Genomic DNA, 144,179 nt, shown 5'->3' on the forward strand with positions numbered 1-144,179 from the left:
GGCCTCTCCACTGAATCTCTGCACATGTTTCTCCAGCAGAGGAGCCAGACTTCTTCTGTGGCAGTTCAGGATATTCAAGAAGCAAAAATAGAAACTTCCAGGCCTTCTTAAAACTAGTCTGGCCACTGGCAAAGCCTACCCACTGGCTGCTTCACTTCTGGTTGAAGTGGTCACTGGGCAGCCTAGATTCAAGGGAGGGGACTACACAAAGGCATGAATTCCAGGGGGCAGGGTCCGCTGTGGGCTATTAAAGCAACAGACTGCCATGTTTGGTGCCATGCCGTGCGAGAGAACCTCCAAAACCAAGAGCACTGAGCTAGAGAGTCTCCATTATGACCACCACCACCATATTGCTGGCGTTCCTAGTAGACTCTAAACGATTTTTTACTCATTGTGTCTAAAAGATGGATACCTGGTTACAAAAATTCATCCTTTCACTTTCTCCTTCACAACTTCTCAGCCCCTTCTCTCTTCTCATAGACCCAGAGACCTGCTTTATAGAGGCGGGGCTCTCAGTCTTAACGTCACCACACCTTGGTAAATTACAGTAGGTTTTGACAGATATCCAGAAAATAGACCATAAAGCCCCACAGTTTGCAAATGGTTTATTATTTTCAAATAGTTTGACTACAGCAGATTCAAGGTTAGCCCTGTAATAATGTTCCTCTCAGATTTATGTGCTTACCTAAGGGAGAGGCAGAGAGGTGGGGTTGGTGTTAGTGCTTTGGGAATTATGTATAACCTGGCAGAAACAGACCTAGCTGCTTCCCTGCAATCCCTCTCCTTCAGGCTCAACTTCTGTTTTATTTCGGGTGGCACTATGCCCAGCATCTCTTCCAGCTAAGTATGGCCATATGACTAAGTTCTGGCTAACGAAACAGAAGGGGAAATAGTGCCTGGGACTTCCAGAAAGATTGAAAATTTACTAAAGGGAGCTGACTTAGCTGAGGTGGAAACTTTGGGTCTTATTTTGGTTTCCTTCTTCCTGTTGCCTGCACTGTGGATGCAATGGTTGGACCTCCAGCACCCATTTGGGATCATGAGTTGATCTTAGAGTAGAAGCCACACTTCAGGATGTAGAGTGTAGAGATACATGGACTGTGGGTTAGTGATGACCGTGGAGCTTTATTCCAGCCCTGAACTCGGGAGACAGACACAGAGATCTAGATCAAGATGGAGATAGAGAGGTTCTTGTTTAGGCCATTGTTATTTGGGGTTTCCTGTTAAAATTAATCCTATCTTATGTACCTGGCCATAGCCCGTTATGAATGCCATCTATTATATGCATTGCATCAGAAAAGTAATTAAGAAACACTTGTCAATGCTACAGGGAATTCTCACCTGGACCATCTCCCAACCTCTCTCTGTGTTCACTAACTCTCTTGTCTAATTAATCCTTAGTGGACTGATGAAGTATTGCCTCTTTGGGCTATGATAATCCTTGGCAACCACTGATCTTTTTCCTGTCTCCATAGTTTGCCTTCTCTACAATGTCATAAAGTTGGAATTAAACAGTATGTAACCTTTTCAGATTAGCTTCTTTACTTAGTAACATGCACGAAGTATGCATATCTTTTCATGGAGCTTATATTTTTTAGCACTAAATAATACTCCATTGTCCATCCAGTAAGGGTGTCCACGTGTACCACAACTTATCTATCCATTTATCCATTGAATGACATCTTGGTTTCTTTAAATTTGAACAATCAAGACTAAAGCTACTATAAACATCTATGTGCAGGTTTTGTGCGTGGACAAAAGTTTTCGACTCCCTTGGGTAAATACTAAATAACTTAATTACTGGATTGTATGGTAAAAGTATATTTAGTTTTATAAGAATCTGCCAAATTGTCTTCCAAAGTGGCTGTACCATTTTGCATTCCCACCAGCAGCAAATGTTTCTTTTGCTCCACATTCTCTCCAGCATTTAATGTTGTCAGTGTTTCAGATTTTGGACATTCTAATAGGTACATAGTTGTATCTCATTGTCGCATTTGCCTGATGACATATGACGTGGAGCAACTTTTCCTATGCTTATTTGTCATCTACGTGTCTTTTTTGGCGAGATGTCCATTAAAGTCTTTGACTCATTTTTTTTTCCACTTGGGTTGTTCATTTTCTTATTGTTGAGTTTTAACAGTTCTTTATATATTTTGGGTAACAATGCTTTATCAGACATATCTTTTGCAAATATTTTCCAGTCTATAGATTCTTTTCATTCTCTTGATACTGTCTTTCACAGAGCAGAGTTTTTATTTTTTTAATTAATTAATTAATTATTTTATTGAAGTATAGCCAGTTACAATGTGTCAATCTCTGGTGTACAGCACCATGTCCCAGTCAAGCACATACATACATATATTCATTTTCATGTTATTTTTCATTATAGGTTACTACAAGATATTGAATATAATTCCTTGTGCTATACAGAAGGAATTTGGTTTTTTATCTATTTTTATATATAGCGGTTAACACTTGTAAATCTCAAACTCGCAGATTTATCCCTTAATACTCAACAGTGAAAAACTGAAAGCCTTCCCACTCAAATCTGGAACAAGCGAAGGATGCCCACTCTCACCACTTCTATTCGACAGAGCAGAAGTTTTAAATTCAATGACATCAGCTTACCAATTACTTCTTTTATGGATTGTGATTTGGTGGCATGTCTAAAAAGTCATCGTCATATCCGAGGTCATCTAGGTTTTCTCCTATGTCATCTTCCAAGAGTTTTATAGTTTTGCACTTTATATTCAGGTCTCTGATCCGCTTTGAGCTAACTTTGGAGAAGGGTGTGAGGTCTGTGTCTAGATACACTTCTTTGCATGTGGACGTTCAGTTGTTCCAGCACCATTTGTTGAAGAGACACTGTTTTATCTGTCTTTTCCCGTATCTATTCCCATTGATTAGCACAGCACCTGATGGAGAGTATAAATGTAATATTTGTTGAATGAATGAATGAAACTCCAAACCCTCCCTGAGGCTGTGTGCAGAGTCTGAAATGCCCTTTCCCTTTCCTGTTTACTGTTACATCTCTCTGCTGTACAGTTTGTGTTCACCGACCCCAGGGATAAGCCAGATGAGCTTGGTGGCCAAATTCCTCTTAGAACATAGGAGCAATATTTGCTGAAGGAGTAAAGTGTTTGTTTCAGGTCCAAGGCCTTGTTTCACCTGGATTCTGTAAGAGGAAGGGGCAGAGTCTCACCAGAAGGGGAGGGGTCATTTGCTGCAACCCAGCCATTCTCCCAAGGCGGGCAGAGGTGGGCACACAATCTGAGTCAGAGCAGGGGGAGGGTGGGATGGAGGTGATGAAGATATGGCTACTCAAGCAATTGGGGAAGAGGAATCTCAGACTCACCCTGGAGGAGACAGGGGATGGGTAGTTTGTTCCTATAAAGCAGGAAATCAAATGGCAGCCTCCACATGAACATATGAGTCGAGAAGCAAGAAAACTCATATAGGTAGCAATGAAATCTATTGCCAGACAGGCAGGCATCTGTAATGGGGCTGTTCACCTGGTGATAACTTCACTGTATTAGTCCAGTGGCTCTTCAACATCAGTGTCTCTTGATATTTATTACTATAGGATTTCTCCCTTCTTTTGTTTATGTTTAAGACATTTTATTTCAGCTTTTTGCATTATGAAGATAGATACTCACTGTAACAATTCAAATAGTAAATCTGATATCCCCTCACCCCTGTTTTGTTTTATTTTATTTTATTTTTTAATTTAGGACTTCATGAAAATTACAAAAGGACTTGAGTGTGACTGGATCAATACTGCAAAGTACAAGCCAATGTAATTTAGATATTAACTGCATGCAATTAACAAAAAGGTGCAGCCTGAGTTCTACATCAGTCCCTAATCCCTTCTTTACTGAGGCCAGAAACAACCTGTAACCCACATGGCTAAGGGAGCCACGTCTGTGTCGGTCTTGTCTGGAGCCTCTTGGATGTTCCATGGTGATCTTGCCTCGAGAAGTCTCACCTGTGTGGAATGTCTCCTTGCTTCAGTGTCCTCATAATTAAATTTTACTTTTGGTTAAGAATTTGTCCAAGTGCAGGTTTTGAAGATTAGGTCTTTATGAATTGATTTCTGCAGAAGATTCTGCTTCTTTCTAACATGTTCTGAAAATATTGGCTATAGCTCACAGATATAGTGGCTCTCTGTTTCTCTAACTTGAGGGCTCATGGTCATTTTGCAAAAATCAGAATCCTCTGCCCTGGTACCGTTTTGAAGTCCTGCCCGTGGGAGGGGCCTTTAAGTACCCATTGGTTGGAAAGAGGATCTTCCTGCTTGAACTCTGAACTCAAAAGGGAGCAATGCATCCCTGAGGGCCAGCCTGGTGGGGAAGGCTGTGGAACACTAAGGCCACCTTCCTCCCTATAAGGAAGGTCTGCGTGTAGTGCTAAGACCAGGAATGTGTGTGTGTGTGTGTGTGTGTGTGTGTGTGTGTGTAATTCCAAAGAGGTGGTTCTTTTGGAAGCTTGTAATACCTACCACTGCTCCTTATACCACATCATATATGAGTTTTGCGTGTTCATGATATTAATATTTCCTATAGATGCTTGTTTATGCTTGTGTCCAAGCATGGTTTAGCTGATAGTATTTATGTCTCTAATGTCTATCCTTATAAGTGCTATCTCGAGTTTTAAGCTTTAGAAGTATAGCTGTGTCTGTTAATTTGATGGTCTATTATATATAGCACAGAGCTTCCTATAAACAGGGTTTTTAAAAATGAATTTCAATGATGACGATAACTTATCAGCCACTTTGGGGGCAGGTAGAGATGGCTTTTGAGCAAGAGTAGAGGTTCCCATATGGCTTCACTGCTGGGGTTTCTTCCTTCAGGAGATGTGGGCACTTTGGAAACAGACAAAAGCAGTGTGACAAAGCATATGGTCACACTTTCCCAAGGATCAACCGAACTAGAGAAGAGCGTAAACATCTCACACTGATTGGTGATGCTGCAGCTGAAGGCAGGGATCTCAGTCTTTTCCTTGGAGGAACCGGAACATTTCTTGGAGATAAACACATCTGGACAGGCTGGAGGCTAGTCGTGTAAGTAAGAACTGATTCCACACTCCCGTCCAAAAGGAAATCTAAAGGGGCTGGTTGAGATTTGGCGAGCAGGTCTTAAAGAAGTTGAATATCGTCTGTCTCTCCTTTTGCTTACCTTTACTGTTCATTTGATTTCTTTTCAAAGGAATCTGTATCATCACTTTAACACATGTAACAAAACCAGCCCTCGGGCCTAAACATTTGCTTCTCAGCTCTTGTCTGCAGGGAGAGCTGGGAAGGGAGTGGCGAACATGTTACAAATCCCTCCATGCTAAGTGCTGTATTGTAACAGAGGCTTGGCAAAGTCTGGGACTCAGGATGGAGAGGCCCATGCGGGGCTGGAACTTCCATGGAGAGGCACTGGCGACACTTTGAACCTTGGCCGTAACCCCCACAATGACCCAGCATCATTTGCTCTGTGTCTTGTGGAGTTTGGGAGATTGGAATTTAGATTTTATCATCAAACGTGAACACACACCTGAAAACTCAACTGTTGCCACATGTGTGAGAATGTGCACTAGTTTTCTCCATTTTGACTCTTTCAACTTTTTCATGTATTTAAAAGTACATTTATTTTTAGTTTCTTCCCAGCCTGCTTTCAAAGATGAGCTAGCTTTCAAATATCACTTTCTCCAGGTGGTGTCTAATTTTGCAAACTCTCTGGATAAACTCATTCTGCAGTGATAAAGGCTGTGAGAGGCAATTGTAGCATCTTATTTTCACCAAGTTGCCACTTTCCCTAGTAAGAAAACCAATCTCAAAGGCAACCCACTATATATTTTACTATGTTGACCTTTTTGAAGGAACCAAGATATTTATCATTGAATTATTATCCTCTGGGACCACTGTTTGACAAAACATTTTAAAAAGGAAAATTGGTGTTTGGGGGGTCAGTTCTAGAAACTTAAGCATCATTTTTTAGTTAGTATCAAATCCTCTTTAGAGATGGGAGATGACTTCATCAGCAGCCCACTGAGATTTAAGCTCAGCATCATCTTCCAGAAAATAGGGGTCTTGCTCGTGGCTTTCTAGCAGCGATCTAATTCTGTGGGCTGTATTAAAACACACACACACACACACACACACACACACACACACACACACACAATGAAAGGATTTGAAGAGCCTTGTTTCACGTAGGGAAAGCATTTCAATTTAGGGCCATGTACATAATCAAAATGCTCTACCTTGGTACAAGGGATTATAGGTTTAATTTCAAAGAGATATCTAAAGAGCCTCACTGAATGAAAAGGCCAGGATTATATGGATAACTTCCAGACATGTTCTCATGCTGGAAAAAGCATTACAGTGCAACCTCTTGATAACGCTGGTCCTAGGGGACAAGACTAAGGTCCGAGTTTCATTGTGTCAGATTCTAGATCTGTGGGTCTCACACTTGAATATGCACCCGAATCACTTGGAGGCCTTGTTAAAACACAGGCTGTGGGCCCTACCCTTGGAGTTCCTTGAAGTAGGTCTGGAGTGAGGCCTGAGAATCTGAGAATTTATCCCAAGATCCAAGGTGATGCTAACCACACTTTGAGAACCATTGGCCTGGAGTTTGGACAAGTAATGCCCATCAGTAGTCAAAGGAAGCTGACTGGGCAATGTCAGAGCCAGAGTTAGATGGCACTAAGGGAGTGAGAAGACACAAACTGATGGATCAGGGAATCTGAAAAGATGAAGAAGCACTGAGATAACTCATCTGCCAAGGCAGCCCAGTCCAGTGATGAGGAAATCCCAAGGAAGAGGTTCTCAGCAGGCCAGATGAGGGCTCAGCAGAGAGACAGGAGATCTCAAGGCCCAGGTCACCCAACTTGGGGTCAGGAAAGGGCTCCAAGGTCTAAGACATTGGTGACAGCAGTGCAGGACCCTAATTCTCGGGAACTTGTTGAAACCCAGCAGGTTACCAGAAAAAAATTCAATGTAATGTTTTGCTGTTGTAATAAACCTCCAAGTCAGTGACTCAACTTGTAAGAGTTCATCTATTGCATGTGCAAGTTTACCTATGAGTATACATTTCAACGCAAGTATTCTTGATTGGTAGGCAGCTCTCTTCCAGGTAGTGACTCAGTGATTCAGGCACTGTCTAGCCTGTGGCCCTGCCATCATCAAATGTGACTTTTAAGGTCACTGATGAGAAGGAAAAGCATAGAGAATCACATATGGGAGGCTTGAAATGGGTGAGACCTGGAAGGGGTGCTTACCACTTTGGCCTAAAACCCATTGGTCAGAATTGATCACATGACCACATTAGCTCAGCAAATCTAGCTATGTTTTCAGCTAGCCACGAGTCCAAGAGGATGAAGAAACAGGTCTGGTGGCCAGCTAGCCAGCCTCTGGCACTCAGAGACAGGGGAGCAAGGCAGAATTATGGTTATTATAATTCAGTCATGAGAAGAAGGTTCTCCCACCAACCAGTGTGATGGCACCAAATGTTCAAGTTGGGGGCCTTAGCTCATTCAGTCTGTCTTGTCTCTGAACTGATTCTGCAGGTGGGGGACAGAGAGGGGCACGGAGGCTGCGAGCCAGGCAGTGCCTAGAGACCAGCCGTGGATTACCAGCCTTTACTGAATATGAGGGAGGTTGTGGTCTCTGAACTCATGCTTCTCACTTAAAAACATCACATCACAGAACACAGTCATGCTCTGCAGCTACAAAAACAGGTGAACATTTTCTTCATCTTACATCTTTTGAATGAACTCATCCAAAATTTCCTGGATAGAACTGTTCCTGTCACTAACGAATACACATCTCTTGCTTTGGATATATTTTTAGAAGTGGGTTGTACTGTTTGGAAATGTTAATTGAGCCAGCCTACCACCGACCTTTCCCTGTTTAACACTTGTAGGGAAGAACTTCAAGGGTGACACAGTCACACACGAGAGGTTTTTAATGGACTAAAAGACTGAGGACCATTCACCTTAGGAAAATGAAGACAGGATGGGAATATAATTACAGACCAAAAAAACCCAAAAAACCAAAAAAAAAAAAAAAAAGCCCCAAAACCAGAAGTGTCTGATATGGGAAAAAAACTGGGAAGTGTCCAATTCACCTTCTCATCACTGCTCAGATGAAACAGCCCTCTCCCTGCTTCTTTCATTTGCCTTACCCCAGAATTATTCTCTAAGGATTTTTCAAGTGTTCAACCATTTGAAAAAATCACCCCATTGGAATAATAGAGAGATGCTTTGATGCCAAGCATGGTACAGGATGAGGTGTGACATGTGGGCCGGAGCCGTGGGGTCACGGCTGAATCCCCGGTGGGACCACAGGAGTCTCACTGACGACTCGTGAGTTTTCACTGTTTTTTAGGCTTAGTTTTGGATGTTTATTCTTTGTTTCTTTTTATGTTTGGGGGTGAGACTATGCAATGGTTTAAGGCATTAATTTACAGTTGTGTAAAAACATTACCTGAAAACATCTTTGTAAAATCATAATGTTCTTTTGAAGTTGTACTGTATAAACACTGGAAATACTCTTCAGAGCAGCTAAGCCAGACCTCAGTCCTTCTGTACACAGTATTGTGGTCCTCTGCAGTCCTTGCCAGTGAATAGGGTTAGTGAGAACAGAACCCTTCCAGTTTCTCAAAGGAGGGAAAGGAGACGGCTCCCGTGAGCCTAAACTCCTCCCGTGAAGGGGTCAGCACACGCTGGGGGAGAGTGAGGGCTTAATGTTTGACCAGGATGGTTCTCAACCTCGGCTGCATTTTAAAATAATCTTGGAAGCGTGTGGAAAAAAATACTAATGCCTGGAGTCTCCCACCAATTAGATCTGAATCTCTGGGGTGGGATCTGGGCAGTGGCATTTTCTTGAAGCTCTGAGAACCACTGGCCTGAAAAGATCTCTCATATCCTCCCCTTGTTCACCGAACTGTGGATGGGAGTGGAAAGGGGAAAATGCCCCCAAAAAAGGACAAGGAGGGCACCCTGGCGAGCCTTGCTGGGAAGAGAAGGTAGGATGGGAGAAGGGCCGTTGGCTTCCTCAGGTCCTACAGCCAGGAGCACCTCCATCCAACAGGCCTGTGCACAGGTCCTGTCCACTGGTCTGGTCCTCCTATCCTCACTCTTCTTGTCATGAGGGCCTCAAGTCTCTCTAAATTCAGAGTCCAGTTTCATGAAGTCTTTCCCCATCTGCTCTAGCCGTGGGTCACTCCCTGCCTCCTCTCAGCATCATTTCCTAGCCGGGATCACTGGCTCCAGCCACAGAGTTTCTGCTGACTGTATGCTCGTTGGCGTTCATTTATTTATCTCTTGACTCCACAAATAATCACTTCCCTAGGCCAGGCCCTGGCAACTTATTTGGCACCTGGCCGATGCTGGGTAGAGAAGTAACCAGACTGGAGGTTCCACACCGGAGCCCAGGGATGTTGGTACCACCTCTCTCCTGAACCTTGGTGATTGTTGCCATCATCCGGGACAGGCTCCCAGGGGACAACCTGCTGATGGGCCGTGACAAGCTCACCCAACACATCCATGCTCAGGAAGTGGAGGCTGCTGTCCACCAACATGATGCACAGGCAGCCACTAATACCAACCAGGGCTACCCAGGGATTGGAATCTGCCTGAGCTAAAATAATAGCTGGAAAAGTCTTCATGGATGCAAACCCTTTCTTCAGGGCCATGATTTCAAAGGAAAGACATTATTTGGTGTAATTTATTGTCATTGAGCCTTTCCTTTGGGCCATGCAGAGTGGCTTTTCTTTACCCTTTCTGTTGCTGAAGAGGTCTCTAACCAAAAGACATAAATACATAAGGGTACGTTTTGTAGGCTCTCAGAGGAAGACCAGCTCAAATTGTTACCTTTGAGTGTACCACACATAGGTTATTTTATAATTGCAATAGATACCTGCCTTTAAAAATTTCCAGACCACAGCTGTTCCAACCTTATTTTATGTGGCAAATTTCAAGCTTCATTGAGATAATTATTTGTCCAAGATAAATTCTGGCCCTAACTGTATAAGAAGGTGGGCTATTTAGCCTAAAACCAGGGAACAGTAGGGTAGTCCTACCTTCATGATGGAGATATGTTTATCTCATGATAAGACTTCAGCCTTAACACCTGCCTATGGCTCACTTTGCTTTCTAACACATGGACCAGTCTCCAGGTTCTGCCTGAGGCTTAGCAGAATCAATGAGGTCTCGAGAGTGAGTGTCTCTGAGTCATGGTAACCGTCCATTCCTCTAGGCCCTCTGAGCTCTATCTGTATGTCACGATAAATCACCTGAAAGTTATGAGTCTGGACCACATTAGCTAAACTCCCCAAAGAAATATCTTCACTGAGTTATGATTTAATAAGCAGCTTGCCCTCAGTGTTTATTGCAGGTCGGTGGGAGAGATGGCTGTAAGAAAGTCATTTCTCTGTCTTCTGTAAGCCACATTCGGTCTATCTTGTCACTTATATAAAAATCATTTCAACAAAAATCTCTAAGAATTTATTGCCAGGAGAAAACAAGTCTCTACCAAAGAATTCAGCAGCTTCCCAGACACTGAAAACTATAAAACTCAACAGCTCTCTTTTTTCCCTTCTGATTGCTGAGGCTTAGAGCGTGCCTCAGTGCTCACATGCAGCAGTGCTCTTTCCCGGGGTCTCTCATGTGCTTCTCTGCTCTCCCATTTAATTTCTAGCCTTTGACCTGTTTTGAGCCTTATTTTCATGGTTCCAATGTGTGTGTCTTCTTTTGTAAATGGTTAATTGTGGAAGTGGGCTGAGGCACCCAAGCCTCACTACTTGACCTTCCTGACACATAGGCTCAGGGAGCTCACGTCTCCCCAGAGGCAGGTGCGGAGCCAGCAAGATGGGAATTGTGCGTCTATTGACGGGGTTGGGGACCACCTGCAGGAGGCTGCAGTGGGGAATTCTAACCGTCTCGGGAAAGTCCTCCTCATGAGTAAGGAGACTGAGAGACTAAATGGACCAATGTGGTAAGAGATGGGAACCCTGAAAACGAATCTGTAGTGTCTGTTAAAACCATCAACTCTGACTTAGGCTCTACACACGACACATACCTCTGTCTTATAAAAATGATATTTGCTGAAATGTCCATATATCTCAAGGTCATCAAAGCAGTATTTATTATTGGTGCCATGTTTTTTATTTCTTTCTCATTAACAAATCAGGAGTAAGAGACTGAGCTGTCAGAATGTGCTGCCAGGTCAGTGGGTCCAGGGTCCAGGCTCGTGTCTGTTTCTAGGAATATGTAGCCCTTTCTGCAAGGGGACCTATTGTTACTGTGTGATCTACCAGTCGGAAACACAGGTCCTCCAGATTTCCAACCCTTGAAGTCCCATGGACAGGTTGGAGGAGAAAAGGAGGAACAACCTGACGGACATGGGCAAAACCTTGGGCAACAAAACAAGGCAGAGGGAAAGCTACCACAGTGGGAGGGAGGAGAGTGGAAGCAGAAAGTTACGAGTGGGAATTTAACTTGAAGTGAAGGCTGAATTTGATGAGAAATGGGTAGAGCAGAGGAGCAGAGAATGGCTGGAGCTTTGGAAACTAAAAGCAGAAGTTGGGGGTTGAGGACTTGCAGACAAAAGTTTGAAACGGAAGAGAGAAGTAATTGCCAAAGGAAAAAAGATGCTAAATAGAGAAACCAATAAAAAATAAAGATCAACACACATGACTCAGGCAGGTGAGACCGAGAAGAGGATCCCCAATAAATAAGCAGGTAGGTGTAGGTTCTAGGACATCCCTTTAAAACGGAATCAGTAAAGATCATCTTGCCAAGCTGTGAAACCATTTGAACTGTGTGGGTTCTGACTTTAGACCCAAATCCAGGTTTCTGTATAAGCATGATAGGACCTTCAGGTTGAAAGAAAACAGAATTATTAATGGAGATCAAGAGTATTTTTGGACATCAAATAGCTCTTTAAAAACAGCATTTTGATTTATTATGTATAAATGAATCAGAAACACATGATACAATTTCTCTTGAAGCACATAGATGCTTTTAAAGAATTAAGAATGGAGAGTGCTGACAATTCATTTGAAGCTCTGATGAATAAATGAGATGGAAAATAGAGTTTGAGATGGTCTGCTCAACCCAAGCCACTAACGGGATCTCGTAATCCTACTTTGTCATTTTGAGGGGTAGCGTTTCTGTTTTCTCTCAATGTCCATGTTTTGTTCACTTTTCTTCACCGAGTGACTCACCCTAACATCAGCCTGAAAAGTTTTAAAAACTTTTAAGGGTCTTCTGAAAATACTCTTTCTTAATCTGAGCGTAGATCGGGGGCACTGCCTTAATCTGTGCCCACTTGAATACCTAGCCGAATGTGTAGCTTTCCCTGTATCTCTTAGAAACGGTACCTACAATGAACTGTACTTGTCCCGTCCTTCCGTGATAGATTAATTATGTGACTGGCTTTTGGTCATGCCTCTGGTGGAAGAGGCAGAGCTGCCTAGGATCCAAGGGCCCCGAATCCCAGCCGGCTGCCTGCCGCTGTCTTTCTAGGGAGGGAAGCTGTGACATGAACAGTGTTTGCCTAGACCTCTGTCTCCAAATGTGAAACCCCTGGTCCTTGTGACTTGGGCACAACTACGGACATATGAACACTAAACACTCCTTCTGCGTCTATGCACTTGGGCTTGAGGGGAAAACATCCCTCTTCGCCCCAGTTTCCTAGACCTGCGCAGTCCAATAGAAATATAACATGGATCATAAATGTGAGCCCCATAGGCAACTGTGTTTCCTCTTAGCAGCTGAGATTCATTTTAATATAGTTTGCTTAATCCAGTATATCTAAACTATTAACATCTCAACATTTAATCAATGTTAAATATTTATTAATAAATGCTTTGTATCTTAAAATTTGTAGTGAGCCTTTGAAGTCCTGTGTGTGTCTCCCACTTGGAGCCCACATTGCAGCTGCTCGCTGGCCACCTTCAGCTGGTGGCCACCATGCTAGACAGCACAGTTCCAGACCTACATTTAGGTACTGGCCTTGAAATCGTATCACTGATGGTGACAGAAAGAATAACAAGTTGAATTAAAGGAGTGAAGAAGCGAAGGGCAAGGAATCCTGTTCCTTCGAGGAATGTTTCTCAGAGTGGAACCTCTGAATGTCCTGTGTCAAGATCACCTGGGATACATTTTATTTTTAACCAAAATGCAGAGTCCTGGGTTTGACCCTAAATCTACCTGATCAGAACCTCTAAGTTGGGACCTTGGAATCTGCATTTGTAAAGCTCCTGCGATCATCCTCCTGTGCACTTACTGCTCTGGCGCCCAGAAGACAAGTCATACACACAGCAGCTGTGTTTCCTTTGTCCCTAAAGTGTTTTTTAAATTGTTGCCATTGTCTTAAAACCAGGAACACACACACACAGATTTTTGGATTCTCTTGAAAACTTAGAAAATCTGTAAACCGGGGCTTTCATTTCCACCTGGCAATGACCAACTGGAGACAGGAGCGGGCATTTCTAGAGACAAGGGCTGACAAGTGTGTGACTGTCCCCATCTGGCCCATTTCATTCCTCCATGTTACATGCTAGCCCCAAAGACTTAAAAGTAATTTTACATTTGGAAAATTTTATATTATAGAAAAGTTGCAATGATAGTTCAGAGATTTCCCATATACCCTTCACTCAGCTCCCTCCTGTCAACATCTTCGTAACCTTGGTGCACCAGTCAAACCTAAGACGTTACCACTGCTGTAAGACTGTGAACAGACTTGCATTTAGCCCCGTGGCCTTTTGACTTGACCATCCCCGGTCTAGCACAGTGGCCTCTAGCTGTCCACTGCACACCTCCTCTCTTCTGGCTCTTACCCAGGTCCTGTCAGGCCCTCCAGGGCTAGTGACTTGTCGCAAATAGCAGGCAACCCCAGACACACTTAAATGCCACCGGCTGCACTGGCCGCATAACAGCTGCAGCTGCAAATCAAAAAACAGTCTTGACACCCGCGTGGGGAGAGCGCTCCCTGTGTGGAGAGCGCTCCCTGACGGGCTCTTTTAGGCACACCTGCAACTCACTAATGGCAGTGCCTGCAGCACCAACCTCTAACAAGCAGGTCAACATCATGATTTATCTGTGAAGATTGTTATGTGACTAGAGAGTTCGGGGGGGACACGAGATGCTGGATTTGTGGCCACACAACTTTGTGTGTGTGTACTTTTTCCAAAGAGCTACCTCACCCCGTGTCTTTTCACAGGTGGAGATGCTTACCTGCGTCACATCCGAACCTCCCGTCCTAAGTGGTGACATGCAGGACTTGCACTTTCTTTTCTGGTGCTACTTAACATGTACATTTCCAGTGGGACTAAGTCTCTTGAGAAAGTGTGTCTATTTCTCGGCCAACCTTTCCTTGAGCAGAATTCCAATTTTGCCGTGCCTGAAACTGCTCACTAGCATATATGCTGATTTGCCTTAAAGGCGAAGGCGAAGCCAATAAACCAATCCACAAGGAACAGGCTGGGACGGAGCCATTCTTCCAGGTGGAAATACCTTTCTGTTAGACATGCTTCTTGTACTCTTCACCCCTAGTCCTCCGATTGTACAAATAACCCACGGCCTGACTGGGGGAATTTGGAGTCTAATAAATCCATCTTTGCAGGCTCTGGGGATCAACGGCGAACATGATCAAAGACTCTTTTTTCCCCCCTAATCTTTATCATTTCCAGGGCTGTCTCCCTAAGAGTCTGACACCTGAAATAATCCAGTAAGTAACTGAAAGCAAAGTTGTTTGTACACAGTGACGTTATGAAAAGGAAGCCGGTCAAGACCACAGAAAAGCCAAAGTCCAAACAAACCAAAATAATTCAGGGCTCTCCACAGGTTGCTCTGGGCTCCTGGGATTGCGCCATGAAGTGCCTTCTATCTGAAGCAGCTGTTCGTGCGGACACTGCGTCACCCAGTTCCCTGGATGACTGTCTGCCAGTTGAACCACTGTTCGGCTGTATCTTCCAGAAGATAAGAGCTCCCAGGATGCATGTACTGTTTATAGACAACACTCTGCCGTTGAAGAGCATCAGTTCACTTCCAGTTTACTGGTTAGTACTTGTTCATCCGCAAAAGGTCAGCTCTACCTTGCACGAGACGAGAAAATTACCTTAGAAAATAATAGCTCAGGTTTGTAAGTCTTAGGTCTTCAAAACACTTTCAAACCTGTTATTTCACCCTGTTGTCTCAGTGGCCTTGACTCGGGGAGAAGATGTCGGGTAAGTATTATCATCTGTCAGAGGAGAAGCTTCATTCCTAACATGCATTAAGTAACTTTCCTAAAGTCATAGACCTTCCCAGCTACAGTCAGCCTGGAAACAGAAAAGCTAGGTTTGTCTCAAGACTTCTGAGCCCGATTCTTCTGTCACGGTGGGCTGTGGGCTCCTTGGGCCCTGGTGGTTTCTCCCTTCTTCCTAGCGAAATACCTCACTTTGGGGAACACCGAAAGGTGTCACCCATTCTAGGGCTATTTGTGTCTTAGTGGAATTCAGAGCTTTAAACGGGAGCTCCAGCAGTAGAATTCACAGCAAGCCAGTGAGTGGCAGGTGTGACTGGGACAACAGCCCCTCCTGACTCTTCCGTTTTTGTTGTTTATTTGTTTGCAGGCAGAGCCCGGGGACACTGCAAAAGGCCTCTCTTCATTCAAGGAGTCTGCTCATTCTGGCCTGATGCAGATGTGCTTGCTGCTAATCTTCCAGAAGTGGATTCAGTTCCAAAGTCAGGCTCAGTGACAAGTCCTGATGAATGAGCTGCTTCGATTTGTGAGCTCAGTTCGATCAAAGAGACTAATTGTCCCAGGAATCTGTTGATTCCAGGTTAGCCTTTGTTTTCTTTTTACTAGCTGGACAAAATTGTTACACCACTGCTAAATAAACAAACAGGCAAATGCACAAATAATAAAATTGTTTTAATTCTCTGCTAAAATAGGAAGTTAATGGTTCTATTCTAATTCCAAAAACGATGCCTCCTAAACCAAACAGTCAAGCAGTGTGGAAGTTGAAAGAGAAAAAGAGAAAGTGCCAGAACTTGAATGTATTTTGCTCACATTATCCCATTGGTAGAGGGATCTCCCAGTGTCTGCCTGGCTCCTGCTCCCTAAGGGTTTCCCATGGGTCCTCATTTTCCCGAGACCTCCCAGTACCTGAGGGCCCACTCCCCTCTCTTCCTCCCAGCCGTGTCTTTGGAACTTTGGGGGAGGGGGTAGTGCCCTGCCTCTCGCCTCCAGAAACTAGTTGCCCTCATGTGGTTTGCACGTGTTCATAATGACATGCTCGCAGTGTGTCAGCCGGTACCATCTGGGGCGCCTGGAGCAGTGTCTGGGAGCCTGTGACAACTCAGTCTCGGGCCAGAAGATGGGGAAATATATTGGATGATTACAACTCACTTTCAGGCAGAGAGACTCTCTGGCATGAGGATGTCCACATCTGCTAAACCCATTATGGTCTCTGTTCCTCATGACTACCACAAGGAGAATAGCCTTCCATCTGGCTAAAGCACAGCTCCTTTCTGGCCACTCTTCTCTGGTCTGGTCTGTGCCTAACAACATGTTAGGGCGCATCAGTCTCTAGTTGGGGCTCCTGGCCAGCTTTCTGCCTGCTTGTGTTGGAAAAGTCAAACCAGGCCACTTGGTACTGAACTGACAGTCCCTGAAAAGTCTAAGGCATGATATCACCCTGGGGGCTAATCGCTGGGGAAAGGACCTAGATCCTGAATTCAACACATCTGGCTCCTAGCACTTCATGTTTGTACCAGGGCTTCTCGGTCTTTAGAATGCTTAAGAATGATCTGGAGGGTTAAAATACCATTCTTGAGCCCCACCCCCCATGAGTTCTGATTCAGTAGATCTGGGGAGGCCCCTGAGAATCTGATGACCACAATTTGAGTAGCACTGTTCTGTTCCCCTGCAATAAACAGTGTGGTCCCCATACCACCAGCATGGCCATCACCTGGGAGCCTGTTAGAAACACAAGTATGAGGGCTCCACCCAGGTCCACTGAGTCTGAATTTATATTTTAACAAGGGCATTCTTTGCACCTTAACGTTGGACTTATACTGGTTTATACCACTCATTTAGTGCTGAACACAGAGTGGCATAGCATGGACTTGGAAAGATCCTTAGTTCAGATGCTCTAGGTCCTTGCCTTCAAAATGGTAGGTTATTAATTCTGGATTGCTTTGCATTATCAGCTTTCTATGGCTACCTGTGTCTTTCTCCTAAATTGTAATACCCTCAAAACGCAGTGACCACATCTTTAAATCCTTGCACAAAACATCTGGCATATAATAGGCACGTATCAAGCATTTGTCAGCCAACCGCTTGTGACAATACTATGAAGACATCTCATAAAAGGAAGATATGGCCTCTGTTTCACTCATCAAGAAAACTGTATCACCAGCTATGACCTGTGTTTAATTTTTATGTAGATTTACCAAACAGAAAGCTGAAGAGTGGTTTCGAATTTGCAGCATCTGAACTCTCACTGGCATAACTTAATCCACATTCTGAGATTGTGTTTATGTGGAAGGTAGCTTCAGTAAATAAAAAGTTGGCTGGGAAGCCCTCGTTCCTCTCAATTCCATCCAGTGCTGTGTTGGAAAATTTTTACTTCAAGGAATGATGTAAACTCTAAATCCAGAGAGCTTTAAAAACAAACAAAACTCCACTCAAAAACAGTGACTGATTTTGTCACCAGCCATTCCAAATCAACTATATGATCATTCTTTGGGCATTTCAATAAAGGATAAAGGCATCATCATTTTTTTTATTGCTTGAATCAGAAATGCCTTTCAACACTAGCTGGCTTGCTCTCACCCAAAGCTAGAGACTTGGCTCTTTCATACCCTTCAGGGCTGGGAGGAAAAGAAAACATATTCAACAACAAATATTTGTTGGTTGCCTACTAGGATTCAGTGTGGTCCACAGACCAGCAGCATCGGCATCACCTGGGAGCTTCTTAGAGATGTGGAATTTCAGGCCCCAGCCCAGACCTACTGAATCTGAATCTGCATCCCAATGATTTGTATGCACCTCGAAGTGGGAGAAAGAACTGGCAAAAGATGCCTCTCTAAGGACAGGATGTGACATTAAAGTTCAGACCTCAGTGATAAAAAGGAGCCAGCTATTTGGCTGGTCAGGAGCAGAACAATCCAGCACAGGAAAAGCAGTCTATTGGCCCAAGACATGAGTTGGGGAGAACAGGAAGAAAGCCAGTGTGGTTGGAGCATGGCAGGCGGGGGGCGGCCTGGTAAGAGAAGACGTAAAAACCAGGAACAGGACACTGACCCTGTCATGCCTTGAACCTGTTGTTGGGAGCTGGGATTTTCCTCTGAGAGCAAAACAAGGCACTGATAGATTCTAGGCAGGGAAGAATCATGATCTGACTCAGATTTGGGATATGTTTTTGAGCTAAAAATCCCCAGACTTAGTTGATGAATTGGTGGTGGGGTAGGAGTTCAGGGAATGGGGTACAGGGAAAGGGGAGAACTTCAGAATAATTTCTTGATTTTTGGAGGACTATGAAATAGTGGGTAAGAATTAGTCAAATGCATTTCACTTGCCTTCACTAATCAAGATCGTCTACGAAAGACGTGCCTGTCCTCCAAGCACCGTGGAGCCTAAACAAGATGTTTGCCCGAGTTGTTTTCCAGGGGCTTGGAGTCAGCTGTGCCTAGTCTGAGCCCAGCCGGTTAAGACTGGAGAGGCCCGCCGACCCCCCAGCTGGGCATGCGTGAGTGTCCGCTCCGCGACCTTCTGACGTCAGCGGGCAGAAACTCCGCCCTCCGAGCGTGCGAAGCGGCTCCATTTTGCACGTGCAGGGGGGCTGGGGCTCAGTTACACCTGAGCAGGATGATGGTCACCTGTGCCCGTCCCCGGTCCTTTCCGCACGCTCCCCACGCCTCTGACCGCCCTGCTTCCTTATTGGTCATCGCATAAATACCCCCAGCCCCTTGCTTTTGCGGGGGCAGGTTTGCGCTTTCTCTGCTGTCCTCTCGTTTGGCTGCTCTGTGAATAAATCCTCTCGTTGCTGCTGAATTTCAGCATCTCAAAGTTTTGGGTTGCCCCGTGCCAGGCAAAAAATGCACCTGCTACGTGCTAAGATGGGGAATACTGGAGGGAAAGGGTGGAAACAAAAGTTTAGTTTTAAATGTTCAAGAGCTATCCATATGGAGAGGGGGCTTGGCAGTTAGATAAACAAATGTGAAGCTGAAGCAAGTCAGGTCTAGAGAAGTGAATTTGGAATCTCTAGACTCTCAGATGCCATGTTGTCCTCAATTTTAAGCTGCAGGCAAAGGGCCCTTTGGGCAGAATACCGCAAACCAAGTTGTAGTGATGTTAGGTCTTTTTTAGTAGTAGTCTGTGGAAAGAGAGAAACTCCACCTTTTCAAAGAGCCATGAAGCCAATGATCTCAGTGTTTGGGAGTTACTCAGAAGTAAACAGAAATGGACTCTGAGCATGCGCTGTTCTGAAATCCTATTTACCCTTAATTTACACATGACCCTTCTGATTACTCACTCTCCCAGACCAAGGCAAGTTAGAATTATGACCTTGTTTATCGTTTGCGTCTCCTGCTAGCAGGGCTGCTCCGTGCGGACCGGCTCTTGCCCACCGCGGGCACAAAGTGAATGCTCAAAAATAGTCCTTGAATAGGTTGGGGAAGGTTTACTAGAGACAAATACAGCAAGATAGTGACAAGTCAAGACCTCACGTCTAAGGAATAACTAGAAAAACTAAGAGCTCAATAAATCTAAGACCCTGAGGCATTTACCTAGGAATTTTCCCAGCACAGCTCATAACTCAACCAGGCCCTGACGTCATTTCACGTCCATCGTGCAGTAAAATTATCCACACTCACAGTGATGACTGAGTCATCTAGAAGTGGTTGAAATATGTTCAGCCACTAGGTTTAAAGTGGCAAGAAATTGTTGAGAGTCATTTTATCAAAAAAAAGTGGTTAAGATGACTATTTTAGACCTGAAGTCTTAAGGTAACTCCACAACACGTAAGGAAAATTGTATCACCCACCCCTTGATACAGGAGGCCAAACTGCCCTGTTCTTCATAAACAATTATCTTCTGCAAACCATAGTCAGTTTCATGACGAGCATATGGTCCTAATTACCTACAACCTCATCTGAAGGTGAACAAAATTCTTCTGTGGAAAAATCAGACTCTGGTTCTGTGCTAACAAGGGTGTTTTCCTTCTGAGCATAGTTACCACTGCAAACAGAAGGAGCTAGAAGTATCTTGCCAGAGAGTAAACAAAAGCAAAATACCACCTGAGGCTAGATGAGCAAAGCAATAGGAACCACGTGTGCAGTCACCACTTGGAAAGCCCTTCGGTTACTGACGAGGCTCATCGCCCTCGGGAGCACGAGCTTTATTCACGTGGGTGCCCCCGATGTGGGAGCGAGCCCGCAGATGCCTTGTCCACCCCGGGGGCCAGTAAACAGGAGAGAACAGATAAAAGGTGCACTTCTTTCCCACTCCATTTGGAAGGGTGAGGATTAGAGTTGGGGTCTCGGGCACCTGCGAGCTTTTTCATCTTTAAGGGATCAGAGTGGGTATGTTAAGGTAGCTATCTCTAAAGAAACTACCCGAAGCTGTGAAGTCATGGAAATGCTGGTGGTGTTTTGGAGAATGGTCTAATGCTAGGTTAGCACCCACAAAGCGAAGGTCCTCTTGAAAGATGAAATGCTTACTAAGTTCTTTTCTTCAGTGGCATTAGTCAAAACGCACACACTTAACTCCTGAGGGCTGAGACCATGTTTACTGCAGGAGATCTAGGCTGCATTGGGGGGCCAAAGGCAAGATGTAAGTTTGAGAAGCAGTTGTTTCAATTGACCTGACCTCATGACAGTATTTGTGAGACAGTTTGGAAAAAAAAATTATTTTAGACTCGGGACCATTGCATAACACTGGGATGTTTCCACAACATCTCTGCCAGGCTGGCGTTAGGTACACGCACCGACTGGAAACGTGCATAATGTGCAGTTCGGAATGACTGCTTCCTTAGCCAAGGTGACTCACTTAAATCTAGAATCTAGAAAAGAGCTACATCTAGAGGGGAAAAGATCTGTCAACCCCCAATAAAAGAGGCCCACTGGCGCATGAGCTATAATCATCATAAAAGGTAATGATAATCCCCAGTAAAACTTTATAGAGGACTCCTGTGCTAGCGCAACGTGAAAGCACCTTAATGGACCGTCTCGCCCCCACAACCCCACGCGGAAGGTGCTGTTAGCTCCCCCCTGACAGCTGGGGGGCCTGGAGGCAGGGCAGGAGGCTCCTGCACCAGTTTAGGGGAGAGAAGGATGGTCGCAGAGGCAGGCGGTGAGGTTTAGAGGGATTGAGGCTGTCCTAAGGTCGCAGGACAGCGGCTGGTAGGGGCAGCAACTGCTCCGATGTCCTCCCCGCCCCAGGCTTGGCACTCCGCGGGCTCTGTGGTTTGTGTATTGAACCCATCAGTTTCCCACAAGCCTCCACAATCCTATCCCTAGCTCACCAGAGCTAAATAAAGTGAAATAGAAAAGACAGGCAATTAACAGGGCAAAGGGAGCCTTTTTACTTCTCACAACAGCTGGGCCAACAATGTCACGTTTTCTGCACATCAGAATATGGTGCTTTGAGTATTAAAATACTGCCAGATACACAGACATGTCTTTATGGCTACTCAGGGAATAGATGTTTGATAAGAAAGAGCCACCACACCCAGGAGGAGGGAAAAGTCTGAAACTCTAAACTTTTGTGAAACTGGCTCCGAGCCCAATGTGAGCATTTTTCACCTCTTTTCCCATATGGCAGGAGGCATTTCACAGTGCTTTCCATAATATCAATAAATCTGGTAAGTGATCGGCGTGCTCTGCATGCCAAGAGACATATAAGACGGGTTTCAAACTAGATGTCTAGGTTGGTTTGTGACAAGAACCAGGTTTCAGCAACTGAAGTGAACAAATCTGGCCTGGCTCTGGCTCAGCGAGTGGGCGCTCAAGATTCAAGATCACGTTCTGCTGATTTTCTTTTTCCTTAGTTTTTAAACAATATTTCTCTTAGGCTTGCTTATTCTCTAAAATCCTTTGACCAGCTTGATCATTTCTGCTTATTAACATCCCCTTCATCGTGCTGGCAGCTGATGGTCAGTGTGGGAAGAATCAGGAATTCATTCATCCATTCCATCAATATTTAGTGAGCTCCAGCTCTGTGCCAGGAGTTGTTTTAGGCACTGGAGATAGTGTCGTGAGCAAAAGAAAGTCCCTGCTCCTGTAGAAAGGCTGACAATAAACAAATAAGCAAATTCATATGCAATATGTCACGTGATAACCAAGAGTATAAGGAAAACTGAAGCAGGGCAGGATGGATAGGGGTGTCCTTGGTGTCACAGGCCCCCAGGATAAAAATGGCGTTTTACCAGAGACTATAAGGAAGGAAGGGAGCCAGTTGTGAGGGGAAAGCATGCTAATGAGAGAGCATGGCAAGTGCAAAGGCTCTGGGGTACAGACTTGTTGATGTTCAAGGACTTGCAAGGAAGCCAATAAGGCCAGATGTGTAAGAGAGAAGGTCAGAGTTAGTGAGGCCTTGTGGCCCCAACTAAAGACTTTGGGTTTTATTCTGAGTGAGATGGAAGCTTTTGGTGGGTCTTGAACAGAAGAGGGACATGGTCTGACTCGTATTTTTAAAGTTTATTCTGGCTCCTGTTGGAGAATCTACTGATTGAAGTGGGGTGCCAGAGGGGAGACAGGGAAGCTTTTGCAAAAGTCAGCCTAATGATGACAGTGACTGGGACTGTTTTGCAGGCAAAAACTAGAGTCTGCTGATAGATAAGATGGTGAGTGTGAGAGAAGCTGAGAGAACTTCACATTTTCTTGGAACTTTGGTTACAACAACAAACTGCAAATAAAATGGATTGCCTACAACAAAAAGATGACTAGACCCTAGCTGAAAACACATTTTGTGTTATATTTTGTTCACATCTCAGCACATCAGTAGGGTGACTGGAGCCGAGTATGAGGCAACAGGGCTCTGCTGGTGCTGGTCTCTCATCACAGGTTATTCTGGAGCTTTCCAAGGAGACACGTCCCTTTAAGTTTTCATAAAGTAATTACTAAAAATGAAAATGGGTGGCTTTTCTCTGGAGCCCTTGTTAAGGGGGTGACTCTACATCAACTGTTCCTATTGTAACACTATCCCCATAGAAAATTCAGAAAAGAGAAAGCCAGTTTTCAAGTGAATTTGCAAAATTATCCATTCGGGTGTCAACCAGGCATGAACGAAGCCCTATGGATAAGCTGCTCTGGTTTCCCCGGGGAATGGCGCTCGGTCTCCTCGTGCTTAAACAGTGAAAAAGGCAGAGGGAAGATGAGGTGAGGACCTTGGCCAGCTCTTGTCTACACCTTACACAAGTCTGCAGCATAGAGGCTTGTCCATTTTAACTCAAGTAGCCCGGAGCTCCTCCGAGGTGGGTCCTATATGATGATCATTTAGATGAGACCAAGGTCAGTTGTTGCAGCTGGACTGAGTTTTCCCTCTGGGTGGTTGCACACACTCCTCTCTGGGAAATTAGCATATGTTCCTGGAGCAGATCCACGGCGATGTGAAGTGGGCAGGTCCTGAGGGACCACCTAGCCTTTCCTGGCCACTGATCTCTGCTGCCGAGGACCAGAGCGCCTGGCTCCAGAAAGCCTGTAACCTGGTAGTTTTTAACCATCCTTACCTCCCTAGGAGGACTGTAGATAAAACCAGCATCCAGAGGCCCCGAACACTGGGGTTTTCTTCTCCCCTCCCAAGTGAAGAGCTGGGAATAACACAGGCAGGGTGCAGAGGCAAGCTTTCCCAGAAGAAAGCTCATTGTTTTGGCCTCGCATACCTTTTCCTTGATCAGTTTCATGCTTTGTCTCAGAAAGTGCGAACATAGAGTAAAAAGTCCTGGGAGTTTCAAAATGCCATGGGACAACCTTGGGAGCTGGGACCAGGATGTGGGGACGGTGGTTCTCTGGGATCCAGCAGGTGCTGGTGACATTGACTCAGGGCTGGTTCCACTTAACGTGTTCTAGAGCCAGGTGTAGCCACAATAGCTTGAGGAAGAGATGATGGTGGTCGAGTAGTTGGAGGAGGTGGCTGGGAAGAGCTCACAATGGACTCTGACAGTGAGACTGTCCTGCGGACCTTGACAAGGCTATGTGCATCTCAGGGGCCTTTGTCCTTACCCTAACGGGCACTGCAAAGAGTCAGGGAAGTTCCATGACCTTTTGCCCAACATCCAAGGGGAAGCTCTAATGATACCTAATCACCAGGTCATATGCTAACGATGGAACCCATATCTGCCTTCTTTAAATTCCAGGTCTAGTCTCTGAGGCTTGATCTTTCTCCAGCAACTCCTATGGCAGCCCAGATCTGCCCCACACTCCCTTCTTTTCTGCAGTATCCTTTCTATAAGGGGTCGATGTACCATTTTGTCCTGAGATAGTTCCCACCATGAGCTGGTTCTCTGCTGTCTCCCGACTCTCAGACGTCATTCTCGGCTCCTGCAGCTGCTGGCCTCGCTTGATACCACTTCTGGCAGCTCTGGGTGTAGCGACTCTTACCCTCGTCCCTCTTGACACCACTCAGTAAGCTGTCCTGAAAAGCAGACACTGCCAAAATTCTGGCGGTGAAGAAGGGAATTACAGTGCAGAACAAAACCCAAGAGAAAGAGAGTCAAACACAAGACCCCTCAAGTAAACCACCCTATTTTTAAGCTAACCTCCCTGTCCTAAAGCTGCTCTCCTCTGAGGACCTTCTCCATTCCACACTTTGTCACTTGTCCTGGACTGCCTGGAAAAGCCAAAGTTCTGTAGTAAGAAAAACAGTTAAGTTCTCTTGGTTCAACTTGGACTGGGCTCTAGCCCAGGAAGGCCAGGAGTGCTCATTGCCCGTGACCACAAAAGCTCATTAAAGCCTTGGTGGACGGGGAATAATGTGTGTGTCTTGCCAAACGCAGTGTGAGCTCTGAGCCACCACCCTGCACTGCGTTCTTACTGCCCCTCTGCTCTCCAGGCTCAGCAGGGAGACAGAGACAACAAAGGCGAGGTGAGGAGGAAATTCTCTTCCCCTTCTCTCTCCATAAGGCAGAGGTCACCCATGAGATCCGGACATTTGTCCAAGGAAACACACCCCGTGCCTGTACACACTCATTAGGTCTCTGTCTGGACCTTTACTTGCCACGACTCCTGCCATGGTCAAACTGGGGATTCAGACCAAGTCTTGTGTGAACTGCTTAGAGCCCAGAAGGCTCCCGCTGAGCCGTTCAAGTCCCCTCGTGGGTCCCAGCCCCTCCCTAGTGACTCGGGCTGCCAACAGTGTCCTGTTGCTCAGTTTCTGTGCTCCAGTTCTAAGTGGTAAATGTTCACCAGACACAGACTGGGCAAGCGTTGATGGCGAACCTTTACACAGAACCCAGAAAAGCACCCTAGTCCATAACAATGTCCCAGCAAAACACAAGCCCACTGAGCTCAAGGCACGCCCCGGCTGCTGCATGCTGAGTGGCTCCTTTCAAAGGGCAGGAGAGCCGGCTGCGGCAGACGAGTGTCTGTGTCTGTGGTCTTGGTGAGGTTTTCACAGTGAGGACCTTCATTCAGATAGAGCACAGTAATCTTTCACGATTCCCATAAATCAGAAAACTGCATATGTCAAAGATGGTTAGGTCGCTGTGGGGGCTCCCGGCTGGAGCTGAAGAAACAGGAAAAAAAAGTATGCTCTGTACAGTGAAAGAAGGGGCTTGTAGGGGAATGCTATGAATTGTGTTCTGAAAAATTCAACTCAACAGTGCTAATAGGGCCAATATTTAGGCTACAATATTTGGCTGGATCTGTTATGCAATTTATCATCTGCAGGCAGACACATATTACGTGACTCAGAGCCAATTTATTTTCTATGGAGTTAAATTAGTCACTATAAGCTGAAGAGGTTTCAGAAAGGCTATTTAAGGAGGGTGCCATTGCTTTTACCACTAGGGTGCTTGCCTTTCCGGGCCTGCTTTTTTTTTTTTTTTTTTTTTTTTTTATTGTGATTTCTGAGTCAAACAGTGGGCGCTATCGGGCAGGATAATTCCAGCTATCTGAGTGCTTGGATCATTCATCCCTAAAATGGGGATGACGAATTGGGAAGCTTTAGGTGGGGCAAGGAAATGTGGGCTGGAGTCAGCTATGCAGGTATAACCAAATGTCACCTGGATGTTGGATTTAGTTAGTGACACAAAAGGGAAGACAACTTCATTTCTTCTCCAACATAGCTTGGGTTCCTTTCCTGTATTTCTTTCCCCAAATGGAACTCGATCTGAAGGAAGAGATCCCCCTCACCCCACCCAGTTACCTGATCATCAAACTCCTGCAGGGACAGAGATACTGAAGTTACCTAGAGACCCACTCCTTGGTCTCCCACCCCCACTTTTCCAAAATTACCTCCCCCTTCTTACCCCTCTCTGTGTAACTTCATCTTCAGCAAACAAATATTGGCGACTCTAGTGAAGAACGCCATAGAGCCATTGTGTCCTGCTTGAAAATCGCAGCAACTGTTTAAGAAACCACGTTTTACAAAATGGAAGGCAGGAGAAATAGAAACCTTGCCCAAGGCCATAAAAAGAGCATCTGAGTTGGGGGCCAGAGCTCAGCTCTCCAGACTCCGCCTCCCTTACATCCAACCAATAGATGAGGCCTTGGTTTGTGAGGCAGGCAGAACTTACCACCAGGACGTTAAACCTCCTCTCTTCCTAGTTCGCCATTCCTGGGATAGGAGGAAGTGCCCCAAGGTCACTCACCTGCCCACCCTCAGTTAAAGACCAGATCGCAGAGCTTCTGTCCCAGGCCAAGGCTGCTCCAGGAACAGGCATTTCCAAACATTCCTCCCCCCCTCATCTCTCCTCCTGGCTCCCGACGGGATAGTAGCCTGCTCTCCAAGCACCCAGTAACCAGAAGTCACTTACGCCTCCACCAAAATGCCTGATTGGGACCCAGATGTTATCCCACCGTCTAGCAGGATTCACCCAATACTTATATATTACAGGACTCAGGAAAGAAGTGATTGGCAGCTTTGACCACAGTAAAAAAAAAAATAACAAGTGCCCCCGTCACCCCCCTCCTCCAGGGCCTTTCTTTAATGGACATTACTCTGCTGTCCAAGTACTGGCTCTGGCCCAGGATCCTCCCTCCTGCTCTCTGCTCACCATCCCCACATCTTTCTGCCTCCATGAGACAGGGACCCAAAAATCTTCCCCATTTGTCCCCTCAGAGTTACGTGACAAATCTACATAGTGCAAAAAACAAAGATTTGCTGATTTAGCTCCTGCTGTGCATTCCAAAATGCAGATCACCAACAATAAATCTGTGAGCACCGATTCAAACCAATTTTGTCAGACAGAAAAAGAAAAAAAAAAAACGGGTTTTAGTCTCAGATCTAATGATCTACATGACCTTCAGCAAATTACAACCTCAGATTATAACTTCCTCACCTAGAAAATGGGGATGATAATAACTTATAAAGTGGCATTTATTGGGCCCTTGCTGGCTCTCTGGACAATGGGGAACCTGGATGAACAAGGTGAGATGCCTGCCTTCAGGAAGCTGACCAAGAGGTCCAAGTACAGAGTATGATACCCCATGCCAGAAAAGTTGCCCACTCTTGCACTAAACTGAGTCAGTACCCAAGAACTTTAAAATGTTGTCTTTGTTTGAGAAGCTACTTGTAGAGTAAAAAAAATACATATTTTTTTTAAGCACAGAGAAAATTGAGAATTATTTGAAAAAATGCACTATTTTCCAGTTATAACTTAGTAAATGTAAAGCAAATGTAGCAAACTTTGATATTCTGTGATACTGGAATTTGGGTGAAATATTTCTTGGGATAGACCATTATATTTCCAGTAAGAATATCGGTTAGTAGACAAGATTAAACGATCCCGAAACAGCATTCTCTGAGTCAGACAAAAGGAAAAAACGCTAGTAAGGTTCTTGAAGCTCTTAATGCAGAGTCAGAATTTCTATGTCAAACGTGCCTTCCTTGCACTCGCTGAGGTGCCTACGATCATGCCAACTGTAGCAGGAAGTAAAGGAAAAGACTACCCATGGCTTTACTCTGAACAAGAATCTCAGTGGGAAGTGAAGACAGACATGAGAAGTGATGCTGTTCAATGTGGCAGCACCAAGAGACTAGGAAGTAATGAGGATTTCCCCCCCCATCTCAGGAAGGGGCTTCAGCAAGGGCTGTGGCCAAAGTCAGCAATGGCTTAAAAGAGGGGCTGGGCCAATAGGATGGTGGATTACGGGTGCTTGTGCCATGGGAAGGGAAGGGGAAGCAGGTGGTACCTGGCTCTATGAGGCCTGTACAACCCGGTGTCCGGCTGCCTCTGACCTCTTCCCCGCTCCTCTCCCCATTGCTCGCCACTGTCCAGCCCCACTGGCCTATATACTATTTCTCCCCCACCCCAGACTTTTGACTCAGGGGCTTTGCACTTGCTGCTCTGTCTTCCCAGATTGTTTATCACCAATATCCACACGGATCCTCCCTCCCTTCCTTTAGGTCCCTGTTTTGAATGTCACCGTCCCAGAGAAGCCTTCCTGTCTACTCCCACCTCCCCGCAGCTCTCCCTCTCTCCCTTCTCCGCTTTTGTTTTCCCATCCCATTTAGCACCTCTTGACATAGTCTGGTTTTTTTAAATTATTGCCTGTCACTCCCTCCTACACGTGTGCTCTCTGAAAGTAGAGAATTGTGTCCTCTTTGTTCACTGCTCCTAAAACACTGTGGGGCACACGGTAGGCAGTGTTTCCATGAGCATCTGCGGAATGGATGAACGTTGCTCTCCATGGAACTGGAAATAGCCATCAGCCGCCTTCCTAAATCTTTTCAGCTCAGCATCCTGGTAGAGTTCTTTCCATGGCAACAGAGCTCATATGATCGTAAAAGTCAACTGGAAAATATCATTTGCTTTACCAGCTTTGCTCTATTTCCAAGCCTGCTAGACAGCCTCTATTCCATAAATCAAGAAATAGACTTATTTGTAAAACTTCTGCAGATTAATCACCAAGGATATTACCAGCTACATAAAAGCCCCGTATTCTCTGATGAGTCTGTAAAGAATGTTTCATAATGTACTAATGGCCTGCATTCCTAGGCAATTTGGTAAATAATGCACTTTTCCGAGCCAACGTCGAAACTACTATCCCCTTGAGGAAAGCCCAGCAACTTGCAATATCGTGGTCAAGCCCCCAGCTTTCCTCGCAGACGGGGACCCTACATTTCTGTGCTGAGAGCAAGGAAGTAAATTTTCCTCAGGGCTTCCCCAGAAAGCACGGATAGGGCTGCATGGAGTCCTTATACCAGGACAAGCACCTGCCTTAAAGGAGCAGGGACAGAGGAGGTGGCCGACCAGCCGGGGGCGGGGGCCCGCTGACTGGGGTGGCCTGTGTCATCAGGACCAGGCTCTGTTGAGGGGGAACCTTCAGTCAGTCTCCACTTAGAAATAGGATTCCCTCGGTCCTCAGCTTAAGCAAATCCAAGAAATTAAAAGAAAAAAAGCTGCATTCTATTTAAGAGCATAGAGTTTGTTTTATAATTCTGGAAAGTGTCACGAAGTTGCCTCCTCCCTTCCCCGAGGGCTGTCCGCCCCTTCCTTGGCCATCCAAAATCGGGAGAGACTCTCAGAGTTCGAAGAGCTTCAATCTCTCCCCGTGGGGTGAAGCCTGTCTTCCCAGGAATTAATTCTCTCCTAGCTCTGTCCTGAATCTCCATTCCAGGGAGTAGTTTCAAAGGCAATGTGAACCTCTCTAACGGATTTATGCAAACCAGCCAGTGACCCAAGTTTTCTGGACAAAACCTCCCATCCCCAGGAGGGAAGATGGCTCAGCTGGGCTCACGGAACTTTGCAATCTCATCTGCTCAGCAACAGTAAAGCCAAGGAACCCTAAAGGGGCTCTCTCCGCCAAGGGGAGCTGTTGGCCCCTTGTTGCTCTTTCTGGGCCCTGCCAAGAATGACATCATTCCTGCTGGATTATTAGCCGGCTCTATCAGCAAACACTATCCCATCAGTCACATCAAAGCTGCCCCACATATGTTCATGCTGGTCAGGGAGCCAGTTTCTATCAGCTAGCTTCGTGCCCTGCTTTAAAAATTCCTGAGATGGTCTCGTGAACTGAAAGTTGCTGCTGGCATAATTTTTAAACACACAGGGAAGATTCAGCAGGACACTATAAGAGTGGGTTTTCTGGGGCAGAAAATAGCAGAAGTGATGCACTGCTGGGAGGCATTCTCTAGCCCATGGACACCTTGCGAAGGTATCTGGGCTGATCAGTATTTAGGCCAAGATGGGCACCCCAGAGACTATTAGCCCAGAGGACCTTAGAGATCGTTCATCCCAACCTGCATTTCCAATTTGGAATTCAGCTCCGGTACCTGCAAAAGGGGAGTCTGAGACCTGGGGAAATGCAGTGTCCACTAGACAACTAACTAGCTGACCAAAGGTCCTGACAGTAAGCCCCTTAGGGGTTCAACCGGTAAAGGAAAAGAGGAAAGGGGTGTGATTCATTGTTTATTAATAGAACCAGCCCGGTGAAAATGTTACCAGGGACCAGTGCTCCTGCCTCTGAGATATAACTGATCTCCTTTTGAAGCCATGGGAGCCTCTCCCATCTCTCCAAGTGCAACCAGACACACTGGGATAATGCCCAACTTTCACCAAGGGGCACCTGTCCAGGTAACACAACCAGGACTTCACCATCAACCTGGGCTGCTTTCTCCTCCCGCCTCCTGCTTGGAGAACCTGCCTCCTTCCTGCAGCCAAGCTCGTGGCAGAAAACGTCAGGGGACAAAAGAGGCTACTGGCTACCCCTGAAGTCTGTCGGCCGCTTGCTTGAGGGTCTGCTTTGTGCAGGGCTCTGGGAACTCCGTGTTTGAGCAAGGACAAAATGAAACCACATTAAAAGTACTGTAAATGACGTTAACTTCCTGAACTCTAAACAAAAATGCATCTAACAGCATCACTAACCGTACCTGGTGAAAACCACAGCGGGTTTCCTTTTCTTCTTTTTCTTTTTCTTTTTTTCAGTTTTACGGTTTTAAAACAAATGAATTTGAATCAGAATTGAGCCTACATATTTCTGAAACTTTTGAATTAGATCGAGTATTTGTATTAGTCTGGGATCTCTAAGACATGACCAAACATGCCAGGATTTATGAGGAGAACTGCAAGAAAATGAGGAGGGAGCTGGAGACAGCTGGGAGGCAGGCCTGACCCTGAGGGCAGAGGATGGGCAGGAAGGGAGGTGGCAGAAAGTCCCAGGCACCCTGCAGCCTGAGGGCTTGGCAAGGCTGGCAGGGGGTCCACAAGCCAAACATCAGCTGCCACAGGAGTCTCAGGACGCCAGGGAACCGGCACTGGGGGAAGCATGGCCTCAGTGCAAACGTGGGACGGGATTTCGGAGGACAGCAGCTGGGCCCTTGGTTAATGAAGTTCCCTTGGGCTGAAGGTCAGTGAGGCACGTTCTCCCATCCACCACAAACACTACATATGGAGGCTGAGTAAGAGTGGTGGCCAGAGTCCACCCTGACACCAGGCTCCCTGTCTGAGTTCTGGCTCTGCAGTAAGACCAGCGGTGCGACCTTGGGCAAGTTAATTAACTTCATCACGACTCGATGTCTTCACTTCTAAAGTGTGGATACAAAGAGTTCATCCTGACTTTATAGGGCTGTGAGAACTTAATGAATGAACATAAATGCCCAGTGAACATTAGCTTTTCTTATTAGATCCCCTTTCATTGTCTGTGATGGGTTGAATTGTCCCCTCCACACCTAAAGGATATGTTTGTAGCCTTAATCCCAGCACCTTAGAAGTGAACCTATTTGGAGACAGAATCCTTACAGGAGTCATCAAGTTAATGTTATGAGAGGGGACCCTAGTCCAATATGACTGGTGTCCTTAGAGAGGGGAAATTTGGACACGGGGACAGAGACCCATGGAGGAAAGGTGATGTGGAGAGACACGGGGAGAAGACTGGCCATCTACAAGCCAAGGAGAGTGACCTGGAGCAGACACTCCCTCATAGCCTTCAGAAGGAAAGGACCCTGCTGACTCCTAGATCTTGGACTTCCCGCCTCCAGGACTGGGAGACAACGTTTCTGTTGTTGAAGCCACCGGATCTGTGATTCTTGGTTATGGCAGTCCCAGCCAACTAACACGCGGTCCATTCATAAATTCAGAAGCTGGGCCCTTCTGACAAAGTTTTGAGTGAGAACACTCGGCAGAAGTGGCTGCCACGCCCCTGGCTCAAAGGGACAGCAGCTCTCCCAGCATTTTCAGCACCGTCAGGCAGCACCTCCCTCTCTGTGGCTGCACGTGCCCCTGTGTGCGGGTGGGTCCCCACCCCGAGGGACTGAGCAGACGCCTCGCTGTTATTTTAGACCATGTCCAATTTAACCCCCTGTGGCGGACTTGGAAACTGACATTTGCCCTGGCACCAGCCCTGCTAAGGAGTGAAAATGCTGCACTTTGTCAGAATCAGATGCTCCACAGAATGAGTGGATGACAGAATTCAAGACGAGAGTGCTGTGACTTCACAAAACTCATCCTGAAAATGTGTAGCCAAACACAGAGGATTTCTTCAAGAGATGTGGGAGTTGGGGGCACTCTTTACGCCCAACCAGAATCTAATTTCTCCCTCTGAAATTCAGTATGATCTTATTTCTTGAGAATGATTGTCTCAGCAAAAAGATTTGGGGCTAGAGAGGAACAAAAAGGAGAAAAAGGAAAAAAAATTCCTTTGTTCTCTGTGATTGTCTGAGTCAGCATGTTTCATGAGCTTTGATCTGAGTTTCAGTTTGATTCTTTCTATTATCTAAATGGAATTGGTTTCTCACTGTGCCTCTTAGGCTGTTTAAGACAAGGATGCATTACTACCTTACGTTAGCTGGATTGGAGACTCCCGGAGACGTCACAGTAGAGGTTAGGGCAAGAACCACCTCCAGGGACCATGGTCCATCCCTCTGGCCGGAATGGATGCCTCCAGAGAGAACCTGTTCAATCCACTCAGTCTGAGCAAAGGAATAGGTGTGCCTGACATCATGTTAGCAATGGCTGCTCATGTTCGGTCTCTTGAATTGACGAGCACCTGTCACTCTGGGTGGGTCATGGGGTATGAGGCTAGTCCAAGTGGGGTGACTTTTTTTTCTTTTTAAGAAGATTGGTTTTCAGAGGGCTTGTGGGAAGAACAAAATGCATGAGAATGGAGAGCATCCTGCAGACATTGGCTGTTTTCAGAATAAAAGAAAATGCCTACAGGAGCCACCTGGTGAAGGAGGTCTGGCCCCGGGAGGGTGGAGCTGTGGGAGCGTAACTCTTCCTCCCTCCCCACCTCTCTGTGTGTCTCCTGGCTGGGCTTCACATTGGTAAATTTATTACTTATTTTATCATCTGAAGCCAGAGAGTGGATGAGTAAGATCAATCCCTGTGATCTAACAGACTTAGAGCAGAGGGTGTGGACTAGGAGGGAGTAAATCATTGGTTCTCAACACTGGCTGTGCATTAGAATCACCTGGAGAGCATTTAAAACCACCTTTCCCAGCTGTAGCTCCAGACATTCAGATTTAAAAGGGCCGGCTGGGGCTCCGGCAATGGTAGCCTTTGAAAGCGCCTCAGCTAACTCCAGCGTGCAGCCTGGGATGCAAACCAAGAAAGTAGCATCTCAACTCAAGCAAGAAAGTAACATCCCAGAAATATTGCCTCTCCCCCCCGGAGGGCAGCCCCAGCCCAGTTGCCCTCACTGATGGAGGAGCTTCAAGAAATGAAGGGACCCAGCCCAGCTGACGAAGACCCTGAGGCTGCCAAGGGAGGATGCCTCAGTCCAGTCGTGGTCCCTCTGGAATCGGGACATCTGCAAGGACCGCCTTCAAGGGCAGGATTGGGGTGGAAAGGGGAGTGTGGAGCTTGGGATGCAAGAAAAGAGAGGCCCAAGGGTTTCTGTGAAAAAGAAACCTGAAGCCAAAAATCTGTTTGAACCTGAAGCCAAAAATCTGTTCAGAGGCAGGAGGGTGCAGTGCTAGGGTCGTGCCCTCCTGTCCCAGCACCGCTCCTAAACGAAGGGCAGGTCACAAGTCAGGAGGGTACAGTGATGGTGCTTGTCTTGTCTAGAGAAGAAAGAGAAGAACATTATTTCTCCTTTGACGATGATGTTTTCGCATATGGTCCTATCATGACATCAGTTGCAAGCTGTCTGTTTTTTCTCTTCAGGAAGTGGAGGAGTGTGGCATGTGTTTGTCATTTGTGATGCCCTTTCTAGGGGCTGCCCACCCAGCTGGGCTTACGCTCCCACGCTTGGGTGTCTAAAGGGCTGGCTCCTTTCAAAGCATGCTCACCCGGGCTGAGAGAGGATAAAGGTGAAGACAGGCGTGGGGTGGGCTTTCATGCAATGTAGGCTCTGAGTCTTGCCTCAGAGATGCCCTTTCTCCTGCTGATGTGAGCATAGGCAATTAATGTCTCATGTGACAGGAGTCATTGGTGGAATTCGGTGGATTGCAGCCTTTACTGCTGAATTGCATTTAAGCCCCATGATTGGAAAATAAAACCAGATTGGCTGTCAAGCGCTCAAAGAAGGATTTCTGAGGAAGCGCCTAATCCCACTGCATTTGTCAGCCAGGCCTTTAATTCTTGTGACTCTGCAGCCTTGTGAATGAGGGGAGGAGGGTCTCTGTATCCCCGGCACCAGGAGAGAAGCTTAAGTAACGCACTTGGGGCAGGTCGGGAGGAGGAACTGCATTTCCTCACCTGCTTACATCTTGCTTCTGGGGGTCAATCCTTCTACTTTATCTGGATTGAAAATTTCTTGAAGCAAGAAATGCTTTTGCCACCTGCCTGTCAAGGCAGTCCATCTGAGAGGGAGCCACCCCTAGGGAATTGTGTAAGTGCCTCCTGGCAGGCCTCTGCCTCCCCAGAGTCTGCCAGTTCTCCCGGAGGGCACCAGTGGCCTCTGTCCCAACAGTAATGGGGCTGAAGGCCAGAATGAGCCAGTAAGGGACACCTGGGGCCCGGCGGCTGCTTCTGCCTCGGCAGGTTCTCCATCCAGATTGTGACTTTAGAGAAGAGGCATTTCTTAGAGCTGGTCAGAAGAGACCCTTGGGCCTCTTATTGGCGGCTCTTAACTACCGGTCAGAGTGACCACAGCTTCAGAGGGGAGAGAAGCCATGTAAATGACAGCTCTGGAGAGGGTGTGGGCCACGAGGGTGGGACCAGAGGTAGAAAGCCACTCTCTTCTTGACTCCTACATCCTGTGGTTCAGAGAGGTTCACGCCACACTCCACCCAGCCACGCCGCCCTGATAGGCTTTGGAATCTGGCCTGGAAGGACTCCCTCTCCCCTGGTCTAGTTCCCATCTTCTCTTCCTTCAGATCTCAGCTCAAGCCTTACGTTCTCAAGAAACCTGCCCAGACCTCCCTGACGAGGCTGGATTTCCCTATTTATGCTCCCAACACCCTGGGCTCCTCTCCTTCAGAGCACGGATCGCCATGACCATTTTCCTTGACTGTTTATCTCCCTCAGTAGGCTGGAAACCCCACGAGCCAGGACCTGTGTCTGCTTCTGCTTCTGCTTCTGCTTCTATCTCTGTCACCTGACACAGTGTCTGGCACATGGCAGGCACTCAGTATTTAACTGATTTACTGCTCCCAATAAGATTTGTGTGCACGCCTACACTTGATGAATTCTTTGGCCCTTAAAAAGAACTGTAGGTTTGACAACTATGGTACACAGTATCACCCCCTCCCGCCGAAACATTCACACGCACAACAGGCTTGCAGTCACTGATCCCTCCCACGGGGTCAAGTATGGCTCATAAATCGTGCCAGAGCCGATGCCGTGGGACATTGTGCCAGGAAACCAGCCAGTCGTCCCCCACCTGGCCTTCCATTATTATTCTAAGCCCCAGAGTCTGCCAATAACCCACTGGGACCACAAACAGAGTGGAAAAGGAATGACCTCTGGGGAAGTGGAAAGGGATATGAAACCACAAGACTGTGCTTTGGGGATGAAAAGTATTAGAATAAATCCTTAAGGCTCTAATCTCATATTCAGAAACACTATTTCCAAACCATATAGGCCTCTGACAAGTGTTGGCTTCACCCCCACTTGTTAAAGCTAGCCATTTAAGGAGGAGCAACTTGGTTCTGTGCGTTTGGGATCATTAGGTTAAAGGCACAGGCAAACGGATGCACTTGGAGATGGGCCACAAATTTCCAGACAGTGGAACCTTTTGGAATTGGCTCCATCCAGACCCTCCTGGGAGGGAGAGGGCTGCGGAAGTGCCATTAGTAGCTGAATGCAGTTATCTCAGGTGACAGGGGCGGGCCTGTTGGGGCCGAATGTTACTGGGATCTGAGCATCAGGGACTCCAACCATGTAGACCCAGCAGGGTTGGGCCCCACAGACGGCAGAGCAAGCTAACTCAGCCTCCTACTCCCCACTTCATGTAAAATAGGAATGATAATGCCTCTCTCGTGGAGCTGCCCTACAAATTACTGAAATAATCCAGGTAAAGCACTTTGCCCAGACACAGAAAGTGCTCGATAAATATTCGATATTAATATTCAGAATGAGGCACAGGTTGGAAAAGAAAACCTATACATTTCTAAACACCCAAATTAACCCCTTTCCAAGTGATTACGTATGTAATTGTATGGTATTTCACTTTTCTTTTTATTAAAACGTCTCCTAAAACATGCTCACTACCCCCCGCACACTGGTCCCCCTGTGCTAAGTGAGGTCTGGTTGCATGTTTTCAAAGCTGATTTTTGCTTTGAAATCATGCATTTAAGAGAATTTTTGGTAAGAAACATTTTGGGAAGTTTGGATACCATGAGTCAGTAGAAATTTGAGTTCCTAGGATTACTGTCTTTTGTGTTGTGGAAAATTCCAGCAATTCACGAAAAAGTCTCTTTTAAAGGTATATTCAGGTCTGGAGGGACTAAAGCATAGTTTCTCTAAATGATAAGTCTTTTAGGACATTCCTCAAATGATTTGCTTTGTTTGAGGCCCTTTTAAGAGACCACATGTAATTACATTTAAGTATTCAGGAGGTTAAGCCTCAAACTAGCAAATACCAAGAAATTCGAAGTTCTGATTGCCACCCCATCTCTAATTCAGCCAAGCAGGCCTTTGTTCCTGCCCTAAAGCTGATGCCTTCAGAAAAGAATGCAAGCTGCAGTGTCTGTGGCTTCTGGCTTCCCTCTGTGGCATTCCTTTCCATTATCTGGGCAGGTCTTTTGATAGAAATCCATTCTAGTATTATTTATAAACAGTCCTGTCTCGGGGAAAAAGGCACACACATACTTTAAGATGGTCAATATGTGCTAACGATGAGGTGTCATGAGATATTTTTCAAAGCTTAAGGATGACTCAGATCTGAAAAAGATTCTAAAACTTAAGTCTCAATGGTTGCTTATTCCTTATTTTGACTAGCTTACTTCTAACATATGTATTCATGCCTCCTGCATGCAGAAATATTGCTCTCATTAATCATGGACCAGATCTCCACTGACTTCAATATTCTTCTAATTCTTTCAGACCATTGTGACCCAGGTATTTTTTTTTCCCCTTGTAGTTGCTTAAATTGTCACCAGTGTACAAGTCAGAAGCTGAAAGAAATAAGGCCATGCTTACAGGAAATCAGACTTCACACAATTTTTGATTTGCAATGAAAGACAACGTGTAATTATTCTCTGCACGACCAGTCTGTATGCTGGGTTCTGTTGCTTTTGGTGCTCAGGGAGTCCCAGGTGAATACCTGTAATGCGAATGGAAAAGCCAAGGATGGCTGGGGAGAAAAGGGCTTCATCCATCCATTCAGTGAACAGTGACGTCTAGGGTGAATCAAGCACTGAGCTGGGCGCTGAGGATACAGACGATGCGGGCTGGCATGGAGCTCATGTTGCCATGTTGGGAAACAGACAATAATGAAAGTGTGTGGTGTTTCAGTGTAGAGTGTGTGTCACAGCAGGTGGAAGTGATGTGGAGAAAAATACAATGAGGAAGAGGGGTAGCGTTTTCTGGGAGCACGGGACAGATGACTGCAGTTTATATAAATAAAAAAAAAGGTGGTCAAGGAAGCCATACTAGTATTTGAGCAAAGACCTAAAAGAACTGAATGAATGATCCCTATGGAAATCTGAAGAAAAAGCATTGACAGCAGACGTGGAAACCTGCAAAGAAGACCAGCTGGACCAGAGCTTGGGAGAGGGCAGAAGTGAGAGCCATTCAGGCCCGAGAGAGAGGAAGGGGCAGCTTAAATTGGGTGCCACTTGGAAGGACCACTTAGACTAAGAAATTGGGCTTTTACTTGAAGTAAGATAGAGCCATTGCTGTGTTGTAAGCAGAGAAGATATGACCCGGCTTTTGCTTTAATAGGATCCCCTTGGATGCTGTGTTAAGAATGGGCCAGATGAGGGCCAAGGCAGAAGCAGGGACACCAGTTAGGAGGGCTACTAAAGACTCGGACCAGAGGATCTGAGAATTAGCCAGATCCTGGGTGACTGTAAAGGAAGAACTAGTGGGATTTGCAAAAGGATTAGTTAGAGGTTGTGAGAGAAAGATGGGAGACAAGAATAACGCTAAGAACATTTTGGCATGAGAACCAAAGGGTGGAACTGTAATTTTTTTAAAGTGAGGAAAGAAAGTGGGAAGTGGGTGAGGATTTGAAGATGGATGTGTCGAGTGCAAGTGGAGATTTTGAGTAGGCAGTTGGAGAGACAAATCTGGAATTCAAGGGAAAAGTTCAAGCTTGAGACACATTTTTTAGACTTTTAATCAGCGTTTGGATGATAGTTAGACCTATGAGACTGGCTGAGATCACTCAGGTAGTGAATGGAGGTGGAAAAGAGATGTCCAAGGACTGAACTCTGGCAATTTTTTTTTTTTTTTTTTTTTTTTACCATTTGTAAGTACCTACATGATGCAACACTGGACAACTGTGTTATTCATAAATGTCTAATTCTGCATGGTTCAGAAAACCCTCTTTTGTCAAATCAAGCAATTTAGCATCGTCTTTCTCTAAATAGTCCCAATTGGAGTATGCTCCTGTAAGGACATAGTGCTTAACACTAAAATTACAATAACTAATGTGTTCCATCTTCTTTGTGCTGAAGGAGTCTTGAGTCACTGGCTTTCAGAAGCAAGTTTCAAAAGTCTCCTTGTCAATGACTAGGCTAGTGCTACCTTTTAAAGCAAAGACAGAGACCCCAGTGTCTTTTTCACTGTTTGCCTGAAGATAAGGGGACCCTGTCTCGAAACCAAGAGGGCAAACTCCAATCTTGTATTGCACGAAGAGGTAGTCAAAAGATGGACAAAAGACTGTCCAGCTTCACCTCTTTCATCTGAAATGTCCTCTTTTAGGATTAGTTATCTATAGCTGCCTAAGTAATTTCCCCCAAACCTTAGTTGTTTAAAACAGCTATTCATTATCTCACAGTTCCCGTAAGCCAGGAACCCAGGCATGGTTTAGCTGGGTCTCAAGTAAGGTTGTGATCAACGTGTTGGTTGGGACTGTGGTCTTACCTAAAGGCTCAGCTGGGGAATGATCTGCAATTGGTCAGAAGCCAACTCAGTTCCTTGCCACAGGGGCCTCTCCAGCTTAATTTAGCAGAGAAAGCATGTGAAAAGAGCCAGAAAAAAGTGCGGGCCAGAGAGGAAGTGTGAGAGAGAAGATCATCACAGTCCTGTGTAAACCAATCACAAAATGGCATTCCATCACTTTAACTGTATTCTCTTAATTAGTCGCAAGTTGGTGGCCCCAGTCTAGATTCAAGAAGAAGGAACAAGGGGAGGATGGGAAAACCAGGAGGCAGGCATCACTGGGGGCCATCTGAGAGGTCTGTCTACTGCAGACAGCATGGGTAATTTTTAACCCCAAGTTTAGCTTTACACCGCTACTTTCAGGAGGGTAGAAGCATTTTCTAATTCAGAAGTACCACTTGTCCTTTGAAATTAGCTATGCTATCTCAATGCCTTTTAGACTGCAAGTTGCAACTCCTTCATGAGTCACAAAATAAATTTAGTGGTCATGACCAGCATTTAAACAAAAATAAAACAGAATAAAGCGGAAATTCTCAGAGTACACTGCATGTGAACAGATTTAGAAGAGGTACTAGGTGGTGATATAAATCGTATTTCTTTTTAAGGGTCACGGTCAAAATGAGTGAATTCCATAAGAGTATTAAGTATGAGCGGGCCACCAAGACATATTAGGTAAAAACAGCCTCCCCGACACTATATAAAGGGAGGAAAGTCAGAATCAGAAAGGCCCCAGTGCGCTCAGGTGAGCTACGCAAACACAAGTTGCCAGTTCACAGTTACAGACCCCAGTTCCCTCAAGGAGTCTGTAAAGAGTAACCAACAAAAGACTGTGAAACCCTGAGCAGACATGACAGCCATGCCATCCTGCCTCTGCAGAGACAAAGCAGACATACCACAGACCATGACAATAACCCTGCATGATCCTATGCATCGTGAAAGGTCAAAAGTGAGATTTTTTTTTTTTTTTTTTTTTTTTGGACCAAAAAACCCACTGTGAGTGCCTAAGAACAGCAGGCTTGCTCCAGAGGGTTGAGGCCAGTTTTCAGCTGGAGCTCTCCCTCCCCTCTGGCTGGAGGCGGCCACCACAGACAGGCACATTTCCTTGCCACAGATGGGATGCAGGCAGGACTCTCCCGAGGCCTTGACCTGTTTGGAGCCTGAGATCTGGTCGCTCTGCGCCTGCTGCCTCCCCATCTCCAGCTCCTGGCCCATCAAAACGTCCAGGACGGCTCCAACGTTAGCAGTGATGACCAGCAGGGTAGAAAACAAAAAGGCTGTCCAGCTTCATCACCTCTTTCATCTGAAATGTCCCATTTTAAGATCAATGCTCAGATTCTGCTGGAGAGACAGCAAAGTCTTCATCTCTCATCCATCCTTATCAGCCAGACGGCAAACAAGACAAGTTTCAGTTCCAGAGTCCAGATTTGAAAAACACATCATATGCCTGGTGTTTCACATTTTCCACAGTGCCGCACTGCAGATCTGCCCGGTTTCATGTGAGTGCTTCAGATTGCATGAAACCGAAGCCAGGAACTGGTGAGACATGCTGAAAGTCAGGGCCTCTTGGCAGTGTTGACTCTGGGGAGGAACGGAGGTTCAGTTAACAGCATGTGCAACCTATTAACATTGGGCTTGGAGGGAAAAGGCAAGGAGAAAGGAGAGGCTGAGGTGGAAGGGCTCTCACATCATGGTTTCAGTCTAAGCTTTAGGCTCCCCTAATTCCTAGAGATGAAAAGAGCTAAGCATTTTGGAGGCTTTGCAGAAAGTGAATTTGGAAGTATTTCTGCATTTTCATTGAGCATTTAATAACCATAGTGTAAACAGTTTCATTTACAGTTGAATGATGGGCCAGAAGACTTGTTCTGCCCATCCCTGTGTTATAATGTTATAGACACATAATCACAGCCTAGGCGCCTGAATGTTCAACATTGTTTGCTGATCTAGTATTAATTCCAAAATAATTTGGCCATTAAATTGGGGAGAGTGTCTAGGTTTGAGACCAACTAGAAGTTGGGAAAAGGGATATTTCTACTTTTCTGGAAAATGAGTCACATTCCTGAAAGCTTTTTATGTGATAAAATCTGAGAAACATAGCCATGAAGAAAGATGAAAGGGCCAAGTCACCCTTAGATTTATAAATATCTCAAATAGCATCTTTATAAATTGTGATTTATGGTCTCATCAGAAAAACAAGATGTGCAAACAGGGAAGTCTGTTTCCCAATAAGCTGGGGCCCCTTCTTAAAGCATTTATATTTAAATTAGGTTTAAGACATTAATACAACATCATGAATCAACTATACTTCAATTTAAAAATACTTAAATTAAGTTTAGATGTAGATTAAGGGGATAGTTAGAGCCAACTAGGCTATTTTTCTTTTAATCTATCAGTGAGGAATGCTTTAGGCTGCAATTAATAGCAAGCCCAACTAACACCAGGATAAACCAGCAGGGATTTACTTCACTCACATAATAAGAAATCCTAAGATTGGCAGTGTCCAGAGACAGTCACCATGTTAACAAGACCCAGGCTCTTTATACCATCTGCTCCACCATCCTTAGAGCATCAGCTCATTGCCACACTATTGCACAGTGGTTGCTGGTGTAGGCACTGGGGATGCAGAGCTGAGCAGCAGCAGTGGGCACTGTCCTTGTCCTCATGTTACATCCCAACCATAATAACGTCATAAAGCACAAGGTGTTATGAGAACTTCTAAGAAGGAGAGGAGGTGGGGTAAATCAGAAGAGTCTACCTGAGAATGTCAAATATTGCCAGGAGTTGGCCAGCCAAAGAGGGACAGAAGGAGCAGTCTCTGGAGGGGAATAGACTCTTCCAGAAGAAGTGCAGTGTGATTCAGATTTCAAAAGAGAGTTCTTGAAGAATATTCAAGCTTACTTTTTCACTATGCTTAAACTATTAAAAAATGTTAACCATATCAAAAAATATTATAAATATGAGTGTCACATTTTAAATTCACATGGAAGTCTCTCCCACTTACTGAAGATGAAAGCTATTTCATTTCAAACAAAAGCTCTAACTCTAAAAATGTGGTTCTCTAAGATTGACATTATGTGTGTTTTCAAGCATGAAATGAAAATAAGTTAATGAGTTAATTAATCTCAGAAGGTTTACCTTGAACATATTGTAACATATTCAACTGATGACAAAGATTCATTACAAAGTCAGTATAGGTCTTACAACCTAACTCAGGACATCATACTAGGGCCATAATGAGAATCTCAATTATACAGTTACTTTTGATCATTAATGTTCATGCTGGCTCACTAGCAAACTAGAAACTTCAAAATCTAATAAATGATAACACTTTATTATATGCTAAAAACACACTAAAAGCCAGAGGACATGTGACTCTGAAGACATGAGTGGAAGGAGAGAAGTTTGGAGAACTGGAAAGGAACCACAGTACTGGCTTAAGTACCAGAGGATCCAGGGCTGAAGCAATCAGAAAAAACAGAAGTTAGGTTTTAGGGAAAATGGGGGAAACAAATGGGAAATCAAAACTGAACTGACAAGACCATGAAGGGAGGTGGTGAGGAGGGGGCAGTAATGGAGAAGGCTGACACCAAGCTGCTTCGGCCAGGGTCTGTCCCCAAGCAGAGAGAGATAAAAGCACCGGGAAAGAAGAGGTTTCATATGGAAGGCTGGGGTCCACTGTGCCTGAGGGCAGCAATGAGAACCTGCACTCTCCTGCTAAACACTGGTCTCTGTAGGCTTGGGCTTTTGGTTTGGTGATACATAAAGTCACTACTTCTGGAAGAACATGACTATTGAATTTGCTCATGAATGGCCACCTTGCCTACAGCAGAAATGGCCTTTAAGAAGGCCAGGCTATGAATCTGGGCAGAAATCTGTTGCCACCAGCTGGCTTCATGCTACAGAACTGAACCACCAGTCCCCGGGCATGGCGGACAACACACTCCTTCTGACTTCTGGACTGAAGCCGCCCCCACCTCGAACCCTGCTCCACTGCCCACTCCCTAACAGAGACTGACTGAGACGCCGCCCTGTCCTAAGAGTTTCGTTGAGACTCGGCGTAATTTCATAGTCTCAGCCAGGTCTTGTGTGTCAAACTGTACCTGGTCAGCAACAGGTCAATGTCTAATTTCCTGGAGGCTCAAAGAACACAGCTTGGAAAGGATAGGAAAGGAAATCCAATTCCTGTACTCAGAGAGGCCATGCACATTCTGGGACAATTAGGACAACCTTGCCTTTTCCTATGCTTTTAACCTCCAGTGCTTTAAAGAACAAATATTTATTCTTGGAAGGCCTATTTGTGTGTTCAAGCAATTACCAGCAAGACGATAAGAAAAATAAGAGGATACAGATCTAACTCACATTGATGGGGGTGCCTCCACATAGACTGGATGAATGATTCCTGAATGAGTCTGTGAGACTCAGAACACGAAAGCTTCCCTCTGGGAAGAGCGAAGGAATCTGGAGTGCCCAGGCCCACCAGAGACTGTCCTGCTGGCCTTCCCTTGAGTAGCACCATGGGCTGAATAGCTTCAAATGCAAGGAAATAAACTATTAGAGAAAGAAGTTGATCTTGGGGCCAAAAACAACTTCAGGGGTAGAGTTAGGATTTCTCGAACAGTGAATGCAGATGACGGTGCAGATTTGATACAGGAGGTTCTCAAAGAGATGGAGGCAGGCATGACACATGCGATTGATTCCCTGTTAACTCTTTGGAGCCTTTTCATTCATAATCTGGGCAGAGTCATGCCCATAATGCAGTTTTAAATGACTTTCTCCTCATACTGTTATTCCTTTAGGTTCTCTCAGTATTTCACAGAATGTGATGAATCCACACAATCATGAATCATGCTTGCATCAAGGGTTGTGAGAAACAGGGCCTACCCCGTGTGTCCTGCCCTCTCCGTGCAGATCCTTGTGGAGACAGAATTACAACATCGAAACCACAGTCCATTATTGGCCACCGAGACCTTCAGCAGGGGGAGCAGTGACCTTCTGTGGAGCTGGAAAGGTCACACTTCATGGAGGAGCAGCTGGTTGTTTCGTGGGCTGTTTGGGAGCTGAACTGAGAGAACCCCCCTTTCCCAAGAACACCAGAGGGAGGCGATCCTTAAGGGAAAGAGACAACCGATCACTGGTGGGGCCTTTTTAAGACAAGGCCACCACTTCCTTGGCATTCCTCTCACTGAGAAGTGGGGCTTATGGCCCCTCCCCGTGACTATGGGTGGGCTTGTGCTGCCCTGACCATGGGAGTAGGTGGAAGTGATGTTCTAGGACTCCCGAGGTTAGGTCCTGCAAGGTCATGCGATTCTGCCCGCTTACTGGCTTGCTCTTGGGGTTCTGGGCCATGCAGAGGGGCTGTGTGTAAGTGCTCTGGCTGACAGTCCCAGGTGAGCCCACCCTTTCAGTCATCCCAGCCCAGGCACTGGTCCCTTACCATGAGGTCTCCAGATGATTTCTGTCCCTGGCTGTTCTAATCAATCTCAGATGAGGCCTTGGATATTGTAGGGCAGACACAAGCCACGCCCACTGTCTCCTATCCATAATCCCTGCCCCCACAGAATCTGCGAGGATCATCAAACGGTTGTTACTTGATGGCATGGACTTTGGGGATGATTGGCTAGGTAGCAATAGATCACCAGAACAGCTGGGCTACAAGCATGATTTAACTACCTGCCCTTCTCTAGTTCCCCACGTTTCACATTCTCTGCCCTACTAACTTCAAGTCCCAGCAAACTATGCCTGGGACTATGTCTTGACCATTGTGTCATGGAACAATCCTTTCTAAGGGCAATTTGATTGCATTAATTTCCAGTGAAGTGTGTGCTGTGTTAGAAGCATGTTAATAAGGTTTCGAGCCAGCCTGTTGAAAGGAGGAATTAGTAGACTGGTCACAGCAAAGCTCAGAAAGTTTGACATACCCATAGCATCCTTCTGATGGGCCACTTCAGCAATAATCACCCCAAAGGAGCCCCACTATTTTTAATCAATAGCAATTAAATCAGGAACAAGTATCTTACCTAGCAATAGCCAAGAGCAAACCTTAAATTGGCTGACAGTTTCAAAGATAGACAGGCCAAGAAGAAAGACAGTGGCTAAATGGTCCCATGAGATTTTCTGGGAACATCTGGACTCAAGAGACAGAGAGAAGGACATTTGGGAGCTGGCAGTAGAAGGTAAACGTGTAAAGGTGCACAGAGAAATCAGTAAGTTAGGAGTCCTGAGACAGAATCATCCAGAAGGGACACCAGAGTAGACAAAAGTCATGAGTAAGAAGAATCCATAAGATAAAAAGAAGTGGAGCCAGGTCAGGGGCTGGTGTTGGGAGCAGCAAACAAAAGTAGGCAGACGGCGCCAGGAGTCAGTGAGTGCTCGTTTCCAAGGGGGTTGCAAGACACACGGTTTCACTAGAGCTGCCTTTTATCCAAGAATATATCCAGGGACATACCTCTCAGATGGAACACTGTTCTCATGGAAATGACTTTCCACTGCCTCAGTTGGTGCCAGGATATCTTAGGATGCCACATCTAGGAGTTGGTTCATGTGCAACGCACATGCTGTATCTGTTTCCCACCCATTTCCCCTCTTAGTAAAGGGACACTGTAGAACTTAGTATGGGGTTGATAAGATGTTGTAGGGGTGCCGGGGACCCCTCCTTGTTGATGGCATTGCCAGAGCTGAATTCCCACAGAGCCGCACGTTCCCAGGAAGCAGTAGCTGCGGCCACATAGTCCCGGCCTGGAGAGCCTCACACAGCAGACTCCCTCACCTCTCCCTGCCTGGTTTCTGTAAACCGAGCATAGGACTATCACAAAGTGGCCAAAGAAGGGCCACAGAGGCCCCTGCACAACTCCTCAAACCCGTCCCACAGCGTTGGCCAGCAACCAGCAGAACAGTCTAGAAAACGCCCCACAGCTCGTCTGTCCCACATAGATGCAGCAGCGCCAGGGGAGTCTGCTACAGAGACACCTAGAGCGGGAGACCCCGTCGTTCTGAGACCCTCTTTGCCCTGAACTGAACTCACACTGACATCTCAGAATACGGAACAGCTCATCTCCAAAGATTTTCCCTCAGCAACATCCCAAGGGACCCATGACATTGCCTTGGCTTCCACCAGCAGCTGTGAGGTGAGGGCTCACGGAGTCGAGGCTGGAGCAGGGAAGTCCGTGTCCTGCCCCGAGGTCCACACTTCAGCGTGTGCTGGAGAGAGCCTGGGCCTTCTCCGGAGGACGCCACAGGGAGAAACGCCACCCCTCAATGGCCTCCACCCCAGAGGAACTACTGGAGACCCTGATGGCACAGAACTGTACTGTGCCAGCTTCCTGCTCACTGTGGACCTGGGCATAAAATAAACAATGGGGCTTCTTTTTCACAGACCCTGTTGTTTGGCAGCCATACATCTCTCTACAAAGTAACCAGTTCCTCAGTCTGAGGACAACACAGGGTGTGCCTGAAAATGCTCAGTTAATGGATAAGAATGATTTGCCTAGACACGCTATTAAGCAATCTGGTGGCTTCACGTCAGTGAGAAAAGGAAGGCTCAGAACAGAGCCAGCGCTGCCGGGTGGATGCGAAGAAGTCCGGGAAACAGGAAGTCATCCCTGCCCGCCCATGTGCCATGTTTCCACGAAAAACACGATTTAGTAACAACAAACAGGTGCCCCAGGAAATAAAGTAGAGCAGGGCCCAACCGCATATGTACCCTACGTAGGATTAGGGATGAGGAGGAGGAACCAAGGGAGAGCCAGTCAGTGTTTTGGGCAAACAGGACGAGTGGGCAGGTGCGGCGTGTGGAGTGTACACATGGCGGTGGATGGGGTTACGATGGCTTCTGTCAGCATCAGGCTTAGTAACTTGAGATGTGCCTCCAGGACTAATTGACGTTCGTTATTCCATCCTTTGGCAACAGGGCTCCCTTTATTAATGTCCCTGGAGGAAACAGGAACCCTCTCCTGGTTTTGACCACTTTCGTTAACCCTCTGCCCCGGGTGGGTCACGGCAAGGTGGTGGGTATCTTGTGTGCCCTTCCGCAGTCGTGACCTGAAACTAAACGCTTCATCTTCACGGAGCAGAGGAAGGAGGCTCCCGCTGTGGGTTGTGCCCTCCCTGCAGAGCCGGAGCCGCCTGGATGTGAAGGGCGGAGGCACATCACACGGCTCTACACAAAGGGCCCCCCTCCCCGTGTGCTTGTTCTCAGCACCCTTGCTTTGACCTGGGAATGCAGCTCCTCCCTGCGCCCCTCTGCTGGGTATCCTCCTCCCACTCGCCCGTCCTCAGGGGACAAACCCACCTGACTGGGATGAGAGGAATTTGGGGGGCTCACGGTATGATCACTACAACCCCTCAGAGAGCACTTTCTAAAAGGAGAACTCTAGATGGGAGGAGTCCCTTGTACCAATCTGCCCCGACTCCTGTTTCCTGAAAGATTTCCAGCCAGGAGTTTTCTGCTGTTAAAACATGGGGCTTCCTCCCGGAGAGGAGACCTTGCTTGCCCAGGAGCCCCTGGTGACAGTCTTAGAGTCTGACCCCAGTCCCTCTGAGGCTGCTTCTCACTGGGCACTTTCGGGCCAGCAAGGGCGATCTACTTCAGCTCTGCGCTTAAGGCCACAAAGTGCGCAGTGTTATGCCCCCGGGCATCAAGCCAAGACTGTCACTGAGACCTCTCTCTATGCTAAGGCACACAGCGCTGACGCCATCGCCGCTCACACCCAGAGAACCCTCTTCACCACCTGGCCCGGCCCAGCCTCTTTCCTGAGCACCATCTCCTTGGCCCTGTGCGTAGGGCTGTCTCGTGCCATCTCTGACGTATTCTTAAATTGTTACTTACACCGTCTGTATTTACAATTAACAGCAAGGGGGAATTCTTTGGGAGCTGAGGTAGCAACTCAAAGTAGATGTGTAAGACCTCAGGGAACAGACACTCCGGGCGGTTGACCTGAGAGAATTATAGTCTATGTTTAGGAAGCATGAAGTGAGTGAAATGAATTGGAGAAAATGAAACAACTGGGGACAGAAGCAGGAGTGGATCTTCCAGTATTAGGTCACTAACTCTCTGGCTTGAGAAAGGAAATGAATCACTTGGAATTGCCTACCTGATACTGCGCAGAACGTGAGAAATTCTGATAACTTCCTGTATATGGGACCATTTAATTCTCATTCTGGCCTAGCCCCTGGCCCCGGGAACCCTGGCCCCAGCAGCCTGTCACCAACTTGCAGGCCCCAAACAGGCTCCAAAACACAGCAAGGGACCTAAATAAGGCAGGGCCTCTCTTAACAGAGTTAACCCTCTATCAAAACCACTCAAGATTTCCATGGTCAGGATACAGCCCTGAGACAGGGATTAAGATCAAGTTCTGGATCCTCTCCTGGCCCCCACACCCCAGATCATGTTCTTACATTCTGATTTTGGGCGAAGGGTTTTAAAAACATACAGCCGAATTGCTCAGACCCATTTAAGTTGAAAGGAAGGCGGGCTCAGTCCTAGGACAGCAAATAACTGGGCTTGCTTCTCCACCCCAGTTCTTGCTGTCCCAGCTGGCTCCAGCCAGAGAGAAGAGTACTGTCCAGGGCAGGGGTGAGTGAGCCTCGCGGCCTTGAGGAAAGAGTGAATGATGATGGCTTCTACTGCGACTGACTCTGCCAGGCACTTTAGATACATGGTTTCCAGTGCACCCTGTTGCCCTATGATAAGGTTGGTGTGTGCATCTCAATTTTGCAGATAAAGAAATAAATTCAAATAGGACGAGTAACTTGTCCAAAGCCACACAATAAGTTACAAGGTTAAGTTCCTGGCATAGGCTGAGAGCTCCAGAAGCAGACGGCTAGAGGAAGACACATATGAACGTATGAAAATTCTTTATCAGGAGAGATTCCTAGGAGAACTGGTGATGGACAGAGAGAAACGGGATCAGGACAGAAAGTAGGCCAAGTAAAGGTGCAATGTCTAGGGAAGTCTCGAAAGTGAGCTTCAGAGACAATATTGGTCTCAGAGTTGATCTAATAATGGGCAAGAGGGCTGGGGTATTTGTACCCCTGAACCGATCAGTTCTCGGCTAAGGACTGCCCCCAGGGAGATGTGAACTCCCTGATGTTTCCCGGCTCTGCTGGCAAGCTGTTGCCTGAGACTGAGGGAAAGCAAAGAGAAACAGGGGATGGCTGCTGGAAGGGCCAGACTGACAGTCAGGTTTTTGCAAATAGTGGGGACCCAAGGATGGTGTGGGGACCCAGGGATGGCGTGGTGCCCGTGTTCGCCTCTGGAGCATATCCCTGCCGCAGACACAGTCATAAGCTGTAGGCCTGCATCCAGGGCCTGCCACGTTGGGCCTCGGCTGCAGCACTGCAGGGGTCTGGGCTAAGTCTGGCAGGACCTGTTAAAGTGCTGTTGGCCGGGGGGGCGGGGGGAGGGCCATTTATCTCATGCCACACAATCATAAAGAGCCTCAATTTTAAACTTTTGCTTCTAGCAGGACAGAAAATGAGAGAATGGAAAGGTATCATTTCATTTTAATCTCCCAGACCCAGGCTGTCTAATGCACTAGAAATTAGTATCTTCCATATGTCCCCAAGTTATCTTATAATTAGCAAATTTATATTGGGTGACACTTCCTTCTGTGATGGGATATTTTTGTCTGTTAGAGTTTGATCAATGGATTATGATTTAAATTGCTACATTCTGTTCATAACAGTCATGACATTCTCATTATAGTCACGATTATCAATGTTTAATGTTACATTATTTTGCTGTAAAATTTTAGATATTTCCTGTAGGTCAAATATTTTTCAATCATTTTTTGTCGCATATGAAAATGAACAAAGTGTGACATTTCGTAGTAAAAGCATCATTTTTCTTAAACATAACTGTGAAACGTAGGCCACAATTTTTGTTAGCCTGTTTTGGCACCTTTATTTGTTAACATATTGGAAACTCTGATAGCAGAGGGATGCTGAGCCTCCCAAACCCTGGGAGAGCTGCCGAGGAAGCAGAGGTGACACACAGTGGCAGGGCGGTCACCATCCTGGACAGAGAAGAAAAGCCACCGAGATGTCAGGCTCAGAAGCAGGAGATCCCACCTCCACACAACGCATGTGGCCACCAGTCCTGCATTCTTCAAGAACCAGCCTGGCAGTGCAGGGAGGAACCACGTGCTCAGTAAATGTGGGGTGCCTCCATGGAATGATAAAGCGTCCTGAAGTCCCAGGGACTGTAGGGGACATTTCCAGGCAAGGCAAAGGGCCTTTGACTCTGGAGGGGCTGAGCCGCTGGAGGTTGAAAGCCAGCCCCGAGCCCGCCCTGCAGCCACGTGGGGGCCTCCAGCAGCAGGGCCAGGGGGTGGGGCTCACTCTTCACACCCGCCACAGAGGGAGCTGCCTCAGACCCCAGAGTCCAAGGGCATTTGACATTATGGCAATGATCTCCAGACTTTTGCTCGGTAGCTTCTGCTTTGCTCAGAAAAAAAATTTTTTTAATACATCCCTAACGTCTAGAGAACAGCATTTTGACCCAGATCTTTCCATCATTGGTTGACGAGGTGATGTATGTGTTATGGGATCCACAACACATCATCAGATTAACTTAATTTCAGTTCCATGCAGTACGAGCCACTGGGCCCTGCCTGAGTGCCAAGCACCATGCTAGGTGCTGGGATCCAGGATAAACAAGCCCTATTCCCTGCCTTCCAGAAGCTCGTGGTCCAGTGGGGTAAACAGTCCATCCATAAGAAGCAGAGGTGTGGGGGGCAGAGGCGTAGACGCAGGGGTTAACAGTGGGTCACAGGGGGCCCTCAGGCTAGAGGGAAGCTCAGCTTTAAACAGATTAAATATAATTATCATCCCAGCCACCTGCTGCTCTAAGGGAAGCGGAAGTTTCTAAGTCTTAAGGAAAAACCTCCTTCTAAGGTGCAGTAGGAATGTATATTTTGACATGAGGCAAGGAGCTCTGGGTGGGGTAGGAGACCTCATTCGAGGTAGCAGAACTTTCCACCAGTTTCCACACAGACCCAGGGGAGGCAAACCCTGAGCCATAGTCTCTGGGGCTGAACCGGGATGTAAAGCCCAAGGGACTGGGAGGCAGAGGGGCGGTTGGGGGGGGGGGGCGCAACACGCATCCTCACTCCTTCTCTGTGAGCTCTGCCCTCAGACCTCTGAAGAGAACCTTCAGGATAGAGCAGGTGCCAACTATTTTCCCTTCTTGGTGAACTGTTCTTCTATGAAGCTGTTCCTTGTCCTTCCACCCCCACCCACACCCCCACCCTCTCTGCTCCCCCACCCAAAGCTTAGAGTCCCTGCCTTCTTCTTTCAGCCCCGTCTGCACCCATCTCAGCCTCCGCATCTCCCTGTCCTACAAGGAAAACATTAGACAAGGAGCAGAGGCGAAGATGCAGAAGCCCCACCAGCGGAGGGGAGAAGGCGTCCAGGGTACTCTGGAGGGCCACTTTATTGGTCCCAGCACTTCTCCACTGGGACCGCAGGCCCCCAGACGTGACGTGAGTGACTCACTCGGCAGGCTTAGTGTTGCTCAGCTCTGAGGAGCCGTAGGCAGTTCCAGGTTACAGCTAAACAAAGGAAGCAATTCTTTACTCATTGTATTTTTCCCGGTCCTCTTTTGTTGTCTGCTTTCTCGGTTCACCTGAAATAATGACCTTTTGTTGTCCTGTCAACATGTCCACCTCCCAGAAAGTATAGACTGCAGACCAAAGAAGCCGCGATGATGGCCCTTCAGACTGGGGCCAGAGCTGTGGTTCAAGGTCACCCTGGAGATGAATGGTTTTCAAAGTGGCGTTTCCTCCAACACGTTGTCAGGACGGTTTGGGGTGTGAACTGCTCAGAGTCGCGCTCCCCCACCCCGTCATGGGAGAGTAGGAGGAGGTGAGATTCTGATTCAGGGAGTCCAGGCTGGTGCCCGGGAGTTGGCATTTCCACAAGTATTCCTGGCGATTCCAACATAGCATCAAATGTGGGACTCGTCACTCAGAAAATATAACTAGCTTTTCTTCGCAGTTCAGAGATGAGCTGGTTTTCCTGAAACTTGCATGCTCTCAGGCTCTCTGAAAGCCTTGTTTTCCCTTCAAAGAGGGGGACCCGCTGACATAACTCCCCTGCTCGCTGAGCACACATCACCTCCCCGGCCCTGTCCCCAGCCAAGCATGGGGCTCATCGCCCAGCTGGTGGGCAAGTTCTGGCTGCCCCACGGCTCTGCAGTCACCTCCTTAAAACTCATTCCCCAAGTGTGCAGAAATGACCGTTTGGAGTCGCTATCCTGTTTCTCTGCAATGTGCCACCCGTCCAGAGGGCTCAGGTGCAGAGGAAACGTGCTCCTCTGACAGAGATGTTATTTCAGTGAGTTTCCTCTTTCAAAGGGTTCCCCCAGTAACTGCGCTATCAAATTGTTCCTGGGTCCATGAAAGCAGGGCGGCGATTGTGATGGAAATGTTTATACACAGGGTGAATGCCGAGCTTGTTTGTTGTTTGAAAGAAGCTGCTAGAAACTGACTAGATCAGGTGTGTCCTGGGCCTTCATCCAGGCGGCGAATTCAAAGGCTGGTCTTGAAGAGAGTCTCTCCTCCCTCTTCCTTATTCAGGTTACAAAGGCCACCGAGGAGGAAGCACGTGTCTTGAACCAGCTGAGCCCAGAGGGAGCCCCAGTCAGAGTCCGGAGCGCCTGCTTGGCAGTGAGGGCCTGGCTTGCCGAGGCTCTGAGGCACTAATCTCCCCCTCCAGCTCCTGGGAGAACTCACTGATCCTCTTTCAAGCACAACAACACTTTTTTCGTATTTACTCTTCCCACCCCTTAGGTGGACTTCTGCTCCCGTGTGCCAGATTTCAGAGGAGATTAAGAACCACTCCTGGTACACTCCAGATTGCAAACCTAAGGTCTGGTCTCTGGGCAGCGACCCATGAGTCATTCTCCAGTGAGAAAGTTTCTGAGTGGCCACCACAGGAGATAAAAGAAGACATTGCTACACCGGGCAAGGACTTAAAGTCACGGGAGGGATAGAAGTGTTGATGCATGAGACACGAGTATTGAAAACATATTAAAGATACTCAGTCATAAGCACAATCCCAGCCTCAAGGGATTTTTAATTTGTGTCCCTGTTGCCAAAATTTATAATTAAACATATTGGCCCATGTATAGGCCACACTGTCCAATATCTGTGAGCAAGGTGGAGACATCCATTTTTCTCATAAAATGAGTGAGGAGGGGGGAAGGAGGTCACAGGGGATAATGAACAATGGACTAGAATCTGGGAAAGGAGTTCACATCCCAACTCTGTCAGTTGTGTTCTTATACACGTACCTCAACCCCACATGTATTTCTTAATGACAGCAGCGAAGGAAGGTAGATTAGAAGGGATTTTAGGGGTGATGTCACCAAGTCCTATGTTTGATAAAGAAGCTGCCCACTGGGGAAGTTAACAGATAGGATCCAGAGAACCCAGCATTACTTAACATAGCAAAATCCCATGCTTTCTGACTTCTAATCAGTGCTCTTTCTGATCATGGCCTCAGTTTTATCACTCATGACATGGGGACATTAACGCTTATCCTACCTACCTCATAAAAGTCTAAGAAAATCAACTGAGATAATTCAATTCAACCCACATTATCTCTAATGTAAAGTGGTATTTAAAGACCGTGTATCAGTTCTTTTCCTGTTTTCCTTATCATGATGAATGGCCCCACCATTCATTCTGTTATACAAAATAAAAGCCTTGTTACTTCCCTTTCCCACACCCTCAAATCCAATCCATCACTAAATCCTTTTGGGTTTCCTTTAAAGGTATCTTGAGTCTGTCTACTTTTTACCATGTCTGATTCACCATCCTTGTCTAGCTACCACCATCTCTCACTTGGACCACTACAGCAGCCTCTTAACTGGTCTCTCTTCATTCACTTTTATCCCCTTAAATCTCAACACGGAAGCCAGAGGGATCTTTAAAAATTTGATTGCAGTCATTCCCATCCTTGCTTAAAACATTTCAGTGGCTTCTATTGCTTTTAAAGTAAAATTCTTACTCATCTGTATAGCATCAATAAAATAAAAAATAGTTACCAATAAATTTAACAAAAGAAGTATAAAACTTATACTCTGAAAACTTACAAAATATTATTGAAAGAAATTAAAGAAGAACTAAATAAGTGGAAAGACACCACATATACAGTGACCTGAAGATTTAATATTATTAAAAGAGCAATACTCCCCAGATTGATCTACAAAATTAGATGCAATCTCTATCAAAATTCCTGCTGGCTTCTGTGCAGAAATTGACAAGCCAGGCTTAAAATTCACATGGAAATTCAAGGGACCCAGAATAGCCAAAACAATCTTTAAAAAGAAGTAGGAACACTCCTACGTTCTGATTTTTAAACTTACTACAAAGTTACAGTAATCAAAAGAGTGTGGTAATAGCATAAAGATAGACAAATACATCAATGGGATAGAATTGAGAGACAAGAAATAACATCCTCATGTGTCAATGGTTTTTTGCCAAGAGTGCCAAGACAATTCAATGGGAAAAGAATAGTGTTTTCAACAAACAGTGCTGGGAAAACTGGATATTCATATGCCGAAGAATGATGTTTGACTCCCTTCCTCATACCATGCATAAAAAAAACCTCAAAATGAATCACAGACCTAAATGTAAAAGGCTAAATCTATAAACTCTTAGAAGGAAATACTGGAGAAAATCTTTGATTTGGTTTAGGCAAAGCCTTCTTAGATATGACATCAGAAGCACAAGTGATAAGGGAATAAAAGATAAATTAGACTACATCTAAATTAAAGATTTCTCATAGAAAACAAACCTATGGTTACGAAAGGGGAAAGGGGGAGGGATAAATTAGGAGTTTGGGATTAGTAGATACAAACTACTATACATAAAATAGATGAACAACAAGGTCCTACTGTGTAGCTCTGGGAACTACATTCAGTATTTTATAATAACCTATAATGAAGAAGAATATATATATAACTGAATCACTATTCTGTATACCAGAAACTAACACAACATTATAAATCAACAATACTTCAATTTTTTTAAAAATTAAGACTTTGGGGCTTCAAAGGAGACCATCATGAAAATGAAGGAAACTCCACTGAATGGGAGAAAATATTTGCAAATCACACATTTAATAATGTGCTTCTGTCAACAATATATTAAAAACTCTTATAGTTCAATAATATACAAACAACCCGACTTTAAGATAGGTTATGACTAAGGATCAGTCCAGACAGTATAAATACTTCCAAATAAGTCTTCCAAATGTGGGATTCCTGGAATAAAAAGGCTCTAGGAATTCAGAGAGAGGAACAATGCGTACAGGCAGATTTGAGTTTTGTCCTTTAGGGGATTATTAAACACATGATCTCCAAGTTTTAGGACCTTTTGTGTCCAGTAAAACTAAAAATCACTGAGTGAGTTTTGAAGGGAGAATGGTCTGGAATTCTGGGCAGAGGACTCTGTTGGAGGAACAGCAGGGAAGCCACCCGCTCAGGGGAGAGAGAGGAAGGGGAGGGGGTGAGGAGGAAGACTCAGGGAGGGAAGGTGGCAGAAGCCAGATTGATGAGGGCGTTGAGGCCAATGTCCTGGCTTTGCTTTTTACTCTAAGATGGGGAGTCAGCAGATGACGCCAAACAGAATGACATTCTATGGCTTCAGTAGAATGCTGTAAGGGCAGAAGCAAGGAGATGAGTTAGGAGACGACATGAAATAACCCAGGTGAGAGAAAACGATGGCTTGGATCAGAGAATACCAGTGGAAGTGGTGAGAAATGGTCAGATTTCAGAACAGTTGGAAGGTACAGCCCAATGGAGATTCTGTAGAGGAGATGACAAAGTAGGCAGTTTTTCAAGGAGTGTGACCAGCATTTGAAAACGCCTCCCAGGACAGGATCTTTCAGAAGCTGGGAAGTGGGAGTGTGGGAAGCATCAGCTCCCAGTGAGTCCGGTCTCAGCCCCACAGCCACTCCCAGAAGACAGCAGCAGGGGCCGCATCAGAGCATCTTCCCGCCCCAGGTGTTCATGGCGGTCCGTTTGGATTTCTCTTCCTCTGATCTGTCCCAACTGCACCCCTACAAGCACCCGTCCTAAGGCTCTTTCTTTATCCTTTATGTGGTCATCTGATCTAAAATAGTAAAGAGATTCTTATACGCAGTAATTTGCTTCATGATTTAAGATGCCGGACTGCTCCTAGGTTGAATAACAAACTGTTTAACTGTGGGAGAGCTGTCAGAGTCCGGATCCAGAAAGCCCACTACCAGCTCAGCTGAGTTTTTTACAACATATATTATTATTTTATCCTAAGGACCTTTGAAAGTTTTTAAATCACACAACATTTTTACATATTATAGACCATAAACCATGTCCCAAGCAACAAACCAGATCCAAAGGGTGGCCTGATAAACCCAGATGCTAAGTTTTTTCCAAGAGAAAGGAACACACATTTGCTGACTATCTACCTCTGTGCAGCACTCTCACGATACTTTACTTAATCTTCCTTTTGAGAGGAAAACTTCCAACTCAGGTTAAATAACATGCCAAAGGTTACCCAGCAAAGAGGTGGTAGAACCTAGGACTGATAAAATCAGCAGTTCTGCTCCATCACACATGCCCGATCTGTCCAGCATCCCTCTGCTCCTCATAACCCATCCTGCCTGTTAGCTCTCCTGCTGCAGACAAAGGAGGTCCCTTTGGAACAATCATATATGTGTGGATTCAGAAAGAGCAAGTTCCTCCTGAACCCTCTGGGATGTGTGATAGATGACCTCAAAGAATGAGTCATAGCTTGCCTTTATTTATTTATTTATTTATTTATTTATTTATTTATTTATTTATTTATTTATTTTGGTCCTTCTTGGATTTTAAATATTTGAGATGTTTTGGTCCACAACCTCAAATCTCCTAGAGCAGAATCTTCAGCAGCAAAGGCATGATGACCTCAGATTTCCATTTCCAGCAAACAAACCTGAGCTTAATAAGAAGGCACAGTCTAGTGAGGGATCTGATTTCATTCCCACTTTACAAGTGGGGGAAATGAGGTTCGGAGAGGTTAATTCACCCCAAACCCACACAGCTGGTAATAAGAACAGGGCCTTTACTTTGCACAACTGCACAGGGTTATTCCCATTGTTTCTATGAGTCACAAAGAGCCAGGGTGCTTATCTAGAGTTTTCTGTGAAGCAAACACATGTTAACTAATTCAGCCCTCACAGGAACCCCATGAGGGAGAGTGCTACTAGTCTTATCAGCCCCATTTTACAAATGAAGAAACTGAGGCACAGTGGTATTAAGTAACTCGTTCAAGGTCACAGAGCTGTAGGAGGCAGGCTGAGGATTCACATGCAGACAACCAGGGTCTACAGACCATATGCCATTAACCACTCCACCATGATCCTCTCTCCTCCTCTCCCAGCAGTGCCAAATTTGGACAAGATCATCTGACTAAGTCCTGTGTTCCTTCATGTCTCTTTTGGCCAATGCGAAGCCGAGGTTTCGGCCTAAGGGGATGAGCACACAAAGAGAAGTATGTTGGGTAAATGCAACAGGTGCACGGTTGTGCAGTGAGGCGGAACTGGTTCCCCAGCCCCGACGACTCTGCCCGCAACTCACGAGTTACACAAATACAGACCCAGCTGAGGGATGCCTGGGAGGTTTGCACACGCGCGTGCTCTCTCTCTCTCAACCACACACACGCACACACACACTCACAAGCTTCATGTTAGAATTTCCTCTGTCACCCACCTTTTCAAGTGGCCCTGCCAGTATAGGGGGTTGGGGGAAAAAGCAAAGATCTGTAGATCTGGTTGGTCTGCAGCTGCCAAGAGGACAAGTGTGTTGGCAAGCGGTGAATGGAGGGCACGCTCTGTGGGATCCTGGCATTGTCCAAAGCCAGGCAACATGGTGTTTTCTCCAAGGGGTGTGAGTGTGAATGTGTGTGTACAGGGGTCACAGCAGGGACTGTGGCCCCAAAGGAGTAAGTAACGTGTAAGGAAATGGATCCACACATATCAAAGGCAAGAAACGTGGCCACAGTGCCTAGGAATACTGGAGTGGGGGCAGAGATCATATTTCCCTTTCATGTGGAGCCAAAAAGAGCTTTAGCTTGTACTGACTATGGCTGAGAAAGCCTCAGTCACGGGGCACAAGTAAGTGTGGACATGGCAGGAGAGGTGCTGTATTTCCAGCCTCAGAGCTGCGTCTACACCCAGGTGATAACTGAAGGACCCCAGCTGGGACCCACCTACCTGCCTCACTCGGAGGAGTCCCCCTCTGTCCACACAAAGCCTGATGGATCCTATTGGGCAACTCACTTGGGAAGATCCCAGGGCTTCCTTAAAAAGCCCCATTAACCTCAGGAGAGCCAGGGAGCCCTTCCATTCCGGACCATCTGCCCTGGCACAGAAATGCTGAGGCAGTGGGAAGTGGTCCCAGGAATGGCTAGTGGTTAGGCAAGATGAACAAGAGACACACAAAGAAGAGGAAACAAGCATTAAAAAAAACACCTCCCAAAATGCAAATCTGGCACAGTGCTTTGGACCCAGGGGTCCAGGTCACACACGGTCTGTTTCTAGTGATTTGAGTTAAAGCAGGAGGCAGGGAGGGAGTTCTAGGAATGGGACCTTAGGATCACCAGCGGGGAGAAGTGGTAGAGAAGGTACTCAGCTGTAAGTGTTTGCAGTCTCCTCCCAGCCCCTCCCTACCCCCGACTCTAAACAGAAGAAAGTCAGGGATCTTGCACTGGGCTGCTGTCACCTGCCTGGGACTGTTACAGACTTAATAGGGTTGTAACGGGCAGAAAGAATGAGGAAATGAGATTCCTGTTGGACAGGGGCAGAAAGGGACAGCAGGAGAAAAAGACAGGTCTTTTAGGGAGGGGGAAGAAGAGAATCACTTCCGGGCAGCAGAGTTGAGGAGGCTGCAGGTGGTAGAAGAGGGGTGGGGATGGGGTGGGAAGGACTCTGGAAGCAGCAGCCACATGGACAGGGGTTGGGGTGGGGTGAAGATGGTGGAGACTGGGAGAGAAATTATGCTCTGGTAATGAATTGACTATCCTTCTGGTATTTTTTTTTTTTTAAAGAGGTGGGGGCATGGGTGGAGTACATGTTTTGTTTGATTTGTTTCATTTTTTTTTTATAAACCTCAGTAAATACTGTTTTCAATTAATTTGCATATTGGTCAATGTCTTCAAATGAGACAGTGAGCTCAGATGAACCACAAGGCAAAATCAGTAGCGTTTCATTCCCTTTTAAACTCCATGGGCTTCCTCGGGGTGTTCCAGACACAAGGTGGGGGCCAGGCCAGCAGACAGAGCATGGGTCCCTCCTCTGTCGCAACCAGAATCACTACAGTCATTAAAAACAAAAAAGATTTCATCAATAAAACAAGATTCAATATAAGGTTTTCTTTGGGGAAAAAGAAGAGCCCTCTGCCAAAATAAAATCTGAAAAACAATGAGTCCATGTCCCTTATCTTACTGAGAAGTAAACTGAGCCCTGGAGCTGTGACTTGCCCAAGGTCCAGCTGCCTAGTTTGCTAGCCAGCACCAACCCTGGGGTCCGTCTGTCCATCCGTGTACATTCCTGCTTCTGGACGCAGATATTTCTAATCCATCCCTGGGCTCTGCTCCCTATCTAGGAGCAGGCAATTTAGGCTTTCACTGGGAATATGAAAAAAAATCTAAAGCTCCAAGAGAAACTATCCCACCACTACTAGGTCCCGTATATACACATGCCACGGCGCCAAGCGGAGCACCAGGTACTGGAAGGACAAGGCCGGCCTGAGCTCCAACACGTGTTTTTACTCCCAGAGCAATAACGTCTGATTCTATGTATTTCTTTACTTAAACTTAACCATAATCTTCTTCAAACAGTTCCCCATTAGTCCTACGCCATCCCAGAAGTAAATGGGATCTTTCCCTGGCTCCCTGGCTGAGCGTTCAGCTCTACCACCAGCTCCTGAAAGCCCCTACACTCTCCTTTCTAACGTCTCAGTCCCAGCGGCTGCTATCATCCCACTCCATGGAAGCTACTTTCCTGATTAAATACAAACGGAGAGTTTTGACTCTGAGAGGCGACCTGACCAGCCCCAGGCTGACTCCTATTTCTCACCTGCTCTCTGCTTTTCACGGAAGGGTGTGTGCTGAGGCCACTGTCCCAGCTCCCCAGCTGTTCCCAATTATCTTCAAAGACTCACTCAGAGCAAACGATTCAGCATCGCTCAGGAATCTGATTTTGCAAAAAGGTGAGACTGTTTTGCAACACAACCAGCACATGCTAAACAAAACTGCAGCATTTAACGCACTCATTAAAAGTCAAGGAGCAGCAATAACAAAACAGTTTTCTTCACACTGAAAAATCCAAGATAAGCCGGTGACTCAAACCTAATCTGAAATTATTGATTTAACTTCAACCAGCATCAGTCAGTAGGTTGAAAGAATTATGTTCAATTTAAAAAATGCCCATTTGATCAATCAAGAAAGATCACGTCTGACCCTCATCTTTGAGCAGCTTACTTTCCTCCCTAGCCCTGTGGCTCCAGGGTAGCCTTTTTCTCTTTAAATTCTACGTGGGTCAGTCTAACCCCCTCCCTCATGTCCTGTGCTAGGGACTGAGGGTCCTGTGATTCTGACTTGCCTGCTCTAAGCTCACAGTCCAGGAGGGAAGCAGAGCCCTGACGTATAAACAGAATAAAAATAAACCTACAGCATGTTGCAGTGTGCTGAGCTGTGACAGCAAAGATGAAATAATTTACTTTCCCTGGAGGCATCGTGAAGATTCTCTGCCCCCCTCTTTAAGAGGGCTGGGTTTTCTAGGGGGTTGAGGGCAGAAGGAACAACATGTAGAAAGACATCGGCTTATGAGAACACAGGAATCCAGTTCAGAGGAGGCTAAGAGATTCTGTGCTGCTGCAGCTATACCGGGCAGGTGATGGGTAGTCAGAGGAGGAGAAAACAGAGAGGTAGATGGAAATAGACAGTATTTGCCACATTTAGAAGATATGCCTTATTTTGTGTGGATGGTTTTTAAATACATGCATTTATCTCTCTTTTGCAAATTACTGGTTATACATACTCATGGTAAAATTTAAGAGTTTTTAAGTGGTGGGAAGAATCACCCATAATCCTGCTCCAATGAGGATAACTGTTAACATTTTTGCTCATCGTTTCAGATACACACACACCAGGGACCATATGTACAGATGGTCTTGTAACTTGCTCTTTTCATTGAACCACATATTGTAAACATTTTTCATTTTCTATTATGGGATATTAGATCATTTGTAATTTTGCCATGTTTTAATGAAGCTATAAAGAGCAAGCATGTACAATTTCATTCAGTTGTTCATTTATTGACATAATTTAAAGTCACAATTTCTGACTCAAAGCTAATACACATTTTAATGCCTTATATTTATTGCAAAATAGCTCTTGAGAAAGGCTGCACCAATAACTTAGCATGGGGAATTAACTTAAATGAGGCAATTTCCTCATTTTCTTGCCATTATTGGTTCTTGCAATTTTTATAATTTTTGCCAATTTGTTGGCCAAAATGAATGTATCATCAATACTTAACTTGCTTGTGATTACTACAAGGGTACATTCTTAAATACTCATTGACTTTTTGATTTTTGTTCTTCTTTGGTTAGCTTATTCCTGTTCTTGGACTTCTTTTTCTATAAGAGTTTTCTTTTCTGACTTAGAAAAGCTCTTCAGCCATTAATGAAATAAACTTTATGTCTGTGGCAAGTGCTTTTTCCAATTTGTCAATTCTTTGTAATTTTGTTCGTGGTAATTTTGGAACTAAACAAGCTTTTAAATTTCTCTGTAAGCAGAACCATGAATCTTTTCTTTCATGCTTAAAGGGGCCATTCCTTTTCTGAGACCTGGGTGTCTAATTTGCCTTCATGTTCTTCTTTTTAAGCATTTAATATATTATAAATTTATTTGATAGTATAAGGTGAGATAAGAATGTTATCAATAACGGCCACCCAGAGATATGAGGTCCTGGAACTTGTGTTACCCTGTAAGGAAAAGGAGCTTGATGAGTGAGATTAATTTAAGGATCTTGACATGGGGAGATTATTCTGGATTATCTGGGTGGTCCCTAAATCCATTCGTGAGTGTTCTTGTAAGAGAGGTAGAGGGAGATCTGACACAGAAGAGGAGGAAGGTGATGGAAGATGAAGGCAGAGTTTGGAGGGATGCAGCCACAAGCCACGGAACTCCAGCAGCTGCCGGAAGCACGCAGAGGCCCGGGCAGCTTCTCTCCTCGAGCCTCCGGAGGGAGTGCGGCTCTGCCAGCACCTTGGTTCTGACTCAGTGAAGCTGATTTCCAACTTCTGGCCCCCCAATCTGTGAGAGAATAAATTTCTGTTTTTCCAAGTTACCAAGTTTGTGGTAATTCATCACAGCAGCAGGAAACTAACACACAACCCCACCAAATAGTTTGAATAAAACAATAAATACCCATCATTTTCTTACCTGCCTGAAATATCATTTAGATCACATATAAAATAGTTTTATGTATGTTTGTTTTGAGTTTTTAATTCTTTTTAGTCTATTCTTGTGTTAGTAAACACTATTTTAAAAATGATCACATCTTTTAACTTTCGTATCAGGCAATATAAGGATCCCTGTATTACATTTTTTAAAATACATGTATTATTCTTAACAAATTAGTCTTCCAGGTAATGGAAGATTTAGAATAACTTTTTTTTTCAAGTTCTCTAAAAATTTTCATTTAAGATTAAAGGCATTAAATTTACAAGTTAATTTGGAGAGAAACTGCCTTTCTAAAATATTACTCATTCCCCTCCCCATTCTCGTTATTAAAACTCTTGTTTTATGTCCTACAGTAACTGTCAAAATGTCCTGCCTATAGTTCCTGTACATTTCTTTAGTTCCACTTAGTTTTTCTGTCCTTTCTCCCTCCCTCCCCATCCTCCTCCCCTGCAGGTGCCCTCTCCATCCTTCCTGCCTTCTTCCTTTCTTTTCCCTTCTTCTTCTTTCTTCTTTTGCTGCTTACATAATGTTCATAAGCAGAAAAGTGACATGATTTCTTCTTTGGCAGTTAACTTAAATTTCTAACTTTATTTTCTTAGGCTAATACTGAAACTCACTGTTAGGTCCTAACAGATGCCGTGTGGGTGGTGGCAAGAGGCAGCCCAAGTGATGATGTGTGTGTATGCTGGGGAGGCGGTGAGGGGGTGCTGGGGACAACAATGCCTGTGACTTTTAATTAACTCTCAATAATCAAGGAGTCATTATTCACATGTTTTGAACAGGACTCAAGAGTTTTTAAAAAAGAAAGATATGTCTCCAAGAACCACAGTTAGAAGCTCTCCTATGAAGAGCTTCTTAAATTCTAACTTGACTGTTGTCATCCCTTTTGTCTTAGAACTCACCTCCATATGAGTTCTGAGACCCCATCCAGCCTCAATGATGTCTGTACTTGCATAATGCTGTGGCATCTCAAATCCCTGGCAGGAGGGTGAGGGAAGCTTTTGAAGAAGAGTTAGCCTACTATTCAGATCTGAGAAATAGCCCTCTTATCACGCCTTCCAGACGGAGACAGTTACAAGGGAGAACTGGGTGAAGACTCGCTCTGCAGCAAGAGAGAGAGAAGGGGGACATACAATTCCATTCCACCGGTGGGAGAAATGAGAAGACAAAAAGAAAGGGAACTCCACTTCCATCTGAAAGGAATAGAAAATGCTGGGCAGAACAGCTGAGGCAGGGGTTTCCAGCCTTGGGAGTAAAATGAAGCAGACATTTTAACGACACCTTATGTGATGTGCCACAATAATGATCACTAAAGATTCATTAATGATGGTGATAATGACTATAGCAGTTATTTTTATTAACTTTACAAGAGCAATCTGTAAAAATATACATATATTATCTTCTTAGCTAGGCAGAAACGTATATTTTTTAGCTAATCAACACTCTGCCAAGGAAGAGGGAACATTCTGCCAGAATTTCAACTGAAAAAAAAAACAAGTTCTTAGGAAAGTGTATATAAAACCCAAGAAAAGTGATACATAATAAATTAAATATACTGAAATAAGCAAAGCATGACTATTGAACCACTTGACGATTTTACGTTAAAAGGGAGCTCTTAGACCAAAGGCTAGTGGTTAGTTCTACACGCTGGAAAGTTGAAGCCCTGAAGCTGTCCTGCGTCTTTCTTTATTCAGGAGACTGGCAAACAAAACATGGTACCAACGTGGCATCAAGCTGCTGGCCAAGCCAAATGTTTGCCGTGTTCCAGAATGTATACGGCTGGGGAACTTGGACACAGAACACATTTCACATCCAGCTGCTTGCCTCAGCTGTCAGCACCACCTCAGAAGCTGGCAGGCACCAAATGGCAAACCAGAATCATTTTGGTGGGGTCCTGGGATGGGGCCGCCCTCCCCTCTCTGCCGTGGAGCCCAGTTCCCCTGGGTCAAACCCCAAAGAGAGGTGAGTGCAAATACGTCTAATCACTGATCACGCAGTGGACTGAACGTGTGACGAAGAGCCCCAGGGTCAAAGGGAGCAGCTGAGGAAGGGCTCGGAGAGAGAAAATGAGATCCCACTGCCTCACAGAGGGACTCCCATTCCAGCCTCGCCGGAATTAGGCTCTGTCTGCAGGAAGGGTATCCTCCCTCTCAGCCCCAGTTTTCACCTCTGTTTGGAACCCTGCCCTTTGAGATTTATCTGAAATTGGTTCTACACCACCCCATTCTGTGTCCTCTCAGAAGTCCCAGTATTGCTGTCTGATATTTCTGTGCACAAAGATAACATGCAACTCTATGCCCTCGTGGAGTTTACTATCTGGGAAGGAGGATGGATATATGACACAATAGCTGGGCAAACCGAGGTGGGGAGAAAGACTGAGTGGGTCATGTTCTGAAGGAATATTTCACAAAGCTGCAGCGGGATGGCAGGAGGCAAGGGTGAGTGGGAAGCAGCCCTGCAAACTGTGGGGAGTGATGCTCCTGGCTGACAAAGGGCAAAGAGGTTTCAGGATTTATAAACTGTTTTCTACCTGCCTGGCCCTGTACTGCGTGTGAACTTTACATGCATGATTTGATTTAATCCTCACTTGGTTCTGTGAGAGAAGTGTTATCATCATCCCACTTTATGCATAAGGAAACAGAGAGGCTAGGGACCGGGACCGTTCAAAAAGGAAAGTGCTCCCAAGCGCCAGAGCTGGCACCTAAACGCGAGCCTGCACCGAAACCCGTGCTCCCTGTATTCACGCCAAGCTGCTTTCCCATGCAGGGAGGGCCAGACGCCAGCCTGGCAGTTGGAAATGGTACGTGGTCTATGGAGACACAGATCAGTGCACGGACGGGACTGGAGGGCCCACGTGTTAGGGCTGACGTGGATCTGCCGTAGACATGCTTAGAATGCCAAAAGGTAATTCTTGAAAAGGAATGTTGCAGTCTGGCAGGTAGTACCAGAGGATATCAGCTGAAGCAACAGAGATTGAAGTTCCTAAAGGCATCAGCAAGAAGAGATTTTTCTCTCAGGATTAGCAGAACCCAATACAAATGCTTCATGATTCTACAGCCTTTTCCACCCGATGGCTACTGTTTCCCCAAACACTTGGAACTCCCCCTATGTCTTTGTTACTTTGGACTGCCCCAATATTTCTGAGTGGCTTGTAATGCAACGGACATCTAGAATTTTTTTCCCCAACGCTGTCATCAGAGTCTTTCTTCTGTATTCATATTCGAGGAGAATGAGGCACGGAGAAATTGAATATGCCCAGAATGTGCACTCAGGGACCAGGGGACAGAAACAGGCAAGGTTCCTGATTATCAACCCTGTATCTTCCTTGAGATTCAAGTCACCCCTTTGGCTTCAGGAGGCAGAAAAAAATCCCAAGTTTCCTGGGAAGAGATTATTGACACCAACAGATTCTTATCAGCGAAACTAAAATTCTTTTCACACACAATAATGAAAACACTCAGGGGATGGTCACGTGGGCAGGCTTTTTTTCCTGGTTTGCTCTGTAACTGCAAAGGCAGCAGGGGTGGGGGCATAAATGGGAGCAAAGAAAAGCTTTCTCAAAGGGTTACTTACTGATGGAAAAAGTACCAATTCTGTCAGCGCTTTATAAACAAAGCTCAGGTCTAATGTAACGTGAAATCTGACTTGAATCTTGCATCCCTCGGCCTTCGGAGAGCAGATTTTCACTCCTAAGGCTTCGTCGAGGCAGTGACTCTAGGTTTGGGCTTCAGAACCACGGCCAGCCTTTCAGTGCCAGGGCCGAGACTTGCGTTCCAACTCTCTCTGCCTGACGTTAATCTTCATGCCAACCTGTCAACAACGGGCCTTTCTGGGTGGAACTGTGAGGTTCGGGGTTAAAATGTGACCAGCCACGTTTGCAGGTACCTCTCACGCGGGTCAGAGTGAGCCAGGCCAGCCTCTTCTGTTGCTCTGTGGGCTCCTGAGTTATATTTGGGCCCATTAAACTAAGAAAATCAGCAGTTATTACACTGAGTTCAGATACTAAATGCACTGATATGTGTTTAACTACATCTGGATTGTGCTTGTGAAGGGGGAGTGAGGGACTCCTGCCTCATTTTCTTTTCCCTTTGGAAAATAATTGAATGGTGAAAATAAAATTGAATTCTATTTTATTTTGTATGTATTACATACTATGAGTACAAATATATAATCAAATACATTATGTATTTATGCTATTTATTTATATTCACAGTTTCACTTAAACTCTTGCAATTAGAATATATCCATGTACTCTTGTGTCCTTTAAAATGTATTTTTTAAAGCTTAAATGTCACATTTATCTTCAGAATTTAAAAAACTGGTGTGAATATATTCATTTTAAAGAAATCTTAAGATAAAAAGACTCTGGTACAGACCATCCACCATCATTCTTTATGGAGGGAACGTCTGATAATACCTGGATGTGTATCATCTCATCCTTTTTTTTCCCCTGGACATACATACATACTCGGAAATGCAGTGGTCCCCCTCTGTCTATAGTTTTGCTTTTTGAGGTCTCGGTTACCTTCGGTCAACAGGGGTCTGAAAATATTAAGTGGAGAAGTCCAGAAATAAGCCATTTATAACTTTTAAATTGTGCGCCATTCTAAGTAGGGTGATGAAATCTCATGCCATCTTACCCTGTCCCTCCTGGGAAGTGACTCATCCCTTTGACCAGAGCACCCCCCTCCCCCATCCCTTAGTCACTCAGCAACCTCCTGGGTTATCAGATCAACCGTCGTGGTATTGCAGTGTGTGTGTTCAAGTTACCCTTATTTTACTTAAAAACGGCCCCACAGTGCAAGAATAGTGATGCTGGCAGCTCAGATCTGCCGAAGAGAAACCATAAAAGCCTTCCTTTCAGTGAAAAGGTGAAAGTTCCCAACTTGATAAGGAAAGAAAACCAATCATATACTGAGGTTGCTAAGATTCACAGTAAAAATGAATCTTTTTTCTGTGAAACTGTGAAGAAGAAAAAGAAATCTGTGCTAGTTTTGCTGTTACACCTCAAACTGCACAAGTTAAGGATACAACACATGATAAGTGCTTGTTAAGATGGAAAAGGCATTAGATTTGTACCAGAAAGTATTCTGAGAGAGAGGGAGAAACCACATTCACAGTGACTGATATTACAGTGCATTGTTATAATTCTTCTGTTTTGTTATTGGTTATTGTTCATCTCTTACTGTGCCTAATTTATAAATTAAATATTATCAGGTGTGTATGTATAAGGAAGACACATTGCACACGCAGGGCTCAGTACTGTCTGTGGTTTCAGGCATCCCTGGGGATCCTGGAACGTATCCCCCATGAATAAGGAGAAACTACTGTATTTTCCTGGAGATTTGTACACACACACATGAAATTGCATTTTCTCTTTTAAGTGGCTTATGCCTTTTCACTTCAAAATATATTATGAACCTTTCCATCTTTCTATGAATATATATAATAATTTTTAAAGTGGCAGAGTATTCTATTGTTGACCATCATTGTCCATTCCAAGTTTTTCTAATAGAAACAATATTAGAGATAAATGCCCATGCATTCGCATAGGAAAATCCCCCAGATAAGGAACTGCCGGATCAAAGGTCATATCTTTCAAAGGCTTCCCCTGCCTATTGCCAGACTGCCCTCCAGAAAACCTGTGTCCCTTCGTGCTCCCTCCGCCAGTGTGACAGCACGTTTCCGCACGCTCCGGCCAGTGTGGTTTTACAATTCTTTTTTTGTTTTCACCAATTTGATAGGCAAAAATAAAATATGTCTCATTGTTTTTACTTGATAGGCAAATATAGGATGGTCAATCATTTCTATTAAAGAAATTATTAGAGAAACAAACCATTTTCCATTCATTTTTGATAGCTAATCTCCAAAGAAGAAAAACAAGTTATTTATAGTCCCATTTTTTCCTATTTATCCTTTCTAAATTTAATTGTAGAAGTTCTTCATGTATTAAGAATACCCATTATTTGTCTCTCATAATGCTGCATAAGTGTCTCAATGTTTGTTTTTCCTAATCTGGCTTATAGTATTTTTGATGTGCTGAAGTTTTAATTTTGCTTTGGTCAGACCTGTTAAGTCTTTTTCGTTATGGCTTCTACCATTGGTGACATTTGCTACCCAGTGATTGAGAGTGCCTATCTTATGGTATAGCTCATAGATGGAACATGAGCTAATAAAACACACCCTAAGTTGGGTCAGATGCCAAGCTGAGCTCTAGGTATGCTAAATGCTTTGGCAGAATAAGGCATGAAATGTTTGCTAGAATTAGAACAAAGAACCTGTGTGTTAAAAGCCCCAGGAATATTTAAACGTATCCAAAGACGGGGTGGTTTTAAAATGAAGAAAAGTTTTACAGTGTATCTCCAAAATCTTGCTATGGCAATTATATTTGCTTCCTAACATGCAACTTTGACCCACCTTCCATGGGGAAGTGGGGTGTGGGTTCCTTCCCCTTGAATCTGGCACCACAGGGGAAGTAATGCTGTATGACTTTGGAGGCTAGGTTATCAAAATGCAATGCTTTTTCCTCCTGGTTCTCTTGGGATACTTGCTTTTAAATCCCTGTGAGAACCTGAGGGCTCTGAAGCTGCTCTGGGAGAGAAAGCCCAACCTAGCAGCACAGAAAGAGACCTCCAAGTAAAACTGTGAAGGGGCGGTGCACAGCCAGCCTCCCACTGCTTCAGCACCTCTCCCCCCACCCCACGCTGCTCCAGCCCCAGCTCCTTTCAAATCTGAGAGTCTAATGGAGATGTGAAAAATACAATTACCAGTGCCCCTCCCACAACTGCTTCCCTTCCCACTTCAGGGCACACCAACCTCACTGCCAATTGCTAGCACCTGCGTTTTCCAGCTGAAGGGCTTTCTCGGACCCCCTGATGCCCACTCTGCATAGCCCACTCAGCAGGCCAGAAGTGCAGGAATTCATTCCATCCCCCTCACTGAGAGCAGCTAAGGCACATGGTGCATAAATGTCCCAGCTCCCTCACCCTCAGGGGGGATAACTCTGCAGCACATGTTCTAAACTGGCCCACAGATTCCCCAGAAGGGTCCCATTCCTGTTACCCACAGTGATAGCTTATTTCACAAAGGCTCCTTTATTTCCCACTTTCCTATCTCACCTCTCTACTCCCCTGACATTTTGATTTTTTGTTTTCTCTAGAATTACCTCTCAACTAAACAACGTGCACTCAAATCTTTGTCTCAGAGTCTGCTTCGGAGGGAAACTAGACTAATTTTTTAAAAAGACAGGACACTTTCATGCAGCATGGTAGGGGAAATACCTGATATTGAGCTAGCCCTGGGGGTCAGAGATGATGCAGGGACTGAATGAAGGTCTGAAGAGCAAGTGGGAGTAGGAGCAGGAGGGACAGACTCAGCTTGGAGGGAGTTCTAGTCAGAGGAGTCAGCATGGCAGAGACCTGGAGGCAAGAAGGAGTGTGATTATTAAAGGAAGCGGAAAAGGTTCAGCATGGCTGAGACATGGACCAGGAATGTACAGAGATGAGTGATGAAGCTGCAGAGGTAAAAAATGAATAGATCACGAGGGACCTTGTTTCCAGGGTGAGAAGTTTAGAGAGATATGCCTATTTTCAGCAGAAAAACTTAACATTAATATTCCTAGGTGTTGCTGGGATTTAGATATAAAATGTGGGACTTGGAAAGTCTGAGCATTTTCTTATATTTTTCTTAAAAACTAATTCCATCCATCTTGCTCTGCTCTTAGGGTACTTTTTCATCGTTCTACCAGAAGCTGTGTTCTTGTCCTTGAGCTCCCTCCTGGTTTAAAGCTAAGCTTCTCAGTGTGGGGACGGTGTCCTAGTGTCCTCTGTATGCCCAGAGTGCCTAGCCCAAAGCCCTGCTCAGTGGTAAATGCTTAGGTTAGGCAAGGCGGTGTCTTAACTTGTCCGTCCCTTTCCTCCCTCCCTCTCTCTTTTTCTCTCTCTGTCCCCTCCTCCCCAATTCAAAACTTTTTTGCAGTCAACCCACATATATGAATCATCATCAGCATCTCCCAAAGGGGAAAACCCCTCTGCCAACCAGCTGGCCCAGCCTCATTCCGTGCACGCTGCTGAGTGGGAACATCCCCATTACACAACCGTGACACAGCCCCGTGCCTGCCCAGCGCTCCTCTCCCATCTCACCAGACTCGGCTTTTCTGTCATCCTCCATCTTGTTTTCCTTTTCCCCGAGGGTCTGATTCTTTGCTTTCAAGTCCTGCTTATTGTCAAGTGCCTGTAGCTTGACCTTTAGAGTGAAAATAAGTACTGACCCATTCCATGAGACACAGAGAAACACGTACTCCCCACTGTGTACTTAGGGGAAAAGATCAGTTCAAAATGTAGAGGAATTATAGGGTTTGCAGCTTGAATAATAGAAATGCTTTAGACCTGGGCTGAACAAACGTTTCCAGTAAAGGACCAGACAGTAAATATCTCCAACTTTGCGGGCCATAAGGTCTCTGTTGCAGTCACTCACCTCTGCCTTTGTAGTGGGAAAGCAATTACAGGCAATACCTAAACCAGGGGCCGTGATTGTGGGCCAAGAAAACTTGATAGGTCCTAATACTCAGGAGCTAAAGACAGCTATCAGAACTTGAAGGTTGTGGACACTTTGCCAGGTTTCTTGTCATTTCTAATACAATGTATGTCTGCTTGGGAGCGACCAACCTCCAAGTCCAGGGGACTGTGTGTGTGTGTGTGTGTGTGTGTGGTCCAATGCATAGAAATATGCCCACTTACAGGGAGGCAAGAACATTGACAAATGGTCAGATGGATCTCGCCCAAATTAAGGAAACTTTTTCTAAGCTGCTCTTTTGGAACTGCAGTGTCTAAAGTTTTAGGAAGAAGGATTTTAAATAATGCAAATGTGAAGAGGCTGAGGTTGAAAAGCCAAGTAAACAAAATAATAAAACCTAGCTGAATCACTGGTAAGACATTCCAGAGTGCTTAGTGTGCAAATAATGACTTAAAAAGGCAAGAAGGACAACAGAACCGGTTCCCACAGAGAGGATTGTTTTGTCTTGCATCTCAGCCAAAACAGGCCCGTGTGACTTGAAAGGTCCTGAACACGTTCTCAGTTATGGAAGAACCGATCTGTCCTTGAACACAGGTGCCTTGAAGCTGTTTCTTCGGAGTGCAAAAGAGGGAGGGCAGGACATTCCTGAAGGCTTAAGCAAAAGCACCGCTGGCCTTTTTCTGACCTAGAAATTGTGACAACAAAGGGCCTGGTTTGAGAGGACAGCAATGAATAACAAATAAAGTTCTTCTACACCTTTCTAGTCCCAAGGGTTTGTTCTAACTGTTAGATCATTTCCCACACTCAGGAACAATGGCTATAGATGTGTGGCTAAGGACACGTCTTACCTGTGCACGCTGATGGCTTTCGTTTGCCGTTGGCCATTTCAGCCGTTCTCCCAAAACAAGCCTTGATCAGTTTCAGTGGCATCATCTTTAAAATGGCTCAGCAGCATTCAAAAATATTAACTCATAAATTAAATGACCCAGAACTATATCTGGAGGGATCGTGTTTATTCTAACGATGACTTAGGAATCATATAAAGTTACTGTCCTGACAACTTTGACAGCGACCACAGTGAAAGTGGCAGACTCTCCTTCCCTACTCTTGGCTTTAACCACTTTTTAAAATTCAACACTAGGTACCAAAAATCTCCCACCAGCCAGGAAGTTGAAGAACACTGATAACTGCCCAAAGGTAACAAAACTCAGTCTTGAAAGTGAGGGATTTAAACTAATGCGCCCATCCCTAGTCCAGGTCACCTGCCCAGGTTTGTGCCTGAGTCACCTAGACACGAGTAAATTCATATTTACTTTCATATTTATTTTCTAAAGGAAAAGCTAAATTCTCTAATGTTATTACAGCATCAAGAGATACTCCTGTCCCCACGTATCTCCCTGCATCAGTTTTTCTTAACTGTTCCTAAAACTTAATGGGCAATAATATATGTTTAGTGAAGAAAAGAATTGAAGAGTGAATAGAAGGAACATAGGAAAAAAGAAGAATCACTATTCACTATGCATAAACACAGAAAGCAGTAATTTTCATATGCACTTAAAATCTCTCCATGAAACAGGAGAAGTTTTTTCTCCAGCCCATCAGAAAATGTTGATAACATGTTACATGATACAGTAGGGGAGGAAAACTTTCCTGAGAGCCATTTTGCTTAGATTATTTTATTTAATTCTCATCACTTCCCTGGGAGATTCTTGTTATCTCTGTTTCACAGATGAGGAAATTGAAGCTCACAGAGATGAAGTATTTTACCAAGGTCACCAACTAGTAAGTGATGGACCCCCAGACTTAAAGCCAGCTCTGTCTGACCCCAAACTCCGTGTGCCCTCTGTAGCATCCTTTATTGTGCTGAAGTAGAGAAATGTCTCCTGCACAGTGAGATTACCACATTATTTGTATTGAGGGAAGGAGAACAAATTCATTATTTAGAAAACAAGTTTTAGTCCCCTTTCAAAGATACAGACCCCAAAAGGACAGAAGATTAGGGCTTCTCTAGAAGTCCCAGGTGACATCAATAAAAACTCAAAACTCACAGCTTTCTTTTGTCCAGTAAATCACATTGATTCAAACACTTTGCAGAGCTCTGACGCAGACAAGAGGCTTTGAAATTTTTAAGTAAGGTGAATATGATGCTTAATGAAAGTATTCTTAAGTCTCATATGGAGAGCATCTTTGGTGCCATTGTAAATATTAATGAAATGTAAAATAGTTACTAGAACACAGTGATCAATAATGCAGCTTTGAGTGGGCAATCATAAATCATGTTTTTATTAGTGGTAAGAAATTTATTTTATTATTTAAATCCATTAAAGAATGACTTGAACACTTTGGAATGCTGGTCTTAAAGATCTGTCTGTGTTACCCTGTTTGAGGGGAAGAAATGGCCTCACTTATTTTTATACAACATTGGAACTCACACATTGATTTTTATGTATAACTAGCCACAAAGTCCTTTTTTTTCTTTTCCTGCTTTTATGGGACACTGATCATGCCTGTAGTTCAATGGACTAAATGCTATGAATTGTTTTCAAGTAGGGTAGCGTACATACTCTAACACGAGCCTTGCCTTAAAGTCTCTATTGTGTGCAGGGTTAGGAGGATGCTGATTTGTAAATAATGATAGTGAGAAACAACCACTGGATCATTTAAGCAAAGATATTCTAACACAAATAGAAACTAGTTCTGCAGATGACTTTGCATATGTAAGACTCCCAAATTGCCTAGATTTGACTAACTGTTGGGCATGGTAGGGAAACAACCTAAGTCCACTGTCATGTTAGGATGAAAGAACAAAGGTAATCAAATTATCTAAGTTTTTCTCTATATAATAAGATAATGCCGTGCAGTGTCATAGTGAGGATTAAATAATGCAATGGATAGACAATGCTAGGGAGGGGTGGGAGGGATAAATTGGGAGTTGGGATTGGCAGATACAAACTACTATGTACAGAATAAACAACAAGGTCCTACTGTACAGCACAGGGAACTATATTCAATGGCTTGTAGTAACCTGTAATGAAAAAGAATATAAAAAAGAATAGGTTTGTGTATATATACATATATATATATATATATGATTGAATCACTATGTTGTACACCAGAACCTAATACACGATTGTAAATCAACTATACTTCAATTTTTAAAAAATCTACAAAATAAATAAATAAATAAAACTCTAGGGAGTTCTGATAAGAAGCCACGGCAGTGGTTGTGGTTGCTGTTGTTGGATTACTATTTTGCCTTTACAATCACCTCACAGCCCTCATTCGGTCCCTTAACCCATCAGTCAGGATGGTGCGTGCAGTGACTCAGGGTCTCTGGAAAGACATCACAGGGAAAGACAGAATTGCTGCTCTAAAAGGGGCCACAGGTCCAGAAAACCACTCAGGAAAATACGAACACTACAACACTTTCTTACATTTGGGGTGGTCAAAAATTCCCAATTCCATTCTCTCATTACCAGTCCCTAAATACTAAGAGAATAGTACTTACAACACAAGAAATAGGCTTTGGGAAATGAGTGTGCTTAGAAACGCAAACTTGTTTTCTTAAACCTATAATTCAAAACAGTTCCAAATGGAGGATCTGCAAATCACGTGCAGGAATAAATTGCTTTCTTTCAAGGCCAAGCCCCTTGATGTGGTGACCATCTGACAGCAGGCTGCTGATAGGGTCCTTCCAAAGACCTTGTCCTTCTCGGTCTCTCCGCAGTGGCTCATCACTCAACACAGAAACTGCACTGAAAGGTGGACTCCTAGGCCAGTCAGGATCACTGAAAGGCTGGCCATACTGGGTTCCAATGGAGACATGACTTAGATTCATATTCAAGCTGGTCCAGCATGCAGACTCAAAATTTTCTCCAGAGTCTGTCCAACCCACACATATCTCAGAAATTTCTCCTCCCCTCTCGTCTCCCCAGCTCCCTATCCCTGCCCACAATATTAGATCAGGATGACGCTTGATCCAAGCAAGTACGTCAGATCTACTCTTTCAGGGGCTTGGGCCAGTTAGCTATGCAGAGGGGACATGAAAGGTCATACAGACTCAGGCAGTGGGAAAGCTATTGCAGGTGGCCGTGGTAACCACCTGCAAGTTGATGAGGGGATCAGAAAATGGATCTGCAGATAAAAAAAAAAGAGATGAAATGAACATGAGAAGACAAGGAGAAAAGATGCAGTCTTCCAGCGATTTTCCAGTTCCTCGGAGGCCCAGCTGTCCTTCTTCTAAGTGTGTTTCTGTAGGATTCCTTCATATCCTATAATAAACCTCCTATTCTCTTGAGCTTCCTTGAAAGGATTTCAATTCCCAGACACCAAAACTCCCTGGCCAAAACATTCTCCAGCTACTCTGGCAGGTTATTTTGAACTAACCATCTCCCGGCCCCAGTCTCCCAGAGGTGTCAATCACATTTGACTTTAGGGAGTGCCCAACTGGTAGCAGTTCTATTGGTTGTTGATGAGAAGTGGGAAAGATGCAGATACAGAAACTCGTGAGAAGTAAACAGTGAGTAACACTGAAGTGAAGATCAAATTTCTGTCCTGCCCTAAACAAGAAGTTGGGGCACCGCCTTTGAAATGCAGATTGTCATTTCACATCTGCCTTGGGTCGGGGCTTCGGTTGTTTCAGTAACATTTGGAGTAAGAACTAAAGGACTCCTGGTGGCTCAGTCACATTCCTTTATTCTAAAAGGAAGACTGCCACAAGTTGACCCCCATACACACACGCACACACACACGCTGTTTTATCTGCTTTAATGGATAACAAATCTCTATGGTACTCAACCACTGTCGGTAATTAATAAGAAACTCTTCCCTAAAGAGTAAACAGAATCATTCATGAATAAACACTACCACAAAAGGGACCTAGGGCACCACAAGAGAAGGAAGAGATTGATTTCAAAGTAGAAAGGGAAAAAATTGTGTGGCTTTTGTACCCCCATGGAATGTGAAGATAGAGTGTGGTTCAGTGGCTTTCCTTTTCCTTGGACTTGGAATCAAGTAGCTTCTTATTTGGAAGAGTGAAGAGACGAGGGCATAAAGAGAACCATATGACAAGAAAATGACAAAAGCTCTAAGAGGAGGACAGACAAAGAGGTGTGGTGCCCTGGAGAGGGAAGGTACTACTTTCACATCGGAAACGAACAAGGAGGACCTCAAGATAAAGGGCAGAACCAAAGGAATCTTCAGGGGCAAACTAGTGGGATTACAGAACAGACACTGTTTGGACTGCAGAGCCTTGACAGGACTGTTTGGAGACAGTGCCTCCCGTGACAGCCACCAGAGGAAGCTGGACAGTGGTCATCACACAATACGTGTGTCTGTGGCCGTATCTACTCTGGGAACCAAGGATTGAGTACCTGAATATAGTTGTTCACACTTCTAGGAAAGAGAATAGGAAATGGGTGACTCTAGGAGATAGGGGGAGAACGAGTGGGCTGTGGCCATTTTCCTGGGGATGGTGCAGGGCGTGGAGGAAGGGGCGGTGGGGGGTGGGGGCGGGTAGCGATCCCAGTTCTCAGATGCCGCACATCCCCATAGACCCTTCAGGCTTCCCCCAAAGCACCTGTGTGTTTATGTGGCCGGAGGAGCAAGACTGGGAGAAGGTGCTCTCCTGCTGGTCAGTGAGCCAATGGGGAGATTCTTTAGAAGTGTCCCTATGGTTGTCTGTGCCTGGAACCCACAGGGTTCGCCAGTCCAGGACAGGTATTTTGGTTGGTGTCTGGGTTCCCACACTATAGGGCTTCCACACAACATGTAACACACGCATTCAGGCTCCAGGGGTCATCACGTGCCACCGAGCGGGGGTCTGACTCTCTCTCAGTTCACTCTGTTTGCACCCATGATCCAGGGCTGGGAGCCCACGTCTGTGCCATTCCTGGGATGAGGGTGCAGACTTTCTTGTTCCCATTCAAGAGAATCCTTTTGGTTCTCAGTTTTGTCCTGAGAAACAAGTCCTGGCTCCCTCTGACTCATGAGACCAGACAGCTGCATTTCCATGTCAGTTTTAAAACTGTCTCCTCTAAGGCATGCATCTGCTGTGTGTCACCACGGGCCACAGCTCTTCCCCAGGACGGCCCCCTCCTTACTGCTGCTTCTCAGTGCTTCCCTCTCTTGCTTTTGAATTCAACCAGGTATTTTACATTCTTTAACTTGTAAAGCATTTTTATGCATTAAGACTGGGGTGGAGGATGTCCCACATAATCTCAGTGTACCATTTTTGTTGAAAGTCCTCCTCATCTAATAAATGGCAGAGCTGGGTTTCAAATCTAGGTATTCTGTGGCGATGGAGGATATAGCTCAGTGGTAGAGCACATGCTTAGCATGCACAGGCTCCTGGGTTCAATCCCCAGTACTTCCATTAAAAAAATGAATACACCTAATTACCCTCCCCCCCCCAAAAAAAAACCCAAAGAACAAACTATCAAATCTAGGTATTCTGAATCTAAAATCAGGGAGCATGTTTTATTGTAGCATATTTTTCCCAGAGCATCTCAATCAGGTTGAAAGATTTAGCCAGAGTCTTCATACAGAAAAAATAGAGATAAATGTACAGAACTGTTACACCCAAAGTCTATTACAGGTTAAAGCCATACATATGAGAAGGTTTTAGAAAATTGCACAGAATGAAACTGCACTAGACTGGGATATTCTAGAGACTGAGCCTGACCTTCTGAATTTGGCATTGAAGGCAGCTTGCCTCCCCCAGTGCTCCCCTGTGTGAACAGGGGTCTAACCCAGCCTGCTTATCCCTACATCCTTTTTTGGCCGTAGCAGAAAGGAATCACTGCAGGCAGGTGCTGTTTCTCATAAACACATCATCTCTTCTCATCGGGCTGTGCACATATGCACACACACTTGCCCCAGCGCAAAGCCTACAAGACGACGTTGAGAGCGTGGGCTTTGCTTTGGGAAGAAATGAAGCTTGTCATGAAACCTGGTACGTCTGCAGGGACAGGCTGTGGAAAAAATGCGAGCCACCGATACTCCCAGAAAAAAAGAAGGAGGCTTGCTCGCGCCCCTTGCAACCCTCAGGGAGGCCACCTGCTGTTCTTTACACCAGGGTTTCGTGTAGCAGAATCTCATCACAAACACAGCTGGATTGATTATCCAGCGTTTCCATTTCCACCAATGCCACCTCCTACAATGCAAGTGACTGAGTAGTGACTGAGTATTGATTTTACTATGTATCAGTTAACTGGTTTGGTCTGGAAGTGGACTGCTTGGTTGATTTTCCTGTTTCTAAATAATTTAGGCAGTTAAAACCTGCCTCTGAAATCTCCTTTATGCATACGTAGATATATATATATATATCTACCTATATATATATATAGGTTGACTTGAATTAAGAAACACTTATCAAATACAAAATATAAAAGCTTGGGTGTTGGCACAAGCTTGGGTTTCTGTCAAGGCTGTACATCTTGTTGGCTGAACTTTCTTGGGGAAGTTACTTAACTCCTAGCCGCAGTGTCCCTGCCTGTAGATTGGGATGATAAGCCCCATTTCCTCGGATTACTGTGGGGATTATGTTAGTTCCTGGATGCAGAATGTTTGGTGTGGATCCCGATGCGGAGTTCAGGTTCACTAAGAATCAATCTATTGCTGCAATGGTTACAAAACTGAAACTGTCTCACTGCAGAGGAGTCTCTCACAGCATGACGGGTCAGGGCTAGGCTCAGAGCAATCCCACAACAAGTCACTTGGAGAAGGTGAGGTTGGGATGCGAAGCCAATGATTGGCCGAGAGAGTTGCACAAGAGAAAGTGGGCAAGTGAAAACCGGATCGCAGGCACCCCGGCTGGTGACTGAGCTGACATTGCTTGAGTCAGTGCCCTGAAGCCCATGTGGTTAGCTGTTGACAGAGAAGAGAATTCCTTGTCCCTCTAAGATGCGAACCCCCAAGAGGTTCCCTGGAAGAGCCATTTTTGGACTGGCTGCTAGAACCGAGCAGTTGGAGCCAAGATTGCTTTTCTGGGTGACGATAGCCCAGTAAGGAGAGTCAGCTTGGAGTCGGGCTAAGGAGATTTAGATTGTTGTCATTGATGGAATTCCGGCTAATGAACTCTCACACCGCAGGACGTGGTCTAGACAGATCAGGAGACATGTGACCTAAAGGAAACCACCCCATCTTTGGCCTCTCCGGTCCACCCCCCAGAGCCCCTCTCTGGTTTCCCACACACAGTGTTTGTTCCTCTGGGCACTGCTTCTCAGGAGGCTGGGAAAAAGGAGACTGGGTCTTCCAAGGTTACCACACTTATCTCTCTTCCTTCGCTGTGCAAACAACTTGTGTGAAGGCCACCCAGATTTCTGCAATTAAAGAGAAGCTTGCAGGAGAGGGTATGGCCAAGGCTGTTTCATATTCTGCCAAGTTGAGGCTCAAGTTGCCTCTGTGGGAGAACTCCCCTGCCCTTGCTAACTAGGCAGCTGCCTGTCCCTGGGGCAGGGGGGTGTGGGATCGGGAGCTAGGGTCCCAAGTCGCTTTTCCTGCCTCGGTACAATGTTCTGAGCTCAGCCAGAGTCTGCTTATAGACCACAAGCTGAAAGTGATTTCACATTAGCAACGGGGATTCCAACAGGGAAGAATCCAATAAAACTCGGTGACCTGTGGCGGCGGCTCTCAGAACATGAGCCGGCCTCGTTGCATCGGCATTACCTGGGAAATGGTTAGAAAGCCAGTTCTTGGGCTCCACCCCATTCCTGCCTACTGATTCAGAAACTCAAAGGATTTGGTCCAGGAAGTGTTTTAAGAAAGCCCTCCAGGTGCTCCTGACACATGCTGAAGTTGGGAACCACTGGCTTCTGGAAACCCTGGCTGTGGGAATAAAGAAAATCATTCTAGCGTCTTATGAAAACCAAAGTGTAGCTAGAGAGGTATGCTTGTCCCCTTCCCCACCTACCACTCCCCCAGAATGATGTAAGAAAGGAGGGGCACGTGGAGGGAGGCGATGGTTTGAACAGAGCAAGTAGACGACGGGGACACACCTGGGCCTATGTGACTGGTGGTTCGTGTCTGTTTTCATTTGTTCGGTTATTAATTGGTGCTTTCAGTGCCGCATAAAGGTTCCTGGTTATCCTTCAGGAATAGCCATCTCATGCACAGGATTCTCAGACTGGCAAGGCGGGGAGATGATTCAGGACAGGCAAGGAAGCAGAAAGGGGCACAGCCACACCTCTGGTCCTAAACGTCAATATCAGACGTCAGCATATCCCAGGGAAAGGGCTCAGAGGAGAAGACGGGCTGAAAAGGGAAGAGAAGCAGAGAAGGAAAATAGAGGGAGGAGTAGACAGTCCCACCCCAACATGTGCAGGGCCAGGGGCCAAAGGACACACCAAGATCTATAGCCTGTATGTTTGATTTTTTTTTAAGTTATAAATTAATTTCACATCAATTTTTTAGTAAAACATGTAATAGCCTCCTCCCTTGACAGATATATCTTCATAGCAAACTAGAAATCCAGGGTTGGTAAATCTAGGATTCTTGGACTCTTCCAAGATCCAGGATGCAACAATGCAAGGAGAATGGGCACCCATCCCGGCCACTGGTCCAGGACCCCACTCCCTTCTTTTTCCATCCTGGCTCAATCACCACGCCACCAGGGGCCTCACTCGTAGACACAGACACACCGCCAGTAAGTCTGAGCTCCAGCTACACCCCTTGCAAATAGCTTTCCGTGGTTACTACTCGGACCTCAGATGAACACCTTAGCCCCAGAGGCTGGACCCAGAGAAGATGCACATGAAGTCTCTGCAGATAGACTCAGGGTTATTGCAGCAGAGAATTCTGCCTGAGTACTTGGAGCATGGTCTTAAAGAGAGGAAGGTGCTAGGTGAGCATGACCCCTTTGGCATGTGAATTCTTCATCCTGTGGGGAGGCAGAAGTAAAATAAGAGGTCCCCTGAAGCATCAGTCCAGGAGAGGGGCCATCTTGCTCAGGCCTAAGGGTGGTGACAGAGAGAGAAGAGGAGGAAGGGTAGTGGAAGTAAGAGAAGGAAGGAAATAAGATGATAAAGACTTTGTAAGAAGTCCTTCAAAATGTGGCTTCTACTGTTACCCAGTTGTGATGGATCTGATATTCTTCTGGGCATCAAGCTAGGATTCTTCCTCTAGATTGGACGAACCACTCAAACCAGGGGGGAAAAGTCAGTGCCCATGCCTGGTTCCGGTTTTGTTCCTCTGCCTGCATTACTACTCAGAGGCAGGGGACACCAAATTTTCCTGTGATAATAACTGTAGATCCATAATAATTTCCTGTACTGCACACTGACAATAAGGAAGGAAGCGCGGAAGGAAGTTATGATCACAGAGCAGAAGTTTCTCTGGATGAAACAAAGAAGTATTTCATTAGATAAACAACTGAAAAGCAAGTTTACACAGAAAATTGGTAACTTGATGCAACTCTGGGGGCCTTATGATGTGGGCTGCTTGCTACTTGGCTTAGCTTCTGATGTTGCAAAATTTTCGTTTGTGAGGGTTTCCAGGGCTAGCTGTTTTGATGTAGATTGCTTGAGTTTTGTTGGTTGCTTTTTAGTGAAATATGATGCGTTTCTCCGGGAATGTTTCATTTCCTGGGGCTGGGAACGCCGTGGGGTTAGGGCAACGGCTCCACTTCTGAGCGGTGTGTTCTGGGTGACTGAGGGCCTGGGTGACCTAGATCACAGCATCCTCGTGCTTTCCAGAGCATTCTTTAAAGCATTGTTTCTTGGAAGAAAAGCATACTTTTTAAGGATAAAATCGACAGAAGGAATCACACACACACACACACGGACACACTGATAGAAAAGCATCATGCAAAAACTGTAAAAAGCAAACTGCAAACTGGGAAATAGGTTATGTGGCAAATATGGCAAAAGGACCAGTTATCACTGTGTTAAAAACTTACACATATTTTAATAATCACCAGTGTTCCCAATTTTTTAAATGTACAAAAACAGGGCTGGAACAGTCACAAAAGGAAAATTATAATGACTGAAAAATATTGGAAAAATAGTCAAAGGAATGCAAGATACAAATGAGATCTGTTAATTGATATAACTTTTCTGGAAGAAGCTTTATAAATGTGTCAAGAGCCTTAAAATGTCCATGGTCTTGACCTTGGCAGCTTTTTGTAGAGATGTGGGGAAATTCTGATATAAGTAGGTGATCTTTGTAGCAGTGTCCGCAGTAGAATTTAAAAAACAGAACAGAACTCTGTCTCTTCTCCCATCAGAGTCCACCTGTGCTCTAGGACACACACCGTGGCCCAACTCCCGGGGCTCTCATCCCTCCCACTGTTCGCCCTCTCTATTTATCATCAGTCTCTCTCTGGTGGATACATCCCATCAGCGTAGAACTATGCCCAATGTCTCCTGAATTTTTAAAACCTTTTTTGATCCCACATCTCTGTCTGCTACCCCTCCATTCCTCTGCTTCTGTTCATACGGAAACTCAGAAGAATTATCTCCGCTCACCCTCTTCACTTCCCTGCCTCCCCTTCTCTCACAGACTTGCTCTCTCTCATCAACATCAGAGATGACCTGCCTCTTGCCAAGTCCAGTGAGCCCTCTCCTGTCCTTAAACTCTCGGCAGGATGGCAAGTGTTTAACCTCTCCCTTTTGTGTCTTTCCCTGGCCTCCAAGACACCCCTTTGCTGTCTTTCCTCTTACCTCACTGGCCAGTCCTCACCAGGCCATGTTCCTGACTCTCCCTTCTCTACCTGCCTCGTAAAGACGAGAGCTCCTCGGAGTTCAGTTCAGAATGTCTTGTCCATCCGTATTTATTTCCTTAGATGTTCTTGTCTAATCTCATGGCTTCTGATGCCATTTTACAGCAAACCAAAGTGCACATTTCTGGCTTGAACATCTCCTTAGAAGTCTAGACTCAGTCAACTACATAATGAAGTATATCTCAAGCATCTTGAACTACGCGTCTAAAACAGACCTCTCAATTCCACCTCCCTCTCCCTCAAATACCCAGATCTCCTTCTGCCATCCCCATCTCCTTAATTACTATCACCCATCTGCTCCGTTATTAAAACCAGAGGATTGCATGTCATCCCTGACCCCTCCCACCCCTCAGCCTCTGTATCCAAACAACACATCTTGTCGGTGCTACTTCCAAAATGTGTCTTTCTTCCCTCTGCACTGCCACCGCCACCACCTCAGTCCAAGTCACTCCTTCCTTTGCTAAATCAGGAGTCTCTTGGAAAGAAAAAAAATGGTCTTTCTTCCTCCGCACTTGCTGCCACCCCTACCATCTCTTCTTTAAGCAATACCAGGATTTAAAAACTGCAGATCAGTTCATGGCTCTCCATTTCACTTAGAAGAATGTCCAAAACTGTGCATGACCCAGCTCTTGCCCAGTCATCTGACTGTATCTCATCCCACTTGCCTCCGTGTTCCCTCCAATCCGGCCCACTCCTCCCTCTCCTACTTTCTGGAGCACAGATTTTGGTGCATGTGCCCACACAGCAGTGTTCTCAACTATAGTCAGCCGTAAGACACGGAATGCTTGCTTTGAAGGACATGAAGCTGATTTATTTTGAAATACATTAGTGTATTAACATGCACCTTCAATTTTGCAGTTGATCTCAGATGCCACACCAGTTAAGAATTCTTTTTTTTTTTTTTTTTGGCTAAAATAACAGTAACATAAATAATATAGAAGTTTTTTTTTTTTTTCTCTCTCATGTGTCATGAAGTCCTGCACTGATCATTTCAAGGCTGATCTATACAATGTCTCCCATGCCCTGGGGGTCTTCTGTTTTCCACACCTTTCCCTTATGGGGTTTCCAAGGTCAAAGTCATCTCTGAGTCTCAGGGTGGCTTTTGCAGTTCCAGTCATCATGATCACATTCCAGAAGAGAGGAAGAAAATTGTTGGCATTCCTTTAGAGGCTGATGAAGTAGTAGCTTTGAAAAAGAAAAATATTAAGATAGATCCTCTTCCTATGATTTCTCACAAGTAATTTCTTGGGAAGAAAAAAAGAGGAAAAATTAAGTTGAGGGTAAAGGAAATACATTCCTTTCTACCACCAAGGACAAAGGAATTTCAAATGGAGAAAAATAAGAAAGAGAGCTAACATTTTCAGCATCTTTATTGTGGACAAGGAACTTCATGTACAATATCTCAAAACACCTTTTTAGGATAGATGTGTGTGTTGGCTGATCTGTCTCCTCAAAATTCATATGTTGAAGCCTTAAACCTCAGAACCTCAAAATATGACTGCCGTTGGAGATCGGGTCTTTGAAGAGGTAATGAAGTTAAAATGAGGTCATTAAGGTGAGGCCAAATCCAGTATGACTGCTGTCCTTGTGCAAGCAGAGATTAGGACGCAGACATGCTCAGAGGGAAAGTCAGGAAGACACGGGGAGGAGGCGGCCCCCTACCAGCCAAGGAACGAGGCCTCAGAAGAAACCAGCCCAGATGGCACCTTGATCTTGGACTTCCAGCCTCCAGCTGTCAGAAACGAAGTTTCAGTTGTTTAATCCATCCCGTCTATGGTGCTCTGTTTCACAACCTGAGCAAACTAATACATGTGATGATGCCTGCTTCTCAGATAAAGAAACTGACACTCTAGGAAGGTACCTTCTCAAGGTCACAAGCCAGCAAGTGGCAGTGCCAAGCCCCCGTCCCAAGTCCAGCCTCTGAGGCTGTGCTGTCTCCATTCCACCAGGGGATTCTCTCCCTTGTCCACCCTGACCCGAGAGCTTATTTCCCCCAAAGACTCTTCAGATGTTCTCATTCAAAGGAGGAACACAAGAAAGAAGTGCCGATCAGAATAAGGAAAAGAATGTTCCAGGGTTCAACATCTGGAAACCAACCAGGACGAGAGGACAGTGAAAGTCTTCTGTTGTACGGCACACTCAGGCATATTTTAGACACTTAAAATCGCCTGTCAACCCAGATGGAAAATGATCAGCTCTTTATTCCCCACTTAACAAAACTGTAATATTTTAGGAATTTTAATCTTTTGGTTTTGACATCCTATTTACAGATTCTGCTGATTTTGGAATTGTTGATTCCAAAGTGTGAAGTTAAGGGGGCATTATTTTTATGTGTCCTTAAGTAACACTCTGCTCTGGTTATTTGGTGCTGAACTGCCTTGATGGATTAACAACATTTAGAAGCAGTTTATCCTACTGATCAAGCAGATGAGCATATATATATAAATCCCCCTAAATTATAAATTCATGTCATGTATACACACAGGCAGGGCCAAAGAGTGCAACAGAGCCAGGCTAATGACAAGGGCTGATCTGATAAACTCCTCATTCACTGGCATGTGAATAAGAGATCAGGACTTAGACATATAACCCAGTATCTGAACTGAAAACTAAACCACTGTTTTCTGTTCATGGTGGCCATTTGAGGCCACACTTTTATCTTCTCTTCACCTACAATGCTAATAAAGTGATCAAGAATAAAAAGATTTTAAAATTCTTTTTATAGAAATAAAAAAGAAAAAATAGAGTAAAGTTTCATCAATATGAAACAGGGAAGGGTAACATGAAAAGCCAGACATTTTGGAAAATGTTTGGAGTATATGGAAAGGGAATTGGGTTGGAGAAGTCCCCGCCTGCAAGTCACCACGTGATCCACTCATCCACTGCTGTGTGCTTGAGCACCTGGAGCTTAGTGGCTTAAAACAACAACATTTCTTTTGCTCCTGGATCTGCATCTGGGGCAAGGCGTGGCAGGATCAGCCTACCTCTGCTGCACTGAGCGTCAGTTGCAGCGTCTTAAAGGCTGGAGCCTGGAGTCATCCTCACATGCCTCGTGGTGCATGCTGGGAGGGCTGGTGGGGGTTCTGGGGCACCTCTTTCTGTGGTCTCTCCCACTCTCTCTCCAGCATTGTGGCTTTAGGGCAGCAAACTTCTTACAGGCTGGCTCAGGGCTCCTACGGTGCATGGAGAGACAGAGAGAGGGAAACAAAAACCAGACTGAAGCTGTGTTGCCTTTTCCGTCCTAGCATCAGAAGTCATGCAGCCTCACTTCAACTGCACTCTATTCACTGAGGCCAATTCATTTTCAAGGGGATGGGAACTCTTGTCCTTTTGTGATAGAAAGGGCTGGAAACTTCCCAAAGAGGGTGGTATGTGAACATTTTGAAAATACAATCTGTCAAATATGTGACAGAAAAATACAACGGGGAGGAAGAGACTGTGATCACTCACAAAGTCGAAACATACCTTCAAGGTCAGCAGGACAGGGGCAAGGAGTGGGGTGAGCTGAGGGGCCGACTGGGAAAATCCCAGCCCCACACCTGAAGCAGCTCTGCCTGGGGGTCACGCCGCAGTGTCACCTGCTGTGGACTGGAGGGCCAGGCACAACGGGGAATTGTTTAAGCCATCCTTCGCGAGGGCATCCATCTCAGTGAGAAACGGGCCGTTAGTTTCAGCGTGCCGCAGCACGATGCCCCGCAAGTGCTTCTCAGAGTCGTGGCGCGCCGGCCTGTGGCTGCCCCGGTCGTGTTTTCTTCCTGGGCTTCACAGACAGTGAGACTAGAGTAAATATAAACTTCCCATGTTCCTATTTAGTCTGGGACTAGACTATGTGGACAAGTACCTACTAAAACTCTGATAAAATCTATCTCAACATCTAATATGAGACAGGTATAGTCTCCCCTCTAAGGTTGAGAAGGAGGAAGGAAGGGAGGAAGAAAGATCACTGGACACACCAAATGATAAAGCTGTTCCAAACAAAGGATTGTTCTTAAGACTCAGAGCAAATACAACGCCACCCCCAAGAAATGGGGAAAGCACTTAGAAAAAATATGAGAACCAAGAAGACATAATCTGAGATTATTGAGAACCGCTTTTAGATTTTCAAAAATTAGCAAATTCCAGATGTAATGGAGGCAATAGAGGTAATACACAGCAAGGCAGATATTAAACAAATAGATGAAAATTATGAGAAATGTGTCCACTATTCACAGGGATAGGACGAAGAAAATGATACATTGAGCCAACCTGTAAGAGACACAGAGAAAAAGTGTAGGAAGACAATTTTTTTCCAGGAGAGAACAGTAATGATGTCCCTGCAGAAAGACATAAGTCTTCTAATCAAAGGACACGAACTAGCGGGGAAGGTATAGCTCAGTGGCAGAGTGCACACTTAGCACGCACGAGGTCCTGGGTTCAATTTCCAGTATTTCCAGTTTAAAAAAAAAAGGTTACAAATGGTTGGGAAAAAAAGAGCCATACATAGGAATTCTCTGGTAATAACTCAAATTTGAATTTAAAGACTATGGAAACCCACAAAGACATACATTACACTGGTATATAAAATGAATTCTATTCAAAATGGAAATAAATTAGATTATCAGAGTTTCCTGTAATACTAAATCACAAAAGGTAAGACAGTCATATAATGGTTCTGAATCCTGACAAATAATTAGACCAAATGAGGTAACCTGATAGTGTGGTTAGCCACAAAATGAATAATCAGAAGTAAACATCTTTTCCTGTTCTGGACAATATGGCAAAGTGAACTCAATTCTGAAAAGTGCTGGGAGGTGAGAGGAAAATCAGGGACCCCAGAGCCTAACATAAAATGGAAGAGAAACCTGTGGGGAGGTACAAGGTGGTCGGGTCTCGGCTGAGGACCGGGCAGAGGGGCCGGGAACCAGCACCAGGGCAGGGGACTGGAGCCCTCTGAGCTTTGCCCTTTCTGCCGCCCCTCCTTGCCTCGGGCAGGTCAGTGCTCACCTTAGTGCCTCTGTGGGACGAGAAGCATCCACAGCCCAGCACCACGTGCATCAGTTAGGGCAGGGCCATGGCAATGCCACGGCAACGCCACAGGCTGGCTGAGCGGAACTGAGATGAGCGGACGCAGGGGCGCTGGCCAGCCCCTGAGAATGTCCTCCTCCCCCAGGCCGTGCACATAACACTCTGCGTTCAGAGGACCAGTCACGTCTCCAGGGAACCAAAGATGAACACGCACATTGTTTTCTTACAAAGAAATCCCAAGAACCTGTCTCACCTAGCATTTTCCCTCCACTTAGGATATCTGCTTGATTTCATCTGCGGGAGAGGATGTGTCCCAGGTGAGCCATACCGAGGGATGTTTGCCGTTCACCTATTACGTGCTGTTTTACTTCATTAAGTGGAAGCAAGAAGTCTCCCCGCCATGGTGTTCATGATACCTACCATCACCACACACATACCCCAACGTCATGCACACATACACCACAAGCATGCTATACACACACAGCCACACCGCCACACACATCACCATCACCACCACCCCTATGCTGCACACACGCCACACCACACACCACCATCCACACTGCATACACACATAAGCGCTTCTCATCTGAAGATTCTCTTTGTCTTCATTGTAAACCGATGACTCTTCCAACATTGCTAAGCTGCCGTATAACCCTGGGGCCAGTTAACATTCACTCACAGTTACTAGCTAGAACAGAGAAGGGGTTTTAGGTGATTGCAAGGGGGAACTTGTGCTGCCAGGGAGTCACTGTTGCTTCAGCTTGTGTTGAGTTGCTTAAGGAGCAAAGGGCTGCCTCTTCCGACTGTGAAAATGGTGCGGTGCCTTCCGGACTCTCTACTCCCCCACGCCACATACACACTTTGGGATTCACTCCCTCTCACATCCTGCTGCAAAGTATCCCTGAAGGCTGAGCCATCCCTCCCTTATAATGTGTCTGTCAAGTCAGCTGGCTTAAGAGCAGTGCTTTGTTAGTGGTTTCTCTGGGGTGTCTCCCTCCCACTGGCTCAGAGGAGACTGAAGAAGATGGATGTGTCTGACCTGGGCTGGGCAAGAGCAAGGCGGACAATCTTCTCACTCTTGCCTTGGCCTATGAACATTCTCCATGGCCACAAGCATCATGGAGTTTGCCCCCACATCCCTGTTGGAAGGTCCCCAAGGCAATCGTGCTGGCTGGATCCAGCGTCTCCGTGGGGATTTGGATCCTCACTGCACGGAACTAAGGGGCCAAGTGGAGGACACTCAGCCTCAAAGTGGGCTGGATCATTCAGGAAATAGCCTAGGTGCCAGGGCCGGCAGGGGACAGTTTCCCTTTGACCTCTGTCCTACCAAACCCACTTCTAAGTCAGAACCAATCAGACCTCTGAGTTGCTCCTAGAATTATCTCAAAGAGAGAGAAGAGGGGCAGGTGGGGAGGAATGGAAGGCAGATGTTCTAAGAACCAGCACAGTATTGAATCAAATCTTTTTTTTTTTTTTTCCTGGCTTTATTTCTGTGGACAGCCATCCACGAGCACAGCATTCAGGAATACTGAGAGCCCCAAGTTGTGCTGTGCCCTTTATCCATCCGGCCAGGCTCCAGTCGGACTTTCCTAAGCCTCGTGTTTGGAATGATGAGGACATTTTGCCATAGGGATGGGGTCATATGCTGGGGTTAGGTGCTAAGGACACACAAAAGCCTATGAAATTCGTGATGGTTTTCCGCCTGGGGGGCTGACTCTTGGAAAAAAAACCTGCGGGCCACGTGGGCCATGACAGATAAAAGCAGGACCACCATGGCCTGGGTTCTTTCCCCAAGGCTCCTCTTCTTAGCAGTGAGAACTTGGTCCAAATACCTGGTCTCACTCTGTCTCAGCTTCATCCCTAAAATGAGGCCTTTATAGCATCTACCATCCGGGGCTCTTGTGCAGATTAAACATGATAACACAGGCAGGATGGTCAGCACGGTTCCTAAATCACCGCAAATACTTCAGTAAGGGCTAGTTTTTAATATTTGAAAAGCGTTGCTGGCGTGTGGTCACGCCCTGGGCTGGATGCCGGGATACAGTGTTGAGTGAAGACGAAAAGTCCAGACTCTCTCCCTTGCTCTGCTGCCTCTCAGGCCTCGGGTGCAGGGATGTCCAGTCGGCACGAATCCAGATGAGTGGACGAGAACATTCAAGGGGTGGGACCTCCCACCGGCAGGCCCCTAGGCACCTCCACGTCCTAGGCTCACTCCCCACCACTTGCTTTCCTGCGTCTGCCCGTCTCCCTGTTGCTTTACCGAGGCCCATCCCTCCCTTCCCAGGTGATTTTAACAGAGTTTAACAGAGTTTCCTGCTTCTCCTCGCTCTGTCTCTGGCAGACAGTTTTCAAGGGATGTTTTTCTGCTTGGTGACAATAGGAAGGGCCCACTCCCAGGCTCACAAAAGCCTTCCCCTCGCTGCCCTCAACCCTGCTGAACTGCAGTGGGTCTGCAGTGAGGCCCAGAAAGAAGTATTTTTCAGAAGTTCCTGGGTGATTCTGATAATCAGACGGAGTCTCATAGGATCAAAGGGACATGCAGCTTGCTGGGACTGCTGGCCCCAGCAGTCCGGGGGCGCTGCCAGACTTCTGGGCAGAGTGTGACACCCAGGGGGAGGGAGAGGCAGACCACAGCCATGATGGGCTCCCTGCCACCCATCCCCTCGGTCACTGCTGCCAGGGAGAGGGGACAGCAGGAAAGGTGGCAGGGCCCTATTAAGTAGGAGGTGGGGTGGATGGGGAGGACAAGAAAGGAGGACATCCCACAGCTGATGGGGAGGATGGAGAATTCCTTGGGCCACAGGGCTGACCCAGCCATTCTCAAGATCACCAGTGTCCTCCGGCCTCTCCAGGTTGCCTTTGAATCAGCTCACATAAACCAGAGATGGCGGGTATGCTAAAAACTGCCTTAAAGTATTTTTCAGTCAAAAGTTCTGGCCCTTTGTTCTTAAGTCACAGGACCCCAAACCTCCCGGCAGATCCCGAGGGAGACAAGTTACTGCTGAAGGATAAGCTCTGTGTCCCCACCGCTCCACCTGCTGACCGAGGCGCTGGCCCTCCGGGAGCTGGGATGTCCCATTGCCCTGGTGCCGCCTCGCCTGGCAGGTGTGCCAGAGAGGTAGCAGGAGTCTGGGAAAGACAGAGCTCTGGCCTGCAAAGCTGATCCAAGCCCCATTATTATGAACAGTTATTAACTGATATTCAGTTACAGAATCATGGGCTGCACAAAGAATGAGGCCCAGGGCAGCCGAAAACCATATGGTCTTAGAGGCTGCACACCTGCACGAGAGTGGACAGGCCTGCTTAGAAACCGTCATCAGCTCTAGGAAAGCCATAAAGTTCCGACGTGCTTCACGGCCCTTTCTAATTAGCTGTGCACTGAGTTTTCTCCACTTCCTTATAAAAGCCTGTGCCCCCTCCTCGGCCCCGTCCGCCTCCCACGGCCCCGGACACCTGGGGAGGAGGCTCCCACCCGGACTCCCAGCCCGCAGTCAGACCACGGAAGGCAGCGTAAACAGGAAGGTAGCATTTACCTCTGGATCTGAAGTCAAAATAGAGAGGAAACTTAGGAAGTGATCTCGAGGAAATAATCCCCAAGGGGAAAAGCATAGTGCTATCCCGTAACAGCAAGACGTTGGAAGCCCTTCCTACTGATTAAGTGTAGGAAAATGACTACATCAGTTATGGACATTATATTCACCCAGCGGGATGAGTAGGCCAAGACTAGAAAGCTAAACATAAATGCTATGTGATGACACGGAAAAAGGCTTACCATATAATGTTCAGTTAAAAAAAAAAATTGACGCAAAAGGTCTCTTTGCTATAATTATGCCGGTAAAGTTACATACTCACATGGCTCTGAGTAGAACGAGGGTGACAAAAAGCTTCAAACAGCGTGGCCACTTGCGGTGGAGGGGTGGTAGGTGGTTTTTCTTGCCTTTCACTGAGAATTTTGTGAATGCTTTTTAATGTTTGCGTAATGCACACTTGCAAATCAAAAGGGAAATAAAAGCAATGAATAATGGTTTAAAAAGCGGAGGTGGGGGGGTGGAGGAGGGTAGAGGTGGGTGGTGGGGGAGGCAGTTCCCAGGGTGAGGCTCTGCCTGGGTTTACACCCCTGGACCTGCATGATGTGAGCTTGTCGTGAGGATGAATGTCCACCAAACGCAAAATGAGGCACTGGATGGATGAATGTGCCCCAGTAGCTGCTGGGAGACGCAGGGGAAGATTTGTGAAGAATTCCCAGAAAGCAGCGCCTGGCCCTCTCCCAGTCGGGGCCCCCCTGCTCTGGGGCCGGCTCCCCAGTGCTTTACCAGGAGACTTGGCCACCAGCCCACCTGGCTACTGCAATGGCCAAGCTGGCCTATGCCGGGACCCCAGCCCACGCTGTGCTTTACAAAAAGAGTTACCTTATAGAAACTCAGAACTTTACTCTTGGTCAATTAAAATACTGTCTTTGGATTCATATGCATTCAGAGTCAGGGGCCAGTCACTTCTATGGAACTTGAGGATTGAATAAATATGTCTTGTATTTAATATTCAAGAGACTCGTCACAGCAGGGAAACTCATCTCGGCCTAGGTTTCCATTCTTTATCGCTCTAGGGGTGAGCGCAGGACTCGGAGGCTGTGTTTGTGCATTCGGGGGAGGAGGACAGAGTGTGTGGGAAGGGTCAGGGGAAAGAGCCCCCCTGTGTGCTTCAGAGGATGAGACAAGCTTACAAAATATCTCATCTTCCAGTCCCAGAAGGGAGGCGGCTGCACCACGAATAGTTCCAGTTAAGGGAAACACATAAATGTTCAAGAAACAGCCTGGAGCGATCAGGGTCATAATTCCTGGCTGCAGCAAGCGGAAGGGGAGAGAGCAGAGGAGTCACACAAGAGTGATTAGGCAATCGGCGAACCTGGCTCAGGACCTGACGACACAACAGAAACTGTTCTAGGGTCACGCAGTGCGGAACACAACTTCGATACCCGGGAAGCATTTGGACTTTGCCCTTCTGAGGAGGTAGCTCAAAGCTTGTAAACTGCACCCATGATTCTCACACAGCTCTTTTTGGGCGAACGTACTTCACTGCCTCCTCCCTGCCCTGCACTTCATAACTGCCATTTGCGTGCCTTCTTATGAGGAATTAGCCTCTTGGTGCCTCAGGGATGCTTGAGAGACAGTGAAAATAGTTTTACCAGTTGCTACATCCCGGTCACTCAAGGGTGATATTAAGTCTGGGAGCATTTAACACTCCCAGGAGAAACGAATCTGAGAGATGAAAGTCTTTCTTAAGCCCTAAACCATTCCCTGCTTTCAAGCATCTTCAGTGTTTTTAAAACCTCTCCCTTGCTCTCCTGTTGTGGCGTTTGTCTCTGTGTTTCAGCAGACAGATGGGAGATATGATCTGTATGGGGATTTCCACCGGAAGTAGGTCCAAGGAAGAAATCCTGCCTTCCCAGAATACATCGTTCTTTCTTGCCATCTGATCAAAGCTTCCCAGACTTTTGCATCTTGCAGCTGAGCATCGTGAGGGGGTAAAAAGAAAGCCAGGAAAATCAAATGTAAAACACAATAGGTTTTCTTCATATATCTTTTCTCAAATGGAGATTGAGTTCTACACTTGGCAACATTAAGTCACACTAAAGAAACAAACCATCTATTCTCCAATCTTAGGATGGTCACAGATGTGCTGGCATTCAGAAAACACTCAAACCCTTCAGCTGAAAAGCCCTGCCCCTACTTCCAAACATCTTTCAAGGCCAATGCCCCATTTTCCATGAAGCTTTCCCTGATCTTGCACTCCCACGAGTATGGGAGATGTCACAGTGCCTGCAGAAGAGCTCAGACTCTGAAGCCAGATGTTCTGTATTTGCGTCTCAAAATGCCACTTGGCCTCTGTGCAACCGTGGGCAAGTCACTCAACCTCTCTGTGCCCAGCGTCCTCCCCTACAAAACGGGGGTACAAATAGCATCTATTTCATAGCGTTATTAATTGTGTCAGTACAAAGTATTAACTGCTAGTATTACCCTCCTGACCATGTTTTATTTTTCACAGAATTATCTTGATGCTCCCTAAGGGCACATCTATTTTTGTGGGGTTTTTTTTTTTTTTTTTTTTTTTTGCCTTAGATTCTTCTTATTTGAACCCTATCTTCTGTCCTGTAGGAAAGATTTAGGGCCCTGTTCTTTTTTTTTTTTTTTTTTCCCCATTCCTTAAAGTCACTTTGTAGCAAAGAGGGATTGACTATTAAATGAATGAATAATGAAAGACAGAACCATGAGAGAAAATCACAGCATTGTGCCAAGCTCTGTAGCCTTCCTGCCTGCTGGGGTCATGGTGCAGGGAAGGCACAGTAAAAAAAAAAAAAAAAAAATTTTATATATATATATATATAAAGGGTTGAGTACTGAGCAGAGTCTATAATGCAGGGGATGAAATGAAGAGAGGAGAAAAGATCCCAGGGTATCCCAGGTAGGGGAACGACAAGTGGGAAGGAGAGGGCCACCCACTCAGGTGTGCGCACACACAGTGTATGTTCTTTGCAGTATGTAACATGCATGAGCCCCTGCACTGTCACCAGTGCCCTCTGGGTGACGCCTGCTGCCCCGTCAACCTGCACTCCCTCCCACCTCTGCCCTAAGGGAGTCACTCCCTAGCCCTGAGCACCCCCCCCAACCCCCATCCCTACAGGCTTCCCTGGGCCCCTTCTCTGCCACTTCGTCCTCTGCTGCGGCAAGAACAGCAATCCCAGGAGGGGGACTTGCCTGCTCTCCCTCTGTGCCCAGTGCGGGAGTGTCCCTGAACCACTCGTGAAGCTAAGACTGGGAGAGAGCGGCCCTGGTGGGCGTGCATGTCTGCAACACTTCAGGACTGGCCTGGGCACCCAGAATATCAGTACTCCTGAGAAAGCCACTAGAAGCCTTGAAGGGGTGTGGAACATTCGCCCCAAAATAGCCCACTCTGGCATAAGGATGATTTTGAGCAGAAGGCAACTGGAGGAGAAGCAGACACAAGAAGAATTCTCAGCCCTCCGCCTCTCTGCCAGGAAGGGCAGGACACTTCTTAATCACCACAGACAATCCCAGGCTTCTAGCAGCCCAGAGACTGCACCAGAGGCAGCTACACAGCAAACCTTGTCAAAAGCAGCCTTTATCTCCCATTAGTTTCTCCTGTATATTTACTTTCCTAGAGTTTTTTGCTCCCGAAAGCCCAAAGTCCTCTTTCTCGGTCTTGTCACTTCTCTACAAACTTCTTGTTCTTTTGTTAAGATGCTGTGTAAGCCTGAGTTCTAATCAGCCCTTTGAGTTACTCCGCACTGAGGTCCCATGGGTCCCCTCAGATATATACATGAATAAACTTCTAATTCTTCCTCTCCTGTTCATCTGTCCTCTGTCGGTCTAATTTAAGCCCCAGACAATGAACCTAAGACAGGAAGAGTTAAAAAAAAAATTGTCTTCCCTCCCCTCGAAGCCCCTCAATTTAGAAATGTGGAAAAGGAAAGGCAGGGATTATGGGCACTGCTGCACAGCACATGGCGTTTGCTGCAGAGTGAAGGCTGGCTCTCTGCATGCTCTCATCCTGTGGGAAATGCCACTTCCAAATTCAGATGCTGTTGTTTTCTTCTCTGCAGTCTCACTTCCCACACTGAAATCACATTGGCTTTTAACAAGCTGAATGTCGAAAGCACTTGGAGACTCTGTTGACCAGGAAGAAATAAATCCTTGTCGTGACCCAGTGTGCATGCACATCTGGAGCTGAGCCAAAGCGTCCAGGAGGCAGGACTTGCACTCACTAAGTGGGATGCTAGTTGAAAATGCTAGTTGGGTCCAGCACTGAATTCACGACAGACAATTTGCAAAACGTTGACTTAGGCAGTGTCTCTGTGTGGGAACCACACAAAAGCAGGTGCCGAGATGAGGACTTGTGTGCAGGTCACGACTTGGGGAGGTGAGTCCAGGAAACACACCTGAGGGGGTGGAGAGGTGAGGCAGGAAGGGAGGAGAACCACAGGTCACTTCTCTAGGTAAACAGAGGCTCAAGCCCACTAGGACAGTCTGAGGAAGGTTTAGAGTGCATCCCTGAACTACCCCAGCAGAGCTGGGGAGTTACCTTGCACTCCACTGGCTTATCGTTGAAGATTTCCCCGGGGGATACTGAACCTGTAAGACGTGCACACTGCTCTGGGAGGGCTGAGAGGCAGCCTTGGTGCCACAGAGAGCCCCGAGGAAGGAGGGAGCTGAGAAAAGCAGAGGGTGTAGGTGTCTGAAGTGGGGAGCTGCCGGCGTGCAGCACCTGTCCACCTGGGCTGCAGTGCCCTCCGAGGTGACTGGGGGGGACATGGAGTGACACATCACCGCACCTGCCATTGGAAGTGCCAAGGTGTCTGGGGCTGTTTCCGCTCCATAAATCATCCCAACTAGATTGCAAAATGAAAAAGTGAAGGGAAATGACAAAGTAAGGAAAGAAAGGGTTAACAGAGAGAGCAATGCTGTGAGATTCAGAACTAGAGAAACTACAAAGCCTGCCCCTCTCTTGTTTTTACACTTAATTGTAATATTGCTGACATACAGAAAGGGCGAGGAGAAAATTAACTGCAATCTGTAATCAAACTGTGTAGAACACTGTTGCTTGAAATGTTATGATCTGAAATGTCTGTGACGATAAATCCAGACATTCGTGGCATAAAGATTTCGCCTGCAGATTTTTCTCTATCTTGGATTTTCTACCCACACTCCAGCAGTGGCTGTCCGACAGCTAGCCACCTCCACGACGCCCGCACCCACAGGATGACTCTTGAAGCCAAACAGAAGGCACTAGAGCATTTATAATCTAGAAAGGAGTTTGAGGTCTTGGAGGTTGAAAGACTCTGTGTAATTACTAATTGTCATCATAATACAAATATGTCTGGAGAGACAAGTCCAAGGGAAAAGTGGGTTTTCACCAAGGACTTGAGTCCTCGCCTTCACTGATCAAACACACATTTCAGATTTCCCGGCTGGCATGTCCACACGGCAGCATGTGCAGTCCATCTGGAGCACATGGTCAGTGCAGGCAAACGGGCCACCGAGCTGCTGGGGAAAGAGACCTGGATGCCTGGCTTGCTTCTGCCCATAGCTGTGCGACCTTGGACAGGTTACTTAAGTTCTCTGACCTTGTTTTCTCCGAATTGTGAAAACCCTTTGAAGAGTAAGAAAGGGTAATGTCATAGTCTTGATAAGGGAGCAAAACAGAGAATTACATCTCTTACTAATTGCATAATTTGGGATGGCCCACTTGGTCACTGCCCTGACCCTTTCATCCCATTTTCAGATGCAAACGCTACAAATAAAAGCAAACATTTGGAAAATGTCAGTTTATTCAAAGGAAACTGTCTTTCGCCCATCTTGCTTTAAGCTGTGTATCAGATCCAACCAATGGATGTGCTCCGTTTTCAGTCCTTATTTCTCACATCACTGCAATCATCCATCACCACAGCACACTTATTGAGCACCTATGATGTACAAAGCACTGCGCTAAGCAGTCGGTGGGGCTACAAGGGCTCATAGCCATGGTTCTCAAAAGGATTGTATTGAAAGAGAAAAATCCTATGTGTCAATAGAGACGCAACAACATGGGGTACTGTGTGCGAAGGACCGGATGAGCGGCCTGAACAGCTGGTGCAGTTGGAGGTTAGAAATGCCCTGCTCATATGTAAAGCCAGCACCCTGTGCTTTGAACTCTGTTTCCTTCCACATCCTTAGGAACCACACCCCGTCAACCATCACTTATCTTTCCATTATATACAACCAGTTCCTCTCACTGGATCCTTCCCATCGGATCTTCAAGAGGCTCAACTATTTTCCATTTAAAACAAAATCCTCTCTGGGCCCCTTCTTGCCCCTCCAACCAGCACCGTTTTCAGGCTACCACCTCAAGCGTCACCCACACTCACGCTCTCCTTTCCTTCCTTCACCACTCATCACTTACCCTCCATCCCGACCGCCAGCCTGAAACCACAGCGGCCAGTCGAGTTACCAGCACCTCCATGCTGTGAAGCCCAAGGGCCACTCTGCCATCCTCACCCTTCTGGCTTCAGCAGACTTTGATACTCTTGCTCACTCCCTTTCCTAAATAACCTCTTTTTAATTGACATAGAATATAATATAGGAAAGTACAAAAATCATGACTATAAATGTCTACAAAATAAAAATGCCCTTGTAACTGAGCATTTAGATAAACAACATCGCCAGTCCCCTAGAAGCCCCCTGCCTTGGTACCCCCTTCCTGGTTACTGAGCGGTCAGCCCTGCCAGTAGATGCTGATGGGGGGAGCCACCCAGAACCCCTCCAGATATGAAGCATTCACTTCCCCAGTTCCTGGCAGCATTAGTGGCCAACAGCTCTCAGCCTAGTCCTCCTCCAAGACTGCCTTGGGATGAAGGGAGACTTACCCAAATTCATGCACCCTCCCTGGAGGATACCCACAGCCGATGCCTGGTTGATGTGGGAACATAAAGACCTGGCCTCTTCATCCCAGTTCAACACAACTCTGAAGGCATAGCAGAGCCCCGCTGCAGGTGAGCTGCTGCCTTCGTTGTGACTCCATCATGGTTCCCCGGCTCCTTCTGCCCCATCCAGCTGCCTTCATCCCCTCACAGGTGCTGATGCTGACTCCCTGGGCACTTCCCCCAAGACTTCTGCACACAAATCTCTGCTTCCTTGGGGAACCCAAGCTGGGGCGCCACCAGCCCAACTTCCAACATCATGACTTATTCCACGTGAATTTGAACTTGAGAAAAAAATGGAATCAAATAACATGTACTCTTTGGTGTCTGGTTTTTGTTTACCATATTCTTCTTTTGATTGGAAAAAAATCAAAAAATTATAGAAACCATTCTTATCGCATGAGGTAAACAAAGCAGGTATTAAAGCCAGAAATAGCCCACTAGCCACAGTCTGCTGATTGTGGAGCCTGAGATAAAAAATCTAAACTTTATTTGGTAAACAGATGTCTGGGATTTTTAAGGAGGGGTATGCTGTGTACAAATCAGTGTTTTAGGAAAATGGAGGTGGTGTCAATATTTAGAACGGAGCAGGAAGGGAGAGATTGGAGGTGGCCAGCCAGGTAGGAGATGCCCTGGGTAGACCTAGTAAGGACTAGTGAGGATCGGGTACCTCATGGTGACCGAGAGGGGGTCGTGAGAGAGACGGGGTGTGTGCAAGAAGGTATTAGGAAGAAGTAAGAAAAGAATTTGATGACTGAGAGAGAAAGAAAGAAGAATCAGGGCCTGACACCAGGGTTTAAGCATGGGAGGCTGGCGGGGTGGGAGTCTGATGAGACGGTCAAGGGAGAGTTGGGCTCGGTATTGAGGGCCTGGAAACCGAGGCCGAGTGATTGAGTCTAAAACCCGGCTTCCCACTCTACCCGCTGTTTCCTCCTCTAAGACAGAATTAATATTAGCATCTACTTCTTGAGGTTGTTATGAGGATTAAATGAGTTAATACTACATGTAAAGTGCTTAGAACAGTTTCTGGCATGTAGCATACACTAGCAAGTGCTAGCTTTTATTATTAATTGTATAGCTTCATTTTTAAAAAATCACAAAATAAAAATTTTTAAGATAGAAAGCATGTTTAAGGGGGAAAAAGTGATATCTGGCTTTAGGGGGGTGAATTTCAGCTCACTCTGGGCAGCAAACTGACAGAAGCCTGAGGATGGCGGCTCAGAAGGGCCAAGGGAAGTGCTAGGGACGTGTCCGTGTAGATGTGGATGAGCGCCCGTGGAGAAGCAGCTGAGTCCCTGGGAGCAGATGGGAATGCTGGAAAGTTCAAAGTAGGAACATAAAGACTCACTTGTGGTCAGGACCTCAAGCTCTGGTTAAATCTCTTCCCTGTCTCTTCTAGTGGCTATGAACCCTTGGGTGGGTTACATAACATTGCCATACCTTTGTTTTCCCGTCTGTAAAATGGGTGTAACCACCATACTTACTACAGCGAGTGGTTGTAGAGTTTTAAAAAAGTAAATGTGAGGCCCAAACAGAATCTACCACAAAATGAGTGTTCAATTAAATGTCAGCCTTTATTATTAAGACCGCATTTATGGAAACTGTGGAACAAGGAAGAAACAGGAGACGAAGGCCTGGCCTGGCAGGACTTCTCCGTCTCCATCTCTTCCGCATTGCATCTGGATGAGGAAGGATGATTTTACGAGAAGAACTTGTTCAACTCCTTTAAGATCAACGGCAAAATCCCAAGCTTTCCATTGAAGGGCGGTTGACCTAAATCTGCTGAATGACAGCATCTTTAGGAACAGCCCCTGGTGCTCTTTAAGTGGCTGATGGGGTTGCCGGGAAAATCCTCTGCTGACAGAAATCTCCTTAGTGGGGCTCACAGAAAGCCCCCAAGTTGTTCCTTTTCCGTTCAGGCGTAGGGGCTGCTTGTCATTTCAGTGACGTGCGCTCCGCCTCCAGCACTCACGTTTGGGTCTGTATCACATCCATCAGGGTCTTACACTGCCACACTGCTCAGCCACTAATCCACAGCCACTGAGAGGGACTCCTTTTCAAGATTCTTAATTTGCTATTTAGAAAATTACTTTGGGTGGAGGCATTAGGGCCGCACACTTCAGAGGAGAAAAGTGCAGGTCAGCCCGCTCTGACTGCGTGGGTCAGGGATTCCCTCTGCACCCGACTCCATCCTTCTATTCCCTTTTCCTCTTAGCCCCTATTCAGTCTGGCCTCTAAAAAGTTCTGAGAGCATATCCTGGTGCCAGATTTAAACTTTATCCAGCAACTCTTGGCAAAGGAGAAAAGCTTAGAAACAAGGAATAGAGGTGACAATCTCCTCAAATAGGACTGACTTCCGGAAGGCTTTCCCTGCCCTGACTAATGGGTAAAGTCTGTGGATGTGTTGTTGGTGTATCTGTGTGGGCTGGAGTCGGGTAGAGGTAGGGGTGTCTGGGCAGGGAGTGGAGATGGACTTAGAAAACCGTCTTTTAAAATGTTCTTCTTAATCACAGCCTCTCTAAGGTCCTCTTCATCATTTCTGGAAAAGTCATAGTGGAAATTTCTACTGGGCCAACTCAGTACAAATCGCCAACGGGGATGCTGTAGGGACAGTCAGTCTTAGTCGGAGGCCAGCAGGAAGGGGTCAGTAGCTCTGCCTTTTCTGCTTGTGGAGGGAACAGCACTAGCCAGAGGCTGCCTCTGCCTCCACTACGTGACCACCGCAGCCACAGACACGTGAAAGCATCGTTGACTGTCTGCCTGCATGCTGACTGCTTGGCCACAGGGCTGTGTGTGCGCCTGAACGCCTAGCAGTGGGGGCTGGAGTTGCCACTAGCGTGTCCAGGGCCCTCCTCTGCTGTTTTCTGCCTCAGATCCCAGTGTTCCCGGGTCTCAGGATTTACAGGAGACAGTTCTCCACCTGAGACACGTTGTCTACCCCAGGCGCTCGGTGGACACCCTAGTAGCCCCTTGACCACCACACAACACAGGATATGGGTCTTACGGTGTCAAAGTCTCCCTGACTTTCCTAGGGGGAAGGCCCGGGACCTCCCGGGATCGTAGAGGAGGTAAGCAGGGTCCAGAAGGCACAATGGTAGCAGGCTTTACGACAACCCTGGGTGGAGCCCGGCAGGTCTGTCCTCCGAGTGACCCCGAGCACGACGTCAGTGAGGCATGTTCCCTTGTACGGCCCACATCCTCCCTTTGTCCCTGCGACTTGTTTCTGAGACCTTGATTTCTCTTGTATCTGGCTCCTGGGACTGAAAAATCATACTTCTTACAGCCCTAGCGTCTTCACCAGAATAACCTGGGCTAAAAGCAGGCTCCAGAAAGCTTCAGTCCCTGGAGGCTCATTCTCCTAAGAGCCCAGTGCTTACTAAAGGAGAGAGAATGAATGTGTCGTCTAGCTCCAAATAGGGGGGGACACTACTGAACTGTGATCAGTAAGAAGTGCAGCCTTAGTGAGCAGAACGAACTTTCCTCCCCTGATGGGTTATTACGTTTCTGGAAGTCAGTGGGACCATTACGCTAACAGGGCTGGGTCTGGATTCTGTAACACTCGGAGTGGTTTACTCAGTGGAGTCTTTCAGTCCTACAGTTAAGTCTTCCCCATAGACTCCCCCTCCCCCTCTAAACTTTCTCACTCATAAATCCAATGCTGTTCTGTCTGAAATACAGCAGATTTGCTTTCGTCTTCATGAGTTTGAAGTGGGAGGTTGCAAGGGTGAGGTCTGGACTCTAAGCATAAGTTGTAATTACATTTCTTCACAGTATGCCTTTGATTATGTTTTGATTTGATGGACTGCACACCCCCTGCCGCACATACCAGGATTCTTTCGACACATGCTTTCATTAACTTTCACAGTGACTTCCCAGAAATACCTTTTGAGAAGTCTCCCAGAGTTCCACGACAGCCTTTCTTGCTAAACTGCAAAATCACTAGCCAGAAGTATTCTCTAGAAACCTTGCGACAGTTCATTTTTAACAGAGAGTCTACGGAAGGCCACAAGGGTTACCGTTTTGGTGGAGCTCATCATTTGCTTTATTCAGATCCTCGAATGGACTGATGATTGCCTCCCTAAAGTGATTTCTCCTTGAACTGAATGAATGAACACTGAATCAACAAGTTATGGGAGCTCGTATAGTGATGACCTCAGGGTCATGGTATCTGAGTCCAGCCACCACTTCCTTGTTACACGACCACAGATAAAATCACTTCCTGGCTCAGTTTTCAGGAGTGTAAGCAGAGGATTTCATTTGTGCCTCGAAACAGCCAATCAATATTCAGAACTGATAGGCTGGGATGTCTATTATTAAGAAACATTCAATAATGATAATCATGATCATTACTATTTCTAGCAAGTATTTGCCTTGAGTTGATGGGAATATTTTGTTTTAAAGGCTGAAGGCAGAGGAAGAGGGTTGAGAGGCTGTGCCTTTCTTTGAGTTTTTCACAGCCCCCCTATCCCTGAGAGAGCATGGAGAGGCTGGTCACATGAAGGAGAAAGCCCGTTTTCTGCTCTGCACCCTTCCTCTTAGGCTGGGGCTAATTAAGCTCCCTGGGGAGTGGAGTCAGACCAGCAATGGAAGAAGCTGGATTTCTGAGAGGCTGACTCTCTGGGCAGCAACAATGCTGTTTGAGGCCGAGGGGTCCTTGAGTGGAAAGGGAAGCTAACCTCCCCACTGCCGCATGGAACCTGGTCGCTCTGACACCTTGAAAACAGACAGGGACATCAGAGATAAGAAGATGGCCCTCCAAAAGAACGTGGGCATTTTCACATGGCCCCAGCAGGGCAAAAGGTGGGACAGGGGGCTGAAGGAAGAGCTGAGGCAGAGAGGGAGTCCATGGTACATCCCAGGGGTGGACTGTGGCTCACGTGCTGTTCCCCAAAAATGGGAGGTTCCCTTTAGGAGCTCCAAGAATTACCTAGCCGGAAGGCAGTTTATGGGACTGAGCAACAGGGGAAAACTAGAGACTCTTCATGAGCAAGTAGGGAGGAAAAACCCGGGGTTACTGACGTCATTATGATTTCACTTATAGCTGCAGAAAATAATAAATCAAAATTGTTTCTGTTTTAAATGAATAGAAGCCAGTTAATCACCCATGTGTGGGTTTCTTTCTGAGCTCTGTTCTGTTCCATTTTTCTATGTCTTTATGTCAGTAGCTTCACTGTCTAGTTTACTATAGCTTTATGGGAAGTCTTAAAATAATATATAATTTTTAGTTAGTCTGGTAAAATAAGGCCTCAAAAGTTGTTGGGCTTTCCCCCCCACAGTTGTTTGGGCTATTCTAGGTCCCTTGCATCTCCATAAAAATTTTTGAATCAGCTAGTCAGTTTGGTTAAAAAGCCTTCTGGGATGTGGACTGATTTTGACAAAAGTACAAGGCAGTTCAACTAGAAAGAACAGTCTTTTCAATAAATGTTGCTGGAACAATAGGCTAGGTATAGAAAATCAAAACCAAAATGAAAAAGAACACCTCAATCCTTGTCTTACCATATACAAAAATTATACAAAAGCTGAGATGGAGCATATAAGAGCTAAAACAATAATACATCTAGAAAAAAGCATGGGAAATTTTTGTGACCTTGAGTTAGGGAAAGATTTCCTAAACCAAATAAAAAAAGCAGAAACCATAAAAGAGCTAACTGATAAACCGTACTGCATCAAGATTTAAAACTTTTGCTCTTAAATAAGACATTCTTAAGGAAATGAACAAGCAAGCTACAGACTGGTAGAAAATATTTGCAAAACAGATATCTGACAAAAGATGCTTAGAACTCAATAATAAGACAAATAGCTCCCCAAAAAAATGGGCAATAAAGTAAATAATAAGTTGGACACTTTCCCAAAGAAGATCTAAGGACAGCGAATGTGTGCATGCAAAGATGCTCATTATCATTAGTCATTAGGGAAACGCAAATTAAAACCAATGGTAGGTTACCAAAACACAGCCACTAGGATGGCTGCAGCTAAAGACTAACAATACAAATGCTGTCAAGGATTTGGAGCAATTGGAATTTTCGGGTACATTGCTCTTGGAAATGCAAAATGATAGTCACTTCGGAAAATAGTTTGGCAGTTTCTTACTCACATACATGTAATGAAACTTTCCCATTCATAGGAGTCTACCTTAAGGAATTAAAAATATATAATCATACAAACCTTGTAACAATCACTTGCCATCGTAAAAGGATACCTTACCAATATTTGTCTTGCTATTTTTAAAAAGCTCACTTTTTTCTTTAAATAAGTTTACTTTAATATTTCAAGTGACTTTGAATTTTTTTGGCTCTTTCTGCCATTCACATCTTTCTTAAAACCTGGAACACATAGAATGGTACTCTTTCATCAATATTATTTTGGGCTGCTAAAGGGCATCAGGATTCTCAATGGATTAAAACAGGGACTTTAGACTCCAAATGGATACATATCATTGCATTGCTAGGTAGCACACAACGCTACCAGGACCCTGAGAAAGTTCTAGGTTTTCAGATTTTGAGTGTATGGTGAACTCTGGGACCCTTCAAAATCTTAATGGGCCAGTTAGGAGCCTCACTTCCCATGATATTTCTCTCAGATTGCTTTTACATGCAAGCTGTCTTTACATGTCTACATATTTAACCACACGAAGGGAGGCTTCATTTAGAATTTTCTTGAGCATGAGTTAGATTCTCTGTAGCTACAGATCTTGACCCCTGACATCTTTCTGTGCGGAGAACAATAGTCAAATCAGCAGTCATTACTCTCTGGTTTAAGAGGAGGTCAGATAGGACAATGAGCTAAAAGTCAAGGTAACAAAAGAATTGAAGGCTGAAGTGGGTCCTCTTCACAAGCGAGTGAACTTGATTCTTGCTTATTGGGATGTGAGGAATCTGGGGCTATTTCAGGAATGTCAGCGATTTTGCCCTAAAGCAACTTTGATCTGCTTGCCCCTCCCTGTGCTTGGTCATTAGCTGGAAACAGGGAGACCAACTCCAACACTGCCTCTTAGCAGAGAATCACCACTTACTGCTGAAACAAATCTCCTTCCATTGTTCTCTTTCCTGGAAGAAAAAGCAATCCTCCCGACCACGGAGAGGAGCTCCAACTGCTCATTTTAAGACTGTTTTCTCCAGTTGATGCTTCACGGGAAGCAGGCCCTTGAAACCGGTCAACAAAGGCCAGAGGAGGAAAATGAGGATCTCAGGCCACAACTGCCTAAAGTAACAGTTCCGTTCTGCCTTCACACAGGCTCAAATCCCAACAGACTAGGGTTTCCCGGGGCTTTAGAAAATTCCTTAAAAGAGGGAAGAGAAAGAAATTGTGTATAATTTCTATTGTATTTTGTCAAAAAAAAAAAAGTAATTGTGTTCCCCACCCTTTCTTTCTTTTAAGCTTTTAACTGTTAATAGTGGCAGTTAATAAGAATTCCCTACAGCAAAGATGTTTTATGCTTCATTCTTCGGGAAACAACTAGTTTATGAATGGTTAGGCCTGCTCACCTCCTAGAGAAGTCCCAGGGGTTCTCTGGATGAAGAAACCCTCCAGAATCCTCTTGGTCCCACTTAAGCAAAGATCAAAGCAAGAATCCAATTGTCTTCTTTTTCAAAATTCTGTCTCAGACGATAGCCTGAGCAGAGCCATCACTCGTTCGGACTCTCTCCCTGCATGTCTGAGGTTTAGGTTCTGTCATCTGCAGGGTTTAGAGATTTGCATGGGTTTTATTGTGTTTTCAAAAATTAAGAGGCCAAATTCCCTCAGAGCAATTACTAAGACTTGTTTAAGAGTCTCTCACCTTAGGAAAAGAAATGGCCAGCACACTTGTTCAAACAAAACCCGTGCCAGTTTTCTTTATTTTATAATCTTATAAAAATGTTTTACTTACACCATGGGATTCTGAACATGTTTATGAACATTTTCCAAATGCTTTGAAGTCCAGGGTTGGGAGCGTAGTAATTGTCAGCTGATGAGTTTGGGGGAGCCATTGGAGGGCCCCAGGCTTCCCCTTCTTTCCTCTCTCACCAGGACCTGGTCTCTCGAAGCTTCTCCACGACCTTGCGAGCTTGGCTAATTTTGAAGACCAGTTCTGATTTACAGAACTGAGGCAATGTTTTACAGTGAGCTGTTGGCACGGCCATCAGCCTGATGGTCTCCAGAGAGCTTACTCACTTGTTAGCCCCTGTTTCCCACAATAACAAAGGAGGGTAGACCAATGATACACATTTGAGAGACTGGGATGTTCTCTTAAGTCCAGTTTTCTAGTTAATAGAGAGTTATCTCACATCCTGTCCAATCAATCAATAAACATTTATCAAGGGCTTCCTAATTCATCAAAGAGTTAGTACTCAGTAAAGCACCTTTAACATTTGTTTAAATTTACCCGGGCAATTTACTGAGCGCATGCTTAGCAGGCAGAAGGTCCTGGGTTCAATCCCTAGTACCTCTATTAATAAACAAATCTAATTACCTCCCCCCAAATGTAAATTAATTAATTAATTAAAAAACCTAAATGTCTGAAAAAGAAAAAGTTTATCAGAATTCTGTAGCATTTCAGGCTCATTTTGTTGAAGCTTCCTCACCCCTATTCTTAGCATAGTCTGTGGAAACACTCGATGCTCGACTATCCCAGCCATTGACTCATGCACACATTCGTGGAGCTCCTCGTGGCATCCAGAGCTGCAGCAGGCCCCCAGCAAATGAGAATGGGGGTGCTTACAAAACGGATGTAAGCGGCAGTAACCATTCAGTTTACAAAGCGTTCACTTTTAGAATTCCTTTGCATGGTGTTTAAAGACTAAAGTAATTTACATAATTTCCAATTACACCTATAGTTTTATGAACATTCTTACAGTACATACAGAGTCCCCTTACTCTCCCTCCACTATAACCACACACACATGTCCCTACGCACGTACAACAAACTTCCCTCGCAAGCAGTAGAGTCATAAGAATAAAACGAAGACAGATCTCATTGCTCTCCTATGGTTAGCCCGCCTCCCACCTAGAATCAAAATACGTTGCAGGAGGACTTTTAGATCATCTAGTCCAATCTCATTTTATAGAGGAGAAACTGAGGCCAAGAGAAGCTGTGATCTGGCCAGGAGTCACAGAGTTCATCAGTAGCAGAGCTGAGACTAGAACCCAGGCTGTGAGCCTCACATCACAGCCTCTGCTCTTCCCACGAAATTCTGTTCCCACACCCGGGGAGATAAGTGCTCCTTGATTCAGACAATTACAGCGAAGACAACCCTACAACCTGCCTGAGAAACTCATTTTCCAGACTGAAGAATGCACACTTTCATGGAAAACTTCCTCTGACTTCCTCTAATCAGAACCGTCCACGTCAAACAAACAAAGGTCACGTCCAGATGGACATGATTCAAGATGCTCCCTGTATAATGCAACATACTGCTCCTTCTACCTAAAATGGTTAATAACCTAACCCTCTAGGGTGACCTAATTGTCTAGGCTCTGTTTTTTTTTCCAACAAGGATGACTATTCTAAATTCCTTCAGCTTTGTCTCAAAACCCTATGTTTTATTCTTTACTTTTCTTTATAGATTCCTCAGACCCCACCCTACATTCTTAGCATCCCTCTTGAGCGGTACAGCTCAGACTGAAATCTAGGCTTGTACACAGGCCCTGCTTAGTGCTGGCCTTTGAGGGAAGGTAGCACAAGCTGATCATTTCACCTGCTTCATTTTACAAAATTTTAGGACTTTCCTTTGATATGAAGAAAATTCCCACACGATTCAAAGACTTCTTCTAGGTGTGTGTGCTGAAGCAGCCCATTATGGGGCGCTAGGAATAGAAGCATGCAATTTTCATCATTACAACCAAGTTGCAAGAAACCTTACTTTTCACCTATTCAGTGTATGACTGTTTAGAGGCCTGATCTGTCTTCTCTTTGAGGGGGAAATATTTGTCACCATCTGGCTCTGCAGCCAATAAATCAAAATGTTGAGACTCTTGTAATAAAAATAGTTGCTTTGAAGTAGAACCTGAAATGTCTAATTTCCTACCAGCAATAATGAGGCTTTATCCAGCCATTTCAGGGGTGGGGGGAACTCGGCTTTCTTTTTTTTTTTCCTGTTCTTTTGTTTTTCTAACATGTGGGCTGTCTAATGACAGGATTTGGTATTCCAGATGTTTTGGCGAGAGAAAGCATTGAGGACGGGTACACATCTCAGACTCCTGTACCACCCAAGTGGCGGTTACATCACCGGCCAGCGTGAGCCTCTCCAGACTGTCTCCACCAAGCTCCACCCCCTCCACTTTATTTAATGCTGCTAACCCTTTAGTCATCAACACAAAATAACAGAAATCCTTCCATGCAGCTATTATCCCACAGACATCCCAAGAAGGGGGAAAGAATCTAAAACCACACAGAAGTGAAAACCCATGTGGTTTTAATAAGAAGACAAGAATGAGATGGCTTAATTAAGTAATAAGACTTGACTCCCTGGTGGTTAATAAGGTAATTTGCCACATGATTAAAGGTGTATGCAAGTGGAAGTTCTGTAGTAACACACTCGCTCAGATGGATGCTTTGGGGAAACTGAGATTGTTAGCCACTTGAATTCCATGATTCTTTTGAAATGGGTGGAGAGCGACAACAAAGAGTTGCTTTTGAAATTCTTTCCTCATTATCTCAACATTTTCAAAAAAGCTCGAGGAAACAGAGGATCACACGAGAGAGCACAGTCCAACAGGGGGGCAGTCAGCTTTCAGAGCGCACACCTCCTGGCTGTGTGCTCAGCACCCAGAGGGCGCACAGACCAGGCCCTGCTCTGCCTGCTCTCTGGAGGGAGGATCAGATGCTGAAGGCTGGACAAACTGACACCCCCAGGACACCAGCTCAGTTAAAAGCTGCTTCCATTTAGTTACTTACCATCTACCTTCCTGCCTCTGCCTCTCTTCCTCTGCATCACATTGTCCTGTCTCCCTTGCTTCTTGGAGTCCTCGCCCTCCCTGGGGAAGCCTCTTTCTTAGCTTCTGCTGCTATGAATATTGCGGTGCATGTATCTTTTTAAATTAGAGTTTTTACTTTTTCCAGATATACGCCCAGGAGTGGGCTTGCTGGATCAGAAGTCTATTTGCAGTTTTTAAAGGAACCTCCATACTGTTCTCCATAATGGCTGTGCCAATTTACATTCCCACCAACAGTGTAGGAGGTCAAAAACTATTTATTGAGTTGAGGCGACCACAACGAATAGGAATGCAAAGTCCCTGCCCTCAGAGAGCTTAGTTTCTAGGAGAATGACAGACAATAACCAAGAAAGCAATCAGGATCATTAGAAAGTATAATAAATGCTATGGAGAAAATTAATAGGCTGATGTCATGGGGAGTCCGTGATGTGGGAGCTGCTGGAGACGGAGAGGGGGCAGGGGTCAAAGAAGGCCCCTTAGACGTGGGGCATTTCAGCTGCAACACAAGGAAACGCAAGAACCAGCTGCACAAAGAGCACTAAGAGGCCCATTGCAAAGAGAGGGGAGAAGCTGCAGGTGGGAAACGGCTAGACTGGTGATGGAACAGAAAAGCAGCCCGTGTGCTTAAGCCCAAGTGAGGCACCAAGACAAAGTCGGAGAAATAGGCAGGGGCCAAGTCACCGAGGATCCTGCAGGCCCTGGTAACAAGTGCAGATTTTATTCCAAGTGGAAGGGGAGCTATCAGCGGTGCGGAGCGAGGGTATGACATGATCTGATGTGCATTGTTAGAATGTCACTCAGACTGATGTGCAGAGAATACGTTTTAAGGATGCAAGACAGAAGAAAGAGACCAGGAAGAGAACATTGAAGTAATCCACATGGGCCATCAAGGTGACCTGGACAAGGAAAAGGGCAAAGGATAAAGGAAAGAGTGGGGGGATTTAGAAATAGAGTTTGGAGGTAGAGCTGAGGGGACTCACAGAGGGCTGCTTTTGTATGTCCATTATCAGGATAGACCGGACCGTGCACACAAAAGGTCAAGGCCAGAAGGAAGAGAAGGAAACTCCCAAGAAAGGGGCTTTCTATTTTGTAACCCGTTCTTCCCTAGGAAATCTGGGTTTGTGGACCTCTCAGTTAGCCCCCTCAATGTGATGTCTTTTGATGCACAGGGAGAGGAGATAAACTAGGTAAACTACGTCCTGACCACATATGGCGGGGTCCATGAAAGTCAATATATTGATTCCCTTGAAAGGCGCAGGAAACCAGCACATGTTCCAGACACAAAATCTAGTTGTTGCAGTCTGACCCACAGACGCCGCAGTTCAATCAGCCGAGTCTCTATCCAGCCAGGACTTATCTCAGATATCTTATAACCACTGGGGCTTTTCCTACACACCCTGAAGTCAAACTGCACCGGAAAAGCCCAAGAATAAGAGCCCGCTGCTCATTCTCTCTCTCTCAACCTCCGATTTTGAAATAATTACAGATTTACAGGAAATTGCAAAGATATGACAGGGTTCCCATGTACCCTTCACCTAATTCCCTCAATGGTTACATCTTGCGTAACTGTAACAGAATATCACAACCAGGAAATTGACACTGGTACCGTGTAAGTGTATAGTTCTATTCCATTTTGTCACACGCATAGGATCTCTGTATCCACCGTCACAATCAGGATGCAGATCTCCAGAGAGATCTACTGGTGCCAATATTTTATGGGTTGGAGTGAAGAGTAGAAATCTCATCTCCCTTTAAGCTCTTTTGTCATCCTCACCCTCAGCCACTATTTATAATACAATTTTCTCAACTATTTTCTCTATAAATATTGAAAGCCACATCAGACAATGTTATGCTTTTTGAATCGACCGACGAATATAATTTAGAAAACTTAAGAAAAGGAAAGTCTATTGTATTTACTCATATTTTTTTTACTCTTTCTGTGGTGGGTTTTTTTCCCCCTCCAGATGTTCCAAGATTCCTTCATTTATCACTTCTTTACTCTTTCAAGAACTTCCTATAGCCATTCTTTTAGGGTAGGTCTGCCAGTGACAAATTCTCTTCATTTTCTTTTATCTAAGAATGTCTTGATTTCCCTTCCTGGAGGATAATTTCACAGGATGTAGAAATCACACAACTATTTTCTTTCAGCTCTTGAAAAATGTCGCGTTACTCCCTCCTGGCCTCCGTGGTTTCTGATGCAGCTTCCACGGTCGCTGAAATTGTTTTTCCTCTTTAGGTAAAGTGGCATTTCTCTCTCATTGCTTTCAAGACTCTTTGTTTTTTTTTTCTTTAGTTTTCCGATGTTTGATTACAATGCATCTTGGTGTGCATTTCTTTTGATCTATCCTATTTGAAATTCTCTCAGCTTCTTGAATCTATGTATTTCCCAATTCTTACCAAATTTGGGAAATTTTCAGCTGTTATTTCTTTGAGTAGTTTTCCAGCCCCACCCTCTTTCTGTCTGAGATTCTGGTGACATGAATGTCAGATCCTTTGTTAAAGTCCCACAGGTCCCTGAAAGGTTTGTTCATTTTTCCTTTTTTAGTCTATCTTTTCTCCTTCGCTCATATTGGGTAATTTCCATGGTTTTCTATTCACATTCATAGTTCGTGGACCCCTTTCTCTGTCTCTCCATTCTGCTGTTGAGCCCCATTACAGTTTTTTTATTTTGTTACTGTATTTTTGGCTTCTAACATTTTCACTTGGTTCTTCTTTGTATTGTCTTTTGTTGTTTTTTTTTCCTGAGACTTTCTATTTTTTCATTATTTCCAGCATGTTCTTAATTGCCTGTCACAGCATTTTTATGATGACTGCCTTAACATCCTTGTCAGATAACTCCAGCAGATGTGACATCTCAGTGTTGATGTCTGCTAGTTCCTTCTATTCTTCTTATTAAACTTTTTATTCATTATCTCGCTGTCAGAGTGACTTGGCCATCCCTTGAAAGTTTACTGTGAGCCCCGGGAGATTTTGATCTATGTTGGATTTTTTGTTACATAACATAGGCATTTTACAGACTTTGGGATCCGACAGACTCAGGCTCAGTCTCAAACTTGGCTCTACCACTCACCAGCTATGTGACCTTGGACAAGTTATTGAACTTTTGAGCCTCAGTTGCCTCATCTGTAACAGGAAATGGGTACATTTCTTATCATGTTTGTTGGGGAGGGGGTAGGGAGGAACAAGGTAAATAAGATGGTGCTTTTGTAATAGGTACAAATTGTTCCACAATATTTGGGGAGTGAGAACACTAAAGCAAAAATGTATTATGAAAGATAACATACACAAGAACATCTAGAACATATATGCACAGTTTCCAAAAAGTAGTGAACGTTCAGCACACTCAGAGTCAAAAAAAAAAAAAAAAAATAGAATAGCCACAGTCAAGAAACAGAACATCACCAGTACCATAGAAACAGAGTGGCTGGGGTGGGGGAGGGTATAGCTCAAGTGGTAGAGTGCATGCCTAGCATGTACAAGGTCCTGAGTTCAATCCCCAGCACCTCCTCTAAAAATAAATAAATAGATGGAACTAATTACTCCCAAAAATTTTTTAAAAAGGGAGTGGAGTAGCCAGATTTAGCAAATAAAAATAGAAGAATTTAATGTTAGATAAACAATGAATGATTTTTTAAAGTATAAGTTTGCCCCATGAAATATTTGGGAAACACTTTCACTAAAATATTTTTTATTGTTCATCTGAAATTCAGATGTAACTATGGTGTCCTGTTTTGTCTTGCAACCCTACTTAGAAGCCTACCCCCATCACATTACCCTCCTTCCCCCATAAGAGTTTCTTAATAATTATCCCTTTCTTTTTCTCTCTAATCTTACCATGTACATATTGATTCCAAAATGTAGGGTATAGTGGTGCCCTACATGGCAGAACCGTCGTGGTTGTAGTCGTGGTGGTGGTGGTTTTACTTTTTTCTAAATGATGTCAAATCCAGGTCCCACTCTCCACTCACCAATGTCGTGAGCAGTCTAACACCTGTTCCTGTTGTGTTTGTTTGGTTCCTGACCCCTTGACCTGTTAATCCAGGAATTCAGTCAAGGAAATCTGGTGGGGAGAGGCCACAGGTTGCCAGTCTTCTGAGATGACCTCTGAAGATGGTCTTACCAGACTCACACAGCCTTGTCAAAGGCAGATTTCCCTGCCGGGAGCTGCACGACCTTCATGCCTAACTGGCCTTGCGGGACTCACTGCTTTTGGATTCCAGCAGCCACAGTGGAACCCTGAGCCATTTCCCTCCTAGCTCCAGCACCTTCTAGAGTGTAGATGCATGTGCACTCAAGTTTTACCCCCGTTGGAATGCATCAACCACCCCTCTATTCTTATCCTGACTCCTGGAGAACTCCACTCAGCCCCACCTTGAGCCTCTCTTTCTCAGCCCTTTAAAAGAAAAAAAGCATAATCTTCCTACTCTTTGGTTTTATGAGGAAGTTTAGTGGCTCGAGGGGAGACGTGCAGGATGATTTATGGAGCCAATGGCCCATCAAAGAACTGGTTTAACTTTCCTAAGGGAAAGAAGGCTCAGCCTTTAGAAGAACAGCGGCAGCCTCCCATCTCCCAGGAATGAAGAGCTTGCTTCTTCCAGCAGCGGAAATAAATAATGTAGTCATATTTGCATATTCTGAAACATTAGATGCTCAAAAATTTACATATAAAGCACCCACATCAATGCCTGGGGAAAAAAACAAGTCACTAAAAATACAGCCGGTAAGAGTTTCTGTGTGGTCTTTTCTTGTACATCAGAATTTTCTCCCCAAGTTGCAGCAGGCCAAAGTTTAGCCTTCAAAGCCCATCCGCAGCAAAATACAGTGTTCCCTTGACCACAAACCAACTTCTTTTTTTACCAGGTGCAGACTAGCAAAAATTCACATTACATCCAGGAAGGGGAAAGGCAGCAGTGACAGGGCAGCGTGCAGCCTGCCGGGCAAGGACGTGGGAAGGAAGGAAAGGCGAGCTTGCCCTCCTCGCCTTGATGCACAGGGAGTTCTGGGCTGTCGGCACGCCAGCAAGGGTCTCTGGTCCTTTCCCACCCCCGGGTTGGCCCCTCGTCTCCTGCTGCCTCTCTGGATCTCTGCCCAGCTGAGCCCCACGAAACAGCTCCCGAGGCAGAGTAGGGAAGAGAGCCGCCTGGCCAGGCCCCAGGGACGGCTGGCCCAGCCAGTGTTTGTTGGCCGCCACATTGACTACTGTCTGTCAAAGCCAAAGACACAACCAAGGGCAAAGAAGTTAACAAATGGCCTGGCTTGTATTTGTCGAGGGTCAAAATCATTACGACTATAAGCCAGCATTCTGACTTATTTCTTATCTCAACAAAAGGCCTGACATTCCATATCTGCAAAGTGAGAAATCTTCCTAAAATTGGAAGACTGGTCCTGCCCTAGGGTCCATTCCTTTTTTTTTTTTTTTTTTTTTTAATTTAAAAGTGGGATTTGATCTCATGGGACTTCTTGCATCATCACCAGACACTGAATCGCCAGGTGAGGGACCTACCTGCAAACCTCCATCTAAGCCAGGGCCCTCCAGGTTTCTACATCACATCTCTACTGATTTAAGGAGAATCACAGGGGCACACAGGGGCTTTCTGATCAGCCTACTGATTGTCCTGCATGGCAGCACCCCAGGCTGCAAGTCAGAAACACTCCTGGCCTCAGCAACCATGGCTGACCTATGCACTGAGCTTGCAGGACCAAGCAGCCTCATGTATGGGGATCTCCACCAGAATGTTTCAGTCTGTGTGAAAAGAAGCTTCTCCCAGATATGTTGAATTGGCCTTTGAGACTATTCGATTTATCTGTTAGTCATACCTACTCTTAATTCAGGGAGCTACTCCAGATTTCAGAGATACATCTTTTTGGTTTTGTTGTTACTGTTGTTCTTGTCTGAAACAGGGATTCTAATTCTTCATGGAGAAACTCAAATGACTTGCCTAGAGGATGCCACTGTCATGCGGGGGATGAGGACTCAGTAGAAAACAGCATGGCCTGATCCCAGTGACTTAACGAGAGATGCTGCTATTGTCTGACAGGTGACAGGTGGCCTTCTGTTAACAGAAGTTCAGGAATTCTATCTGTCACACTGGCCAAAGGGGATGAAGAACTTTGGGCCCTCATATTCTCTCATTTGTGGAGGGAAGAGCCCCTTCCAGAGGTTGGAGGCTTTCCCTGAAATCAGCCCAAGGCAGACTCTCCACTGACCTGATGGAAGTGCTCCGAGGAAGGACCCTGTGTGACCCTACGTGGCCACCTGGGCTCCTACCATCTGTGTAGCACCTACCAGCTCACAGCATCCTCCACATCCATTATCTCCCCAGCCCCTGGGGTCTGTGGCAGCATCGCACTTTACATGTGAGCAAGGAAGGGTTGAATGAGGTGTTGGAACTGTGGATCACACAGCTGTGAAGGGCAAGGGTCCACCTGGAACACCGGGTCTCCTGAGTCCACAGCCCTTGCTTCTTTCTGTTTCCCTCCTGCTGACAAATGCATTACCAGTTCATGGAGAAACTCTGGAAAGGACAGAAAAATATGAAGAAGGCAGGCACGATTTACATTTTGCTGCATTTTTCTACTTATATTTGACCCCATCACTGCAGAAAATTTGCCAAGTACAAAAATGGATGAAGGTAGAACCTGAAATCACACAGAGATAAGTTGAGCACATTTCCTTCTGATCTTTTTTTTTTTTTGAGTGTATGAAAAAAAACATGTTATTGTCTACATAATATTCCTTTGTCTATGGACTTGGCTTCTAGTGAAGATCACACGAGCTGCACACACACTGAGCCCTCCCAGGACCTTTCCAGCTCTGTCTTCAATCTGTCTTCAAAGCCGTCCTGTCGACAGCACTAACCCAGAGAGGACTTCGTGTAACACAACGTGCCCCCTTTCTCCAAACCTGTGTTATTTTTGAGAACTCCCAGTATATCTTGTGTTTGTATTCAAACAATCCTGTCACGCTTTCCCCTCCCTGTCCTTTTTACTGTCTTCACCATCTGAAAAATCATTGAGGGTAATGCGCTAACTGCCACCCTTCCTTGCATGAGAATCCGCGGCCCTAGTCGGTCCCCTGCTCTATCTGTGCCCCAACCGCAGCAGCACTCCAGCAGACGTGGGGAGACGCTGCTCGTTCCCACTGTCTGAGATGGGCGTGGATACGCTGGGTCTCCCAGGGCAGCACTCCCCACACTTCAACGTGCACGCGAATCACCTGGGATCTCGTCAAAATGCAGACCCCCGTTCACAGGGTCTTGGGTGGGTCTGCATGCTCCCAGGTGATGCTGATGTAGCTGGTCCCAGCACCCGGCTTTGGGTAGCGAGATCCTAGAGTTCCTCTGTGGACAATGATCTCTCAGCTTAGGCCTGAGAACTCTGCCCACGGACCAGGGGTGCCACTCCGTCTCCCCTATCCAGCTTGCCTCCTTCTGCCTCTCTTTCCCACATTCAAATAAACTCAGACAGATAGATGCCTACAGACTACCCACTCCTTCAACTTCTAAGCCCAGACATTTCTAGATAGCTCCTCCACCCCCTTCCAGATGCTCTGTTCATTCTCCTGTCTTCTGTCCCTCTGTGCTACTGCCAGCTCTTCCTAGCCCTCCGATTCCCATAAACCTCCATGCGGAGAAGCTTACTTAACTCTTTGTCCAGCTCCAGTTCATCACTAGAGAGCCTCACTCTCGTAATCATAACCGCCCCAGAAGTTGTGACCCTAGCCCAAGGCAGTTTTCTCTCTTAAAGGAATGATTTGCCAGCTCTTAGAGTAATTATTTCCCCAGCCAGAAAAAAACACTACTGCAATAAATATTTTTGCACATAAAGCTTTGTCTGCATTTCTGGGTATTTCCTTGCTAGGAAAGATGCCGAGAGTTGCAGCTACTGCATCCCAAGATATGAAAACTTTGGGCCTGTTGATACATCTCAGCGCCCATTCTTCTTCCTAGGGGCCACACTGCCAATCATTGGGGCCTTGTGGCAAAATTCAAGGGGCTCTGAAAAATAGAAAAATACTCCCTGTTCCCAAACATTTCCCAAACCAGCTCTTCACGCGGAATGAAATCCACCGCCCCTGCTTTGGTTACATGCACAGAGGAGGCTGGGGAAGTACCAGTTACCATCACCCAGCTGGAAAGGAGATCACACCACTGGGAGGCATTAATGCTTTCACTTGGAACCTCCCTCCAATGGAGGGACCCTTCTCTGAGCCCAGAGTGCCATTAAGTTTGGGCTTTATTATTGTTGAGGAGAGTATAGAGAAATATAGGGAATGGTGTGGAAGAGGGGACATGTGAAACAGGGATTTTGTTCTCCAGCCCCCAACTCTCCCCACCCCATTTTGCATGATGCGGGCGGCTGCTGGGGGTATCATCCTGTGCTGGGAAGGAAGAAGGGAAGGGTGGACACTGACAGAGGGTCAGGAAGGTCCCCCACCCATGTACACATCTGCTCAATCCTGCCTTTTCCAGCCAGGAGGTGGTTGAAGATCCCCAGGCTGTCTGTACCCATGAACTCTAACTCTACTCCCGCCGGCTCTAAAGATTCCTACCCGTGGAGGGGCTGTGCCAGGCAGGTGACACCGGCACTCCGGGCACTTCCCAGACCCCTTCAGCGTCATCCCACACAGAACCGCTGCTTCCTGACTTGCTGCACAGGAAGCCCAGGTCCCTGCCCCAGGCAGGCCTGCCCAGTCATGAGGAGCACTCGGGGTTCATCAAAAGCAAATTGTGCAAAGGACAGCCCACAAGAGAACAATTGATACATTTTCGGGAATCAAAGTGGCCTCAGGAGCCGGACATTTTATAGAGTCTGCTCATCATAGGAGAGAAACAATGAGCCCTCTGACCGGAGCCCCTCCCCGAGGCTGGCCACGCTCGATCCCACAGTGATTATCTCAGGACCTCATTTCCAATTCGAATGGACGCCACCTGTCTTATTTTGGCCTGCTGCGGATGGTGTTTTCTGGTTTAAAAATCAGGAAGAGAAAGACTCATGTTGTGCCTTTTACTGAGCCAAAGGAGCATCTGTTCTCACCCGCAACAGGACTGCTGGCTGAGGGACACAGGCCAGGACTTTTTTTTTCCACTAATGATTTTTGAAATGCCCAGAGTGCCTGGCACAGCTTTTTGAGCAGTATCTTTGCTTTACATCCTCAGCCCCTCAGCCGAATGAATCGGCGTTTGCAGGCTCAGGACCCACCCAGTCCCGGGCTGTGAGTTGGTGTTGTCACCTGATGGGGCAGTTGTTCACCTGTATTCAGTTTGAGGACCTGGAATTTCTCAGAAGTGATTTCAGTTCCCGCAGGTGAAAAGATAGCCACTAGCAAAATTCTTTCTGAAACATCCTGTATTTTTATAATTCATCTTCGGGGCCTCATTTTAAAAAGAAAAACTCACAAGCCATTGGTGGCTTAGCTGGTGTCTCATCGGTTCAAAATCAGTCTTCACTGTGATTGTTTTAATTCAGCCAAGATGAATTAAGGAAAGTTTATGTGCGAAACACCTCTTAGTCCATGAAATTGGTGAGCGGGGGCAGAACTAGAGAAATAGAAGGTTCTGGAACCACATGACATTGAAGAATCGCTGGGAGTAAAAATACCCATCTCGCACCTCCTCTTACATAGCACCTTAAAAAGGTGATATTCCGAAGTTGATAACCAAGGAGGGAGTAAGACAGGCTCCTTTCATTTCTTACCTCCTGGGTCACATTGCTTGGGGTCCAATTGGTTGAAAGCTTTGCAGCTGCCTTCTGGAAGCATGCCAGCGAGACAGATTTAAGCTGGTTGCTTCACTTGGCAGGATGAGTCTTCTCAACCTTATCGTAGAAAGAGGTAGCAGTTTGGTGTCCAAGGATATGCTCCTTGGGGGAATGGGGGTAAAGTCTATGCCAGACTTTTCACAAAGACACACAAGAACCACACCAGGGTATCCAGAAGCCCTGATGGAGACAGACAGGACGGGGGAAGGAAACAACACCATCAATCACAACCTCCTCAGGGAAACAAGAGGGCAGTGCTGAGAACTGCCATTCACAGAACACCTGCCAGGCACACACACCGGGCAGAGAGAGAGGATTTCCATTTTATGGATGAGGAAACTGAGGCTTTAACACCAAGAGGTGAAGTCATTCATTCAAGGTCACAAAGCCAGTTAATGTGATCATGAAAAGCATGAGTTTGGGCCAAAGACTGACTTGGGTTGAAAACCTAGTGAACGAGTTAAAACTAAGTGATTTGGGGCAACACACTGGACTCAGTCTGCTGGGTAATCTCCGTCTGACATCTTACAATAAAGAATCTGTGCTTGTAAGACTCACCCCTTCCTCTTCTCCCGCCCCTCATCTGGACTGGCTAATTAGAAAGCCTGGGTGCCCTCTCCTTTGGCACTGGCCGGACGTTTAAACCCTCACTCTGGTCCCATCCTCAAATCTCTATAAAAATACCAAGCTAGTCTCCTCTCTTTGCTCTCTCAAACCATTTTGAGACCTGCTTGGGGCCTGCCACACTCTCCCTGAAAACCTCATCATGTGAGCTAAACCTTTCCATACCTTCTTGTGTACGTATGGTGGTGTTAGTCTCAACATCCAAACCACGTTCTGGGTGGGATCCCGCCTGTGTCTTCAGAGTGTCCAACTCTCAACCCATCCTCCTCCTCCTCTAATCTGCTTGTGTCCTGGATCTGCAAAACATCATCTGTCTGCCTGGCCCCCTGGCTTCCCTGTGGGGGCGGGTCAGCGAGAGGCAGAGACAGGTGACGAGAGCGGAGAAGGGAGAGAGGTTGAGGTGTTCTCCCCACTTCCTCCCTGAGCTGCTGACACACTTCTGGCCGTTGCAGCATCCCCCTGTGACATCAGTCCCACCGGGCAGGCCCTCCTCCCCATGCAGGCACTCCATTTCCGCCTCTTACCCCTTCAGCACTAAGGGTGGTAACAGATCTCCGAGGCTGCATCCTCCAATGCCTCAGCATCTTCTGTTGGTTCCCTGATCCCTGCCCCATCTCTGCAAGGAGCCTTCCTTTAAAGGCTCCATATTGGAAACCATCTAAATTCAATCCTGCTTCCTGCCAGGACCCTGACTAATTCATTCTCTAAGCCTCAATCTTCTCACTTGTAAAATAGAGATGACCAATAATACCTCAGGATAGACCATCACAGGATGGTTGCGGTGATTAAATAAGATAATTCAAGCAAGCACCTGATATCCTGCCTTTGTGTGCAAAGTAAACAAACTATTTTTGTTATTACTTATCATTACTTACAACCACAATAATAATAATGCACAGTGACACTGGAATTAAAAATCTGGATCTTTCTACTTGTAAAGTTCACGGTCTTCCCACCGAGCTACAGTTTTCCCCTCTTCAGAGAAAAGAGGTCAGGCCGCTCCCTCCTAGCCCATCTTGGAAATATCATCTTTAGACTGTCACATGAATTAAATCATTCCTTACTCCTTGCTTAAACAAAGCTCTCCAGTTCAACAGATATGTCAGTTAAGTGGGAGCTCGCCAAAAGAACAAAGTGTACTGTTTTCCTTTTAACGTCTCCATGCCAGACATGATTCTATGTCTCTCACCCAGCAGGGACTTTCTGGAACATCAGCTCCTGAGGCGGCCAATGAGAATTCAATATAAATCACAGTAATTAGTATTCAAATGATAGGTGTTTGTCACAAGTCCATTATCAGAAATCAAATATCCATTAAGCAACAGACATGACCTTTGTAGCTTCTAAACATTTGTGACCACTGCCCCAGACGCTCTCCATCTGCCAATGCCCAGAGAGGCAATCTTGTATGAGAGAGCGTATAGTTCGTAAAAGTAGCCAGGAAATGGATTCTCGGTTAGAAAGACTCCCAGGTCACGGCGACACAAATAATCCACTGTGTACAGAGAAGATGAGGGTGAACTAAGGAAGAAGGAAGGGAAGCTTTGGAAAATTAAGGGAACTTGGGTGATTAGAGAAATAACTTGAGTTTAAGAGGTCATCCGGCTTTGAAGGACCTCCGCCCACTTTCCCAGACAGCCTTCCTGCAGTTGTCTCCGGTCCTCCCGGGGGCTCAGAAAGCAGTGAATTAAAGAGGCAGGGCTCCATCTTTGGAATCATTTTAAATGATCACCTCTCCAGGGCACCATCTCCCCATGGATGAGTCATGTATAAGAAGCTGGCACTGCGTGTCGTGGCAACGAGGTAGAACAGAGAACCTGGGCTCTGAAGCAGGAAAGGGCTGGATTCAAATCCTGACTCTGCCACCACTAGCTATGAGCTCTAGAATAAGTTACTCATCCTCTCTCTACTGTTTTTCTTTGGGAAAATGATAATGATACTCATTATAAAAGTATTTTGAGCATCATATCAAATTTAGGAAAACCACACACAGACACAGCCTATGTTTGATAAATAATGGCTATTGTTACTGCTGGCCTCTGAGTAAACAATGCGAGCAGAGCTAAGACGCAAGTAGAACCCATGGGAAATTGTTCAGGCACGCACAGGAGATGAGCAACGCCCCCAGAGTATGTGGGAGCCACAGACCAGGGTTCCAGTCTCATAATACTGCCAATAGCTTGCTATGACCTTGGGCAAGTCACAGGATTTTAGATGCTGATGGGGGCCCTTGAGCAATTCTCAGAATTTCAGAGCGTGCCCTGGAGAGCGCTGAATCGTCTGAGCTGAGGCTGTGCAAGTTCTGCCTTTGCTTTTGAAAGGAGAATTATCTGAGTCACACAGTTACCCTGATCGTTTTAATCTTGGTCTGATATTCTAGTTGACATACATATGTCTCTAATAAACACAACTGAGAGAATCAATGGATTGTTATCAAAAGGTTTGGCAGGAAGATCTGATGAAACACATGAAAGGAATTTTAAAAGAAAGATCTTTGCTGATGGAAAGTCCAGGAGGCTTTCCCTAAGGAACTTTTAGCACTACTGGATTCTATTTCTGTTGTTCCCCTTCCTGACTCTCCAGAATTTTCTCCCATAGGAGGAGAGTAAAAGTTATTTCAATTCATTTTCCCTTGCCTGTCCTCACCACGCTGATGTTTCTACCTGCTACCACCCACCCGTCTTTATACGGTGACCTCTTTCAAGCCTTTTATCATCCACAGATGAACAAGGATGTGAAGTATTGACTTGTTGTTTCCAAAAAATAATTGAGCACATGCTCTGGGTCAGGGACAGTTTAAATGATGGGAACGTAACACTGAACAAAAGAGAAAAATCCTCTGCCCTTCCAGAGTTTACATTTGAGCAGAGAAAGATAGACAATAAACCAAATTATGAACAGATAGTATAATGTTAGCGGTAAGTGCCTTGAAGAAGGGAAAAAGATTTGATCAGGTTGTTGAGATAAGCTGGTCAGTGAAAAACAAGTGAGGAGGTAAAACTCGAGTCGATACTAGGGGGTGAGGAGCTGAGATGTGTTGATAGCTGGGGACAGAGAAGGGTTCCAGGTGGAGAGGAGAGCCAGAGGGGGAGTGAACTGGGCAGCCACCGTGCCTGGAGAGGAGCCATCTAGGAGTGGGCAGCAAAGGAGCAGAGAGGTGGCCACAAGCCAAACCCTGTGGGGCCTCGTGAACTGTGGTCAAGACTAGCTTTCCCAGGTGTGTGAGGGGAAACCATTGGAGAGCTGTAACTCTGAAAGGGATATTTTCCAAATGTCATCTCTCTAACAGCAAGCCGGGGGCAGGGACATCGGTAACATTCTGGACCAAATACTGCTGTAGGAAGACCACGGTAATCCACAGCAGCACAGTCTGCTGCGCCACGTCCCTGGGTTTGAATGGAGTTTTTCCTCATCCAAACAGAGGGAGTATCTGTCCTGCTTGAATTCCTCGGCTGCGCTTCCTCCCTGGCAAGAGCGCAAAGGATATTAAATGTAAAGACCCCCTTTTCAACGTGAAGATTAAATTGGCAGCAAAGAGTATTGTAAGCAAATGCAGAACCCATCACTGAATCACATAGATCTTAAACTAGAACAGCATCTCTAACTCACAGCTTAAATATTTCTCCGTCGAGTCGTGTCTAGGTGGGCCAGCATTTGTGTTGTCTGGAGTAAAGCTTCTTTGCTCAGAAGCAATGGTGGGGAGGCACTCACTTAGCAATAAGATCTCATTTTTCCTGCCTGTCTCCTTGGGACAAGGGAGCAGGCATCCTTTCTCAATCCGCACTGTCTGCCCTTCAAGTACTTTTTGGGGTTTCTGGTATAATTATCTCCCTGCTGCCACTAGCCCATTCCACGCCATGTCAACTGGCTTTTGGCTTTTAATTTTCATTTTAATGTCTTTCAGACATTAAATATACATACTGAACCTCTATTTCTTAATGTGAGCCACGTCAAAGGTGTTTGCTAAGGAGTCAAGGCAAACAACTCCGTGAGCTCTTGTGTGTGAAAGGGAGGAATGGAGAGAGGTTCGTTCATTCATTTATTCAGCAAACACAGTCAGAGCCCTTTCTCTGCCCAGCCCTGTGATGGGACTGCACAATGGCTTTCTTCTTCTTTTTCACTGGGGAGAGACTAAATAACCTCAAAAATCTCCCCTCTCTTCTCATGTTTCTATTGTCTTTCCTTAAAAAAAAACACACATAGAACTTTACTTTTAAACTATGTAGGCTTTATTCTGTAATCATCCTTGGAGGATCTTATTTTGAACCGTGTTTCCCTAGACACCTGCCCTCCCCACTCTGCCTCCCAGGGGAACCATGCTAAATTCTGTTGAAATGCATGCTGTATCATTTGCCACTTTAAAGCAAATTCCTCCTTTAAAATGCTGAAGGTGTGTGGAGACTGAAGATGAGGGAAGTGTGTGCAGCCTCTGGGAGCTCGGGTTTCGGCTGTGAAGGCTGCCCTGTGTAAATCATGGTCCAGGCTGGAACCCCAGATCCAGGAATCTGTGAGCCAGGTTCCACAGCACTCATGTGCTTCTAAGTACTGAAGAAGCCAACTCTCCGATGGCATCAAAGAGGCACACACCAGTGAGCTACTGCCAGGCCTTGGGGAAAATGGTGACAGCCTTGGCCAGACTCTCTTCTGGTTTTGATGTGGTCCACACGGCTGTGCAGCGTCCGCAGAAACCGCCCTCTGCTCTCCGCCATCTCCAAGTCCACTTCATACTAGATCCCAGCACTTCAGCCAAACTCTCCACCCACCAACACGAGACTCCCTGGGAAGAAACCAGCCGTTCTCGCTGCCCACAGAGCAAGCATCCCAAAACGACCAGAACGACATTCCAACACGAGTGACTGCTCTGGGGAGAGCCTGGGAGAGGCTTACAGAACAGCTGAGGTCTGCACCCTTCTCACTCCCACGCTGTTAAATACACTCAGACCTGCATTTTCCCCAGACAATGCTCATCACTTCAAAAAGCCCTGAATCCTGTTACAGCACGTGGACAACTTAAAAGCAATGCTATTAAATTACCTTCCAATTAATTGTCTCTCCTGTTGCCAAGCCCGATCGCTAGAGGCTGAGTCCCTTTACTGAATGATTGCCATGACTCAGGCCAGGCCCAACAAGTTACCACCAACATCTCTAAAGACAGTGTCGAGATGGCCGGGGACCAGCAGAGAGCCATTCCTGCTCCAGCTTCTGCACTGGCTCCCGTGTACATCAGACGCTAAAGATGGCCTTCTTTTACCCATGAAGTCGAGTCGGGAACCCTTTGTAAAGTCAGTCTCCCAAGAATTTATCATGCTTTGCACATCAAGGTCATTCCATAAATATTAGATGGTTGGGAAACGTTTCTCCACGTGTATGAATATTTATTGATCCTGGACAGCCTAATGATTCCTTCCACTGAAACTATCTGGGTCCTCGGGTCCACACGCAGGTTCAGCTTTGCCCCAGATTCGGGACAAGCCCAAGCCTTAGATCGAAGAAAACGAACCATCTCTGGATTGACGTGGCCTGTGGTTCTGAAACTCGCCATTCTTACGGGCAACTTTTCTTCTGACATTTCTGTCCTCCTTGTTGGAGATTCGACTCTTCTCTGTTCCAGCCTTCTGGCTTCTGCCTGAAGTCACCCTTCCTTAATGAATCCCTCCTGTCTCGGAGGAGGAGTCCCTGTTCCTTTTTAGAGCTATTTTCTATCCAAGGTCCCAGCCTGCCTCCCCCACGTCTCATTCGATGGCTTCCTCTATCCTGCCTTCGGAAGTTGTGACTCCCCTCTCTACCTACCAACAGTTTAAAGTCCTTCTGGCCCATTCTAAAAATAAATTTCCTTGGATTCTGCTTCCCCCTCCACCAAAGCTCGCTCCCTCCTGCTCCTTCCGGTGATGACGAGGTTTGCCACCTCCTCTTCCCACTTCCCAGTCTCTCCTCAACACACACCATCTGTCATCTGCCTCCAACCTTCCAGAAAACCAGCTCCCACAAAGGGTGCCAGCAGCCCACCGGCATATTTTTACCTCTCCGCTTGCTGCCGTGTTTGGCCTTCTTGGCTACACCCTGGCGGCTACCTTTGGCTCCCAGCTCACCACCTCTTCCTGGTCGTGCCGTCCTCTGACCATCCTTTCACCATCCCCCTGCCTGCTCTTCCTCTGCTGCCTTCCCTCCACCTCCAAATATTGATTCTGCCCCCGCCTCCCTTCTCTGTTTCTTCTCCTTGCTTTCCCTGGAGACAGGGCAGCAAGCGAGGTGCCCGAGACACAAACCTTTCCATTCAGACAGACTTGAATTTTATATTCTGGTTCTGCTACTTCTGAGCCATCAGACCTCAGAAACTCACTTAACCTTTCCAGACTTCAGCCTTCTCTTCTATAAAATAAAAGCAAACGATAACAATAACACCAACAATAGTAAAAGTAAGTCATTCTCTCACAGCGTTGGTGTTTCCAGCTTACAGGGGGCTCAGCCATGGAAACTATTACTGTTTTACTATGATCGCCGTGACCCCCAGGGCCAGCTTTTCTTTTCATGTTCTCCCCTAACCTCTGCCCATGCACTTGACTCACCCACTCACCTTGACATACCCTGAGCTCCAACTGATGCTGCAAACGACCTACTAGACCTTCTCTGGGACGTCCACAGGCACCTCAGTTTCTACGTGTCTTGTTGTAGGCTGTCTATTTCTATCCCCCCAAAATTCATATGTTGAAGCCCTGTCCCAGAATGTGACTATATTTAGGGTTTTAAAAGAGATTAAGTTACATGAGGCAGTTAGGATGAGCCCTGATCCAACCTGACCAGCGTCCTTATAAGGTGAGGGAACGCGGACACAGAGAGACACCAGGGAGGCGCGCAGAGGAGAGCCCGCGTGAGGACACGGGGAGCAGGCAGCCATCAGCAAGCCACGGAGAGAGGTCTCTGGAGAAACCCAACCTGCTCCACACCTTGATCTTGGACTTCCAGCCTCCAGAACTGTTAGAAAATACCTTTCTGTCGCTTCAGCCTCCCAGTCTCTGGTGTTTTGCAGCCTGGCCAACTAACACAAGTCCCAAGCTCTAATTGCTGTCTCTTTCCTAAAATACACTTCTTCTCCTGAAGCCCCTCTTTCCACGGACCAACAACTCTTCCTTCTGCCTGGGCACCCACACCTAACCAGTCTCCAAGGCCTGCTGACTTTAATCTCTGAGCAGCTCAGAACCTATGCATCACCTTTCTTCACTGAGGCCGACATGATCATTCAACTGGTCCCTTGCAATAATAGCCTCCCATGTACTTGGTCTGTCTCACCACGGTGTTTCCACATTTCCATCCATCCAATATGCCAGCTGGGTCAATCATCCTAAAGGCAGACTTGTTCACCTCTGCCTTCAGCAAAAAGTCCTTCATTAATTCCCCACTTCCTGATAAAGGATCTTCAGCCTGGATCCCTAAAACCATCAATGATTTGGCTCCCACTTACCAATCATCCTTGTGTCTTGCCTCTTCCTTCCTTAGACCTTTGCTCTAGTCAACCAGGAACACTTACTGTTCCTTAAAAAGACTCCCCCCTTTCTAACCACTCCCTGAGCTAAAATGCCTCCCCATTCCTCAGACTGTCTTGTTTTTTCCATGCTTGAAATTTCAGCTCAAATTCCATACCACTAAGCCTTTCTTGCCTTATTCTCCATAGAAATAGTCTTCACCTTGGGCTCAGCCTCTGACAAATGTCACCACGAGGGCCTGTGTCATGTGCATGTCCTCTCATCTCTCCTGCCCCCACAGTGACCCTGCTCAGCGACACACAAGTGGCTCTCATTCACCTTTTCTCCCCGTGCTGCCCAGCACAACACCTGTGCGCACCTCCTCCACGGTGCTGACTGATGAGCAAATAAAGAATGTCGGTAGGCAGGTCATGGAGACAAACAGGCCTTGATACCCTAAGTAAACCATTCTTACAAAAGACCTGCTAGTGCCGAGTTCACGCTAGTAAATTGGGTTGTTCGTTCAACTAGCCCCAGTAAATCACTGGTCTATAATATACTCTGGGCTCTAAGCACTAGAGAGGAGTCAAGTAACTAAAAGATACTTTTTTTAAGAAAATGGCAGCCGGAGGCAGAGGGTCCGGTTATGACATCAGTAGTGTCTAGCCACCATATCTTGGCCTTCACATCTCTCTGGGGACAATTTCAATCTCTGTGAATGCCTCCTGGAGACCTGTTCTCACCCTCACTGGAAGCTCTTGCACCTTGTGCATTGTAGCTGAATTTTCTAGTCCCCAAGTGATCCCCACACCCTGGCTTTTCTCCCTTCACTGTGACATCCAGGACAGAACACAAGTGCCATGGAGTGAGGTCAGTGATGTGCACTGTGGCATCTGTTCTGACAGGTCACTCCTGGCAGCCGCTGTTGGGGCTCAATGCGTTACAGCACCCTGATGCCTCCCAAAGGCATCCTCGACTGGGGCTCATGCATCTGGGTTCTCCTTCTGCTCATGATCAGAGCGTGCATTTACAGGGATCATATCGGATACAGTTCCTTGGGTTATTTTCTATGGCTTTTAAATGAAGCAAGAATGCATTTCCCACGTGCGGTGCCAGTGACTGCCTCTCCCCCACAGCACCAGGCGGGGGTAGTCACAGGGTAACCCCTCAAACACTATGTGTTCGAGCTTGCTGCAGCCACTCTAGGAAAGGGAGGTTCCGCCAAGCTAGTTATCAATTTGGTTATCTATTTTGGCAACAGATACAGTTCTACCTCTCTTAAAAACAGGAAAATGAGCTTGTCTAACAAAACCTTAGAATAAATTGCAGGAACACCTAAGACTCAGAAAACGTAAGATCACATAGTTACTAGTCAGAGACAGTCCTTTAACCCTCTGGGTCTCAGTCTCCTTGTCTGGAAAATGGGGTAACACCTGCTTTTCTTATCCTAGGAATTGTGTAAATCCAACCAGGTAAATACATCATTTGAGAATTATAAAGTGCCATATAAATATATCACTTATTTTACTTGTATTTTTATATGTAATGATTTTAAGCTTTCTTATCTACATATGAAAGTCTCTTGTCATCAAATAATTCAATATGTGTTTATGCCAATTAGTTTTCTACCACCACCGAATTTCTATGTCACACTAAGTATAAATGATAATGTGATGTTTTATCATGTGCCTGATATAGGATAAGTCGGCAATAAATACTCATTAAATTAGTTAACTGCTTAGTACTTTAAGTTTTTTTCTGATGTGCCTGGAGTTACACAGTGACCAGATTCACCCCCCCCCCCTTAGTTCTGTGGTCTTTCTACACCTTTTATGAAGAATAATGGACTAACCACTATGGCCTAAAATGTTTTATTCACATTCTGCTGGCCCACAGACAGGTTCTGCTCTACTCTGTAAGAGGCTTCTCGGCTGTTTTCTTGGAGGGAGGCTGGGGTGGGAGATGAGGACACGTGGGGCTGAGGATGAGCAGGGAGGAGGAGGCGGGGAGGTCAATGTGTGCACAGGACTTTGAACCAAAGGCCTGGGATGAGTCCAGACTCTGATGCTTTTACTGCCCAGTGTATTTCCTCACATCAAAAACCGGGAGTAGCAAAGCTTGTTATGTGGTAAATAAGACAATGCTAAGGATTCTAACTATTTTCACATCATAAAAGATGCAAGTCAGGACCCCTGAAGTGAAAACATCTTCTCTTTGATCATCAAAGGGTAAACATGACCCTGGTACTTAAATGGGTGGCCATGTCCTTCTCACTCCAGTTTCTCCACAGGCATTTTTGGGGGGCTGCGGATCCTTATCTTCGTGGAACGTTCCAGTCTAGCTCTGCTCTGGCTTTAGTCAAAGTTCTGAGAGCCACCCTCTAAAAAGCAGAGTGATGACGTGCCTAGAGCTGAAGGCAGAATATATTCCGGGAAAATAAAACTTTGAAAAGTAGATTCATGTCCCATCACACCATATGGCCACATGAGTGATCAGATACATCTATCTGTGCTATTGATAGAAAAATTGAGCATATTACATTATACTTATAATCATGAAGAATTACATCATTAGAGAATTTAGAAACAGAAACCATCTCATATTTGGGTTAGAAGGCGCATGGGGGAAAATCAGATGCATCACCATATGGATAACCTTACTTCTAATTTGCATTTTAATGGAAATGAAGCTCCAAATGCCTCGTTCTCTTCAGTAAGCCTTTTGTGGGTCTCTCTAGCTTGAGCAAACCAGATTTCAGCTGGAATCTGACTTTCCAGAAAGTTCACACCACCTAAAAAGCATCTAAGGTGAGACTATCACACAGTGACATGTTAAGACACATACATAGGGAATCCTTAAACACTGACACTAAGAATACATGTCTCTTTTTTGTAAAGGAATGTTTTCCCCTGATTTTAAAGGTAATCCATACTCTTTGAAAGAGAAATATAAAAAGTAATAGATTGTCCGGAATCCCAGCACCCCAAATAAAAACTGTATACAACTTTATAGCCTTCTTTTCTCTACATACATCAATGATTATAATTTTTACTGGTGCTTTAAGTTTTGCAAAAATGGAATATCAGACATTCTGTTTGTGAGCTACATGTGTTCCCTTAAAGCTTAAGGTGAATATCTTTCCCTGTTCATTTATGTAGATCAACAGTAAGATTCTTAGGGGCTGCAATATTATACTGCATGAATATGCCACAATTTAACTTGCTTCCTATTGGAACATAGATTGTTTCCAGTTATTACTATTATAAACAATGTTGTAGTAATCATCCTTGTATCTTTCAATCCCTTTCCAATAATTTTCTAATTTTTAAAAATGGTACACAGAAGGTTGTCCCATCCTTTTGAAGGAGACATTTTGGCATAACTGGGGGGAAAAAGACAACTTTCACCTCTTAAACATATCAAGTACGTCAAAGTAATTCAAAGATAGTCTTCAGCCAATGGTGCTAGAAGGAATGCATATCCATGTGCAAATAAATGAACCTCAACCTTGACCTTACAATATAAAATAATTACCCCCAAGTGAATCCTAAATATGAGAGCTAAAACAATATAAAATTCTTCAAGAAAACATGAGAGAAAACGTGACCTTGAAGAAAGCAGATTCTTAGACAGACAAAAATAACAAACCATTAAAAAAATTTGACAAATTGAACTTCATCAAAATTTAACATTTCTGCCCCTCAAAAGACACTGTTAAGAAAATGAAAAAGCAAGCTACAGGCTGGGAAAAATAACTGCAGAACGTATGTCTGCTGGAGGACATCAATAATATGCAAAGAATGCTTACTATATAATATTAAGACCTACATCTGGCAAAAATAAACAGGCAAAAGATTTAAAAGACACTACACCAAAGAAGATGTACAAATAGCCTCAGAACACCTGAAAAGATGTTCAACATAACACTCATTAGGGAGGTGAAAATTGAAATTGCAGGGAGAAACCTCTTCACGTCCCCTAGGATGGCTAAAATAAGGAAGAGTAACCATATAAGGTATTGATTAGAATGGGGAGCTGGAACTCTCATATTTTGCTATTGGGAGTGCAAAATGGTTCAGCCACTTTGGAGAACAGATTGACAATTTCATCAAAAGTTAAACATACACTTACTATACAAACTGAAATTCTCACTCCTGGGTATTTATTCACATGAAGTGAACACACATGTCTGTGCAAAAGCTTGTACATGAGTGTTCATAGCAGAACTATTCATAGCAGCCCAGAAGTAGAAACCATTCAACAGTGAATGGTAAACAAATTGCGGTATGATGGAATACTGCTCAAGAATAAAAAAGAATGGGCTACTGACACAGGCAACAACATGGCTGAATCTCAAAAGAATTATGCTAAAGAAAAAAGCCAGAGATAAAGTCTACATATCACGTGATGCCACTCATGTGGAATTGTAGAAAAGGCAGAAATATAGTGATAGAAAGCAGGACAATGATATTTGCAGCAACATGGATGGACCTAGAGATGATCATGCTAAGTGAAGAAAGTCAGACAGGAAGATAAATATCACATGATATCATTTATTTGTGGAATCTAAAAAAAAATGAACTTATTTACAAAACAGAAATAGAGTCACAGACATAGAAAACAATCTTATGGCTACCAAATGGGAAAGGGGGAAGGAGGGATAAATTAGGAGTTTGGGATTAACATATAAACACTACTACATATAAAATAGATAAACAACAAAGACATACTGTTTAATACAGGGAACTATATTCAATATCTTTCAATAACCTATCATGGAAAAGAATAGATATGTATCTATCTATAACTGAATCAACTTGCTATACACCTGAAACTAACACAACATTGTTAATCAACTATGCTTCAATTTAAAAAAAAAAAGGCAGGGCAGTGGTTGAAAGGGACTAGGAGTGATGGACAGGGACTGACTGCAAAGGGACATGAGGATCCTTTCTGGGAAGATGGAAATATTTTCTATATCTTAATGTGGTGATGGTGTATATTCTTCAAAACTCATGAAATTGTATCCTTTTTAAACTGGTGAATTTCATCAAATATAGATTATACCTCAGCTTTTCAAAAATCACAAACTATAAATTGTAATACATGCCAGAGATATCCCCACCTCTTTCCTAATCTTTATTCCATCTGTCATCTTGCAGGGATATATTGCAATTTACCCATTTTTTTTGGTAAAAACAATTTAAAATTGTTTTCTTTCATCAAAATGTCTTTTGTATCAACAAGCTGTGACAAATTGATTTGAAAGAAGCTAGAGGTCCACAAACCATGAAATACAGTCAGCTAGCTACTATCTTCTCAGAGCTTCAGGGCTTTCCAGACAACTATTGACTGGTGGTCAATTGCTAACCAGCTGTCTTCTACCTCCAGCTTACAGCCAACTCACTATTCCCAATCACACTCAAAGCGATGGTTCGTTTGATTCAACTCACCAAATATCAATCTAAGACAAGTTGAAAAAGAAGTATCTTCTCATTTGTGGGTATCTGTTGATTTGTAGTGGCTGCCTGCATCAGAGTGATGTGAAGAGACCTAAAGCCATCTCCAGGCTCAACAGGAAGTGCCCATTAACCATGTCTTGATGTCTGCCATGGACACAAGATATGTTGGCCTCTGAACCATGGATGTGCCACCTCTGGCCTAAGCAAAACTTAAGGCATTGAGTTCCTCAATGGCAAAGGCTCTGCTCTAGTCACCTTTGTGCCTACCTACCTCTCCTCTCCCTGTCACCCACACTTAGTCTGGTGTCTGCAATGAAGTTTGCACCATTAAGAAGACATGGCTGCTTAGATGTATCTGTGCCTATAATGGATGTGCGTGCTCTCAGTCACACTCAGTTTCCACTTCTTCTTTGTGTGGAAACAGTCCCCATTTTCATCTGGAAATTCATTCACCTCCTGATTTCAGTCTGTGGGGCTCTAGGGGAGACGATTCTACCCCAAGCTCATGTGACAGGTGAGTCAGGCCGCCCAAGGAGATCATTGCATTCATCACTAATCGGCTTAGGGAGGGCATGTGACCCTATCAGGACCAATGAGATACCTTGAGATCTTTGCCGAGGTGTTTGTCAGGGAGATAGTCACTCTTTCTGCTCGCCCTGCTGGAAGCTAACTTCATGCTCCTACACGGAACTGAGAGCTGTAAAGCTACCTGAAAGAAAGACTAGGTCAACATACGATGACAATGACAATAGTCGTGATTATATCAACTGAGCCCCAAAGTCTGTCATTCCTCACGCCCTGACTGCCTCTCACTGATGAATGCTCTTTCCTGCTTTGGGCTTTTTCAGTTTTCTGTTACTTATAACTAACACAAGACCCCTGAGATAAACCTTTATAAGGCCCTTCTTTGACTCTTGACAACTGCAAAAATGGTGATCATACCTAGTGGAAAGTATTAGGAAAGATGGCTCTGCTGGTATTTATGCTGATGTTGGGAAAGACCACACCCTGCCAACAGGAAACAGCAGTTCAAGAGCAAGAGTCTGGGGTGTTGAGCGTATCTTTCGCCTTGTGCCGTTGCTTCCTTGTGTGGGTGCTGATGGCTGAGAACAGGCTATTTACTTTGTAAGTGCTCTACCAGCCATTCGATTGGGCCGGTAAGGGGAGACTGGTGGCCGAGTCACTGTCAGCAGTGTCAGGGGCCATCTCCAAAGCCAGAAGAGAGGCCTTCTCTAGAAGCAGTAGGACCGGGCCAGGCAGCTGTGGGGAAAGTTCCAAAGCTTGGAGTAGAGTTCCCTGGCCTCATAGACCTTGACCGCTTTCCACAAGGGATGAGGAGGGAAGGGGAGGGAACGTAGTCTACTAATTCAAGAATGGAATTCTCAGGAGGAAGGGTCTTCATAAAAGGGTCTACCCAAGCTGGATGTTGGCAGCATCACTGCGTCACTTGAGCACTGACCACGTCAGGACAGCTCTGCCCATGGCCTAGTAAGTGTCTGACATTGTTGACCTTGGGTAATTTGAAGGAACAGTAGAGTCTTGGCCACAATCCGAGTCTCTTCATCTCATGTTGATATTTTTCCAAACTAAAAATAGTAGCTTCCTGCTTCCCTAAGATCAGGCTCAGAGGGCGCCTTGCACATCAATGCTGAAACACTTATTTCAACTCCAGGAAAATGAGTCTATTGTGTCTCCATAGAATTGCTGTCTGAGGCAAAACTGTCTCCTGCTGCAACACCCCCACAAAAGCCTACAGGAAAGGGTCACACAAGCAACCACAAAGGAAACAGTGAGAAAAGATTTCTTTTCTTCTCTTTTTTTCCTCCCTTTTAGCTCTAAGCTCTGAACGTACTTAAAAGTCCAAGTGATGAGGCCCATTCTGTATGGTCCTTGTTCTTCAGGACAAGTTCAAAGATATCAAAATGACTTTCCCGACAGTCTCTGAGGCTGATGGGAAAACAGTGCTTTCTACTTAGCCGCCAAAAGAGTTTAAAGCAGAGGCCTCGTAGAAATTCAGAGGTGAGGACTAAGAGGGAAGTTTAAGATTGTTCCCTGACATTGGAAGACATGGCTTTTTTTTTTTCTGTAGGCAAATCAAATTCACACAGCTGTACCTTTAGAATAATTAGACACACCTAGAAGATCAGACCGGGTGCCAAGAAAATGTCCCCAGGAGAGGAATAGTAAACATTCTGACATCATATGCACTGATTGGCTTTTTATATTCTGAGGTCTTTTCACGAAGATTTTACTCAGATAAAAACGCATGCATCTGAACCACATGCCGAAGTGTTTTCTCTCTCTGCTGGCCCAAGCAGCTGGCAAAACCTCATCCAGGACTGATAAACCGTCCTGACACAAACACTTCAGAGGGGACTGCGGGCCAGGGCCTGAAAGATGTCTGAATTTTAAAAAGGGACTAATTGCTCAAAGGATGAAACAATTCCTCTGAAATCTAACCCAGGACTTTAATGGAACCCAGAACAACACTGAGAGGATCTCAGAGAGAAAACCTGCTTGCTTTCTCCCTCCTCCTGACACAGGGGGAAAGGATACCCACTAAGAATAACGGGACGTGGGCGAGTGCAGGGACTGGAACTTGTCAGGCACTGATGAACCCTTCAGGAACTGTAAGAAAAACTTGCCTTTGGCAGCCAAGCAGGAAACAAAAGAGCAAAACTCTCTGACTGAGGAACTATTGGCAGTGAGGTCAGTGGTCTCTGTGCAAGCTTTGATGTCTGAAGCTCAGTCCTCCCCACAGCTATTGCCAGGGTCCGTCAGGAAGACGGGAAGGGACTGTGCCCAAAGGGTGGGAATGGATGGTCAGTCCACACACCCAGGACCTCTGACCCTCCAGAGAGAACGTGACCTCCACAACTGGCCCCAGTCCGCTCATTTGGCACACACGGTATGGATTTGATATCAGCAGTCGACAGCTGTCTCATTAAGACTTTATCAAACATAGAAAACCCTACATGACTAGGCAGCGAAACCAAGTTAGGAGTTCAATGGCCGGCTGACATCTGAACCAATCAGGGCTGAGGACTCGGGTGCCCGCCGCCATGTTTTATCTGGCCACAGCACCTCCACATCGGGGGTCCCAACAATTTCAGGCTCTCCAGTGATCTCTTCTCAGCCGTATGTTTTATCTAAAGCACTTGAAACTTAAAGATGAGTGAACATCTCTGTCCCTAACAGGCAAAAATACACTGGAGTAGGATCCTCAGCTCTTGCTCACCATGGCCAACAGCATTGGTGATAAGAAGAGATGAACCGAGTCAAGTAATGAAGGACAGTTTCAGGGTAGCTATTCTGCATCACAAACGAGCAATTAATGTCATTGCTCTCGGCAAAAATATGATCTAGACGAATAACAACATAAAAACATCCCAAGCTTATTCAATATGCACACATCAGTTTCTGGTGATGTCTCCAGGAATTAGTTGAGTATAAAATATTATGCAGAAATGGGGGTAATAAAGGGTAATGGTTTTACAAAACACAGCAGTGAGCCCAGGGTCCCATTACCCTCCCCTCCGTCCCCTTCTTCTCTGCCTCTTCCTTCCCTGGAGACAGCAAAACACCACCAAGGGAGTCGCCGAGATTACTAAAGGGAAGATGAATCACGGCTGTGTGTCCTGCAGCTCCACCCGGGCTCAGGAGAGAGCCGCTCTCAGACAGTAATGGCCTCATAACTGATGCTGTGGAGGTGACAGCGTGTCTTCTCTGCAGAATAAACTGGTCCAATCCACCTTTCACAGGGTAAATTAAATTCCTCTGAGCTTATTCACCATCTTGTAGATGGCTGGACTCTTTCCGAGCAGAAGTTTTACAGTGAGATTCTGCTAATGCCTCACCCCCGCGTCTCCTTGGTAAAGCACAAGAGAGGCGACCAGGCACGTGACGTCTGTGTAGGTGACGCTCTGTCTCCTGTCTTCAGAACATGCTGGAATTCAGCCCTTTGCTGGCTGGAGTCTTGAGTTTGGGGCTTTTGTGTGTTATCACCTTTGCAGCAACCTACTATAGCCTTGGAGCTTCTGGGTCACCTACTGTTTATTGAGTACCTACTATGTGCCAAGTTCTGTGCTTAGTTGATACATGTGCATTATCTCATTTAAAGACAATCATCATCTCTCACGGTAGACATCCTATCTCTCCAGTAAACAAACTGACACTCCAAGAACTGAAGTTTCTTCCCAGTCAAATGAAATAGTAACTGATTGAAAAACAGGGAGCTCGGTAAGCATCCTTCCACGCTCCAAGGGCCACCTCCCCAGGATGATAGGGCAGAAGAGCCAGGAAGGAGCTGCCAGCGCGCATGTGGTCCACAGCAGCACATGCCTGTCTGCAGGATTCCCACGTCTAGAAAAGGTCAAGGTGCCAGCATTTGCCTGGCTTGTCTGTGAAGTGCCTGCCAGTCTTCCCCTGAGAACAGAGGGACAAAGGGGCATCCTTCCTCTGCGTGTGAAAATCTACAACCACACCTCAGCATGTAATTAGCTAGTATGGGTGGCCAAAAGGTGTAAGCAAAGCTTGCTAAAACAAAAAGCATTCAAGTGGTACGTGAGTCGCCCAGCATTACCGGCTCCCGGGTACCCAGTGCCCACCTTCCTACTTGGCCCCTTGGGAATTTTATCACGTGTTAGAAAGCTCTTGCCACCACAGAGTTGCATTCAAATGGACACAGTCACAAATTAGCACACATTTTTGGAACATAAATTCACACACCTGTGAGCTTATATGCTCCAGAAAGTGCAGAAATTAAAATCTGGAGAGAACCACATTGAAGAATACTGGTTCTCCACGGAAAGGCAAGCTGACGTCATCACCATCTTTGCACCATCTGTATTTCTTTTATTACATCAAGTCAACACTGACCACAGTGGTGAGAATAACTATGATTACATGACTATGCATCTGAAATGTTATCAGATTGGAATTTGTTCAGCTTCTCTCCAAATCCCTGTCTCCCAATGTTGCTGAGCATGTGGTTGACAAGAAATCCCTGCTCTTTCAAGACTAGCTATAGAGGGGATGGGGGGTATAACTTAGCGGTAGAGTGTGTGCTTAGCATGCACGAGGTCCTGGGTTCAATCCCCAGTACCTCCCTTAAAAAAAAAAACAAACACTATAGAGACAGTCAGGGTCAAGGGTCACCAAGTCACAAAGGGAACTTCTCAGACTTTCTCACCAAAATCTCCCAAGGACAGGCTGAGTCACACCACCTGGAGGGTCAACCCCAAGGCCTTCAGCAAGTGCATAGCTTCTTCAAAGTCTCATATTTTATCTTAAAACTTGTGGAAATGTCTCATTTTGCCCATAGTAAGTCCACAAACTGTAATATAGAGAGAATATTTTATGCCGCTTAGAGCTGAAGCTTCGGGAAGATGCGTGGTATGCATTTAGTATCTCAAGTGCTACTTTCAATCCTGAGGGTATAAACACGCAAACAAATGTCCTTGGTTCTTAAATGCCAGGGCAAAGGGGAGGGGTGAGGAGAAACGGAGAAAGGGAGGCGGTCTGGCCAACTGAAGGGCAGAGTTACATTTATTGTAAACCAAGAATGAGAACAAAGCCCAGCCGGCCCTATTTTAAATGAGAGTGTGCAAACGCATGTGAGCTTTGTGTCCCAGTTGTGCTGGTGACACAGCCACTGCCTCACAGAAAGGAACAATTGTCGTAGGGTGGCTGAAGGGCTGATTTCCAGGCAGGGCTCCTGGGCTGCCACCAGAAAGCTGACTCACTGGAATGCCTCCGCACTGACCCGGCCTGGAAATCCCCAGAGAACCTCCCAGTCCGCCTCTCCTTCCCCAGCACTGGGGAGGTGAGCGTCCCACTGAGGTTCTCATCTCCCCAGGCTCAACGGAACAGGTCTTCCTCCTGCCTGGGGGCCCCGTATGGAATGGGCCCCGGGATGTGGAGGCAGTGGCCACCATGCAATGAGGTCCTGTTCCAGCACGGCAGGCTGTTGTCACCATGGCTTCCCTGGCCACCTGTGTACGTCTGTGAGGACAGTTGCCATGGCACCAGCCTGCGGGCAGTGAGTGAGGTTGTGCTGGTCAAGCAGGGCTCCCCACAGGGCTGATACTCAAGTGGGTCATGTGGAGTGGGACCTCAAAGAGACCCTTGAAGGTGCTGGAAGGGAAGTGGGAGCCTGACTGACCCAGGGCAGGGAGGAGGGGTGTGGGGGAGGGGGAGGGAGTGCAGGGAGGGGCAGGGAAGGTTCCAGAGGTTCTGAGAGGTTATGTCAGAGGTAGTGCTGCTCCCCCAAGCCCACCAGAAAGCGCCGTCAGCTTCCTTCTCTTGCCAGAACTTCTGGGCCGCCTTCGGCTCGCAGACTGGGCCGATTCAATCCAAAGATAAAAAATAGATACATGTATAAACATATGTTTTTATATATTGTTAAATATGCATGTATTAAATACATAAATCAGTGTATATGTATAGCAGCAATACTTCCTTGCCTTTCCTGGAGAGGGAAAAGCAAATCAAAACAGCAAATTTGACAAAAATACAGCTAAACTAATTTCTACAGTTTTCAGGTAAAGGACAGCAGGATGGAAGGTAAACTCTGTTTCCTCAGAAACACGGGGGCACCGAGGGGTGGGGAAGGTGCTGACTTGGTCCCGTGTGAGGGTACAGTCAGAGGAGGAAAGGAGAGGGAGTGGGGGGGGAAGCGGAGGTGACCCGAGAGGAGGCGGAGCACGGCCATGTCATCGTCAGCTGTCCAAACGTTGAGGGCTCTAAGAGCAGCAATCCTGAAGACTTCACTCCAGCAGAATCCAAAGAGATTAAAAGTGAGTTAAGTACAGGTCACAGCATTGGATTTTGGACTTGCCCCTGTGAGCCGCACAGAGGAGGTGGAACTCAGGGCCCAGCAGGACAGTGATGACCACCATTAGCAGGGCGCATCCTCTGTGCAGATGTCCGTCTGAGTACTTCCACGTTCAGTGCCCACAGAACCCTGGGGAGGGAGCGGGATCGCTCCCTATTTCATGCATGTGAGGCGTGTGGCCCAGAGGGGTCAAGGTCACCCAGCTTGTAAGTGGGGCCCTCAGGCCTTGAACACAAGCCGTCTGACCCAGAACCTGCCCTCTTAGCCATTTCTCCAGGGTCGTGGTTCTTGAGTGTGTGTGTTCCCTATTACCCTCAGGAATGGTTTCCCAAAAGCAAGCTTACACATTTAAAAAAGGAAAAACTGGGTAGAGAGAAATTGCAAGCAGATTTTGGCAAGCAGTGTGACCAAGGGCTGTGTGTAGGACGGCTGTGGAGGCAGAAACCCACCTGCATGACCAGAAGTTTGGCCATGTCCCCACGCAGGAGGAGACAGCCAAGCACAGGACCTCTCACTCTCCTTTGTTTTCCAGTGTGTTCTGAACATTGGGCAAGTAGAGGAAGGGTTTCCCAAGGGCTGTCATCATCTCACAGCCCCAACTCTGACTTTAAAATGCTCCACCTTCAGTGTCCAGGTGTCCTCAAGTCTTTTTTAAAATCTCAAGCTGGAGCTGAAGACAAAAATAACAAAAAGCCAAAAAAATCTGCTAATTGTAATTGCCTAAGGTGTTGTTGAGCACAGATAAAGTACCCAGGTAGAATGAAACTGGGAATTGTTCAGACAGAGAATTTGCTGGAGTATTCTTGGCCTTTCTGACATCATCCCACCTGCATACCTTGTCTTCTTCCCCTTGGCCTTGAGGAGAAAGTGCTGGGAGAAAGTTGTCACCAGATGCCCTGGCCAAAGACCTGTCTTCTCGTTCTTCTACCAACCCTAGGAGACAGCCTTAGGTATCCTCTATTCTCTGTGGTCTTTGTGGGGCCCGAAGAGCCACTGGGTACTTGGAATCCTACTTAAGTGGCCTACAGCAGCTCTTTAGATATAAATTCCTTACTGAAAAAACCCACAAATTTTCCTTAAAAAGAACCAAACCTGTTTGAGTAAATAAAATCTCAGAAAAAATTTTAAAATCTTCATTGTTATGACTTTTCCTCTCTAGATGCCACTGAATGACCAGGTTGGACAGTAGGAACCACTCTCAAAAATATAGTCACTAAATATCTACATAAGAGGGGGATGACAGAGGCTCTGGCTTGGGTTCCAAACCTTAGGCTTCAGCATTTCTGCAGATGAAGAGGGACAGTGTTTCTAGTAAGTGTCACTGGTTAACCCACTTGGGGGGATACAGAATCTCGGGCCCCAATGGGCTTCCTGACATCCTTTTGCTTTTCTCTCTCCTTTTTGCAGCGCCCACCCAGGGGAGAGTGTGTTGTTTTCACTGGGTGTGTAAGGAGAATCCATTTTGAATTGAAAGCTCAATTCAAATGACTCTTATGACTCAGTATTTTGCAAGGAGTGTCACAATTAAGTTGTTACTCAGGGGAGAATAACAAAATGTGGGTATTCTCTTTACAAAAGGCAAGGTAGAACCAACTCAACATTCTCACCCTTTCAGAGTCACTCATGGGCCCCTGTTGTCCAATATGCTTTTTTTTTTTTAATTGAAGTATAGTCAGTTACAATGTGTTGATTTCTGGTGTACAACATAATGTCCCAGACATACATATATATATATACAGACACACACACATACACATATACTTGTTTTCATATTCTTTTTCATTAAAGATTATATTGCATATAGTTCCCTGTATAATATGCTTTCTTAAATGGCAGAGAAAGAGACAGAATTACAGCTAGTCAAAATTGCACATCCTCAGTATTACAACCGTGGGCCACTTCCTACCCGCTAGGATGGCTACTATTGAAAACAAACAAATACAAACAAACAAACAAATTGTTAGCAAAGATGTGGAGAAACTGAGACCCTTGTGTCCTGTTGGTGGGAATGTAAATGGTGCAGCTGCCATGGAAACATGAGGCAATTCCTCAAAAGCTGAATATAGAATCACCACATGATGCAACAATTCCACTTATGGTTATACAGCCAAAAACTAACACAGCATTGTAAATCAACTCTATTTCAATTAGATAGGTAGGTAGATAGATAGATAGATAGATAGATAGATAGATAGATAAATTCTCTCCTTCAAGAAGCCTTCCCTGGTTACTCTGAGGCTTCGCATTCTCTGCACTTTCTCTGTTCTGAGGGCAAGAGAAGAAACTCTGACCACTGAACACTTAGCACAGGTTTACCGACTATCTAACTTTGTTCCTTAATTCATTCATTCATATGAACCTTATCTCTCCAACTAGACTGTAGATGTTTTTAAAGATTAGGAACCTAGTCTTCCATGTCTCTTGCTTTTGCAACATCACTAAGTTCAAAGCTGGACAGATGACAGAACCCTAAAGTCTCAGAAGAGCATGCCTGGTGGCCATGGGAAGCGGGGCCCCATGCTCACCCTCTTGGAGAGACAGGCGTCTCCCCAGAGACAGTGAGCCCCCTCAGTTCTCCCTTACTGCCACATACTTCCCCAGGATTTCTCTTTTCAATTTTGAGAAATGACCGACGTAAGCTAGGATAATCAATCATTCTGGAGATTTCTATCAACACGGAATCATGAATGGGAATATTCCAAGAATTTTACTTCCCTTTTTTGTATCATATTCTCCTCATTTCCAAGTGGGACTAATGGAGGTTCCCTAGCAGCCCAGGGATTAACTGTCCTGTAAAATCCCATCAGCTTGCAAATGTAAACTATTGCATTGTTGCCCAGTCACTCTGACATACAGTGTAAATCAGATCTCCTGGTGGCTCTCCCACTCCGTGGAGTTTGTGGCCACACTGAGATACCTCTGCTGGGGAGAGAATCCCTGAGAAACAGACACTAGATTCTCTAGCAGCCTAAGGGAACCTTAGTAAACATCTTCCTGAAGTCCTGGGAGAGCGATGACTAGTCAGGAACCTGTCGGGTAAGCCCACACTCTGGCAGGGCCGTCCTCGATGGCCCCCCAATCCCTTGGAGGCCTTCCCGAATATTTGGGGTTGGTTTCTATTGAAAACACAGAGAGAAATGAGAAACAATCGAAAAAACACTCCTTCCAGCCCTGGCACAATAGCCCTTTGTTTTGTGCAGTCTCTATGCAAGAACAAGACAATCATTTTCTGAGCCAACTTGTTGGAGCAATAGTGTTGCAGGGTGAAATGCAGAGATGTAATTAGAATATCAAGGCTAATGAAACTCGTAGTTTCAAATTAAGCCCATATACAGCTGCAGCACCACAAACTGCCTTCCCTTTTTTGTCATCTCAGGGCAACAAGCCAGATGTATCAGGAAAAAAAAAAATGAGCTGTGTTTTCTAAGAGTTAAAATGGGAACAGGCCGGGTGCACAGAACACCCGTCACAATTTTGAAGGGAGCCAAATGAAGCTTTTATCCCCTGGGGGCAACCTCTCACAGGTGGAAGATCATTCCAAGTGCAAAGCAGTAGAATCTTGAGGTGCCCTCCATGGTCCCCTTTGCCTTCTCATCCTTTGCCTGCTCCAACCAGCCTCTCCCCTTTGTAACAGATGCTTCACTAAGGAAACCATGGTAACACACATGCTTCTGTTGAGCAAAGTGACAGCTCAAAAGAGAAAGGAATGGATTCAGCTTGCTGCTTGAGATCAGAAGTATGATTTGGGGAAATATTCTAAAATAAATTGCTAGGTGGCTAGAGTAATACGCTAGATGGTAGTTACAAGTTACTTAACTGCAATCTTGGTTTGATGCGATTCTCACAAAATCTCAAATTGAAGAGTAATACGGGGTCTGGTGGGTGGGGTGGGTAAGACCCAAGGTGAGAAGAATTTGGTCTGTAAGTTTTGGCAGCACTTTTGAGTTTGCCACGTAATCTGATTATCTGGCGCCAGTAGCAGTGCCTTGCAAAGTCCCAGATGTCTTTTATGACAACTTTGATCACATACCACCTTGTCCTCGCCCATGTTGAACCACCACGCACAGGCTGTTGGACTCAGCTGGCTGTGGAAAAATTATACCAACCGCATGCTTAGGCAGAAGGAATACAATCTACTGCTTATTTTGTAACTACAAAGCTGAGCCACGTGGGAGACACCAAGCCTGCTCAGTCACCTCCCTTGAGGACAATGGAAATGCTTCCAAGTGACCTGACACCAAACACATCTCAATCTATAGTCAGGTGACATTCGCAATAATAAGGCATCAACTTGAATCTTAGAGTTGAATGCCACTGAATGTGTCACCTCCATATTCCACAAGAAGGGGATTGTTGGTT

This window comes from Camelus ferus, chromosome 3 (genome assembly GCF_009834535.1).
Source record: "Camelus ferus isolate YT-003-E chromosome 3, BCGSAC_Cfer_1.0, whole genome shotgun sequence".
Lineage (NCBI taxonomy): Eukaryota > Metazoa > Chordata > Mammalia > Artiodactyla > Camelidae > Camelus > Camelus ferus.